This window comes from Poecilia mexicana, unplaced genomic scaffold (genome assembly GCF_051168715.1).
Source record: "Poecilia mexicana isolate PSO_F unplaced genomic scaffold, ASM5116871v1 scaffold_21, whole genome shotgun sequence".
NCBI lineage: Eukaryota > Metazoa > Chordata > Actinopteri > Cyprinodontiformes > Poeciliidae > Poecilia > Poecilia mexicana.
Window position 1 is genome coordinate 10352699 of NW_028263390.1, and position 140640 is coordinate 10493338.

The 140640-nt window shown below is 39.1% G+C and overlaps 17 protein-coding genes, 1 long non-coding RNA gene and 2 pseudogenes across 19 annotated transcripts; 6 read left to right on the forward strand and 14 right to left on the reverse strand.

The window, feature by feature from the left end:
• Positions 1 to 13672: 13672 nt before the first annotated feature.
• LOC148153029 (C-C chemokine receptor type 8-like) lies at positions 13673 to 15501 on the reverse strand. The gene has a single exon (XM_088001920.1). It carries the CDS (start codon positions 15183 to 15185, stop codon positions 14229 to 14231), a length of 957 nt encoding a protein of 318 aa, XP_087858046.1. The 5' UTR covers positions 15186 to 15501; the 3' UTR covers positions 13673 to 14228.
• A 701-nt stretch (positions 15502 to 16202) lies between these two features.
• Positions 16203 to 19700, forward strand: LOC148153030 (inactive serine protease 35-like). Its single transcript, XM_088002143.1, has 2 exons — positions 16203 to 16591; positions 17184 to 19700. The coding sequence occupies exons 1-2, from the start codon at positions 16569 to 16571 to the stop codon at positions 18598 to 18600; spliced, it is 1440 nt and encodes a 479-aa protein (XP_087858269.1). The 5' UTR covers positions 16203 to 16568; the 3' UTR covers positions 18601 to 19700.
• A 433-nt stretch (positions 19701 to 20133) lies between these two features.
• On the reverse strand, positions 20134 to 21923 carry LOC106906333 (leukotriene B4 receptor 1-like). Its single transcript, XM_014971579.2, has one exon. The coding sequence runs from the start codon at positions 21909 to 21911 to the stop codon at positions 20979 to 20981; it is 933 nt and encodes a 310-aa protein (XP_014827065.2). The 5' UTR covers positions 21912 to 21923; the 3' UTR covers positions 20134 to 20978.
• A 995-nt stretch (positions 21924 to 22918) lies between these two features.
• Positions 22919 to 24689, reverse strand: LOC148153031 (C-C chemokine receptor type 8-like). The gene is made up of 2 exons (XM_088001944.1): positions 23695 to 24689; positions 22919 to 23559 (listed from the first exon to the last, which is right to left on the reverse strand). Exon 1 carries the CDS (start codon positions 24658 to 24660, stop codon positions 23719 to 23721), a length of 942 nt encoding a protein of 313 aa, XP_087858070.1. The 5' UTR covers positions 24661 to 24689; the 3' UTR covers positions 22919 to 23559; positions 23695 to 23718.
• Positions 24690 to 25677: 988 nt separating this feature from the next.
• Positions 25678 to 29167, forward strand: LOC106906329 (inactive serine protease 35-like). The gene is made up of 2 exons (XM_014971574.2): positions 25678 to 26066; positions 26651 to 29167. Exons 1-2 carry the CDS (start codon positions 26044 to 26046, stop codon positions 28065 to 28067), a joined length of 1440 nt encoding a protein of 479 aa, XP_014827060.2. The 5' UTR covers positions 25678 to 26043; the 3' UTR covers positions 28068 to 29167.
• A 433-nt stretch (positions 29168 to 29600) lies between these two features.
• LOC148153032 (leukotriene B4 receptor 1-like) lies at positions 29601 to 31390 on the reverse strand. The gene has a single exon (XM_088002048.1). The coding sequence runs from the start codon at positions 31376 to 31378 to the stop codon at positions 30446 to 30448; it is 933 nt and encodes a 310-aa protein (XP_087858174.1). The 5' UTR covers positions 31379 to 31390; the 3' UTR covers positions 29601 to 30445.
• A 995-nt stretch (positions 31391 to 32385) lies between these two features.
• LOC148153033 (C-C chemokine receptor type 8-like) lies at positions 32386 to 34445 on the reverse strand. Its single transcript, XM_088001945.1, has 2 exons — positions 33162 to 34445; positions 32386 to 33026 (listed from the first exon to the last, which is right to left on the reverse strand). The coding sequence occupies exon 1, from the start codon at positions 34125 to 34127 to the stop codon at positions 33186 to 33188; it is 942 nt and encodes a 313-aa protein (XP_087858071.1). The 5' UTR covers positions 34128 to 34445; the 3' UTR covers positions 32386 to 33026; positions 33162 to 33185.
• Positions 34446 to 41505: 7060 nt separating this feature from the next.
• LOC106906334 (leukotriene B4 receptor 1-like) lies at positions 41506 to 44910 on the reverse strand. The gene has a single exon (XM_014971580.2). The coding sequence runs from the start codon at positions 43962 to 43964 to the stop codon at positions 43062 to 43064; it is 903 nt and encodes a 300-aa protein (XP_014827066.2). The 5' UTR covers positions 43965 to 44910; the 3' UTR covers positions 41506 to 43061.
• Positions 44911 to 45054: 144 nt separating this feature from the next.
• LOC106906335 (leukotriene B4 receptor 1-like) lies at positions 45055 to 46251 on the reverse strand. Its single transcript, XM_014971581.2, has one exon. The coding sequence runs from the start codon at positions 46184 to 46186 to the stop codon at positions 45227 to 45229; it is 960 nt and encodes a 319-aa protein (XP_014827067.2). The 5' UTR covers positions 46187 to 46251; the 3' UTR covers positions 45055 to 45226.
• A 1831-nt stretch (positions 46252 to 48082) lies between these two features.
• LOC106906336 (leukotriene B4 receptor 1-like) lies at positions 48083 to 48970 on the reverse strand. Its single transcript, XM_014971582.2, has one exon. It carries the CDS (start codon positions 48968 to 48970, stop codon positions 48083 to 48085), a length of 888 nt encoding a protein of 295 aa, XP_014827068.2.
• A 2913-nt stretch (positions 48971 to 51883) lies between these two features.
• LOC106906331 (C-C chemokine receptor type 8-like) lies at positions 51884 to 52835 on the reverse strand (annotated as a pseudogene).
• A 5074-nt stretch (positions 52836 to 57909) lies between these two features.
• Positions 57910 to 59046, reverse strand: LOC106906330 (leukotriene B4 receptor 1-like). The gene has a single exon (XM_014971575.2). It carries the CDS (start codon positions 58852 to 58854, stop codon positions 57910 to 57912), a length of 945 nt encoding a protein of 314 aa, XP_014827061.1. The 5' UTR covers positions 58855 to 59046.
• Positions 59047 to 59625: 579 nt separating this feature from the next.
• Positions 59626 to 60591, reverse strand: LOC106906332 (C-X-C chemokine receptor type 2-like). Its single transcript, XM_014971578.2, has one exon. The coding sequence runs from the start codon at positions 60583 to 60585 to the stop codon at positions 59626 to 59628; it is 960 nt and encodes a 319-aa protein (XP_014827064.2). The 5' UTR covers positions 60586 to 60591.
• Positions 60592 to 61212: 621 nt separating this feature from the next.
• Positions 61213 to 62913, reverse strand: LOC106913421 (leukotriene B4 receptor 1-like; annotated as a pseudogene).
• A 3064-nt stretch (positions 62914 to 65977) lies between these two features.
• Positions 65978 to 94510, reverse strand: LOC106912283 (clathrin coat assembly protein AP180-like). The gene is made up of 25 exons (XM_088001949.1): positions 93443 to 94510; positions 85522 to 85664; positions 84561 to 84636; positions 83163 to 83265; positions 82609 to 82702; positions 82413 to 82524; positions 82225 to 82331; positions 82097 to 82138; positions 81534 to 81607; positions 81176 to 81181; positions 80396 to 80408; positions 80170 to 80303; positions 79367 to 79440; positions 79098 to 79112; positions 78390 to 78560; positions 76463 to 76561; positions 74937 to 75173; positions 74103 to 74177; positions 73669 to 73755; positions 73127 to 73225; positions 70982 to 71068; positions 69055 to 69122; positions 68100 to 68177; positions 67912 to 68022; positions 65978 to 67409 (listed from the first exon to the last, which is right to left on the reverse strand). The coding sequence occupies exons 1-24, from the start codon at positions 93570 to 93572 to the stop codon at positions 67936 to 67938; spliced, it is 2211 nt and encodes a 736-aa protein (XP_087858075.1). The 5' UTR covers positions 93573 to 94510; the 3' UTR covers positions 65978 to 67409; positions 67912 to 67935.
• LOC106908364 (uncharacterized) lies at positions 85553 to 87422 on the forward strand. The gene is made up of 2 exons (XR_001415798.2): positions 85553 to 85691; positions 85861 to 87422. It is a non-coding gene; the product is annotated as an uncharacterized LOC106908364 (long non-coding RNA).
• A 591-nt stretch (positions 94511 to 95101) lies between the features above and the next one.
• pgm3 (phosphoglucomutase 3) lies at positions 95102 to 100068 on the forward strand. The gene is made up of 13 exons (XM_014974432.2): positions 95102 to 95210; positions 95711 to 95919; positions 96005 to 96189; positions 96273 to 96340; positions 96425 to 96558; positions 96630 to 96825; positions 97483 to 97640; positions 97724 to 97807; positions 97889 to 97987; positions 98337 to 98456; positions 98543 to 98665; positions 99327 to 99500; positions 99606 to 100068. Exons 2-13 carry the CDS (start codon positions 95713 to 95715, stop codon positions 99693 to 99695), a joined length of 1638 nt encoding a protein of 545 aa, XP_014829918.1. The 5' UTR covers positions 95102 to 95210; positions 95711 to 95712; the 3' UTR covers positions 99696 to 100068.
• Positions 100069 to 100328: 260 nt separating this feature from the next.
• Positions 100329 to 103873, reverse strand: ngs (notochord granular surface). Of its 2 annotated transcripts, none has more exons than XM_014974434.2 (11): positions 103683 to 103873; positions 103290 to 103455; positions 103002 to 103151; positions 102752 to 102871; positions 102551 to 102646; positions 101897 to 102031; positions 101660 to 101770; positions 101201 to 101311; positions 100861 to 100985; positions 100493 to 100750; positions 100329 to 100422 (listed from the first exon to the last, which is right to left on the reverse strand). In XM_014974434.2, exons 1-11 carry the CDS (start codon positions 103871 to 103873, stop codon positions 100329 to 100331), a joined length of 1557 nt encoding a protein of 518 aa, XP_014829920.2. The 2 variants fall into 2 exon arrangements, with proteins under 2 accessions (XP_014829920.2, XP_087858166.1); XM_088002040.1 differs by having other exon boundaries at positions 103290 to 103470.
• Positions 103874 to 109838: 5965 nt separating this feature from the next.
• On the forward strand, positions 109839 to 114970 carry ccnc (cyclin C). Its single transcript, XM_014974431.2, has 12 exons — positions 109839 to 109993; positions 110284 to 110390; positions 110544 to 110628; positions 111279 to 111348; positions 111538 to 111589; positions 111676 to 111731; positions 112647 to 112682; positions 113041 to 113132; positions 113223 to 113290; positions 113399 to 113478; positions 113667 to 113785; positions 113912 to 114970. The coding sequence occupies exons 1-12, from the start codon at positions 109896 to 109898 to the stop codon at positions 113964 to 113966; spliced, it is 918 nt and encodes a 305-aa protein (XP_014829917.2). The 5' UTR covers positions 109839 to 109895; the 3' UTR covers positions 113967 to 114970.
• Positions 114971 to 115716: 746 nt separating this feature from the next.
• faxca (failed axon connections homolog, metaxin like GST domain containing a) lies at positions 115717 to 125794 on the forward strand. Its single transcript, XM_014974429.2, has 6 exons — positions 115717 to 116448; positions 119801 to 119936; positions 120118 to 120314; positions 120527 to 120744; positions 121083 to 121199; positions 122147 to 125794. Exons 1-6 carry the CDS (start codon positions 116207 to 116209, stop codon positions 122476 to 122478), a joined length of 1242 nt encoding a protein of 413 aa, XP_014829915.1. The 5' UTR covers positions 115717 to 116206; the 3' UTR covers positions 122479 to 125794.
• Positions 125795 to 140640: the final 14846 nt, after the last annotated feature.

Consider the following 140640-nt stretch of genomic DNA (forward strand, 5'->3'; position numbering starts at 1 on the left):
TGAATTGAGAAAGGTTCAAACCACTGGGTAATGCTGTCTTGTTGCTACCCAACACCATGAGTGTATTTGGTTAGCTAGATTACTGGGTGTGTTTGCTTTGGCTCGGTGATGGGACAGATGGTTTTCAGGTTAGTCTGAGTGCAGGCCTGGCTTTTCTAGCTGCTATGCACTCAGAGGCAACTTCACCTCTTGTCATTTATCCCAAAATAACAATGTCATACATTTTTTCCCCCCACTTGTTCTGACATTATCTACAACACAATTTGCAAAATTCCTAATTGTTTCCCGTCTATGTTTTCTTGTTCGCTATTTTTGTCAGTCTCTGATGAGCCACATGCAGCCTGCTAAGAGGCATAATGAAAGCTGGACTTCAGATGTTAATTTACTCACCGCGCTGGAGGAAATCTCTCTCATAAGGCTTTTTATAAGAACAGTCTTAATCGTTTTTAAAATGCAACCAGTGTTAGTTTATTGCTTTTTAACACATTTTGATGAAGAAAATGCATCTGAGAAAACAAGTGGTTGTAGGGTGCCTTTGAAATAAGTCACATGCCTTGAAAATGCTCAAATTTGTCAGGGCCTTATGTAGAATTTAATTTGATAAGCCGGCTCAAAAAATGTCATACTTGTGAAAGTCAAAGAAAAGGATACGGAGAGTGTGACATGCATCTAAGTTAAGTATTCACAAACTTTTTTTTCCCACTGCAGTCTGGGGTATTTTAAGCATGTCTCTATCAGCTTTGAAAAAAGAAAAAAAAATGGAATCATGCCAGGTTGGAGCAAAAAACCTCTAGTTCAGCCAAATCTGTTGGCGGATGACTGTGAGTATTTTAAAGTTTTGGCCTTTTTTTTTAATTTTATTTAGTCTGCATATTGTCTGGGCCATGCTATCTCATAAAAATGAATCAACATAAGTAATTCCACTGCAGTTTTATCTGTATGTTTGGGTTGTTGTCCTGCTGAAATTTGAACTTCTTTCTGCAGTTTTAAATTGTTTTGATCTCTAACAGGTTTTCTTCCAAGATTACACAGCTTCATACATCTTCCCATCAACTTAGACTTACTCTTCTCTTCCCTGCAAAAGACAACATTATTGGCACAATATGTTACTGCGAACTACCATGCTTAATGGTGGAGCTGGTGCAATCAAGCTGATGTGTGGTATTAGTTGTCAATCACACATAGCATTTTGAAAATAATTCAAATCTCATTTGATCAGAGCACCACCTACCATTTGTCGGCCGTGTTTCCTACACAGCTCGTCTCAGACGTGACTTTCTTCCTCCCATGATCGTTTTTCTTCTCACCAGTTTTCTATGAAGGCCGGATATTTTAAAAGTTAGCAACTCATATTTGTCCTGTTAGCCGATTCTCCCACTTGGGCTGAAGGTGTCTACAGCTTTTCACGAAGTACCATGGGCCTCTTGGCTGCTTCCATGATTATTGTTCTCCTATTGCCGAATTTGGTGCATATAGATATTTATTGTTATGGTTACACTGTCAAGCTTTTCATGAAATGCATAGTTTTTCATGCATATTATTTTTCAATGCATCATTTTTGTATATCTACACATTTATTCGCTCTTTCATTTAAATCCAAATAAATTATACACTATAGAAAAAAAAAAGACATCTCTAATTTATGGTAAAATACCAGCAGCTGTGGTTGCCAGAATTTTACCATTTATATGCGGTAAAATTCTGGCAAGCACAGCTGCCGTACAAATGTTTTTTTTGTACGCTCTACAAAAGTGTGCAATTTTTATACCAGTTTCACAGCTGGAAGCTACAAGTCAGGTAACTTGATGGAGTTTTTCCACCGTCCACAACTTCAACGAAGCATCATTTAGTTAGTCATATTTGTAAATGTAGCGAGTGCAGACACCATCCCCAGACAAATATCCAGGTAGAGACAGACCTCAGCAGTATTTCCAATCAGTTTTAACCCAGCCTCAGAGAGTAACCTTTTTTGACCTCAGGCAACCTTGAAGAGTGCGCTCAGTAAGGTAAGCCCCCAATTAAACTCCTTCCATAGCTGCTAATGGGATTCACCAAGATGCACAGCCCTGTAAGCCTTGCTTTAGAGCTCCTGGAAGATGCATAGTATAAGCTAAAGATGCGACGTTGCAGGTGTAAAGAATTATTTTCGGAAAAAAGCACGTACCACAGAAGTCAACATTTACTTATCAAACTTTCAGAATGACAAAGCTAAACTTATGCAAGATGTTGTCTCCAATTTGATCATTATTCAGCATAAGATAAAGGCCTGAACACGTCTTGCTCAAGCAGAGATCTTAACTTTTTAAAACGAATGTGAAACATGTATGTGGACAATTTATTGTCACAGTTCATCAGGAGACAGTGTCTGTAAATGCAACAGTAGTTCAAATAAAGCCCCTCAGCTTTCCAACTCAGTATTTTCCCCCATTGGTCATAAACTCTAATGCTTTCCTGTCTTGTCATGAGTGAGGATGACAAACTAAAGTGACAACATAAACGAGAAGTTCTTCTGTCTATCAGTGGCTCAGCTTCCTGTTTGATACTGTGGTTGGTTAATGTCGATACCACAGTGATGGTTGTCTCTTTCCCAGGTCAACAGACACAAGAGAGCACACACAAGCTGACAACACAAACAATATACTCCTGACCCCGAGGAGTGTGAGACGTTAATATAGATTCAAAAGCTTTGAGATCTGTTTTCAGAGCTCTAGGTAATGAGCAGGGGTCAACAGCAGCATAAAACTAGTAACTATGAGATTATCAGGCCACTCCTCAGCCTCATACAAAATTAGGCTTTTAAGAGGTTGTCCCAACATTCCTGTAAAAGTCAGATAGAAATACACATTTTACATCCATTTTAGTTTCTAAATTTAATGCAGGAAGTTTTTAAAGTCAATAACTCTGCAGTTTTTATCTGGACAATGATGATCAGGTGATTATGGTTAAAGCACATGAACCAGCTTTTGAAAGGGAAACCAAAGAGTGAGTGATCATGGGCATGGGCATGGGCATTGGTTGACCTTAGATATTTGAATGGATAGCCTCAATATGCCAAATGGTAAGCTTTACAGATAAAGAATGCCTACAAATCTACACTTTGAAGGCAAAAGTATTTCCTACTTTTGCAAATGCACTTCCTAGCCATGTGTGCCATTGTACAAACACAAATGCCAATGCATTTTATTGGGAATTACCTGCAGAAGTCACCTTAATACTAATCAGAAACAGGGTGGCAGCACCATCATGCTATGGGAATACCTTTCTGAGCAATGTTGACCGAAAGCTTGTCAAAGTTGATCAGAAGAGGGATGGAGCTGAATCCCATAACATCTGTTAGAGGCAGCAAGCAACTTGGGGTTAGGGTTCATCTTCCAGCATCTGCTCAAATGGCCTAGTCAAAGTCTGAGGGAAGAATTGAAAAGTGATATTCGTAGATGATCTTCTGTTGGCTATTTTGTCTCAATATGAGTGAAGCTGTAATTGGAGCAACAACCGGTTGTAAAAAGTGTTGAGAAGGAGGCCTGAACACGTTTCATATTTGAGTAAAAGCCTTTTAAAACTATTAACTTCCACTTCATGATAATAGACTGCACTGTCACATGGTTGTAAAAAGCAAAATATGGAAAAGTTGGAAGAGTACATGGATTCCAAATTTGAAAATGAGGGAGATAAAACAGACATGCCTTTTCTTTTCTTTTTTTTTTTTTTTTGAATAAAAAATTAGTCTACCCAGAAGTCTTTGCAGATTAATGTGGTCTTTGTTATTTACGTAGACTCACCACGCCACACACACTTTGCCATTGCCTGGTCATAGTACAGAGTTCCTCTTTTGTTCTGTGACTGAAACTCCCACAGAATCTGGCGTAGGGTCGCAACACCATCAGGTGCAGGTAGAAGTTATAATAAACTAAGTAACGGCCCAAGGATGCCTAATCAAGTCTTTTCTAAGGAAAGTTTTGTTCCACATCAGTTAAATAGATTAAGGCTTCAGTCCAACAGTGTTTTTCTTTTTCACCCAGAAATCCAGGAATCATATTCTGAGGCTGATTGATGGGTATGTCTTGGTTTGCAAGGAGTTGACACAAATAGACCTAAATGTTGACCTCACAAGTGGAGCAATAATGTTACAGGCTGTGATCATAATCTGACCGCCCGTTCTTGGGAAGATACTTCTTAACCTTTGACCTTGGGTTAAATTAGTCAACGAAACTCGCCATACAAAAAGGATGCATGTGAAATTCACTGGACAGCATTAACACCTGACATAGTTTAGTGGGTCAGTGAGATGGTGGGCGAGGAGTGTGACAGCGTGGACTCTTCATGTGTCACAGTGTTGGTAGTTGAGAACCGTAACGTTTGCGGTTCTCTTTCTTTTAATGACAATTTTGGAAATGAAATTAAACTGAAGCCAAATGGTAGCCTTTACAGGAAAATAATTTTATTCTCTGAATAAAAAAAAGTTGTCTGAATTACAAAGACAGAATACTTCTACCGCAAATTAACTTCCACTCTCAACTCAGTGTTCCCGTTTCCAGGGAAACCCCCTGTAAGTTCCGACACACTCTGTCAGTATGAAGGCACAATAGTGCCACCTGCTGGATATTTAAATCCATAACAATCTTCACCAAACCAGAAAGGAAAAACTACCAGAAGCTACAGGTGGCGCTCTTCTCCCACGGAGTTAATTTCAGTGAACGCTTCCTTTCAACTCAGTTCCCCACACGTCATTATGCACAGCGATGTTAACACGTGTATTTGTACAGCTGTGCTTGGTAAACAGCTTTTTTTTTTCTCTTTCCTTAAGGGGCCAAGTCAGGTCATTTCATCTCGCAATATAGTTTATTGTGATTCTGTAGGAAGCTGAGTGAAGACAGAGCGATAATTAAACGCACACAGAGATGATGCGACGTTTCGGATCATGTCGGGTGATTTAGTGTGGGACAGGGCACTTGCTCTGTTTAAAGTTATGCTGATATCAGGCTATATTAACTATGGGAAAGTTTATCGCGTCATGTGTGAGAGATGGCTTCTTTCCTGCAGCCTGTTTTGCTCCAGAGGCCTGTGTCAGCAACATTATGCTGCAAGAGCTCAAACATTTTCTCCCTGCGTGGCAGATGACTCAGTTGATTGGCTGCAATGAGTGCAAAAGTGGATGCTTAAGCCTTAAGCTCAGCTATATTCCGACTCTGCACGGAGATTTACGGCCACAGGCGGTGCACAAGTAGAAGCAAATGCCTCACACACATCCGTCACCGCCGAGAGCCCAGACTTCCAACATCTGTGCGTTTGGGTGTAAATATTTATTTATTTCTCTTGTCTAAATTTCCTTCCATTCGTCCTATAGACAAAGTATACGCTTTCGTTTCCTTTTGTGCTCCCCAGCGTGACACATGTTACCTGTTATCTACAGCATTAGGCGAAAAAGTTTACCCCCTGACTTGAGTTTCCAGAAAACGACCAAACATGCAGTTGGACTGCATCGAATCCGCTTTGAGCTGTTGACCGGGACGTCGTGCTGCTCACAGGAGACTCAGTCTGCATCCTGGATGCTCGACAGGAACAAAGAGGAGCTTAGTGGTGAGATCTTGAAGGAAATCCACACCCCCTTGGTTTTAGGGGAGCCCGACAAGAGAAACAGCTGCAGGTGATGTGGCAGTAATTTTGGGGGCCGTGGTCAGTCATTTGGCACTTGCCTCTATCATGAAAGGTTTAGGGTGGAGTCCAACTCCTCTGCTCCTCTGTCTCATGCCTTTATAGTGAGCGGTTATTTGGGGCGAGGAGCAGATCGCTTCCTTTCCCTTCCCTTCCAGACAGACAGTGGTGGGCAGTAGAGGAATTATAATTGACAGATGAAAAGAGGAAGAAAAAACTTCTGGTGGACCCAGGAGGTATTTTTTCTTTGATGATTGGAAGAGTAAATAAATTCAGCAAAATTATGTTTTTGTTTTTTTTTTCTGGGATTTGCTTTTGTCATCTGCTTGCCTGTTGGAACATGTCTCTATCAGCTGTGCAGATGTAGAGAAACTAAAATTGTTCCTTCTTCTTAGTTAATTATACGCAACTCAGACAAAACTCAGATTTCAACTCCTTACACAAATTATCAATGAGCTTTTGTCTGGACTTTGACTAGGTCATTATTAACACTTTTAGTATGTTTTGATCTAAACCAGTAGTGGCCAACTCCAGTCTTTACAAGCCGGCAGTGTCGTGGATAATATATGTGACACTTTCTCAATCTTTATTTATAAATAATAGAAAATAATTATATCTCCGTCTTTCAGTTATGCACTACTCTGTGTTGCTCTGTCAAAATCCCAGTAAAAAAAATAAAAAATACACATACATATATATATATATATATATATATATATATATATATATGCCCAGCTCTCAATTGACAATAAAGGAAAAAGTCACGAGATGTGAATACGTCTGGAAATATGGAGAGCCATTTCAGCCAAAATTAAATAAATAAATAGGTGAAATAATAATACCTTTTTACTCTGGTCTCTTTGTCAGTTGCTGTGGCAACCGCCTGCGCCCCACAAACCCAGCAGAGATTAGTTAAAAACAACTGATTCAGTCCGTTAAGATATTAGGTTTTCAGGGTTCATATTTATTTCTCGGTTAACAAGCATTTCCTCTCATGAACACAGCGGTGGCTGATTAGCCAATTTAAATTTCTGCTCTCCTCATCAGGGTCTTTGTGTCCCTTTTTACTTTTGTAATGGTACCGAAATGCACAAAAAGGCGCAACACCTTGTTTAAGATGTATTGGATCAGAGGACATGCTGGTCTCAACATCCTGGCGGTGTTCAGTTTGTCACACCTACTCCTGAGATCAACTCAAAACCTTCCACTATCGTCATTGAGCACCTATTGATTAAATATGACTGTAGTTGGAAAACAAACAGCGTTAGCTTACCGTGCAACGTCTGGGCAAGGACTCCTGGACGGACAGCAGCAAGCATGTCTGAAAGATGGCCTCCGATGCAGATCTCCAAGGCTTGCCACTCTCATTCTCTCAGCTCGATGCTCCATAGAGCTGCCTCTGGATATTGCAGTTCACTACGATGTACAGTAAAATCTGCTCCTTATAGTTGGATCACAGCTGGTAGCTACGAAGGTGTCCCGAACCTTCAATCGTAAGCCAACTTCAGCGGCCGCTTCGTCCAAACTACAAAACCCCCCGACGGTGAAGCTCTGAGCCCATGAGAGCCGCCAGCTGAAACACGTTCTGTCTGAGCGGCCACACGAAAAATAAAGTCAGGAGTAATAACACTATTTTCTAATGAAGTTAATGAGCTTCAGCTTATTGATAACCCCTTAGTAGGTCGCCAACTTTCTTAAAGCAAAGTACGGTGTGACGCTAACCAACCAATTGGGGAAGGTGTAGCCTGATGACGTGTCTCTCCTCATTTGCATTTATTCTTTCCCCCCTTTTTCCGAGTTTTGCAGGGAAAATAGAATGTGATAAACAAGAAAATAAGGAAATACTAAATGAATTAGGGGAATTGGAAAATGGAAAAATTAAACATTTTTCAAACAAATGTTAAATGAAAAATAGATAAAAGAAAATTGGGTAAATAAAAAAGGGATATATGAGAAATTGATTAATGAAACTGGGAATTATGGAAAAGCCTGATTTGGATAAAAAGGAAGGGTGGGAAAAAAGGAGGACGGAGAAGCATAAACAAAACATTAAGAGCAGAGGTGGACGGATAATGAGGAGCTTGATGTAGAATTGCTGAAGCAGGCCTACATTAGTGGTTCACGTGCAACATCTAGTTAGACTGTTTCATCCGAGACTGATTTTACAAACCACAGCTCTCTGTTTTAGTCAACTCTTCTGTGTACTCAACTTTACACTTGTTTCTTTTTTTGTTTTTAGTTTTTTCTTCCCCTTTTCTCATTTTGCAGCACTCACCCATGCCAATTTGTGCACATGTCTCAATCAGGCAGAAAGGTATTAATTGATTCAATAAAATGTGTCATAAAATGAACAGCAAAACCACCAGAAGGATTGGATTCAGGTTTGATGAACGACATCTCACAGTGTGAGGCTTTGTGCATGAGGCAACACACTGAGATTTGCAAAAAGAAAAAAAAATGCATGCATGATATGAGATTCTTTAAGATACAGACACGTCAAGCAGTTTTTCCAAGAACAAATGCAAGTGCTAGACGTCTGTTAGTTTATTTACAGCATGTATTCTGCTGAGATGAAATTCAGAAAGAAAAGGTGTATCTTTGTGCTTCTTTTTTTAAAGACAAAAAATAGCAACATTCTTAAAATTTGTGCACAACAGAACATATTACTCTGTGCTGAATCATTGTTATGTCCGGCAATAAAAAGAGATTGAAATAAATCGTACCATTGAATTTTGTTTAAATTAAAATGCTTCAAAAGCGCAACAAAAAAAAAGAAAGAAAAGGAAACTGCAAAACCTTATAAAAATAATCAGACCTTTTGAACCTTTTGTGTATTTTAAAAATATACAGCTACAAACCACATATTTCATTAGGATTTTCTTTAATACACTGTATTAAAGAAGTAATTCATAATAATTATGAATTGAAGGAAATGATACAGTGCTGTGCGATAGTTCTTGCCATTTTACAAGATCATAAAACACATTTTAATGAGATAAATATGTCATTGTAAATGCAATATGCAGATTTCAAATGATATGTTTATATGTATTAGAGGAAAAACAAACAACCTGCTTCTATTTGAAAAAAAAAAAGGGTCACTGCGCTCTACTATACTGAGATGAATTTATGTCGAAGATACTGACTTAAGTGTGAAAAAAAGAGACGTAACAGGAAACAAAGCTAATCTAACAACATTTACCAAAGTAAATATGAAAGCAGAACAGCTAAACTGATATGGAAGGCATAAAGAAAGAATAATCTAATTTCGGCCAGTTCTTTGGAATGCAGAAATCTCAAAAAAGAAATGAATAAAAAAGATACGAAGAAACTTTCCATTTGAGCCAGTAGATAAGTAACGTTTGCAACCTTTCTTACCAGCAGCTTTTCTTAACCACTTTTGTCTTACTCAGCTTCACCACTTGAAATGGACTTCATGAAAACTATTTATTAGTCCACATTCTTTGCTACTGAGCTATGAGCTCTTCCTGTTTGCAGCAATAATCAAGAGCCACTCAGTGATTCGTTGTGGCCAGAGGGAAGAATTGTTTTGTTTCCTGAAATAAGAAATTCAGCGTTTACTACTACTGCAAAGCTGTTAGTCGCATTAAGCTGATGTTTAGGAACCAGTCTGGGAGTTCATGAAAAAATAGATTAAAATTATTACCATAATATTTTATCTCATTGTTATTTTTATTATAATATTGATTATTACTGTTTCCTTTTTTTTTGTACTAAGTCAGTGGATTTGATCACGCAAAAAAAAAAATGGTAATAATAATCATAATTTAACAGAAAGATAAAATAGAGTGTGAGAGAAAGCAAACAAATAAGTGTCAGTGTGAAATGTAGTTTTGCAAAAAAGATTTCTTATTTTGTTTCCTCTGGCCTAAAAGGTTGAATGTGATTTTTTTTTTCTAGAAAATGGTTTGATAAGCAAGAAGGAGACACATAAGTTTATTGGTGGTGCTCTGATTTGAATCTTGACCATGCACATTCAAAACACTTTCACTTTGTTTTGCCACAATGGATGGGATAAAATGAACGGATGAAGGAATGAATAAATGAAGCCACGTACAGGTAAAATCAGGTCACAGAGAACAATAGAGGAGACCTGAACAAATCCAGCTTTAAAATGCGATGGCTTCATGATGCGACCTGGCTCCGTATGAGGAAGAGAAGCAGCTAAACTAAGCCAGAGTGACACCTAACATTATCTCTCCCAAGCATCCATTCAGCTGTTCATCATTCAGATGGAACCAGACGGTCAGAATGGTGGCAACAAAAGAGTGGAAAATCATATAGAGGCGGATGATTTATTCATGTATGATTATGTATTCCTCAATGAAGCCTTGAATCTCCATACAATCTGCCAAGGTCTTTAGACATTTTGGTTTTTATTTTTTTTACAGGACACTCTTCAATTAAATGGTGACGAGACTGATTCAGCTCGCATACAGAGTGTAGTTTCATGTGGTCAGTGCAGCTGGCTGTAAGCAGGTCAGTACCAGACCCTCCTGGTCCTTTTAACATCACCATCATGCATTTTTTTACTAGTTTTTCTAAGTCTGACTTGGCTTTTTCTCATCATGTCAGCGTGTGTTTTATTGACAGAGAGCATGCAGTGCCTTGATGATACTGTTTGCCCATTTACAAGTTACTTTCATTTTTTTTTTTGTCACACTTGGATGTTTTAGATTATCAAAAAAAAATTAATTTGGACAAAGACAATCATTGTTAAATGATTATTTGATTATAGGAAAAAAGCTATCCAAACCAACCTATAAAAAAGTAACAAAGTGTTAGCATTTAGCTGATGAAAATGAGAGCCGGTGGTGCTCTAGATGTTCTGTTGGTGAGACACTAATGTGCTCTTGGAGTAATTTTGGTAGGCCAGCCATTCCTGGGAGGATTACATATTTTCTCCTATTGTGGGCACTTCTTTACATTGGGACATGCTGTGCTGCTTTTTGAGGTCTTTTAGCCTAAGCCATCTTGCAAGACAGGCTCTGTTTAGGTGGATTTATAAATGTAGGGGCTAGCCAACCATACCAGGCATCAGCTTTGTGGTTAATACGTTAATTCATGATTTAAGAAGTGAGACAGTTGTGCACTATGCAATTAATTTTGCGTCTTTTAATGAACAAGACGTGAAAAGTGAAAGCAGGCAAACCTTACAACTGATGGAAAAATACCAGCTGTCATCCTTTTCCGCTCTGAAAGTTCATCAGCGGACTGCTGGTCCTTAGATCTGTCCAACAGATAAACATATGGTTCTCACATTTCAAATGCACAAAGCCAAGTGATGGGAATAAACTCAACAACAGAGCAAACAAATGGCCCTTACCATCACAGAGTCCGAGAACACCCATAAAAGAACCGCAGTGGTACTGGACTGTGGTACAACACAAACACCCACGTCTGCGTGCAGGCCTTTCGTAAAGCTTAAGTAACTACTTCTCTTAATCATTTGCTTTGACGGTCACACACAAATATCACATCTTACACTTTCACGAATGTAATAAAATCAGTCTTATCCTTATGGTACGAAAATGGCTCCTTTCAGTTTTGAACTGACCTGAAAGCGAAACAAGAAGAAAAAAAAAAAAAAGAAAGGCACCATCACAGAATAAAAAACATGCATGGCTGCTGAAGTCTCACAAACATCCAACTCCAGACACATCTGTTTTAATTTGGAGTAAGAGAGCAAAAGCATGCTCCTCCTTCCATTAGAGTAATAACATGAGGCGGAAAACAGACACGTCAGCTTGTTTACAGAAACGCTGCTGCCTTTTGCAGAAACCTATTGCTTCTCTGATGTTTTTGAAGCTTAACGGAGCCTCGTGTCGTCGCAGGTATTTAGAAAGCAGTTTGAAGAGCAGCAACTCCAGAGGTTATAGGCACAAATTTAGGATAAAATTGTTTTCAACTTATATACTTACATATGATTGGTTGGGAAGTCTTAGAGGAAGTTTTATATTTGTTATTCAGTTTTAAAAATAAGACCCTTGACCCTTTCAACACTTTGTCACATTATGCACTACACTTCTCCTCGTTCACTAGAACGTAGTGATGTGTTCCTTTCAATCGAGGCGTCAAAGCGTGTGTTTCATAAACCAGGAGGATATTTAAGAAGCGCATATCGATGATTGTGTTGATGGTGATAGTGCAAGCGGCGACCGCATGTCAGGTTGTACCATGTGACCAAAAAGGAAGTGGGCAACCAGTAAATATATAAATAAAGACTTCAGTTTAGACAGCAGGGTTTCATGGTACAACCCCCAAAAAACTAATGTCATAATGTCAGGCTTATTATTGTCAGGATAAAAGACACGATTCATGAAAAGCATTGCTTGAATTTTCAGCTGAAATGCTTACATTGCAACGGTGTCAGCGCCCGGCTCTTATATCCTGAGAGAAACTAAGATCCCACACTTTTTCCATCAACTCCTCCTGGATTATTTACAAGCCATGACAGCGCGCTGTTTTAGAGGTTTCATAACAAAAGTCAAGCAGGCAAGCATTTTGTGTTTGGATTGTTCTGTCAATCTGAAGCCACCCAGCAGCAACGCATTCACATGAAGACTAACTCAAACCATAAAAGACACAAAGGCACACTCTGCTCATGCCTCACAGGTTTCCCACTAAAAATATTCCAATCTAGATTCGGTTGGCCTCCAAGCTAGGAAAATCTAATCCCCATTATCTAGACTGGATGGGAACCGGAAGAGCTGCAAGACACACAGGTGTGCATTGAGCCGAGGCAAACTCGCTCCTCTTCCACTTCGTTCACGTCTTCAGGCTTGTGTGTGAATGTTCCCAGCTGCATCCAGTTTCTTCGCAGGACAGTAGAGTATATGTTTTTTTTTTTAATTTTCTATAGAAAGACTCTAGAATTTTAGAAAGAAATAAAGAAAGAGATCATGAACAGACATGAAAACGTGGCTGAGACTAAATAGAGGCCTTCGGTTTGTCTTAGTGAGCTCTCCTAATAATTTACACTGTAAAATCTTTATCATCTTGAAAATGCTAAATGTGTAAGACATATTTCATTTAAACATGGCAGCAGCCATATCTGGTAATGTTCTGCTTTTAGCACCAGCATAGCAGGAACTGTTTCAGTTTCACATGAAGCTGCTTTTGGCTCCACTGACAGAAATATAACCACTGTTATAATGAAGCAAAGGGAACAAGGTGGCCATGCATTTAGTTCTGATTTGAGTCAACGGTGCATCCACCATACAGCAGCACTACACCAGTAAATCTTAAAAGTGTGCAATTTAACACAATCTGAATAATTAACAACTTCTATGACCACTATATCATCTCTTAGAGAGGATTTTTACCCCACTGATGGAGAGATGGTGTTGATTAGAGAATTGAAATAATCTGTCTTTGAGAGTAAGAGTGGCATAGCGAATTAGTAAAGCCTGCAGAACATCAGCAGGCGCTCTAACCGTGACTGTGCAGCATGGTGAGTCAAGCCGACTGGTAAAGATTAATCATTGCATTTATTAAATGGAAAGTTCTTTGATTTGGATCTGGACCAGATGATGGTGTTTGTGAACTCTGACGTCACCGTGCTTTAAAACTATACAAAGATGCAAATATTCAGAACTCTCAAAAGACTCAAACCAATTACTTATGATGGTATTTGCCTTTTTTAAACTTATTATCAAGCAGTAAATATAATTTTTAGGGAGTTTTAGATACAACAGGCTCATTAAAAATGATAAATGAAACTTGATTACTCAGGGTTTTCTACAGTGTATTTTTCATATTGGTGAAGTTAAAGCCACAAACTTTTATGTATTTTATTAAGTTTTTAATTGAAAAAGAGAAGCTAATGGTCAATTGGAGGCACAATGACACACAGTTTTCAAATTCTAATACAAATAAAGATCTGAAAAGTGTAAAAAAATAGTACATGTGTTCAGCCACTACAGAAGCATTATCATATTGTAATGAAATGTTTATCATCACAACATGACAAGTTTAACAAAATTTATAATTTCAATGAGATACTTTACTTGCTTTATTAATAGAGCTATGCACAGATAGAATAATGCAAAAATGTTTAAATTCAACCCGACTGTTTACAATGCTTTACAACTAAATACAAAAAAATCATCTTCTTTTTGCTTTGCAGGTAGTTAGATAGGTGCTTTTTTTTGAGATTCACGAGTTTTGTACACATTTCTGTTCTTCAATTTAAGGTTTATTTAAGAGCAGAAAAAGCACAAAATATCAACAAAATACTCTTAATAGAAATATGTTAGAATTAAAACAGCAATGAGTGAGAGAGAGAGAGAGCTATATGACTCAGTGAAAATCGTCTGAAACTGCAGATGCAAGCTCTGGATGATCAAGTCCAGCTCAAATGTATTCCTCAACAACTCATCCTTTTGTCTAATAAAAAGAAAATAAATTTATTACAACCAATTCAAGCAAATTAGCATAAAACCTTTCAGAGACTACACACACTTATATTTTGTCTTTGATCACTGTACAGCTTATTTGACATAGTTTCACAATCACGTTTAAAACCAGCAGAGACACAAAAATACCTTTTCTGTTCAAAGCTCAGAGGTTGAACTCATATCTGTTGTTCGGAGATTTCTGGAGTTCTGCTGCTCTGGATCCTTTTTCAGGCAAACAGTGAAAACCTTTTCCGAGGTAAAGGCGTAGAGGAGTGGATTGATGCAACTATTTATGAATGATAGCGATCCAGTAACGTTCCATGCAGTTCTGCAAAATTTCAACAGGGTGTCATTGTGGAGGCAAATAGCTGCCACACCCAGCACATTTATGACATGATACGGAACCCACAGGACAAAAAAGCAGACGATGATACAGGTAACCAGTCGGGTTGTTTGTCGATTTTTAAAAAGGGCTCCATGAGTTACTTTCCTGTGGAGACTAATGTATGTAAATGCAACCAGAGATAAGGAAGCAAACCCCACCGTGGCCTCTGTCAGCAGAAGTGCTACCCTTCTGGCATCGGTAGAATATTCTGGTTTGCAACGTTTCAGTACTGGATCTGTCTTCACCTGTCGAACCACAAAAGTAGGGACGGACAGGAGGAGAGCAACCAGCCAGAGCAGACCCAGCAGCACTCTTTTTCGTACGCGTTTGCAGTCAATGCGGTGGACCACCACAAGGTAGCGCTGGACGCTAACTGCAGTCACAGTGAGCTGGCTGCCATAAACACTGCAGTACACAAGGCCTGACAGGAGCTTACAGCTCAACACACCGAATGTCCAGCTGTGGAGTAAATTGTAAATCCAAGGTGGAAGGGTCAGCAAGCAGATGAGGTCAGAAACGGCCAAGTTCAGCATCAAGCTCCGGCTCAGGCTGGACATATTCTTCCAGTTAGGCTTAAGAAGAATCACAGCAATGTTTCCAGGAACGCCCAGCATCAGACAGATGGACAACACCACGGCGGGGATGAGACCTCTGGAGATCCATACGGAAGAAGGAAGATGCTCCGGTGAGAAGTTGGAAGGAGCAGGAGTGAAATTAAGCCGGTCCATCCTGGGGTCTGGTTGTTGAAGTTATGAAAAGCAGAAAAGGAAGTGGGTTGACTAAGAGGAGCTTAAAAAAAAAACAAACAAAAAAAACTTTTGACGCTTATGCTTGACTGCATCACTCTGCTTGCAGAAGGTATAGATTTGTATCAATTGATGTGATGTTTACTTTTACTTCTCTAAGACATTAAAAAGATGACTCAGGCTGTCTAAAGTATTTTTGCAGTTAAATCAAAGAAAAGGAGGTTAAAATTAAAACAATGACATTATTGTCTGCATTTATTCACCTTGACATGCAAATTTAAAAGGGAAGTAAATAAAATGTCAAAAAATGCATTTCTTTTCATTATGCTCTAGGAAGATCTGTAATTGATATGGTGTATTATGTAATCAATACATTAAAGTAGTATTGCTTTAAAGTCAAGGTTCTAGTGTGAACACTTCTTTTTTATCAGCCCATTGGTGGCCGGAGGTTTTGACACCTATGTAGTTTAGAAGAACATTTACCATGCTTTACAGAAAACCTGCTACACTACCTTTTTTTAGGTTTGTCAGAAACCTAAAAAAGAAACTCTTGACACAAGTGAAACTTTTGTCACGTGCAGCGTTCTGTTCACACCTAACCAATAAACCGGAAGTATCAAAGACACATACACCATCCTATTAAAATGTAAACTACAGAGTTGTGATGCTGCACCATGCTCTGATTGGTGTTGCATGCTGCTAACCTGATGGAGTATCCTAGGTGATTACAGCGATGCAACATGAGCACAATGCTTTTTTGACTTTTCCTGAAACCTCTCTGCTGAGCCTCAAACAGACATAATGGATATTTTTGCAGACCGGGTCTTTCCATATGTGTAAACACCGAATGATTCAGCTCTAACAGTCATTTGTTTACAGGATGTGCAATGAGGTCATGAGCTCATCACCTTTCCCCATTGTCTTTTCTTTGTTGATGTTTACTTCTGACCCTTTACAATGGACTATTTATTAGAGATTCTGCATTTAGATTCAATTACATCAGAATTACATTTTACAGAATATTTCATCATATAAAAAAATGTTTTCTTGGAGGTGAGATGGGTGTTATGTCTAGGGAGCTATGGCAAACCCCAACACTCCCCACCTCACCCGCTGAGTCCTTCGCTCCTCTTTCCGTCACATGATCGTTGATTTCATTCATCCTCCAGGACTGACACTCCTCCTGAGCAAAACATTTCCCAACATGAGAGCAGGATACAGATCCGTGGGAGAATCCTTGCTACATACCCATTCATTCATGTCCCTGTTTTAATTTGCAGCTCAGAAACTGATTGCACTGGTCAGCTTGTAGTCGCCTAAATACAAAGATCCAGCTTCAGTACTGCGAAGCAGAGCATTGGCCGGATGAGACTGTCGGCTGTTTGCAGGTAGGAACGCTGAACTTTTTATTTATCGCAGTTTGTCGCTGTAGCGTCGCTTTTTCTAAGTATTGAGATGGAGAAAACTCTAAAACTCTTAATTTAATTTCTAGTATAAGCTTCGCACTTTCCCTTTTGTCGTGTTGACGTTAATAAAAAAATAGTTTATATAGGTTAAATGTGGAAACCTTGCAATCTCCCCTCTTAACAAAACGATTATTGTTCAGAAAACTAAATAAATAAATAAATAAATAAATAAATAAATAAATAAATAAATAAATAATTAACTGTTGTGCATTAAATACGAAAAAAACAGTTTTGAACGTAACCTCGACCATTATAGACTTTGCTCTTGATGTACAGTCCTGGTTATGAATGGCAATTTGGCGCCATCTTCTGGTTAATTAGGATTTTTGTCAAATATTTTGCCCTCCCCAACATGTTTGGGATTTCAACACTTCACAATTAGATAATATATTACTAAGAATCTTGAGTTTATCACTATTTCGCCAAATCTAATGTTGTACATTAAGGAACTAATGTTGCTCTCCAGGTCGGTGGGAATAATGAGACTTTATGTTTGTTTGTTTTTTTTTTTTAGAGGGATGAGCCTTAAACTCATCATGTATACGCTGCTCTTTGCGGCCGCCTTCGCAGTTTCTGGTGTTTTTGGCAGCAGCGAAGAGAGCAGTTCACACACATGGACCCGGCAGAGGCTGCCAAGGCTGCTGGTTACACATAAATCCATTATGAACGCCGGTTTGCTTAGTGGAGGGATGGAGGACAAAGTGAAATCAGCAACTAACACGCTCTGTGGAACAGAGTGTCAGAACAGTCCACCATCATTCAGCCAAACTGAGCAAGAAAGGATTCTGGGATACCAGACCCTGTATGAAAATGGCACACAAACACATACCGACGTCAGCTTGGAGTGGATGAACAAGACCTCGGGAGGAGCTAGTGCAAAGCTGGTTCATATCCGCAGGAAACGGCAAGTTTTTGGAGCAGATGGACGGTTTGTCATCTCAGATTCAAACTTTATCACCAACTACCCATTCTCCACAGCGGTCCGCCTTTCCACTGGTTGCTCTGGCGTCCTAGTGTCTCCAAAACATGTGCTAACAGCGGCACATTGTATCCATGATGGCAGAGACTACCTGGATAATGTCGGGAGCCTTAAAGTTGGATTGCTACAGCTCAAGCATGATGGAGGACTGAGAAGAAAGAGGGGAAGGAGACGAAGGGGTGGTAGGAAACAAGATAAGGTAGATTTGAGGAGAGGAGAAGTGGAAGGTGAAGAGAAAAACAGTGTTGGAGGATTGAGAAAGAGAAGGGGAGGTGAAGGGAGAAGACAAAGGTTAAGGAAAAGAGGCGATGAGGGAGAAGCTACTGCTGAGAAACAGGAATTTGAGAGAAAAGGTAGGAAGGAACAGCGTCTCAGTCGTAACCGGCGTCAGGTGGCACCAGGAAAGCAGGTTGTGTTTCGCTGGTCCCAAGTTAAACAAACCCAAATCCCTCAAGGATGGATCCACACCAACGCCTCCTCCAACTCTGAGTCTCTTGACTACGATTACGCCCTCTTGGAGCTGAAGCGGCCCGTCAAGCAAAAGCACATGGAGCTTGGGGTGGCGCCACCTTTACTACCTCTGGCACGAATTCACTTCTCAGGGTACGACGCCGACAAAAGCCTGCTGGAGGGAAGCGGAGGTGAGAAGGTCGTTTATCGCTTCTGCTCAGTGATAAAGGAGTCGGACGATTTGATGTATCAGCACTGCGATGCTCAGCGCGGCGCAGCTGGCGCAGGCGTTTACATCCGTTTGAGGAAGAAACCCAGACGCAAGGGCGGGAGGTGGAACTGGCAGAGGAGGGTGATCGGGGTGTTTTCAGGCCACCAGTGGGAGGAAGGGGATCAGGACGGGCAGAGGGACTTCAATGTTGCAGTAAGGATCACGCCTCACAAATATGCGCAGATATGCCACTGGATGTATGGAGACTCAGGGTTCTGTAATGAGGTTTGAGCTCAGTGATCGACATGAGATAAAGATGATTTTACCGTTTCAGAAAAGTGAAGGTCAGGGATGATGTATCAAGTATTAATTCAACAAAATATAGAGCAATTGAAAAAAAAAATTGTGCAGCTTTAAACAGAGAATAACTGTGATCTTGTATATAAAAGGACAACAATGACCATCCTCATGTCAGCCGTTGACACAGTATTTTTCTAAAGTGCACTGTTTTTACTCATTGTATTTTCAGATTTTTTTGTTACAGTTACTACATTAGTGTTTCTTCAGTCTCAATGCCAGAAGGAAGCAATATGATTTTTTTTATACATTTAGCCTTACAAAGCATGTCTATGTTTTCAAAATGTTTGTATTCAATAACACAGATAAAATAGTTTTTTTTTCCTAGTGTAGTATATATTTTCAATACTGTGGACCCCCACCTATATGCGGTTCAGTATTTATTGATTTACCTATTCGCATTTTTTTTTCTGTGGAATGGAACTCTAAGTTATTTGCAGAAAATGTATCTATTCACAGATTTTATATCTAAAACGCTTCAAAGAAAATGCATCCTGGGAAGCTGAAATCTGCAGCAATGCATATTGACACGTTTTGGCTGCATTTTGCAATGTAGCCAATCAAGGAAAGCCATTTATTGTCCTTGGTGCTGATTGGCTGCAATCTCAAGCAGAGAGATTAGGAAGATTGTGGATGTTACCTTGTCGTACCATTGTGCATATTCAGGCATTTTAAGGTATATTTAGTATTTGAACTATTAAAATAGGGAATTATAAGCATTTTTACAGGGGTCTGAAATATTCATAGATTTGTGGGTGGTTGTTCCTATAAGCCTTCAAATACCAGCGATCCACTGTAGTTTAGTTCTGGTGTGGCTTGTGCTGAATCTCTCACAAGAAGTAAACATTTCACATCTGTTCAAACTCAGTGAATCTGTTCTCATTTTGACATTGCATCATGATTGCATTGTCTTTTGGTCTTTGAAAAAGGACTCTCCTGTTCTTTCTCCTGTCCATCTCGAATAATTTTTACATGTAAAATTGTTGTTGATGTTATTGAACTCTGAATTAAAGCAAATATCAGCATTCCTTAAACACTTGTATGTTGTTTGCTTGTTTGTTGTGAAAGGACAATTTGCTCTATTATCAAAAGTTTAAAGGACTGACCTTTTAGAGTTTTATTTCCTCTTCCTGTTTTCGAAAACCATCTCCTGTCTAAGACAATTATAGACTCAACATGTTATATAGCCTAGCCTCAGGAACAAGAGCATGGTGAGTCAGAGCAAAAATTAGTATTTATAATGTTTTCTCTGCTATGAGGTGAAGAAAATAAGAGTCAATCGTGCAACCTCACATAAAACAAACAAAGCAAAGAACAAAGACCGGAATTAAAATCTGAATAAAAAAAGATTTTACTTGTCTACAATCTCCTTACTCTTAGATTTTGTTCAGTAAATCCACATGAACATGTTCACACCATCATTAGTACTGCATACAAAATATCCTCCGAGATGCTAAACCCTGAAGAGAAAATCCACAGGCTGCATACACAATTGATTATCTTTTACCTATGAGGACCAAAACCAGCTGGATTATGATAAAAAAGCTCCACTATGCCTGAAAAGTTTTTTTTTTTTCAGTAAGTAGATTCACAAAGGGAAACAGATTGTATACATTAACTACCCAGAGACTGATGTTTAAGTATTTATTTATCTTAAGGTATTTTTTGGCTTACATCTAACATTTAAGATTAGAATATTACATCATATCAATAACAAAAAACACACATTTTTATACTGATGTTGACTTAATAACAAAAGTATGTTTAATGTTCTGCTTCAAAGTTGTTACTCTTTTGAAAAAGTACTTTTGATCTCAAGAAGCAGCCTCATTGGAACCTATGTTCTTTTAAATAGAATATTACAGCATTTTCACAATATATATATTTGTTGTATATTTAAGCTCCTTAGTACAAAAGCCCACACAGAAAAAAAACTTAATAAAAAAATACACAATGCAAGAGATTAACTTCCTGGAAATACCTCAGTATTCTACACAAAAACAAATGATTAGTTTGTTAGATGAGTTTATACACCATTTGGAGCTACAGAAAAGTACAGTATGTCTTTTCTGCAGCTCCAGATTCTGCTTGGTGCTTACAAATAAAGTCAATTAATCCCAGTCATTTATACATCCTAGTTGATCCTAGATATCAGATAACACAGTCACGTGAAGTTTATTGTCTCGCAGCTTTCACTGCTCTTGATGGAGCACGTAGAGACAATAGAAAATAACTTACGATGTTTTCTTTGACTTTGCAGCAATCCCTGATGATGGTACGTGATGAAGATGTTTCTAAATGTCTTACTGTTTTCAAACTCTACCTATGTCTGGCGACTGGGTGGTTTGGAGGCTCTGGCTTTGCACCTCTTCCTTTTTTTGGCAAAGTACGCACATTTTGTTAGATGTGAAGGCATACAGAAGAGGATTCAGGCAGCTGTTTACAAATGTAAGTGCCTTAGCAATGTCCCATGTGTCCTTGCAAAACTTCAAAAGTATTTTATTGTTCAAACACATAGCAGCCACACCCAGGATATTTATGACATGATATGGAGTCCAGACGACAAAATAGCTCACAATGATGCTGGTTATCAGCCGAGTCGTCTGTGGATTGTTGAAAAAGGCAGCCTGGTTCACCGTCCTGTGAAGGCGAACGTACGAAAAAACTACGAGAGCAAAGGAGCACAAATCAAACACAGTCTCAGCCAACAGTACAACCACACCCTGAGTCGTTGAAGTATACTTAGATTGACAAACTATCGGCTGCTGATTTGTAGGCAGCTGTCGAACCACCAGAACAGGGACGGCCAGGATGAGCGCAGCCATCCAGAGTAGAGCCAGCATTGCTCTCTTCTTCACCTGTGGAAATCTTCTCTGATGCACCACTGTCAGGTAGCGCTGGACGCTTAACACAGTCACAGTGAGCTTGCTGCCATAAATGCTGCAGTACACAAGGTAGGTTAGGATCTTACAGGCCACCAGGCCAAAGTTCCAGCCATACAGCAGCGGGTAAATCCATGGAGAAAGGGTCAGCAGGCACAGCAGGTCAGACACAGCCAGGTTTAGCATCAAAGTCCGGCTCAGACTGGAAAGATGGTGCCAGTTAGGCTTGAGAAGAATCACTGCGATGTTTCCAGAAACTCCCACAATGCAACAGAAGGACATCACCACCACTGGGACAACACCTTTGGACTGCAAGGAGGGAGGAGGCAGAGGTCCCGAAGAAGACAAGTTAGACGGCTCCATGCTGACACTTGCTGATAAGGTCGAACTCTGACTTACTGAGGCTGCTGAACCAAAGAGGAACTAAGAAATAATGACGCTGACGTAAATCGTCTAATCTATATCAGTGACGTGTTTCTTCTGATGAACCAATCTTAACGAAATTCTTATAACCCTTTATTTAAGGTACACTTATATGGCTCTTTTAAAAATGTTTTATAGGGGGCGTCAAGTATTTAGAGATTTCCTATTTGTTGGCTGTTCTGGTCCCTAACGCCTGCAAATCCCAGGGATCCACTTTAGCTTATAGTCCTGGATTTCCTGCAGGTACTCAGTAATTCTTCCATTTATGTGCTGAAGCTCTGAAAAGAACAGGGAGTGAGAACTTCACATCTGTTCACACTCGGAGAATCTCATTTTGACGCTGCACGATAGCATTTCATTCTCTTTGTAAAACAACACTGCGCTTGATCCGTATATGTGACCTGTCCAGTCAGAGCATATTTTATCAATTACAGTCATTGTTGTTATTAGACTTTAAATTAAAGCAAATATCAGCATTCCTTAAACACCAGCTTGTTGTTTATTTGCTCTGAAAGGACAACTTGTTCTATTATCGGTTATGTGATGAATTGACCTTTTAGTGTTTTTATTCCTTTTCCTGTTTTCAAAAATGGCCTCCTGTCTTAAACAAATATAGTCATTACATGTTATAAGCCAACCACAAGAACAAGAACAGAAAGTCAGAGCAAAAATGTGTGTTTGTAGTGTCTTATCTGCACTGAGGTAAAGAAAAGAAGAGTGAATTATGTGGTCGCACAAAAAGTTTCACTTCACTTGTCTACAGTCTTGTTGCTCTTATGTCCTATATCCACTTTAGATTTTCTTTCAGTTCAGTAAATCTATTATTTAATATTTAAGAAAAAATCTCTAATGATTATTACTACTAATAATATCTAATAATAAAATAGATGATTTTAAAAAAAATAATTGAGTGTATTTTTCATATTGGTGAAGTTAAAGCCACAAACTTTTATGTATTTTAATAAGTTTTTAATTGAAAAAGAGAAGCTAAAGGTCAATTGGAGGCACAATGACACACAGCTTTCAAATTCTAATACAAATAAAGATCTCAAAAGTGTAAAAAAAAATAGTACATGTGTTCAGCCACTACAGAAGCATAATCACGTTGTAATGAAATGTTTGTTATCACAATATGACAAGTTTAACAAAATTTATAATTTCAATGAGATACTTTACTTGCTTTATTAATAGAGCTATGCACAGATAGAATAACGCAAAAATGTTTAAATTCAACCCGACTGTTTACAATGCTTTACAACTAAATACAAAAAAATCATCTTCTGTTTGCGTTGCAGGTAGTTAGATAGGTGCTTTTTTTTTCTTAGATTCACGAGTTTTGTACACATTTCCATTCTTCAATTTAAGGTTTATTTAAGAGGAGGAAAAAGCACAAAATATCAACAAAATACTCTTAATAGAAATATGTTAGAATTAAAACAACAATGAGCGGCGAGTGAGACAGAGAGAGCGAGCGAGAGAGAGAGAGCGATATGACTCAGTGAAAATCGTCTGAAACTGCAGAGACGGATGCAAGCTCTGGATGATCAAGTTCAGCTCAAATGTATTCCTCAACAACGCATCCTTTTGCCTGATAAAAAGAAAATAAATTTATTACAACCAACATAAACAAATTAGCATAAAACCTTTCAGAGACTACACACACTCATATTTCGTTTTTGATCACTGTATATCACGTTTAAAACCAGCAGAGACACAAAAATACCTTTTCTGTTCAAAGCTCACAGGTTTAACTCATATCTGGTGTTCGGAGATTTCTGGAGTTCTGCTGCTCTGGATCCTTTTTCAGGCAAACAGTGAAAACCTTTTCCGAGGTAAAGGCGTAGAGGAGTGGATTGATGCAACTATTTATGAATGATAGCGATCCAGTAACGTTCCATGCAGTTCTGCAAAATTTCAACAGGGTGTCATTGTGGAGGCAAATAGCTGCCACACCCAGCACATTTATGACATGATACGGAACCCACAGGACAAAAAAGCAGACGATGATACAGGTAACCAGTCGGGTTGTTTGTCGATTTTTAAAAAGGGCTCCATGAGTTACTTTCCTGTGGAGACTAATGTATGTAAATGCAACCAGAGATAAGGAAGCAAACCCCTCTGTGGCCTCTGTCAGCAGAAGTGCTACCCTTCTGGCATCGGTAGAATAATCTGGTTTGCAACGTTTCAGTACTGGATCTGTCTTCACCTGTCGACTCACAAAAGTAGGGACGGACAGGAGGAGAGCAACCAGCCAGAGCAGACCCAGCAGCACTCTTTTTCGTACGCGTTTGCAGTCAATGCGGTGGACCACCACAAGGTAGCGCTGGACGCTAACTGCAGTCACAGTGAGCTGGCTGCCATAAACACTGCAGTACACAAGGCCTGACAGGAGCTTACAGCTCAACACACCGAATGTCCAGCTGTGGAGTAAATTGTAAATCCAAGGCGGAAGGGTCAGCAAGCAGATGAGGTCAGAAACGGCCAAGTTCAGCATCAAGCTCCGGCTCAGGCTGGACATATTCTTCCAGTTAGGCTTAAGAAGAATCACAGCAATGTTTCCAGGAACGCCCAGCATCAGACAGATGGACAACACCACGGCGGGGATGAGACCTCTGGAGATCCATACGGAAGAAGGAAGATGCTCCGGTGAGAAGTTGGAAGGAGCAGGAGTGAAATTAAGCCGGTCCATCCTGGGGTCTGGTTGTTGAAGTTATGAAAAGCAGAAAAGGAAGTGGGTTGACTAAGAGGAGCTTAAAAAAAAAACAAACAAAAAAAACTTTTGACGCTTATGCTTGACTGCATCACTCTGCTTGCAGAAGGTATAGATTTGTATCAATTGATGTGATGTTTACTTTTACTTCTCTAAGACATTAAAAAGATGACTCAGGCTGTCTAAAGTATTTTTGCAGTTAAATCAAAGAAAAGGAGGTTAAAATTAAAACAATGACATTATTGTCTGCATTTATTCACCTTGACATGCAAATTTAAAAGGGAAGTAAATAAAATGTCAAAAAATGCATTTCTTTTCATTATGCTCTAGGAAGATCTGTAATTGATATGGTGTATTATGTAATCAATACATTAAAGTAGTATTGCTTTAAAGTCAAGGTTCTAGTGTGAACACTTCTTTTTTATCAGCCCATTGGTGGCCGGAGGTTTTGACACCTATGTAGTTTAGAAGAACATTTACCATGCTTTACAGAAAACCTGCTACACTACCTTTTTTTAGGTTTGTCAGAAACCTAAAAAAGAAACTCTTGACACAAGTGAAACTTTTGTCACGTGCAGCGTTCTGTTCACACCTAACCAATAAACCGGAAGTATCAAAGACACATACACCATCCTATTAAAATGTAAACTACAGAGTTGTGATGCTGCACCATGCTCTGATTGGTGTTGCATGCTGCTAACCTGATGGAGTATCCTAGGTGATTACAGCGATGCAACATGAGCACAATGCTTTTTTGACTTTTCCTGAAACCTCTCTGCTGAGCCTCAAACAGACATAATGGATATTTTTGCAGACCGGGTCTTTCCATATGTGTAAACACCGAATGATTCAGCTCTAACAGTCATTTGTTTACAGGATGTGCAATGAGGTCATGAGCTCATCACCTTTCCCCATTGTCTTTTCTTTGTTGATGTTTACTTCTGACCCTTTACAATGGACTATTTATTAGAGATTCTGCATTTAGATTCAATTACATCAGAATTACATTTTACAGAATATTTCATCATATAAAAAAATGTTTTCTTGGAGGTGAGATGGGTGTTATGTCTAGGGAGCTATGGCAAACCCCAACACTCCCCACCTCACCCGCTGAGTCCTTCGCTCCTCTTTCCGTCACATGATCGTTGATTTCATTCATCCTCCAGGACTGACACTCCTCCTGAGCAAAACATTTCCCAACATGAGAGCAGGATACAGATCCGTGGGAGAATCCTTGCTACATACCCATTCATTCATGTCCCTGTTTTAATTTGCAGCTCAGAAACTGATTGCACTGGTCAGCTTGTAGTCGCCTAAATACAAAGATCCAGCTTCAGTACTGCGAAGCAGAGCATTGGCCGGATGAGACTGTCGGCTGTTTGCAGGTAGGAACGCTGAACTTTTTATTTATCGCAGTTTGTCGCTGTAGCGTCGCTTTTTCTAAGTATTGAGATGGAGAAAACTCTAAAACTCTTAATTTAATTTCTAGTATAAGCTTCGCACTTTCCCTTTTGTCGTGTTGACGTTAATAAAAAAATAGTTTATATAGGTTAAATGTGGAAACCTTGCAATCTCCCCTCTTAACAAAACGATTATTGTTCAGAAAACTAAATAAATAAATAAATAAATAAATAAATAAATAAATAAATAATTAACTGTTGTGCATTAAATACGAAAAAAACAGTTTTGAACGTAACCTCGACCATTATAGACTTTGCTCTTGATGTACAGTCCTGGTTATGAATGGCAATTTGGCGCCATCTTCTGGTTAATTAGGATTTTTGTCAAATATTTTGCCCTCCCCAACATGTTTGGGATTTCAACACTTCACAATTAGATAATATATTACTAAGAATCTTGAGTTTATCACTATTTCGCCAAATCTAATGTTGTACATTAAGGAACTAATGTTGCTCTCCAGGTCGGTGGGAATAATGAGACTTTATGTTTGTTTGTTTTTTTTTTTTAGAGGGATGAGCCTTAAACTCATCATGTATACGCTGCTCTTTGCGGCCGCCTTCGCAGTTTCTGGTGTTTTTGGCAGCAGCGAAGAGAGCAGTTCACACACATGGACCCGGCAGAGGCTGCCAAGGCTGCTGGTTACACATAAATCCATTATGAACGCCGGTTTGCTTAGTGGAGGGATGGAGGACAAAGTGAAATCAGCAACTAACACGCTCTGTGGAACAGAGTGTCAGAACAGTCCACCATCATTCAGCCAAACTGAGCAAGAAAGGATTCTGGGATACCAGACCCTGTATGAAAATGGCACACAAACACATACCGACGTCAGCTTGGAGTGGATGAACAAGACCTCGGGAGGAGCTAGTGCAAAGCTGGTTCATATCCGCAGGAAACGGCAAGTTTTTGGAGCAGATGGACGGTTTGTCATCTCAGATTCAAACTTTATCACCAACTACCCATTCTCCACAGCGGTCCGCCTTTCCACTGGTTGCTCTGGCGTCCTAGTGTCTCCAAAACATGTGCTAACAGCGGCACATTGTATCCATGATGGCAGAGACTACCTGGATAATGTCGGGAGCCTTAAAGTTGGATTGCTACAGCTCAAGCATGATGGAGGACTGAGAAGAAAGAGGGGAAGGAGACGAAGGGGTGGTAGGAAACAAGATAAGGTAGATTTGAGGAGAGGAGAAGTGGAAGGTGAAGAGAAAAACAGTGTTGGAGGATTGAGAAAGAGAAGGGGAGGTGAAGGGAGAAGACAAAGGTTAAGGAAAAGAGGCGATGAGGGAGAAGCTACTGCTGAGAAACAGGAATTTGAGAGAAAAGGTAGGAAGGAACAGCGTCTCAGTCGTAACCGGCGTCAGGTGGCACCAGGAAAGCAGGTTGTGTTTCGCTGGTCCCAAGTTAAACAAACCCAAATCCCTCAAGGATGGATCCACACCAACGCCTCCTCCAACTCTGAGTCTCTTGACTACGATTACGCCCTCTTGGAGCTGAAGCGGCCCGTCAAGCAAAAGCACATGGAGCTTGGGGTGGCGCCACCTTTACTACCTCTGGCACGAATTCACTTCTCAGGGTACGACGCCGACAAAAGCCTGCTGGAGGGAAGCGGAGGTGAGAAGGTCGTTTATCGCTTCTGCTCAGTGATAAAGGAGTCGGACGATTTGATGTATCAGCACTGCGATGCTCAGCGCGGCGCAGCTGGCGCAGGCGTTTACATCCGTTTGAGGAAGAAACCCAGACGCAAGGGCGGGAGGTGGAACTGGCAGAGGAGGGTGATCGGGGTGTTTTCAGGCCACCAGTGGGAGGAAGGGGATCAGGACGGGCAGAGGGACTTCAATGTTGCAGTAAGGATCACGCCTCACAAATATGCGCAGATATGCCACTGGATGTATGGAGACTCAGGGTTCTGTAATGAGGTTTGAGCTCAGTGATCGACATGAGATAAAGATGATTTTACCGTTTCAGAAAAGTGAAGGTCAGGGATGATGTATCAAGTATTAATTCAACAAAATATAGAGCAATTGAAAAAAAAAATTGTGCAGCTTTAAACAGAGAATAACTGTGATCTTGTATATAAAAGGACAACAATGACCATCCTCATGTCAGCCGTTGACACAGTATTTTTCTAAAGTGCACTGTTTTTACTCATTGTATTTTCAGATTTTTTTGTTACAGTTACTACATTAGTGTTTCTTCAGTCTCAATGCCAGAAGGAAGCAATATGATTTTTTTTATACATTTAGCCTTACAAAGCATGTCTATGTTTTCAAAATGTTTGTATTCAATAACACAGATAAAATAGTTTTTTTTTCCTAGTGTAGTATATATTTTCAATACTGTGGACCCCCACCTATATGCGGTTCAGTATTTATTGATTTACCTATTCGCATTTTTTTTTCTGTGGAATGGAACTCTAAGTTATTTGCAGAAAATGTATCTATTCACAGATTTTATATCTAAAACGCTTCAAAGAAAATGCATCCTGGGAAGCTGAAATCTGCAGCAATGCATATTGACACGTTTTGGCTGCATTTTGCAATGTAGCCAATCAAGGAAAGCCATTTATTGTCCTTGGTGCTGATTGGCTGCAATCTCAAGCAGAGAGATTAGGAAGATTGTGGATGTTACCTTGTCGTACCATTGTGCATATTCAGGCATTTTAAGGTATATTTAGTATTTGAACTATTAAAATAGGGAATTATAAGCATTTTTACAGGGGTCTGAAATATTCATAGATTTGTGGGTGGTTGTTCCTATAAGCCTTCAAATACCAGCGATCCACTGTAGTTTAGTTCTGGTGTGGCTTGTGCTGAATCTCTCACAAGAAGTAAACATTTCACATCTGTTCAAACTCAGTGAATCTGTTCTCATTTTGACATTGCATCATGATTGCATTGTCTTTTGGTCTTTGAAAAAGGACTCTCCTGTTCTTTCTCCTGTCCATCTCGAATAATTTTTACATGTAAAATTGTTGTTGATGTTATTGAACTCTGAATTAAAGCAAATATCAGCATTCCTTAAACACTTGTATGTTGTTTGCTTGTTTGTTGTGAAAGGACAATTTGCTCTATTATCAAAAGTTTAAAGGACTGACCTTTTAGAGTTTTATTTCCTCTTCCTGTTTTCGAAAACCATCTCCTGTCTAAGACAATTATAGACTCAACATGTTATATAGCCTAGCCTCAGGAACAAGAGCATGGTGAGTCAGAGCAAAAATTAGTATTTATAATGTTTTCTCTGCTATGAGGTGAAGAAAATAAGAGTCAATCGTGCAACCTCACATAAAACAAACAAAGCAAAGAACAAAGACCGGAATTAAAATCTGAATAAAAAAAGATTTTACTTGTCTACAATCTCCTTACTCTTAGATTTTGTTCAGTAAATCCACATGAACATGTTCACACCATCATTAGTACTGCATACAAAATATCCTCCGAGATGCTAAACCCTGAAGAGAAAATCCACAGGCTGCATACACAATTGATTATCTTTTACCTATGAGGACCAAAACCAGCTGGATTATGATAAAAAAGCTCCACTATGCCTGAAAAGTTTTTTTTTTTTCAGTAAGTAGATTCACAAAGGGAAACAGATTGTATACATTAACTACCCAGAGACTGATGTTTAAGTATTTATTTATCTTAAGGTATTTTTTGGCTTACATCTAACATTTAAGATTAGAATATTACATCATATCAATAACAAAAAACACACATTTTTATACTGATGTTGACTTAATAACAAAAGTATGTTTAATGTTCTGCTTCAAAGTTGTTACTCTTTTGAAAAAGTACTTTTGATCTCAAGAAGCAGCCTCATTGGAACCTATGTTCTTTTAAATAGAATATTACAGCATTTTCACAATATATATATTTGTTGTATATTTAAGCTCCTTAGTACAAAAGCCCACACAGAAAAAAAACTTAATAAAAAAATACACAATGCAAGAGATTAACTTCCTGGAAATACCTCAGTATTCTACACAAAAACAAATGATTAGTTTGTTAGATGAGTTTATACACCATTTGGAGCTACAGAAAAGTACAGTATGTCTTTTCTGCAGCTCCAGATTCTGCTTGGTGCTTACAAATAAAGTCAATTAATCCCAGTCATTTATACATCCTAGTTGATCCTAGATATCAGATAACACAGTCACGTGAAGTTTATTGTCTCGCAGCTTTCACTGCTCTTGATGGAGCACGTAGAGACAATAGAAAATAACTTACGATGTTTTCTTTGACTTTGCAGCAATCCCTGATGATGGTACGTGATGAAGATGTTTCTAAATGTCTTACTGTTTTCAAACTCTACCTATGTCTGGCGACTGGGTGGTTTGGAGGCTCTGGCTTTGCACCTCTTCCTTTTTTTGGCAAAGTACGCACATTTTGTTAGATGTGAAGGCATACAGAAGAGGATTCAGGCAGCTGTTTACAAATGTAAGTGCCTTAGCAATGTCCCATGTGTCCTTGCAAAACTTCAAAAGTATTTTATTGTTCAAACACATAGCAGCCACACCCAGGATATTTATGACATGATATGGAGTCCAGACGACAAAATAGCTCACAATGATGCTGGTTATCAGCCGAGTCGTCTGTGGATTGTTGAAAAAGGCAGCCTGGTTCACCGTCCTGTGAAGGCGAACGTACGAAAAAACTACGAGAGCAAAGGAGCACAAATCAAACACAGTCTCAGCCAACAGTACAACCACACCCTGAGTCGTTGAAGTATACTTAGATTGACAAACTATCGGCTGCTGATTTGTAGGCAGCTGTCGAACCACCAGAACAGGGACGGCCAGGATGAGCGCAGCCATCCAGAGTAGAGCCAGCATTGCTCTCTTCTTCACCTGTGGAAATCTTCTCTGATGCACCACTGTCAGGTAGCGCTGGACGCTTAACACAGTCACAGTGAGCTTGCTGCCATAAATGCTGCAGTACACAAGGTAGGTTAGGATCTTACAGGCCACCAGGCCAAAGTTCCAGCCATACAGCAGCGGGTAAATCCATGGAGAAAGGGTCAGCAGGCACAGCAGGTCAGACACAGCCAGGTTTAGCATCAAAGTCCGGCTCAGACTGGAAAGATGGTGCCAGTTAGGCTTGAGAAGAATCACTGCGATGTTTCCAGAAACTCCCACAATGCAACAGAAGGACATCACCACCACTGGGACAACACCTTTGGACTGCAAGGAGGGAGGAGGCAGAGGTCCCGAAGAAGACAAGTTAGACGGCTCCATGCTGACACTTGCTGATAAGGTCGAACTCTGACTTACTGAGGCTGCTGAACCAAAGAGGAACTAAGAAATAATGACGCTGACGTAAATCGTCTAATCTATATCAGTGACGTGTTTCTTCTGATGAACCAATCTTAACGAAATTCTTATAACCCTTTATTTAAGGTACACTTATATGGCTCTTTTAAAAATGTTTTATAGGGGGCGTCAAGTATTTAGAGATTTCCTATTTGTTGGCTGTTCTGGTCCCTAACGCCTGCAAATCCCAGGGATCCACTTTAGCTTATAGTCCTGGATTTCCTGCAGGTACTCAGTAATTCTTCCATTTATGTGCTGAAGCTCTGAAAAGAACAGGGAGTGAGAACTTCACATCTGTTCACACTCGGAGAATCTCATTTTGACGCTGCACGATAGCATTTCATTCTCTTTGTAAAACAACACTGCGCTTGATCCGTATATGTGACCTGTCCAGTCAGAGCATATTTTATCAATTACAGTCATTGTTGTTATTAGACTTTAAATTAAAGCAAATATCAGCATTCCTTAAACACCAGCTTGTTGTTTATTTGCTCTGAAAGGACAACTTGTTCTATTATCGGTTATGTGATGAATTGACCTTTTAGTGTTTTTATTCCTTTTCCTGTTTTCAAAAATGGCCTCCTGTCTTAAACAAATATAGTCATTACATGTTATAAGCCAACCACAAGAACAAGAACAGAAAGTCAGAGCAAAAATGTGTGTTTGTAGTGTCTTATCTGCACTGAGGTAAAGAAAAGAAGAGTGAATTATGTGGTCGCACAAAAAGTTTCACTTCACTTGTCTACAGTCTTGTTGCTCTTATGTCCTATATCCACTTTAGATTTTCTTTCAGTTCAGTAAATCTATTATTTAATATTTAAGAAAAAATCTCTAATGATTATTACTACTAATAATATCTAATAATAAAATAGATGATTTTAAAAAAAATAATTGAGTGTATTTTTCATATTGGTGAAGTTAAAGCCACAAACTTTTATGTATTTTAATAAGTTTTTAATTGAAAAAGAGAAGCTAAAGGTCAATTGGAGGCACAATGACACACAGCTTTCAAATTCTAATACAAATAAAGATCTCAAAAGTGTAAAAAAAAATAGTACATGTGTTCAGCCACTACAGAAGCATAATCACGTTGTAATGAAATGTTTGTTATCACAATATGACAAGTTTAACAAAATTTATAATTTCAATGAGATACTTTACTTGCTTTATTAATAGAGCTATGCACAGATAGAATAACGCAAAAATGTTTAAATTCAACCCGACTGTTTACAATGCTTTACAACTAAATACAAAAAAATCATCTTCTGTTTGCGTTGCAGGTAGTTAGATAGGTGCTTTTTTTTTCTTAGATTCACGAGTTTTGTACACATTTCCATTCTTCAATTTAAGGTTTATTTAAGAGGAGGAAAAAGCACAAAATATCAACAAAATACTCTTAATAGAAATATGTTAGAATTAAAACAACAATGAGCGGCGAGTGAGACAGAGAGAGCGAGCGAGAGAGAGAGAGCGATATGACTCAGTGAAAATCGTCTGAAACTGCAGAGACGGATGCAAGCTCTGGATGATCAAGTTCAGCTCAAATGTATTCCTCAACAACGCATCCTTTTGCCTGATAAAAAGAAAATAAATTTATTACAACCAACATAAACAAATTAGCATAAAACCTTTCAGAGACTACACACACTCATATTTCGTTTTTGATCACTGTATATCACGTTTAAAACCAGCAGAGACACAAAAATACCTTTTCTGTTCAAAGCTCACAGGTTTAACTCATATCTGGTGTTCGGAGATTTCTGGAGTTCTGCTGCTCTGGATCCTTTTTCAGGCAAACAGTGAAAACCTTTTCCGAGGTAAAGGCGTAGAGGAGTGGATTGATGCAACTATTTATGAATGATAGCGATCCAGTAACGTTCCATGCAGTTCTGCAAAATTTCAACAGGGTGTCATTGTGGAGGCAAATAGCTGCCACACCCAGCACATTTATGACATGATACGGAACCCACAGGACAAAAAAGCAGACGATGATACAGGTAACCAGTCGGGTTGTTTGTCGATTTTTAAAAAGGGCTCCATGAGTTACTTTCCTGTGGAGACTAATGTATGTAAATGCAACCAGAGATAAGGAAGCAAACCCCTCTGTGGCCTCTGTCAGCAGAAGTGCTACCCTTCTGGCATCGGTAGAATAATCTGGTTTGCAACGTTTCAGTACTGGATCTGTCTTCACCTGTCGACTCACAAAAGTAGGGACGGACAGGAGGAGAGCAACCAGCCAGAGCAGACCCAGCAGCACTCTTTTTCGTACGCATTTGCAGTCAATACGGTGGACCACCACAAGGTAGCGCTGGACGCTAACTGCAGTCACAGTGAGCTGGCTGCCATAAACACTGCAGTACACAAGGCCTGACAGGAGCTTACAGCTCAACACACCGAATGTCCAGCTGTGGAGTAAATTGTAAATCCAAGGCGGAAGGGTCAGCAAGCAGATGAGGTCAGAAACGGCCAAGTTCAGCATCAAACTCCGGCTCAGGCTGGACATATTCTTCCAGTTAGGCTTAAGAAGAATCACAGCAATGTTTCCAGGAATGCCCAGCATCAGACAGATGGACAACACCACGGCGGGGATGAGACCTCTGGAGATCCATACGGAAGAAGGAAGATGCTCCGGTGAGAAGTTGGAAGGAGCAGGAGTGAAATTAAGCCGGTCCATCCTGGGGTCTGGTTGTTGAAGTTTTGATGAGAAAAAAGCAGAAAAGGAAGTGGGTTGACTAAGAGGAGATTAAAAAAAAAAAAAAAAAAACTTTTGACGCTTATGCTTATCACTCTGCTTGCAGAAGGTATAGATTTGTATCAGTTGATGTGATGTTTACTTTCACTTCTCTAAGACATTAAAAAGATGACTCAGGCTGTCTAAAGTATTTTTGCAGTTAAATCAAAGAAAAGGAGGTTAAAATTAAAACAATGAAATTATTGTCTGCATTTATTCACCTTGACATGCAAATTTAAAAGGGAAATAAATAAAATGTCAAAAAATTTGATGTAGTTATAGTGAAGTTCTTCTGTGCTTCTCCACTTGTAAGATTTCAGGCATCAGCCACTGCAGGTGACAACAGAAACTCTTGTCACAAGTGAAACTTTTGTCACGTGCAGCGTTCTGTTCACACCTAACCAATAAACCGGAAGTATCAAAGACACATACACCATCCTATTAAAATGCAAACTACAGAGTTGTGATGCTGCACCATGCTCTGATTGGTGTTGCATGCTGCTAACCTGATGGAGTATCCTAGGTGATTACAGCGATGCAACATGAGCACAATGCTTTTTTGACTTTTCCTGAAACCTCTCTGCTGAGCCTCAAACAGACATAATGGATATTTTTGCAGACCGGGTCTTTCCATATGTGTAAACACCGAATGATTCAGCTCTAACAGTCATTTGTTTACAGGATGTGCAATGAGGTCATGAGCTCATCACCTTTCCCCATTGTCTTTTCTTTGTTGATGTTTATTTCTGACTATGGACTATTTATTAGGGATTTTGATATTGATTTAGATTCAATTAAATCAGAATTACACTTTTCAGAATATTTCATCATATAAAAAAAAATTGTTTTCTTGGAGATGAGATGGGGGTGTTATGTCTATGTTATGTTTTAAAATTGTTTTTTAAAAAAATAATTTATATCTATTTAAAAACAAAAAAAAATAATTACTGGCATTTTATAGCCTTTTAGTGTTATAACAATGAAAAATGATCAAATTTAAAGTTATATTCTTTATGTTAGCTTAATATGCATCACTCTTTTCTGATGGTTATCAGTATTAATTTCTCTCATCGTTTTATTATATATTAAAATTATGGAATTCAAAAAAACAACACATTAAAAACAGACATATAGTGTTCATGTTATTTAAGGGACACTCAATATCAACCCTCCAGTCGTTAATAATCTTCATAAATATCTATTTCGAGAATAACCTATTTTATTCTCTGCTCTTTAATATGTACGTTGCCATGGCTCCCTTTAGTTTGAATGGGTTATTTTATCACAGGGCAAAAAATGGTTGTTACCGAAATTGTTTTAAGACAAAAGGTGTTTTATTTTATCAACAGTTTATCACACATCACTAAAAGTTTCTGAGGTGAACCAGCGTGTCAGAATGTTGTCAGGTCATCATGTTGACATGGCAGGACTAAAGAATGATGTCAACAATGATGTCACAGAGTCCTTTGACATCACAGTGGTGGAACTTTTGACTTTATTGTAAGATTCCTTTTGCCTCACTTTGAAGGAGATCGCTTCGTGTCTGCTTAAAGAAACTGCTGCAAACCTTTTAGTCTAAAGTAGTTGCTCATCAAACTAAAGCTGAAAATGTTTGACTTTGGAAAGATTTCAGGATTCGTGTTCCCACGCAGAAATCTTAAGAAGAAACTTTGTAACAAAACTTGCAAACTTTTTGACAAAGTTTGCAGACTTCTCAAAACAGTCAGCACTATCCGGGAAGAGAATGAAACTTTGGCTAAAGAAGCCAAACAAATTGCCATGAGAATAGAAAACACACAAGGTCTTGAAGATGATTATAAGTACGTGGAAAAACAGATAAAGATTGATCGTTTGATGAACCAGAAGTTAAAGCAGGAAGTTCATGACCTGAAAATGAAACTGGAATCGCAAAAAGTCTTGGAGGAAAAATACAACACAAGACAGGAAGAAATTCAGAGACTGGAGGAAAGCAACGACAAGCTTCTAGAAGAAGTTGTTGCCTTGAATTTGAAGTTGAAGGATCCGATTGTATTGAAGGAAACCTTCAGGACATTAGAAGGGAAGAAAAAAATTCTGACCCAGCAAAACAGCTTTTTGCTAAAGCACGCTGAGAAAGTCCAACAAAAAGGTTTACAACAAGACCACACACTAAGGACTCTGTCAGACAAAAGATGTGAGCAACGTAAGTCTTCACACAAACAAAATTCCAAAAACACCAAGGCTACTCTCAAGGACAAACTTCAGAGTTTGACCTTCCTCTTTTCTTCGGCAAGGGTTGACAAGGACGATTGTCCCTCCACTGAGATGAGCCAATATCTCAGAGAAGAACCAAAACTGATATGAACCGATGCCTGTTGCCCCTTAGAGCAGCAGTTCAAACAAAATGACAAGATGGGGTTGCAAAACACACAACACTGGTGCTTTTCACCAAGGCTCAAATTCCAACACTTTGTTTCTGCATGGAGTTTCCACGATATTCCTATGCAGATATGGGTTCTCTCCAAGCACTTTGGCTTATCCCAGTATCAAAAAAAGGCAACATTTTAGTTTCGTTTAATTAGGCTCACTACATTTCCTTCGAACAAGAGTGCATGAATGCACGTTTGATCCACCACTGGATGTTTCTGCATGGAGTTTCAACAATATTCCTATGCAGATTTGGGTTCTCTCCAAGGGCTTTGGCTTATCCCACTATCAAAAAGGCAACGTGTTATCTTCATTTACATTCCCTACATTTCCCTTCAAAAAACATTTATGGATGCATACATGACAAACTTTGTTCCACCAAAGTGGAACCATAATACTCCACACAGAGCATCACAAAAACTCTGCATGGAATTTCAACAATATTCCTATGCAGATCTGAGTTCTCTCCAAGGGCTTTGGCTTATCCCACCATCAAAAAAGGCAACATTTTAGTTTCATTTAATTAGGCTCACTACATTTCCTTCGAAAAAGAGTGCATGAATGCACATTTGATCCACCACTGGATGTTTCTGCATGGAGTTTCAACAATATTCCTATGCAGAACTGGGTTCTCTCCAAGGGCTTTGGCTTATCCCACTATCAAAAAGGCAACGTGTTATCTTCATTTACATTCCCTACATTTCCCTTCAAAAAACATTTATGGATGCATACATGACAAACTTTGTTCCACCAAAGTGGAACCATAGTACTCCACACAGAGCATCACAAAATCTCTGCATGGAATTTCAACAATATTCCTATGCAGATCTGAGTTCTCTCCAAGGGCTTTGGCTTATCCCACTATCAAAAAGGCAACGTGTTATCTTCATTTACATTCCCTACATTTCCCTTCAAAAAACATTTATGGATGCATACATGACAAACTTTGTTCCACCAAAGTGGAACCATAGTACTCCACACAGAGCATCACAAAATCTCTGCATGGAATTTCAACAATATTCCTATGCAGATCTGAGTTCTCTCCAAGGGCTTTGGCTTATCCCACCATCAAAAAAGGCAACATTTTAGTTTCATTTAATTAGGCTCACTACATTTCCTTCGAAAAAAAGTGCATGAATGCACGTTTGATCCACCACCGGATGTTTCTGCATGGAGTTTCAACAATATTCCTATGCAGATCTGGGTTCTCTGCAAGGGCTTTGGCTTATCCCAGTATCAAAAAAGGCAACATGTTATCTTCATTTACATTCCTTACATTTCCCTTCAAAAAAACATTTGAAGGGAATTTTATGTCATGATCTGACATAAATTTGTTATAAAACCATTACTGATTACACGTTAAAAATTATGTAGCTTTATGTTATTAAAGCTAAAGTTTAATCAGTAATAGTTTTATAACAAATTTATGTCAGATCATAATTTTTTAGGTAATGTCAAGTTGTCATAACGAAGACATTTTTAATAATGTCAACTTTGTATTAAAAGTGTCACGATTTACCGAATGACACTTTATGACAACACACATAAATATTAATGACAACTTATTCATATTCATGACAGGTGTTACTCACTGACACTAGTTACTAGGTAACTAAGTAATGCATTACTAAGTAACAGTAGAAAATTCTAAATTATTTTATGGGCTTTTCAAAAATCTTCTCATCAGCAAAGTGAACTGGAGTCACCTCACAAAACAACAGGAAAAAGTTTTTGTTTGGGATGGCAAAAAAAATTCTTATAAATAAATAAATAAATAAATAAATAAATAAATAAATGCACACATAAATACATAAATAAATGAATGCACACAGAAATAACTAAATAAATAAATGCACACACAAATAAATAAATAAATAAATAAATGCACACATAAATACATAAATAAATAAATAAATGCACACATAAATACATAAATAAATAAATGCACACAGAAATAACTAAATAAATAAATGCACACACAAATAAATAAATAAATAAATAAAACAACTAACTAACAGTGATGTCAGTAAGTGACATCACTTACTGACATCAGTTAGTGATGTCACTAAGTGATGTCACTACGTTATTAACGTATGTAGTAAGTAAATAACGTAGTGATGTCACTTAGTGACATCACTACGTTATTTACGTATGTAGTAAGTAAATAACGTAGTGATGTCACTACTACGTTATTTACGTATGTAGTAAGTAAATAACGTAGTGATGTCACTTAGTGACATCACTACGTTATTTACGTATGTAGTAAGTAAATAACGTAGTGATGTCACTACTACGTTATTTACGTATGTAGTAAGTAAATAACGTAGTGATGTCACCACTACGTTATTTACGTATGTAGTAAGTAAATAACGTAGTGATGTCACCACTACGTTATTTACGTATGTAGTAAGTAAATAACGTAGTGATGTCACCACTACGTTATTTACGTATGTAGTAAGTAAATAACGTAGTGATGTCACCACTACGTTATTTACGTATGTAGTAAGTAAATAACGTAGTGATGTCACCACTACGTTATTTACGTATGTAGTAAGTAACGGCCCGCAGTTACTTACTACATAAGTAACTGTAGTCAGACTACAGTTACTTATGGAAATCAATTTGCGTTACTGTGCGTTTTATTTTGTAATTTAATTTTATTTCCACTACACGTCTTGAGGAGTGACCGTCGTTTCTAGGCGACGGCATCAGTAGTGACAGAAACATAAACAATGGGGGTTAGAGGGAGATGCGCATTTTGTTGCTGGAAAAACAGGAACTATTTTTAGTTTTTGTCGCCAAGTCCAATTATGATAAGCAGCTCGGCTTGTTTTTTTAATTTTTTTTTTCTGAAGTCGCTTGAAGATTTAATGAGTCCCGTGTTGCGGTTTTTGGGATTGGAAATAAACAGACATAAACCCCAGGATTTGTCTGATAAACAGTTGGTTTTAGTCAGTCTAATTGTCCATCATTTCCCGGATGATCCCGCTGTGTTTTTGTTAATGTCAAGCTAATATATTACATGTGAATGACGTCGAGCTTCGCGTTGCGCTAAAACAAATTGCAAACATAGAGACTAATAATATGAACAGCGCAATAAACGTGAAAACACCCCAGGGATTCTTGAGAATAGGGACAAAATGGGCTTAAATTTTCCCCATTTTTTCCCCTCAACCTTATGTATGCAAATATGACAAATAATGTAAAGATGATAAGGTGCAGGCTCCCAGTTGCAATTCTGTTTATAGTTCTCCAGACAATAATGGAACACACAAAATACTGAAGTTTTTTTGTACTCCCCTTCAGTTCAACCATATAGGTATAGGGTTAGGGTTATGGGTTAGGGTAGGGTAGGGTTAAAATTATGTTATCATTTTATCATTATAAAACAACTTGCAATCAATGTAATTTTCATAGGTGGCAGAGCGTTGTTGTTAACAGTGGTTATAAGTAACTAGAAATAAAAAAAGTTATTTTTAAATTAATTTATCTACTTTCCAAATCAAGTAATCAGTAATCTAAGTTACTTTTTCAAGGAGTAATCAGTAATCCGATTAAAGTTACTTTTTCAAAGTAACTATGCCATGACTGCTAACTAAAGCATATAAAAATCTAATAAAAAGGCAAGCAAACAAATAAAATGCATGCATAAATAAAACTGAGTATTTTAAGCAAGCTAAGCTGTGCAAAAAAAAAAGAAGCTGAAATTGACTGATGGTGAAGGTAGTTAGCACAAGTTTTCAAGATGATCAAATATGTAACAAGCAAGCTAACTAGCTAGCATGTCACCATCAAAGTGTGAATTTTTGGGTGAATGACTGAATCTAGTGTGATGCGCTGTGGGATCCTCTGGACAATAAGCCCCTTTCAGATTGTCAATAATTGCTTGGCAAACAACAACAACAACAACAAAAACAATTTAGTCAGCTGGGAAGAGACTACTGGCATTTGTTTGAAGTTTGGCGCCAGCTGTGGCAGGCTGAATGAAGTGGTTCTGAGCAGAATTACTCACTATTTTCTCTTCAAAATCTTTTGAATCACTGAACCATACCTCTCACACACTATGTACATGCAAACATCTACATAAGGAGAGTAAAGGCCTCCTGTGCAGGTGCAAATTTGCTGACTTGTCACAAGATGAGCAGCAGGTACTCATTGTGTTCAGCAGACAGACAGCCTGCGGACAGAAACGGCGTCTGTGTTCAGTTGACTAGATTTTGCCATTAGCGCTCTCTAACACTGGCCTGAGGGTAAAAGTCTAAATTAGGCAAACAGATATGTTTGTTGTCCTTAATTGGTCCTCAATCTTTTTGAATCAGATCTCTCTCTTTCTCTTTCTCTTTCTAACTTCCACATCAAACACTTGCTGCCATTTTTGGCCTGCGCTTCTTTGCATGTCTCACAGCAAACAGACCATGTGTTTCTGGAGGTCAGCCTTTTTTTAAAAACAGCATTTTATTGTACTTTCGTTTTCAAAAGTGTCTTTTCAAACATCGTAACTGTTCATAAGACACAGTTCTCAGTAACGGAAGCTCCACCAACAGGGACAGAACCGCCATCTGTTCCTGTAGGAAATGAAAATCCTAACTGGGAAAACCACACCCTTCATGCTGCAAAAAAGACAATGCCAAAATCTGCCTCACTTTGCAGCATTAATACACTGATCAGATATGTGTTCTTCTAAATAAAGCAAAAGTAAATGTTGGCCTCAGTTCAAATATAAATATTCAGTTCTCAGTTCAAAGTGAATAAATCCAGTCAGTTTACCATCATCACACATGAGCTGTGTTCTTAAACCAGTCCACCACAATGATGTCAGTGATGCTACAGTCACACACTGGCAATCTGGCTGCAACGGTTGCTAGGCAGCATTCACCCTTACGTTTGAGTGTAAAGCAGAACAAACAAGCAGAGCTGAAAGGTGGAAACATTGCATTTATTTTGAATGTAGTGACAAAAATGAAACAATGTTTTTTTTTTTTAAATTGATCTTAAATTCACATTTACAGAAATGCAGTTTATAGCATGTTGCAGTGATGAAGCGTGGCGCCCTCCACAACCACATCAAGTCTCACAAAGCCATGCCAACTCTTGAAAACATACGCTGAGAAAATATAGGTCACATCAGAAAAAGCACATCATTTATGCTCCAACAAAAAAATACTCTTTTAACTACACGGTTTGCATTGCATCTTGGGTAAACCACAGTTCAATCCACTGCTTCTTTTCTAGATCAATAGCTCACAAAACTGTGACACTCCATCGTGTTTTATATAATTCTAAAAAGTTAGGGTTATATTAATAAAAAGCCCAAGTCTCAGAGTGTTTGTGTCTCCAGAACAGAGCTGTATGTCAGCATACGTGTGTGTGTGCGTGTGCATGTGTGTGTGTGCGTGTGTGTGTGCGTGTGTGTGTGTGTGTGTGTGTGTGTGTGTGTGTGTGTGTGGGGGTGTGTGTGTGTGCGTGTGTGTGTGTGCGTGTGTGTGTGTGTGTGTTTATAGGCATTATGCAAGTATACATATGTGGTTTAATACAGTACAGTCAGTGAGATGAAGACATGAAGTGAAGGATAAAACTCTTCAGCTGATTGGTACAAATATTTTAAAAAATAAATAAATTGTTTTACTAAGCAAGGCTGAGTGTAAACATCTGCGATCCTTAACTTCAATTATAGTCAACAAGTTCTACACTGAATGACTGAAATAAAATGTTAATATAACATTTTAAATGGCAGATTTGGGTAGAGAGACTAAGATAATACGTTTTCCTGTTAATTTTAGTGACAACCCTAATTTCTATCAGCATTTTAAATAAAACCTTGTAGTCTAGACTGCGTCTCATCCAACAGAATTTAGACAAAGCAAACCTCAACACAATATTTTTACACTCAATAGAGATTCTTTCAAACATAGTTCAAAATTCATGGTACAGTTATTCCACTTGTGAAAAATAAAAGTGGAATTTGAAATGCTTTCTGAGCATAAAACCCAAAATAAATGGACTGGTTTTATATCAGGGCTGGAATATTCAACAAGGATTACTGATTACTTCGTGCACAGTCTGTAATTTGTGAAAACTGTACTCAGTGAAAACCTTGTATCTGGTATTGTCGCGTCTCAGAAGCTGAATGTTGTTACAGCCTAAACAATAGTAGACAGATTACAACCACCTGATCATCCTAGTATGGATGTTAAAGTGTTTTTTTATGTTTTCCTGTTTACATAAAAAGAAAAAGAAGAAAAAAAATATAACTTAAAATACATATTGTGCATTTGATATTCTTTTAAAATTTTACATTTAGCTTCTTCAACAGCCCCAATCTCAGAGTTCCTAAAAGACAACACATTATATTACTTTCATATGACTTTATCATTCTTTCACTTTTATTGGTAATACTATGCTTTCGTTTATTTATTCATTTATTGGTTTGATAATCATAGTTTCTGCAACTGTACTTATATTCAGTGTTTGTTAAGGCTGTGCCAGTTCTTCTTGGTTCATGCAGGCTCTGCACATTTTATGGACGCTAAAGGCATACAGCAGTGGGTTAATGCAATTATTCAGAAAAGCCGTTGCTTTGACAATGTCCCATATGTCCACGCAAAACTTCAACAAGCTGTCATTTTCGAAGCAGATAGCTCCCAGGACCAACATATTTATGGTAAGAAGAGGAGACCACAGCACAAAATTGCTTACAATGATGCTGGTCAGCAGCCTGGTCGTCTGTGGATTGTTGAAGAAGGTTGTCTGTCTAATCCTCCTGTTGAGGTGAATGTAGGAATAGGCCACGACAAAAATGGAAACAATGCCAGATGTGGTCTCTGCCAGCAGCACTGCCAATCCCTGAGCCCGAGATGAAAACTGAGGGTAGCAGTACGTCCACTTCTCGTTAGTTTCCTCCTGTTCCATCACCAAAGCAGGGATAGACAGGATCATGGCGCCAAACCACAATGGAACCAGCAGGTGACTTTCTTGTACCTGAACACATCTCTGTTGGTTCACCACCACAATGTACCGCTGGACACCCAACGCCGTCACAGTCAGCAGGCTGGCGTAAAGGCTGCAGTACACGAGAAAAGCTAAAAGCTTACAGGCTCCAAGGCCGAATATCCAGGAGTTGAGCAGAGCGTATATCCACAGTGGGAGAGTGAGCAGAGAGAGCAGGTCACAAATGGCCAAGTTGAGCATCAAACTCTGGCTCAGGCGGGACATCTTCTGCCAGTTGGGCTTTAAAAGAATCACTGCGATGTTTCCAGGAACTCCCAGGAGAAAGCAGAAGGACAGCAGTACCGCAGGGATCAGTCCGTTATGCACCCAGGTGCGAGGAGGTAGAACGAAATAAGAGGTGTTCATGCTGGAGTTGTTATCCATCATGCATCGATCAGTTAGCAGTGCTAAATGTGCTGTCACAGAAGTAAAGTGGTCAGGTTAAGAGGGATTTAAAAGAAAACAAAAAAAAAAGAACAACCACGAAAAATGGGCTGGATTTCATTGGTTAGGTTTTTAAATTTTGTCATGCAGTCGAAAAATGCTTGGTTAGATTGCACTTGTGTGATAAGAGCTGGAAACTTGATCAACCAACTCTAGTTGTTCTTTATCTGAATAAGCAATTCAATCATCGCTGTTTTCTATCACTGCCTGCTCGGTTCAGCTGACACATTTCCTAGGACATCATAAAAAGAGAGTAAAATATCTGTTATTGGCAGTTAAGCCCTTCCTTAGTTTTTTTTTTTTTGCTGTTGTTTGGATTATTAAAAATATAATTATCTTTGCATGTGTTATTTGTTAAAATATATTTTAGGTGACTCGCTTTCCAAAGGTGGAAACTGTAAATGCAACCTACAGTAATGTATTCTTCTTTGTCAGTCTGAATTTAGACTTAGAATTTGAATTATTTTTGAATTATTTGCTGAAATTTAAGTTTAGAGTTAATAGTGTTTTAACTGACTGGTTATCGTGATAACCAAGCTTGTCATGAGCTTATTGTTGTTTCATGTATTACCATAGGTATCATTGAATAACTGCACTTTGTTTTTGTTTTTTTTTTCTTTTTGTGATGAGGATGTCCAGAGCAACATGATTTGTGCTAGACATAGGTAAAAACATGCATGCAAATAAAGAATCACTTCTCTAACATCATTGTCACTGTGCTTCCTTGTTGGCATTTTAGTTCACAAAATCCTAAATGTCACAGATCGCCAAAGTAGAAGTTAGCTGCAACAGATTGACATAACCAAATGCATTATTTCTTTCAACCAGCCTAATCCCTCGACTACTTCCACTAAACATTTTAGTCTTTCTATCTTGGTCCAAGTCAGATTCAGGTCCATCGACACAGGAGGGAAGCTATACACGAAATGATTTTAGTTAAAAACAACAACAATAGAAGTTTTGAAAGAGTTTTTGTTCTATGTAAAAAAAAAAAAATAAAAATAAAAAAAAACAAGTAACATTTTCATAAAGATCTTTTGTGCCAGGATTTAATTTCACAAGTGATTAACAAAACAAAAGTGCTCTACAACCAGCTCTGAAAAAAGTAATCTGACGTTGCACATAAAAGATAACACAAAAATGCTTTTGCCTATGAAAGAAACATTTCTATTTTGCGTGAAAGGTGTCAAAACATATTATTGTTGTCATCGAGTTTCTGTAATCGTACTGATCTCCGTCTGGAAATTTTTGAACCTCTGCTGCAACTCTTCTGTTTTTCTGCAAAAACTGCACATTTTACGAGAAGTGAATGCGTACAGGAGTGGATTTAGACAACTGTTTATGAATGTCACTGCTCCAAAAATGCTCCAGGTTTCATGGCAAAAGTTGAGCAAATTGTTGTTCTTCAAACATATTGCTGCCACTCCCAGCACATTTATTAAATGGTATGGAGCCCACAGAACAAAAAAACTGACGATGATACTGGTTAATAGACGGGTTGTCTGTGGGTTGTTGAAAAAGGCTGACTGGTTAACCCTTCTTTGTAGGCAAACATATGAAAATGCCACGAGAATAAAACAAATGAATCCAAAAACAGTCTCTGTCAGCAGAATTGCCACCCACTGGGCATCAGAAGAATACTGTGCTTGGCAACTAATCCATTGCTGTTTTTTTTGCAGATTCTCAACCACCAAAGCAGGGATGGCCAAGATACTGGCAACCAACCAGAGCATGAACAGCAGCGTTCTCCCTTTTACCTGCTGACACCTTCTCTGGCACACCACGACAAGGTACCGCTGGATGCTTAGTCCAGACACAGTCAGCAAGCTGGCATAAATGCTGCAGTATACAGCGTATGCTAAAAGTTTACATGGCACCAGGTCAAATTTCCAGCCAAACAAATATGCGTATATCCACAGTGGAAGGGTCAGCAGACTGAGCAGGTCAGAAATGGCCAGATTCATCATTAAACTCTGGCTCACACTGGACATATTCTGCCAGTTGGGCTTGAGTATTAACACCGCGATGTTTCCAGAAACTCCCAGGAGAAAACAGATGGACAACACCGCCGCGGTGACGAGATCACTGGTATTCCAGGGGTGCGGCGTCAAATGTCCTGCAGTAGAGAAGTTAGCGTTGACCGCAGTGGAAGTGAGTTGCTCCATGCCGGACCTTGTCTGCAAAGTTGTTCTCTGAACAAGTGATGGGGGTTAACATGAAGCGATAGGTGTCAAATGCCCAGTCAAAGTAGAACTTGGAGGCAAAAAAAGGGAAACTTGTGATCATGAACAAATTGCATTTCTCTAAAAAGGAAGGGGAGGTGCTTTGTTGCCAGCCAGCTGCATGAACAGGTGACTCAAAAACGTTCTGTTCTCTGAGTTGTTATATTGAATGTCAAACATCTTGTCCAACCTTTTTCAATCTTTTGAAGTGTTCTGAAATTGCTGGACTTTTTCATTTTTACTGAAGGAATCATGTCTGCACAATCCTTTTCTGCCTCTCTCAACATGAATGCGCTGTGAACGGAATGGAGTGGGCAGGTGGGCACACTGAGTGAATTCATTGTATCAGTACTGGGCATATTAACAAAATATCTGCTATTCTGCTATGTGGCGAATGCTGTTAAACAGAGGGATCTCTGGTAAACATTTTTGTAAAAGTGAAACTAAATACTTCCCCCAAAATCTGAGATGAGAAACAAACAGGGCATAATATTTTAATTTTTTTGTCCTGTTCTACAGATGTTTTTATTCTTGTAACTTGTTTGAAACCAGTGGAAAGAAAAAGAAGCACAGATCTTCTGGCTGTGGCGTACATGAGTGCTTACAAATTAACATATTAAAGTTAAAGTCTTAGTTTTGACAAGTTTCCACAACCTCGTGGTTTGTGTGACATATGCAAGCCACGAGTGAGAGGAAACCTTCTCTTGTGTTTGCATTATGTGGTAAGCAAAAATATTGCTCACCAAATAAAGACGACTTCCACCAGAAATAAAAACAATGTACAGTGTCAGGGGAAAGACATTCACGTTTAACATGTGACCTGTTTCTTAGAAGCACATATTGAAGAATCGTTATTCTTATGTCAGCAGATACGGCCTCTAAAATGGGCCATGTCTGCTGTCAGTCAAATAGTGAAGATTTGTTTTCAGTTCCCTCCAGTCAGTGCTTGGTAGAACTGCCTTTTAGCCCAGCTGCACTAATTTAGGTTGAGTTAGGTTGTCTCTACCACCACTATAAAATCCAGAGATAGAGATTTTTGCACATCAATGCTTGTATGCAGATTGTGTGGAGGGCAGTTTTAGCCAATGATGAAAAGGAAGTCGTTTTTTTTTTCTTTTCTTTTTTTTGCCAATTACTTCTTTAAAGAGAGAAAATAGCCAAATGAAAATGCTGCCTTCTCTTAGTCAGGTTGATATTCATGTTATTTAAAAAAAAAAAAAATAGCCTTTTGTTGTGGCTTTTGAAAATCTCAATCTCTAAGCAGGTATTGAACATATTTTATTGAGCACACATATCTGTATTAAAAAATGCTTTTTATTTGTCTGAATTAATATTTTAATCTTAACGTTAGCAGTAAGCAGAAAATTCTCATAACTAAGAGAAATTAAGGCTTATAAAAAATCAGTCTGTATTTTTATAGAAAAAGGTCGTTTTTAGGAATATGTATGACAGACAGACTTCATAAACATTTTTGTTGCATCAATTTACATTCCACAAATGAACATTGAAAATAAAAAATGCATATTTATATGCATCATTCCGGAAAGCACATCAGGAACTGAGTTACACTTTATTTTTAACATGTCAGCATCGCAACCAAAAGAGAAAGAGTGCAGTTTTCTTTGTTCTGCTATGAGCAGAGACAGAAACCAGCTCTTGTTAGTATATATTGTTAGGCTAGATTATGTTAGAAAACAAATATTCTCCCACCAGCGTCAAAAGTGAATTAATTAACGCACAGCCGATTTGAAATAATTGCCAGATAGATCACACAGTATGGTCCTTTTATATATATATATATATATAGCAAAAATAAAAGAACACATTGTTTGGGGCATTCTAGGATGTTGTCATAATTTTTCTCGAGTTACAGGCATACAAGAGAGGATTTAAGCACCTAATTACCTCTGTAAGAGCTTTGACAAGGTCCCACGTCTTTGAGCAAACATTTAACAAGCCTTTGGTTTTGGTACAAATAGCCACCACACCGAGTACATTTATGACAATAAATAGAGCCCAGAGAACAAAATTACTCACAATGATGCTGGTAATCAGCCGAGTCGGTTTTGGATTGTTGAAAAACATGCCATGTTTAATTTTCCTGTTTAGACGAATGTATGAAATCACCACAAGCAACACAGAAAAGAATCCAAACAGCGTCTCTGTTAGCAACACAACCACCCATTGTGCCTCGGAGGAGTACCGTGGTTGGCAGACGGTCAACTGCTGGTTTGTTGTCACCTGCCAAACCACCAAAACAGGGATGGACAGGATGATGGCGACCAGCCAGAGTAGAACCAGCCGCACCCGTTTTTGTCCCTGATGCCACTTCTCCTGATGGACCACTTGTAGGTAACGCTGAATGCCTAACACAGTCACAGTCGACTGGCTGCCATAAATGCTGGTGTACAGAAGATAATTCAGAATCTTACAGGCCACCAAGCCAAATTTCCAGTCAAATAACAAAGCATATATCTTTGGTGGTAGGGTCAGCAAACAGAGTAGATCAGAAATGACCAGATTCAGCATTAGACTCTGGCTCAGACTGGAGATCTCCTTCCATTTAGACTTGAGAAGAATGATGACGAGGTTTCCAGGTACTCCCAGGACAAAGCAGAGGGAGAGCACCACTGCAGGGACGAGACCATTGTAGTACCAGGAGGAATGTGGTAGATGTCCCGGAAAAGACACGTTTAAAGTGGCCACGGTGAAATTAAGTTGATCCATTGTTTTGTCTCCGTCCAATCTTAACAGTTGATGCTTGCAAATGTCTAGTCCAGTCCAAGTAAAGTGGGAAGTCAAAGAGGACCTGTGAGAATGTGACAATGATATGTAATGTACAGCTGTTTTATTAATAGCTGTGTGAGTGTGCATGAAGTCACAGTAGATTTTGAAGAAACCATCTCTATTTTTACACCTGAGTTAGAAACAAGTACTTTGCAGATAGACCAAGCAAGATACTAAACCATGTATTCGGTCAATGTGTCTATATGATGGAGACCAGGGGTTCCATCCCATATTGATTATTGATATTATGTTATTTATTTACAGTCTAAATGTGTTTTGTATCAGTTCTTTATTTCAGCTACATTGTGACATTTGGTGAACATTCTTTTTGGGTAGGGAGACTAGCCATCTTTCCTGTTCAGAGAATGTGGGGGAAGATGTCAGTTTGTTTCTGATTTAGATTGGTTCAATTTGAGTTAATTGTTTGGGTACTTGCCTTTCTGGGTGTGTCTCAGCAAGGTGGAGCAGAAAAGGAGACAAATGCTCCTGGAGTATACCATCTTCCATTAAGAGGGGTAATACTCTGAGTATTTATATTTAGTTATATTTACTTTTGATTGACCTTAGATTAGTTTAGTTTTAATAATTTGCATGCATGTAAATATTTGTTGGATCATTTATTGTTTGCTAGGTTTGTGTAAGTAGTGTTTGTTTCTTGTCTTTTTTTTGATCACCCCTTTACCTGGTTAAGTGTTGGAACTTGCCTCAGGTATGAATGCCAGCTTCTTTGCTTCACTGTGTGCTGGGTGTTGGTGTAATGGTGACCTGGAGCTCCCAAATAAACCCACCTCAACTACATTTTGTTGCCTCACTTCCTTCCTGAATGCAGTGCCTCTGCCGGTCAAACTGACAGTCTAACTTTGGTAACACTTTATTTGAAGGGATGTGCATAAGACTGACATGACACTGTCACAAACAAGACATAACATCTGTCATGAACATAAAGAAGTCTTTATGAATGTTTATAACAGTTGTCATGAAGTGTCATTCGGTAAATAATGAAACTTTTAATGCAAAGTTGCTCTAAAAGTTGCATTGAAAGTCCATTAAAAGTGCCAACTTTGCATTAAATTATCATAATTTACAAAATCATGCAAAGTTGTCACTTTTAATGGACTTTTAATGCAACTTTCAGAGCAACTTTGCATTAAAAGTGTCATTATTTACCGAATGACACTTCATGACAACAGTTATAAACATTCATAAAGACTTTGTTATGTTCATGACAGGTGTTATGTCATCTTTATCACAGTGTCATGTCAGTCTTATGCACACCCCTTCAAATAAAGTGTTACCCTAACTTTTATATGCCATCTTTGGTAAATAGTCGGAAACAGAATTTTGAGCTGATTTTCAATGCTGTTAAACAAGTAAAACTAGAAACAAAAATGCTCCATGATTCCATAGATAGATAGATAGATAGATAGATAGATAGATAGATAGATAGATAGATAGATAGATACTACAGTCATTGTTTTTTCAAAAGACATTTATTTTATTAACTTAATTCACCAAGTGAATCATGTTGTAACATTAATTACACACAGATTATTTACACAGACAGTTTTCAAGCCTTAATTTCTGTTAAGGATTTTCTACTCACATGTGATGAAAACTCATTTAAAAATAGATTACCGGCATATGAGACTGATCTAAAAACAATCGTTTTGATACAGGAATGTGGGCTAAAAGAAAATAATATTTTAAATACCTGCTTAAAGGTTGTTAATATCATAAGGCACTTTTGATCTAACAAACGAGCCACATCGGAGCACAAATTTTAATTTATTGAATATGGTCGTACTTTTTACTGAGGCTATAACTGTGGTAACAGAGGGCTATATCTGCGTGAGTACTTCTCAAACTACAAAACAATTTTGGCAATATAAGTGATTGAAATCTAGTTGCGATTTGGGTGCTTCACTGAGAAACATCTTGCTTTTCCTTTCTCAGTTGTGCCAAGAAATGAAGCATGTGTTGTGACACCTACATGGTAAAAGGAAATAGCACCTATGTAGCTAAATAATTAATTTGACCTCTGAGTTCTTTGTTTGCCTACTCTGTATTTTCAGAGCCTAAGTTAGTTGTGACGTCTTATTATGTATACTGACACTGTTGAGGATGTCTTCTTATCAAAAAGGAGTTTTAATTTCCACACATGCTAGGCGTGAGATATTGCTGATATTGCTGCAAGGTTCTGAACTTGATGCTTTTAGTTGGGTTTATGTAGATAGCAAACCTTTTACCTATCGCTATCCTACAGGAGAACCTCTACTGTTTTATAACAAGTATTTGATTTGAATTGGGACAATAAATAAACCAAATCAATATGAATATATGCATTGTTAATTATTTCTCTGAAAGGAAGAAATATTTCAACATAAGATTTATTTTAAAATTTCACCATGTTTTCTAGACAGAATTCAGTACAAATTCATTGTGATTGAGCGTAAGAAGAGAGCAAATATGAAAGCAATGTATTTATATGTATGTTTTGAAAAAGTCATGAAAAAAAACAAGCAGTAAATATAGATACAGGTGAAATTCAAATACCAGTCTAAACAGTGTGAGCATAGAAAAAAGTGGCGTATAAGGACAACAAATTAAAATACTACTTGCAAAGGTCAATGGGTAAAAACGTCATTGGTAAACCAAATGTAGTGATACAGTTATATAAAATGTAATTTGATAAATTTTACATAAACAAAGGGACAAAATCAACTTCCTGGTTCATGCAATGGCAGAAAAAAATGAAACAGAAATAGTAGAAGATGTGACATCAGATTAAATGAAAAGAAACAAACTTATTTCAGTTTTTTGGGGGGAGAAAAGTGACATTTGTCACTATCGTCATCAAAGTTCTGCAATTGTAGCAATGTCAGGTGTTTCGGGGAGTTCTCTCATCTGTATTGGACGAGTTCTTTGTGCAAAAAGGACAGAATTTAGTAGAAATAAAAGCATACAAGAGTGGATTTATGGTACTATTTGTAAATGTAAATGACTTGACTACACTCCAACTGTCTGCACAAAACTTCAGGAGCTCCTTGTTTTTAAGAATTATCCCTAACACAGCCAGCATATTGACCATATAAAGTGGAAAAAACATAATAAAATTGCTTAAAATAATGCTAATAAGCAGCCTGCTTGTCTCTGGATGGTTAAAAAAGACTGAACTCCTAACCTTCTTGTGGAGGGATATGTATGATAATGTGACAAGTGAACATGAAGCAAGTCCAAACAAGATCTCTGTGAACAGCACAGCAAGCCACTGTGCCTCAGAAGAATATTGGGGTATGCAGCGGATCCATTGTCCTTCTTTCGTTAGTTGTTCAGTCACCAAAACATAGATGCTCAAAGTAAAAGCTGACAGCCAAAGCAGAAACACCAGCACACTTTTTGGTATATCGCACTTCCTTCCACGCACAACAACAATGTAGCGCTGGATGCTCAACGCAGTCACAGTCATTTGGCTAACATAAACTGTAAAGTACACAAAGTATGATAGAACTTTGCAGGCTACAACGCCAAATGTCCATCCAAGGAGTAAGTTGTAAATCCACAGTGGAAGGGTAAGCAGACACATTAGATCAGAAATGGTCAGATTCATCATTAAACTCTGGGTCGTTCTGGACAGATGCTCCCAGTTAGGCTTGAATATAATCACAGCAATGTTTCCAGGAACTCCAAGTAGATAGCAGAAAGTTAATACCACTGCAGGGATCAGACCGCGTTGATTCCAAGAGTCCTGAGGTAATCCAGCAGAAGAGCTGTTAGAACTGAACCCTGTGAAGTTTGATTCATCCATCTTGAATTGTGCTGGGAACGATGTGCTGAGAGCCACAGCTTCTTCTCTCAGTGTCCTGAAGTCACAGTAACAAAGAGGGAACTCAAAGAGGAACTCCTGTGCTGATGCAGATTAAAGCTGTGTCCGAATTCAGGGTCTGCATCCTTCGAAGGATCCCGAATAAATAATGACCGGAAGAGAAACGCTGTGGATTCGGACAGGTCTAGCCTTCACCGCCCTGACCTCTGCGTAACTCATGTTGCCTAGCAACCATGACAGCGTGAAGCAGAGAGCACAGAAAGAAACACACTTAAATTCTCGCCTTAAAACGTTGTACCAAATCACATTGTGTCATTTAAGGTGTAATATAGCAAAATAAATTTGGGATGTGGTGGGCCGTGAAGGATACACCGGACCCATCTGTCAAATCTGGGGAAAAGAAGGCTGCATTTGAAGGAGACTTTGAATTCGGAGAGGCCTTGTCGCCACGCTATGACGTAATCGGCTTACAAATCCGCGCTTCAAAGGATGCAGACCCTGAATTCGGACACAGCTCAAGTGTTAACATTTCTCTACATTGGTTTTGTAGTATTTGTTCCATTATTTTGCATGCACAATCCCAATGAATTAATTCCATATCATGTTTTTCATACATTTTGTGCAACTAAAGTTGACCAAGTATTCTAAAGGTGAGTCAAATATCAAACTTTGAAATGAACAGACGATTGTCCCTGAGGAGTAAAAATCCTCAAGAACAAGCTGAGATTAATGTTTACTTAAATATTCCTTTGAAAACGTGTCTTAGCAGCTTGAAAGTTATGTTTATCAGTTTTGGCTATTCATAAATTTTCAATTTCACACACACACACACACCCCCACACACCCCCCCCCACACACACACACACACACACACACAAAACACAAATGGCGCAGTCAGCCCGCTACTGGTTTACCTATCACTCACAGCAGAGCACTGAACCGACTGCGCAATTCACAGTTATTATATTTTCTGTGACATGTGATCGTATAATGGCTTCAGAACACAAATCAATTGAAAATAAAAAAAATCTATTGAATACAATTTGTTTTTTTTAAATAAGAAATTAGAAAAATAAATACAAACAGCAGTCAAAATTAATCATTAAATTACTTGAGAAAGTCCTCTGGTGATTAGCAGAAAATAAACCTGGCCTTGTCATGTCGTCATAGAAACAACTAGTAAACAAACTGGCAGACTGGCAAACATAACTGATAAACTGACAAACATAACTGACGACATAAATTACTGGTAATTATGTTACATTTAATGTTACATAATTACCTGCAATTAGTGATTGACAAAACACAAATGGCGCCCTCTCTACTGGTTAACCTATCACTCTGTGTAATGCAACAAAGATTCAAGTTACCCTTTGAACAAACCTCCAACACCTCTCAGAAGAGAACGGGATTTGTTGACTTACCACAGCAGAGCGCTGATCAGACTGCGTGGAATTCTGGGTTTCTCCCCGAATTTATAGGCAACCAGTAGGGGGCGCCAAAAACCACCAATTACAGGACAATTATGAAACATATTTTAGCAGAAATTTCATTTGTATATCTACCGACCCCACACCCGTGAAACTTGTATCATTTGCCACAGTCCTCGCACGCACAAGGGTTAATAAATAGATCCCCCCGCCCCCTTTTTCGAATTGTTTCTGGATTGTTCGTGCTTTGCTAGAGCAGCGGTGCAATACGTCGATCGCGGAAGGTTTTGAGTCGATCTCGGCATTAGGTGACAAACTGAACGCCGCCGGGACGCTGAGACCAGCACATCCTCCTCTGACTGGCTTAAAACGTTTCTAACTTTATTAAAGAAGAACAAAAAAAATAATAATATATAAATAAAAATATAAAAATCAACAAAACATGTTCAAATTAATGATCAAACAAAAATAATAATCCCTTATTGTTTCAACAAGGTGCTTCGCAATTCTGTGCGTTTCGGTTCCATTACCAAAATAACTAGCAGAGCAGGAGTTTAAAATTAATTAATCTACCACATCTGTCTTAGGGGAGCGCTTATTAATAATCGCAAATTAAATATCAGCTAACAATATCATGTTTTTAGCATAATCGCTGGTTGCCACGGCGATGCCCGTGGTTTAGAGTTGATCACCTGTTCGGGTTGTTGTTTTACCTTTGTTTACCTTTTCATTAAGTATTTAACAAACAAATAGCTTCTACCGCCATAATTATTCATCCATCATCCATCCATTTTCTTTACACCCTTGTCCCTCAGTGGGGTCGGGAGGGTTCGCCATAATTATGTGAAATTAAATTAACTGTCTCAAATTAAAAAAAGTAGTTTGTGCTCTCTGACATCTTGCTTTGAGCTCAGAGTCTGAGAGGCTTTTCCTCTATCAAACTTTTTTTTTTTTTTTGCCTCTTATTTAGTGGAAATATTAATGTTGATGAGACTTAATGAAACCCTTTTTCAACCTTTATAGCTCCACTGTTGAAAATGAGGCACTAACATTCACAAATGACATTGAAATAAAATCCAGTCCAACATCTGGTTTGAGGTGATTCCTCTGGAAGCTGTTGGAGGAAAAATATCCCAACTTCAGAAGATGAGCTTCTAACTTAAGAGAGCTCTGAAACTGTGATGCACTCCATGCCATGATGTTCAGGATTTAGGTCTCATGGCATCTCGCGGTGTCAACATTGCAGCCAGGGAAATATGGCTGCAATGCATTTCATGCAATGTAACATGCAATTTGAATGGGTCATTTTGTATTGATGTTTGAGTAAATAGGACTCTCATCATTATGTCAACATATATTTTATTTTTATGACGCTTGATTCTAGTTATAAAATCAACATTTGTTTATCTTTTTGTTCCTTTCTTTCTCAAGAATCTCCCACCTGTCTTTGGAAATCTTATCACAAATATAAATCTTTTCAACTGATCAAATTTACTACATTATTGTACAGCAAAATATACATGTCTGGCACTTTGGATGTTAAACCCTAGCACATACAGGAACTAAGCAGACAGTAAAGTAATGTTCATGTTTATTTGAATAACCAGAAGAAACCAATGTTTGTATGCAAAAATAACTAAGTAGCACAGTGGCTGAATTTCCCTTGTAAAATCTAGCCTCAGGCAAGTACATGTTGTAGGCACATGCCACACAACACAACCTAACTTGGATACATTTTCCTATTTCAATATCTTGACCTGAAATCTCAGTTTACCAACATATTTTTTGTTTGATGGGAATAGTTCAAAGTAAATGCTGTTTCTGAAGAAGCAGCAGACAGAAGTAATGAGCAAAAACCAGTTCAAAATATTTTATTTTGTTTTACTTTAAATTTCTTTGTCAGGCATTCTGACACTTTGAATGGGTGCATGCCTGATAGAGTTTACCACTGTTAAAGACAGCTTCTGCTTTAGTTAAAGAACTGAGGAAAACCAATAATATTTGGAGAGATGAATGGATCAAGATACTTTTTACATTTATTTTTGAAGTGTTAAGGACCAGTTGTGTACAGTATATGCTATAGAATGTTTGTTGCTAAAATGTTAATGTGGGGATGTTTGGAGCCATGAAAATAATGCTGAAATAGAAAGGTGAAGAAATATAAACTGTTTAAAGTAGTTTTGGAATTTTAACAAAAATATTTACAGATTATTAAGGGACTTAAAAAGGCATATCTGGTTTGCATAAAATAATAAAATATGTGAACCACTGAAAGTATGTTTCAAAAATATTTATTTTGAGAATGATTAAACTAAGGTGTACAAGATATACACAAAACTTTTTTTCAAAATACCACCTAAAGTACAAATTCAAAAAGTTTTGTTAACGAGTATATTTGTAATCAACTGTGATGGACCGAGTTAAAAAAAGAAGGAGTCACAGGATATTAATTAGAAAAATAGGGTTTTTTATTTTAACCCAAAGATTATAAATGACAAAAGATAAACTGAGCTCATAAAAGAGGTCAAAGAAACAAAACTGAACTCAGGCAAAAAATGTAAACAAACTGGCTGCACAAACAAACATAACTGACCTAACAAAGAAACGACACACAGGGGTTTATATACTGGCTGATCAGACCAATTAAGACACAATAGGGATAACTAAACAGAATACAATTACAAATAACACAAAACAACTAACAGTACAGCTACAGTAAGTTTGGCTAAAGTAAAACCAAAAAAATGAAAATCAAAAATATTAAAGTTTAAATACTACTATTTACTTAAATACAACACTTATCTAAATAAAGAAACTACAAGTTTCCCCTGCCAGCAGGAACTAGTGGTGCAGTCCAATCAGCATTTAAGCCTGCTGAGCCCTGGCATCCATCTTTTGTCTGGCCACTCCAAGGCAGGTAAGTACCGACTTCTGTCTTCATAGTGTGGCCATGGATTTGGCCATCACATCAACTAATTAGTTTATTCATACTTAACAAATGTCATTATTAATTTACAAACACATTATAATACAACACTCACTATACAAGAGTGAAAAGGAAGCTAGAAGAAGAAAAATATTGTCCATATACATTCAACAGTATTTCAAACATACATTTTTACAAATACATGCAAAGTGTTTTTTTGTTATTATCCAAAGTATAATTATGTAATATATTAAATTGAAATGTAAAGTATTTTAGAAAAACTTGATTTTTAAAAGTCTACCAAAATACATTTTGAAACAAAGTAATGAAAGCGTGTTTTTAAAATGTATTAGTTTACATTTCTAGTATAATTCTAGTAAGTACATCACATCCACTTGCTAACATTTAAAAAATGTATTTAAGAAAAAAATCATCCTATTTAAAATATATTTATGTAGATTGTTTTTTTTCACAAGTGTGGGTTTTATGAAAGAAAATCTTTGAACTCGCCACCAAACGTACACTTCAGTTAAGTGTGCAACTTGCTGAGGTGCGTTTTTTATCACTTCACATTTGAATCGTCATAGAAAACCATGCCTTTGTGATGTTACACAACAAACACACTCGATAACATCAAACCAGAAAGAAATAAAACTTTATATCTGAGTAAAAGTAACATCTTAAAATCTCTCTGCCCTTCTCAAGGTCCAGAGATTGCAATGACATGAACTGTTTGGTTTCTGTAATCCTGGTGCGATGAATCTTCTTTCTGGCAAGCAGAGCAAACTTTTTTAGAAGCAAATGCATAGAGGAGCGGATTGATGGAACTATTTATAAATAACACAGTTGCCACAAAGTGCCTTGCATCTCTACAAACATGTATCAGATTCTCATTTTTCAGAGATACAGCAATCACAGTCAGCACATTTATAATATGATATGGAAGCCACAAGATAAAAACCGTCACAGTGACACATGTTACCAGCCTGGTTGTTTGCGAATTATTAAAAAAGACTGCCTGGTTAAGTTTCCAGAGGAGGCGCATGTAAATAAGTACCACTATTGACACAGAAGCAAATCCAACAAGAACCTTTGTCAAACCTATAGCCATCTGCTGTGCTTCAGATGGATACGTGATGCATTCTGTCCATGGCATATCTGTTTTCAGCTGGTGAACCACCAAAGCAGGAGTGGACAGGATCAGAGCAGCCAACCAGAGCAGAACCAGCAACACTTTATCTAGTAACTGATGGCATCTTCTCTGGAGCACAATGACAAAATATCGCTGGATGCTCAACACAGTCACAGTCAGCAGGCTGGCAGAAATGGTGCAGTGTTGAAAATACACCAGTAGCTTACAGGCCGTCAGGCTAAAAGTCCAACCAAAAAAAGAAGTGTAAATCCAAAATGGAATGGTCAGCAGACAGAGCAGGTCAGACACAGTCAGATTCAGCATTAAACTCCGGGTCAGATGGGACAGATTATTCCAGTTTGGCTTGAGAATGATCACAGCAATGTTTCCAGGAACTCCCACAAGAAGGCAGAGGGAAAAAATGACCAAACGGAACAAAACACTGGTGGTCAAAGGAGGGTATATTGGAGAAGAGACATTAGAGGTGACCACAGTTAAATTAAGTTGGTCCATGCTGCGTCTTGTTGATAAAATTGGGTCCTTAGCAAATGATGCAGCCAACTGTGCAGGTTGAGAAGTAATGCTTGGAGTCTAAGAGGATCTGACATGTGGTGGTTATGCAAATGAGATGTAGTCTGATGTATATCTGTTCTATTGTTGGCTACATCACTCTAAATGGTTTCACTGTGAAGTCAGAAATTTGTCCGTGACAGTGTTCAGCATCCTCTTACCATCACACCCTGTGGTAGTAATTGTATTATTAGGTACAAATGACACTACGCATAAGCCAAGTTGTTTAATTTTGACACAAGGAAGAAGTGTCTTTAAAACATGTCCTAGATCAACAGCTGTGTCTCCATTTAACTCAGATGCGATCAATAAACTCATCAAAAGCTTGCACAGACATGACAGCAAATATCCCAAATTGTCTAAAGGCAAAGTAAAGTGGATTTAAACTTTTGACTCTGAAAAAAGTAGTAAATACTTTACTACAAAAATGTTAGCTCAATCACAAATTACAAAAGGTTATTTTAATCTCACAAATGAGTTTCATCCAAGAGACTACTTCATTTTATTGGATTTGACTGTAGATTAAAGATCAACTTGAGTTGTGAAAAAATTAAAGCAAAGATGATGGGAATATGTGGTTAGTGATAAAGAAACCAAGCAAATAATTGTAGTCATCTGTAAGACAAATTGTATTAGAAGCAGATTTTGCAATGAAAAATATGAAATCAATTAAAAGAACCACCCCTATTTGTTCTTTGTGAAAGCAGGACGTCTTTAGCTGTCATCATCGAGGTTTTGCTGTTGTTCCGTGTCTTGACAAATTCCTTGGTGTGGTGCATTTTGCTTGCAGATGGGGCACATTTTAGGAGAAGAAAAGGCATACAGGAGTGGATTCAGACAACTGTGTAGAAATATAAGTGACGCAACAAGTTCCCGTTGATCCATGCAAAAGTTTAACAAGTCCACATGTTTCAGACATATAGCTGCCACACGTAGCAGGTTGATCGTATGATATGGAATCCACACGACAAATAAGCTCACGATGATGCTGGTCACCAGTCGGGTTGTCTGGGGGTGGTTGAAAAGAGCTGTCTGGTTAACCTTCCTGTGCAAGCGAATATATGTACAACCCACTAAAGAAAAACAAACAAATCCAAACAGGCTCTCCAGTAGCATCAAAACCACCCCCTGTGTCTCAGAGGTGAACTGAGATCGGCATTGTGCTGACTGCTGATATGTTTTCAGCTGTCGGACCACCAAAGCAGGAATGGAAAGGATGACAGCAACCAGCCAGAGAAGAAGCAGCAGCAGCACTCTTTTCCGCACCTGATTGTACCTCTGTCGGCGCACCACAGCCAGGTATCGGTGGACGCTTAATGCAGTTACAGTCAGCAGGCTGCCATGAAAGCTGCAGTACACAAGATAAGCTGAAAGCTTACAGGCCGCTAGCTGGAATATCCATCCATAGAGGATGCTGTATGCCCAAATTGGAAGAGTCACCAGACATAGCAGGTCAGACACAGCCAGGTTTAGCATCAAAGTCCGGCTCAGACTGGACAGATTCTGCCAGTTAGGCTTGAGAAGAATCACTGCGATGTTTCCAGGAACTCCCAGTAGAAAGCAGAAGATGCACACCACCGCAGGAACCAGACCGCCTGCTTTCCAGGAGGGGAATGTTGGAAGTTCTGTAGGAGAAAAGTTAGTGCTAACCGCAGTTGCATTGAGTTGCTCCATGGTGTGTCTTGCCGGTAAGCTGTGCTCTCAGCAACTGATGGTTTATAAATATGCTGTCAATGAAAAAAAAGTGGGTGGTCAATTCGGAAGTTAGAAACAAACCATAAATGGAAGAAAACACAAACAAGCTACATCATTGCTTGTTTGTGGTGTCTGCATGCACACATCTGAAGTTATTTCAATGAAGTCATTTACCGGTATTATAGTTAGTGTGTAAGTGTGTGTGTGGCCTTGTATTTGATACAACCATTTTGATCATTTTCCTAATAAATATTAAATTGGGACTAATTGCTATAGGGCCAAAAGCCACATAAGAATAAGTGTTTTTTTAGGAAAAGCCCTTAGGTTTAGGACTAAAATGTGAATTGTATTTAGGTTAGCCTTAGGGTTAGGTATGTACTGGTAATAGGTAGGGTTAGAGTAAGTGTCTTGTCTTAATGCAACAGTGAAATATGTGAGACTTATTTAAGTAATTAATTTTATATAAAACGGCATTAGTCCAATCTACAGTAAAAATATTTTTAGTTTTTTTGCTTTACATTTTAAACCAAAAAAGAGAAAAGATTGTTTTCTTTGGGGGATTTTGTATCATGTCTTTCTGAACTTTTAGATTATCTGTGCCTTGATTAATATATATTTTTCTTTTTGGAAAATGACACTATCATTTTGTAAAAAAACAACAACAAAAAAAACAAACAAGAAGTGACTTGCAACAAAAGGTATTTGGATGTGTTATTTGTCTTTTATTGCATCTAATTCGGACTCACATGCAGGCGGGGAGAGTGGACGATACCATTCATTATAACAAAAACCAAAAGGAATGGGCAAACAGCCTTCATATACAAAACAAATGTTACTTATCCACAACCTTTTTAATATGTCATATTCGTCTTTTATTTTTCTTTCAACAGTTAATACCACTTAATGCCACAATGGATTAAAATACAGTCACCTTTATAAAATAAGTAACAGAGAAACATCCAGTGAACACTTGCGTGTTATACAGTAAGCCTGTAAGACCCAGAGGCTGCACATGAGCAAATGTACCGACTGCTGCTGCATCAGAAATGACCCAAAGAGAGCTAAAACCCCATTGCACAAACTGTGTCCTTCACTATAACTTCTACTTGTGTTAAGAGACAAAATCAACTTTCTGGTTCATGCAATTGCAGAAAAAATGAAATAGAAATAGTAGAAGATGTGACATCAGTTTAAATGAAAAGAAACAAACTTATTTCAGTTTGGGGGTTTTTTGGAAAAAGTGACATTTGTCACTATCGTCATCAAAGTTCTGCAACTGTAGCAATGTCAGGTGCCCTCATCCGTATTGGGTGAGTTCTTTGTGCAAAAAGGACAGAATTTAGTAGAAATAAAAGCATACAAGAGTGGATTTACGGTACTACTGGCCATTGTAAATGACTTGACTACACTCCAACTGTCTGCACAAAACTTCAGGAGCTCCTTGTTTTTAAGAATTATCCCTAACACAGCCAGCATATTGACCATATGAAGTGGAAAAAACATAATAAAATTGCTTAAAATAATGCTAATAAGCAGCCTGCTTGTCTCTGGATTGTTAAAAAAGGCTGAACTCCTAACCTTCTTGTGGAGGGATATGTATGATAATGTGACAAGTGAAGATGAAGCAAGTCCAAACAAGATCTCTGTGCACAGCACAGCAAGCAACTGTGCCTCAGAAGAATAACGGGGTGCGCAGCGGATCCATTGTCCTTCTTTCGTTAGTTGTTCAGTCATCAAAACATAGATGCACAAAGTAAAAGCTGACAGCCAAAGCAGAAACACCAGCACACTTTTTGGTATATCGCACTTCCATTCACGCACAACAATAATGTAGCGCTGGATGCTCAATGCAGTCACAGTCATTTGGCTAACATAAACTGTAAAGTACACAACGTATGATAGAACTTTGCAGGCTACAACGCCAAATGTCCATCCAAGGAGTAAGTTGTAAATCCACAGTGGAAGGGTAAGCAGACACATTAGATCAGAAATGGTCAGACTCATCATTAAACTCTGGGTCGTTCTGGACAGATGCTCCCAGTTAGGCTTGAATATAATCACAGCAATGTTTCCAGGAACTCCAAGTAGATAGCAGAAAGTTAATACCACTGCAGGGAACAGACCGCGTTGATTCCAAGAGTCCTGAGGTAATCCAGTGGAAGAGCTGTTAGAACTGAACCCTGTGAAGTTTGATTCATCCATCTTGAGTTGTGCTGGGAACGATGTGCTGAGAGCCACAGCTTCTTCTCTCAGTGTCCTGAAGTCACAGTAACAAAGAGGGAACTCAAAGAGGAACTCCTGTGCTGATGCAGATTAAAGCTGTGTCCGAATTCAGGGTCTGCATCCTTCGAAGGACCCCGAATAAATAATGACCGGAAGAGAAACGCTGTGGATTCGGACAGGTCTAGCCTTCAGACCTGTCCAACAGACCTTCATGTTGCCTAGCAACCATGACAGCGTGAAGCAGAGAGCACAGAAAGAAACACACTTAAGTTCTCGCCTAAAAACGTTGTACCAAATCACATTGTGTCATTTAAAGTGTAATATTGCAAAATAATCATGGGATGTGGTGGGCCGTGAAGGATACACCGGACATCCGTCAAATCTGGGGTAAAGAAGGCTGCATTTGAAGGAGTCTTCGAATTCGGAGAGGCCTTGTCGCCACGCTATGACGTAATCGGCTTACAAATCCGCGCTTCAAAGGATGCAGACCCTGAATTCGGACACAGCTCAAGTGTTAACATTTCTCTACATTGGTTTTGTAGTATTTGTTCCATTATTTTGCATGCACAATCCCAATGCATTAATTCCATATCATGTTTTTCATACATTTTGTGCAACTAAAGTTGACCAAGTATTCTAAAGGTGAGTCAAATATCAAACTTTGAAATGAACAGAAGATTGTTCCTGAGGAGTAAAAATCCTCAAGAACAAGCTGAGATTAATGTTTACTTAAATATTCCTTTGAAAACATGTCTTAGCAGCTTGAAAGTTATGTTTATCAGTTTTGGCTATTCATAAATTTTCACTACTTTAAATGTTATGATTGGTTTTGATGTAATTTGATGTAATTCATTTCTTAACTGTTTATTGCTATTGTTATACAACAGGGGCATGTCCTCAGGAAGCTAACAGTTCAGTGCCTTCCTGAGGACATGCCCCTGATCATCCAGCCAATCAGCTGCCAGACTTATGTTTGAAGTACATTTTGTTGCACTTCTATGTGCAACATAAACATATAACATATATATATATATATATATATATATATATATATATATATATATATATATATATATATATATATATATATATATATATATAAGGGCGCAAATGGCGCAGTGACACAAATCAATTGAAAAAAAATCTATTGAATACAATTTTTTTTAAAATAAGAAATTAGAAAAATAAATACAAACAGCAGTCAAAATTAACCATTAAATTACTTGAGAAAGTCCTCTGGTGATTAGCAGAAAATAAACCTTGCCATGTCATGTCGTCATAGAAACAACTACTAAACAAACTGGCAGACTGGCAAACATAACTGATAAACTGACAAACATAACTGACAACATAAATTACTGGTAATTATGTTGCATTTAATGTTACATAATAAAATGCAATTGGTGGTTGACAAAACACAAATGGCGCCCTCTCTACTGGTTAACCTATCACTCTGTGTGATGCAACAAAGACTCAAGTTACCCTTTGAACAAACCTCCAACACCTCTCAGAAGAGAACGGGATTTGTTGACTTACCACAGCAGACCGCTGATCAGACTGCGTGGAATTCTGGGTTTCTCCCCGAATTTATAGGCAACCAGTAGGGGGCGCCAAAAACCACCAATTACAGGACAATTATGAAACATATTTTAGCAGGAATTTCATTTGTATATCTACCGACCCCACACCCGTGAAACTTGTATCATTTGCCACAGTCCTCCACGTTTGCCTCAGTCCTCGCACGCACAAGGGTAAATAAATAGGGTTCATGATTGGGTTTTGGGTGCTACACTTATCGTGCGTTTCTGCAGCATTGTGTTTGGAGATGTAGCGCTATGGACGCTCTGCTGTCTTGTCTCGTCTTCCCGTTGTTTGTTTGGGCCGCTCTTGACTAAACCTGTTGCGGATTGGACGGGTTGTGTGGGCGGGGCTTTACTCCTCTGGCCCCCTCGAAGGGCATTTGGAAGCGGATGACAACGATTTGTGCCATTGTTTTCTTTTAGTTTTGTTTTGTGATTGAAGTTACTAATTTGTTTTTGTTTGATTTACTAATTTCTTTTGCATTGCATGTTTTATTTTATTATTTGGAATAATTGAACTTGTCTGCCTTTACCTTTTGTGTTCCTTTTGTTCCAGGGACCGAGTAGTGGGCCTGAAGCCTCGTTTTTAAAGAGAAATGTTTTAAAGAAATTGTTTAATAAAATATTGTGCACTGTTAAGTCTGTGTTCGGGTGAATCCTATAACTTCTAAAAAAATCTCCATCTGCTGGTCACACTTGGCGTTGTCGGCAGGATGCACCATTGAATACACATTTTTTTTTTTTTTTTTGTGCGTGTGTGTTTTTGGTCTTGACTTCTTTCTTTTTATTTTATGGTGTAAGACAAGACAGCAGTAGCTATCTAAAGGAAAACTGACCTGTGGATTCCAGATTTATTTCTGTTTTCTTTTGGTGGTCTTCCCCAGCAGGCATGGAGGTGACGCAGCGGCCGGTGGATGGAGTGGGTCAGCAGGATGTGATGGCTGGGGGTTTGCCGGGCACATCTGCTTCCCTGGCTGTGGCTGGTGGTGTCATGCCTGCTGGCGCTGTAGCTGCTGGGCAGTTGGTGGTTGTGCCCAGGGACTGGCGTCCCATGTTCGGTGGTAGGACTGGCATTGGGATCAGTGAGTGGATTGAGGAGGCCCAATCGTGTATTTGGGCCCGCCATTTGTCAGTGACAGACGAGGCTTTCTTTCTCTTTGATCATTTAGAAAGGGAAGTCAGGGAGGAGATAAAGTACCGCACCAGTGCAAGGAGGAATGACCCAGCTAATGTTGATCAAGGGAAAACTAGCACCCACTGAGTTGTTGAGTCACAACTCAGGTGGGGGAATAACAGGCTCACAACTAGCAGCCACGTCAGAATTGTTGGCATCTTGTTCAATTGTTGATGTTATGGGAGGTATCTCTGTGACTTGTTTGGTAGACACGGCGTGGTGTCGACATTCACTGAGAGCTGTTTTCAGGAAGATTTTGCATCATTGGGGCGTGATCGCCCCAATACATCATTGGGGCGATCACATATTTGGTGGGCCCAAATACACGATTCGGCCTCCTCACTATCATTTTGTTAAAAAAACACAAGCAAGAAGTGACTTACAACAAAAGGTATTTGGATGTGTTGTCTTTTATTGCATCTAATTCGGACTCACATGCAGGCGGGGAGAGTGGACGATACCATTCATTATAACAAAAACCAAAAGGAATGGGCAAACAGCATTCGTATACCAAACAAATGTTACTTATCCACAACCTTTTTAATGTGTCATATTCGTCTTTTATTTTTCTTTCAACAGTTAATACCACTTAATGCCACAATGGATTAAAATACAGTCACCTTTTTAAAATAAGTAACAGAGAAACATCCAGTGAACACTTGCGTGTTTTACAGTAAGCCTGTAAGACCCAGAGGCTGCACATGAGCAAATGTACCGACTGCTGCTGCATCAGAAATGACCCAAAGAGAGCTAAAACCCCATTGCACAAACTGTGTCCTTCACTGTAACTTCTACTTGTGTTAAGACCAAGACAAAAAAAAAAAAGCTCACTGATATTATTAAAATGCATCCCAGATTGGTCTGTTGCATGCTTTAATGCAGTATCACTTCACACCAGCAGGGGGCGCCACAGAACACACTCCATTCAATACCATCTCTTTTTGACAGAGAAGTAAGAACAAAGTGTGGAAATTTATGCGAACTTGCTCTTTTTCTTTAATTTAAAGTAACTAAAAATAAATATATTTATACTTTTTTTAACAATAAAGATTACTGAAAATATGTAAAATCTGTCATTTAAAGTAGTCTAAAATGCATGTCAATTCAAACAGTTCACAATTTTTATTCATTTATCTTTTTTTGCATGTTTCACACAATGTCAAAACGAAGGAAACTGAATGTAAAACAGAAAGCAGATGTGCTCAATTATAAGTCCGGATGAACAGTGCAAGTTCAGTCATGGTGCTTTTGTTGTCGTGAGGTTGACAGGTGGGAGGATGAATCCCAAGCTAATATGGGTACAAGCAAGTTAATGACATAAAACATCGCTCAGTACTGGTTTGGACATCAGGGGCAGAGGAGAGTGACTTAGGGGTTGGCGAGTGAAGCTACACTGAACACAGTCCACATTTAACTTTAAACACAGTCCTTGTCTGGTTGATGCAAAAAGAAACCAACATATTTCCACCATTCCAAGTCAGCTGATATGCTGAATGATTCTAAATACACATTTATTGACTTTTTTTTTTTTTTTTTTGGTCATTTATTGTTCCATAGTATATTAAGTAAAGGTTAACACTGAAATACACACACACTCACACACATTGAAACATAACTCTGGTTTTCTGTATCTAGGGTTCATATTCACAGTTGTGCTACAACATTAGATAGGAAGGGAGAGTTTGTTACAAGAGTCAAGGCTGGTGGGGGGTTAGAGGGGAAAAGACCAAAGAGATGATGGCTGGCTGGCTGGCTGAAGAAGGGACTGGTGGGGTGAGGGGGTTGCAGACATCCATATCCACAGATCTCCAGACACAATGACAAACCTACAGAGGGGGTAGAAAAGGGAAGTTAGGACTGGAACATAACGAGAGAACCGGATTTACTCAAGTTTCTGTATTGCAAATTCAAGACTTATCCTGATGCACTTTAAGTTCACTTTAAAAAATAGACTTACTCATCTTTAATTGTTTTGGGCTTTGACCTGATCTGGAATTCAGATTTGTGCCTTTATATTTAGAACTTTAACTTCCATCTCATCCATCTCTAAACAGACATTTTCTAAAGAACATTAATAAGTACAGAAGTAAACTCACTCTTCCACTCCACAGTAGCTGATTTAGGTTTGTGTTATGATTTCATGCAAAACTATTCCACTAACCCCAAATTACCATGAGTGCTGGCCTCATCTGCTGCACGAAACATGATCTATTATGTGGTAAATGATGGAGAGTGTTACACTAGTGCATTGCAGGTAATATTATTTACACACGCAAACATACACACGCATTTATGAAGAGCTGATATACAAGTACCGAGCACGCCTACCTTGGGGTTAATGGGTCAGGCAGTCTACATGAAGTCCTTGATATTCAGGTCATCCAGAGCATTCCTGGGTGGTGGGGGCTTTCTGGGGCTTTGGGCCATTCCAGGTGACATCTGTAAACACGTCTGATTTTAGCATTAACCCTTGCTTTGCAGGTTTGTAACTAGTAACTCAATTAGGACCATATTACCGGTGCCCCCGGGGTCACTCCTGCAGCAGGGAAGCCTGGCCTGGCCATGGGCATCATTGGTGCTCCGGCAACTGGTGCCTTAGATATGGAAAAATGGAGGGATAAACAAACAATTACACAGAATGTCTGCCAATCTGATGTCGGAGGGAGGGACACCTAAGTAGCTGATTGTCCATCAATAGCCGGTAATGCCCAGATGGAACATTACTGGACTGGAATGGAATGGCTATCTTACCATGGTGAAGCTGGGGTAAGTCCCCAAATAAGGAGCAGGACCCATGGGAATGGTCTAAAGGTGTGGAGGGAATGGGACGGAGATGGAGGGTTTGGATGTTACTATACTCGATATAACATAAATGAGAGATGCCGCAAAACCACCACATAACAAAAATGGCTACAGGATGTTTTGATGCTTCACAAAAGTGAGGCTTAAGACGGACAAAACAGCACAGCACATGAGAAACGAAGACAAGCCCGCAACACAAAACCCTTACTGCTACTCTTTACTGACACGTGTATCATGGAGGGAATATGTTTGCCAAAAGAGCAAGTGTGTCAATAAAGAGTCGAGCTATACGAAGTGAATTCAGTGACTCAATCAAGCTTTAAGTTGTATTTATTTTAGAGCATGAGAAGTTGTTTCCAAGCAACAACTTCCTAATTTAGTCATACCATTTGCCTCTTCATCACTCTCCAGTACACGCATATTAAAAAGTTATTTTCCCCCAAAGTTCAAATGAAACCTTCCTGAATTTGTTGTGCTGCATGTGAAACTAGCAGCTCTGCTTTTCTAAATGTGTACCATTGGGTAACCCTGCATCCCCCAGGCGTTGCCTGCCCTCTGAGCAACGCCTGGGTACTGGAGAACAAAATGAAGGCAATGCTTTGAGATTGCTGCTACAGGTGCGCCCTGTCTGCCATGCGGGTCCACTCCATGCTATTAGACGCAGACAACATTTACCATGGGTGCACCCCAACTCGGGGGAGCTACCTGAGGAGCCGCTGCAGTTCCCATTGTGAGGTCTTAGAGAAGGAGAGAGACAGAAAGAGAGAGGTTCTGCAAAATCACTGCTTTCATTTGCACCACTGGAGAAATCATACAACCTAGAGTGAATGTCTTCTGGTCTTGTTGCAACTTCATCAGACTTTTCTATTGTCCTCTAAGGCTGAGAGGATTTTTGTTAAACCTATGTCATTCAAGCACATAGAGTTTCTTAATGTTGTTGTGTTTTACGTATTACAAAGACACAATTGACAGCTATGTTATTGGCTTTGGTACCACTTCTCTCTAAATCAGGTCATCACAATCAAAAGGGTTTCAACAGAAAGCAATTTGACTTGTTTTCTTATTCCTTAAATGCCCTTTGTCTCATCTAACAGGCCTTTTTAGTTCTGAACATGGGCATGTTGCAGAACTGAAAAAGCCTTTTGGTTGAGACGTGAAACATATTTCAAGAGAAAAGGAAGTGCGACTAAAGCACTAGAAACATTTTATTAACAGAATCTATAAAAGCAGCAAAGATATTGCAGTTCAAAGATATGCAAAATAGTAGTGTACTACCAACAAGATGGTTCCCAGCTACAACCCATAGCTAAATCACTTGAGTTACAGTTGCATGAGTTAAAAGACAATTAATATATGCAGTACACTACTAAAAGTCACTAAGCATTACTGAACAACTTTGAAAGATCAGTAAATGCTGACTGAGATCGGGTTAGCAAGATAACAATAAAATCTGCTCTTTGATCAAAACAGGAAGAAACTTAAGTGAACATTTGCTGTTCTTTTTTGAACATCCTTTTCTTTAAAACAGGAGGGAGCTGCTCATTTTCGCCTCACTATTTCATGTTTTCACAGTTCAAGCCAACCTTTGACCTTTCAAAAAGAGGCTAGAGGCTTCTTACCGAGCATGCATCAATCCGTAGGGGATGTTTCATATCTAATATCGTCTGAAATAATGATGATCATTTGATAATCTCCTAAATATTTGCCGTTAGAAAATGTGATCTTACCACTCTAATTACTATCTACCCACAGAAAGTTCCTATGTGAGGGACTATTATTCAAAAGAGTTGGTACAAATTGGGGTGACAACCACATTCAGTAGAAATAAGATGTAATGCAAAATCTTCAGCTAGTAATATACAACTAAATCAAGTTTAGCAACACATTTGATCATTTTTATGACTGTTTATAAATCATCAAAAAAATAGCTACAGAAATAAACTAATACACAATGGTTTAAGAACATGGAAATGAAATGGCTTGTTTAAGCATATGACACAGAAATCGGCAACAACAAAATGGCAATATGTTGATTTAAAAAAAACGGGGGTTTAAATTGATTAAGGCTCATATTTATCCAACCGGATTGTGATTAGTTTGGAATAGACATTGGGATTCATGATAAAGCAGCAGCTGCTGCAAAAGGTATGACAATATCTTCAATCTTGATAAGAGGTCAGCTGCATGCTGAGCTTAGTGAGACATAGATAGATGGTGACTTCTCACTAAGAGTGTGAAGTCAATTTATTTTGATCCATTGTTAAATTATGTGTTTTGCCTCATTTTTTTATGATCAAATAAAATGTAAGTGATTGCGGTTATATTACTCTGAGCCTCAATGGTTGTACTTGTAAAAAATTAGAACAGATGCCCAGTGAGCAGCAATGCTTCTCTAACGGTCCTGAGAAAGTCAATGAATAAAGCCTGTGAAGCACTGTGCAGGATAATCTGTAGTTTCATTTTTATTGTGCTGCAAGTTTAACCCCACCCCTATCCCCTCCCCCCCAAGGGAGAAATAGCAGCTGCTAAATATACACATTTTTTTCATTACTTTGTTTCATCTTTGAGTCTGCACTTATCCTAAATGACTACTTACTACTTGCCATGTTAGCCATGGAGGTGTCAACGTCACCCGCTTGAGGGGTCACAGTGGGCTTCATTATGTCGCCTAGCCCATCAAATACTACAGCAGGGAGGGGGGCAGAAGAAAGGAAGGGGCAGGATGGGAGATGAAGGCAGACATTAGCATCCTGTGTGAGCTATCCTCACACTCTACCACAACTCTGTAGCACATCTCCTTATAACTGGTGATTACTATGACAACGGAAAGGTGTCTCTATGACAACAGAGCAGTTGGGATGATCGATAAACACCGAGATTATAGTGAGTTCAGATGATGACAAAGAATTTCCATATAGTGTGCGTGGAAAAAAAAAAAAATAGCAAGACACATGAATACATACAAACCTATTTTTAAGTTTTCTTTAAAAATAAATATTTAGTAGATAGAGATAGATGTGAGTAAATAGGTTTCAGCTGACTTTATCCTAGCATTGTAGCTTGAATTAAGTCAGGTTAGATGTTAAACACTGTACATATTGCTTTTGTTTTACACAGACAGACAATCTTTGTCAGCATCCAGCATCTGGTGGTGGAGGGGACAGTGCAGTGGAGCTGCGCCACTGCAATGCAGTGCACTGTGGGAATTTGGCGTGTTAAAGAGCAAGGCAACTCACCCAATCAAATTGCAGGAAGCAAGAAATGAGCCAGCCCAAGAGCCAGATGGAGAAAGAGAGCAGGGGAGGCGCAACGGGAAAAAAAGAGAGGATAGCAAAAACAAGCAGAGATGCCAAAGTGAGAAAGAAATATTGAGCTTTTTAAATAGCGCGTGACAAAGAGTTCAGTAGAGATTTTTATATGGAAAGAGGAAAAGAGAAAGAGTTAAGCCGTAAAGCAGGAGTACAGCAAACATTAGGTAAATGGCACTGAGTGAGATGAACATGGATCAGGGTTTGAGGTTAAAGGAACTTACCATTTTTAGACAGGAACAACAAAATCAGTAGTGGACAAATATGGTGTCTTGCAAAAGTATCATCACCAACATCTAATCGTTTATTGATATTCCTTCAAAAGTTTCAAAAGTTTATTCCACAGCATCTGTGACATTCTGTCTGCTGTGTCTTGTGTGTGTTGGGGACAACTTTCTCACAAAACTGTTCTATCTGGATATTGTGTTTCTTGTTTAACAACCAACATTTGGTTTATGGCAATAAATACATTTGAACTTGTCAAGGAAGCTGTCAGTGCCCAACCTGTACATCTTGATTGTTTAATGACAAAAGTCTTTGAGTACCGTTGTATGTTTGTAATAGTTTTGTGTAGTTTGCAGATATTTTGATGAACCTTACAATTATTTTATTTTTAGTTGAAGCTTAGGCCATTTTTTAGATCAGGCAGTTTGGTGTAAATCAACAAAGCCAACTCTAATGTTTATAGAAAATATCTGATGTGTCCGTGAATATCTTGCCACAGAATTAAAAAAACTGGTCTGGACTTTGACTAGGCCATGATAGCACTTGAAAAAGTTTTGATCTAAATCATTCCATTGTACGTCTGGCTGTAACTTTATCATCAATTCGCTGCTGGAGTGTGAATTTTTACCCCGCAATCCCATGAATGTACTCTACAGTTTTATGGTTGTGACGTGACAAAATGTGAAAAAAGTCCAATCATGGCTTTTGCAAGGCGCCATATGTATATGAAAATCATCATTAAATACAAACACACTTTTAAAAAACTAAATGGAGTCTTCACCAAAAAACACAAAGGGATAAATTGAATTGCGGTGGACTATTTCTTTAACAGTTACCAAAATTAACAGTGACAAATACTGTGAAGCATCAGATTTGACAGGTTAAACGCCACTGTGTAGCTTCCAGAAAGGATGGCATCAGAATAATGCTCTGGGGTGATGTGAGGATATTAGATTTAAAATGACAAGGCATCATGCAAAGATGAGACAAATGCTTGCAGGTAAAAAGGGAAATGACACACACACCCACACTCAAATGCATAAAAACAGCTCTGAGCCACATTTAAAAAATTCCTTTAACTCCATGGTAAAGACAAGGCCATTGGTAAAATCGCACATTGAATTAGAGATGTATTCTACTTTGTGCATAAAAACCTGTGAAATGTGTGTAATATCTTGCAGGTTGGTGCATAACACGTGACGATTTACCTGACATGAGCTCAGAACCTGGAGCCGCAGCCGCAGCAGGTGCAGCAGCAGAAGCAGCAGCTGGTGCAGCAGCAGCTGGGGCATCCCCTCCTGTAGGCTCTGTCGCAGGTCATCCCAAACATGACCACATCATGCCATGCCAGGCCGAAACACGTTCAGCCATTTCCAGCGCAGCATGAGGGCAAACAAGGGTAATAGTCAGCCTTCTGCGTCAACGCCGCTAATTTCAGACAAAACGGTTGAAGTTAAAAACGGTGCCACAGCGCAAGTCAAAAACACACACTCACCCAATTTAAAACATCTCAACTTCTGTTTCATTTATATAGCAACAAAATGTTCTGTAATCTCATTCAACTAAGTTGAGCATGTGATACTGGAAGAGGCAGAAAATGTGAGGCAGACAAACACAGGCCACAGACGGAAATTCTGCAGCTATAACCACAGAAGGGGAAACCTTCCAGATTACACCCTTCTCTTCTTTGATGGTGTTTTCAAGAACCGTGGAGACAGATTGAGGGCAGACAGTCACTCATGTTACCCACCACCAAACAAGCTCACGATGCCTCCTGTGTCAATTTTGGGTGGTGGTGCAGAGGAGAGGATGGGAGCAGAGGAGCTGAACAAATCGGCTGGAGAAGGCAAGGTGGAGATGATGTTTAGACCCCAACACGCAGTCACACAAATGCACTTTGAGCAATCACTCTCATTTATTATAATGCACTATCAGTTGAAGTTGCAGTGCACGCAGTACATGCTGGAATTGGGGGAAAAAAAAAAAACGTAAGAAACAAAAGTAAACGCTTCAAACAGCTGAGTAGCCTGTAGCTGACCTGTAAGAGAGCAATATCATGTGTTTTTCTTTTTTCTCTATTCCCTGATAAAGCCAAGGACAAAGCTGGAAGCAAAGACAGCACGAGATTTTTGGGAGAATAGGAAGGCGCACGCAAGGTTGCAAAACCGGGTTGCAGAAGGATACCTGCTGAAAACAAGTCAGTGCTGGGTAAGGGGTCCGTTTTGGAGAAGCTCGAGTCTGGCATGGAGTCAAACATATCTATGAAGGCATACGCACCAAAACAAAACAGAGAAAAGACAATTTAAGAAGAATTCCTTAACCTGTTGATGAGACTCTCAGACAGAGGAGAGACACACAGAAGAAGGAATGAACAGTTCAAAGACACTCGTAATGGGCTTGATGGTCATATTCATTTTGATCTGTTTCTATCACTGTTTTTTCATAGTGGAATGATCAAGCAACACACATTAATGCGTTTCAGCAACAAGAATTAGGTGCAGAGTTTTCACTGATCCACACAGAATGTTTTCTTTAGGACGTTACACTTTAACTTCAAATTGTTTTGTCATCATTAAGATTCTTCCCTTATTCTGGCTACCTATTAGACTGTAGACAAACTGTAAACAAGCTCTCCTTAAATTTAGGGTTAGATTAAGCCTCGACACAGGAGAAAGAAATAGATTTTAAGATGTTCAAGGCCCAGCTAGCAAACACCAAGGCTTAAACCTGCCATGACTGGAAACATTTCACTGTCCACAGCGAAGCAACTCTAACATCATCGTCATGGTCCAGGAATGAGGGTGACAATGAGGGTGTGTGTGTGTGTGTGTGTGTGTATATATATATATATATATATATATATATATATATATATATATATATATATACACACAGAAAAACCCACAAAAGATGAGGGAAAACGAGACAGTACAGGGCAGATTTAACTGAGCAGCATCAGACCAGTCAGAGCAGGAAGATGTAAAAAAACACAAATTCACTTGTATGCCTCATGTTTACCACCGAAAAGGTCCGTCGCTGCGCTGTTGACGTCGGAGCCTGAAATGGTTGCAGTGGTGGTGATGGTGGTGGATGTGGAGGTGAAGAGCGGTGAAGGGGATGGGGAAGGGGAGGCCTGAGTCTCCATAGAGCTAAAACAGACGTCCAGTGAGCTATTGTTCTCCACTGTCATCATCCCAAAAAGATCTAGACCTGAAGATGCAGTGTTGGTTTTGCCATCCGACGGAGCAAAAGGGTCTTTGGGGTTAAGGAATTTATGGAGAAGGAGAGGGAATGTTAGACAACGAACTTAATACAAAGCAGATCAAATAAGGACGATGACACTGATTGAAAGTTTAGGGTAATTCATGATTGTGCTTAATAATATATAACCAATGACGCTTTTATTCTGTAGCACTTTCACATTCTTTGCACTGCTCTGCATGTCTCATGTAATGGCAGTGAAATGTATGGGATAGAAGGAAGTATGTGAGGAATGAAAGGGAAAAGAAAACCTGCAGATATCCAACACACTCCAGCTGTCAGTGCGAATATTAACAGCTAAAAATAGATTCTCTGATGGGGAAGGGGGGGGGGGGATGCAAACAAGTGGAGCAGGCAGCAACTGCTTTCGCAGCACATAAACCTCTTATAAGGCAAACGACAGCAAAAGTGTGAAACCAGGTAAGTGTGCTTTTGTGTGTCAAACAAATAAATAGTGCAGAACACCTTCCAAGAAAAGACAATTGACATGCCTTATCTTGTCAATCCGCCTTGTCTTAATCAAGTGATGTCTTTGATTAACAAATACATAACCCTGTCAGACATTGTTGCCGTCAAGCCCAAACCTTTTCTCTCCATTTTTTATTTTTTTTTGTCATCTTGTGAAAATCAACTTTGCCGATTACCCTTCACCTCTATCTGGAGGTTTACACATTTAAGACGAGAGGTAGAAAAAAAAGGCAGTAAAGTTTACCAAACTGTGTGAATATACATAGAAGCAAGATGTTCTCGTTCCTTAAAAGATGTTAGGTTTCTGTATGACTGCTACGATACATACAACATCTGCAGTGAAATCCAGTGCTATTTTCTGTTGTCCAGAGAACATAGATGAAGTAATGTTGTCCTCCAGATGCAGGAGACCAAAAACCACATATCTCTTGACACCCAAACAGCGTGACATTCTGCAATCTCTCTCCAAGCTGCCTGTGTTCAGTCTCTACCGAAGCCAATAGCTTTACTGGCTGATAGATGACAATACTGTGCAGGTTTTAGCTAAGATATGCACAGCGGCTGTAGAATTAAGGTTTTACGACAAGCATATCCCACCTTTATGTACCACCATAAAGCATTAAGCTTTCAGTCTACAGGTAGATAATAAAACATGTCAGGATTATTAAAAAAAAAGACATCCTCATGAAATATAACTTTTGATTCCAAACAAGACATAAAAAAAAAAAAAAAAAAAACATTGTTTGGGTTATCTGTATTTAGACCAACTTCAGCTCATTCACAACACATGCAGACTCAGATTTACAGTCACCCACCAGCTCCAGAGTTAGTGGCTGGGGTGGACGAAGCAGCAGCCCCACCCTCTGCTGCTGCAGCAGGGGCCTCAGAGGAAGCAGCAGGTGTAGCAAAGGCGTCTGACGAAGGACAGAAATGCCATCAGATGGCAAGATGACGGAGGTATAGGCGAAAGAAGAAAAGGGGAAAAGTCAATAGATCCTTAGAGGTAAAGAAAGTATTGAGAAAACAAAGATAACACAGAGCATTTGCATGAGAAGGTAAATTACGTCCTGGTTTTTCATTGAGAAAAAAAATTGGGCAAAAACAATTAAAAAAAAAAAAAGCAGAGGCACAAAACATCAGTGACCGACAGGTGAATGGATAAATGGATACACAGACAGGAGGCAGTACACAGAGACTAATCTACTGCACAAAGAGCAGAATAAGCCATCTACGCAATGCAGCGGGTGCCGTTTATAGCTGTGTCCATCCACATCGGAGGGTTTTCACGGCATCGCTTTCCAATGAAATAAAAGAAAAGCATGCCAACTCATCAAACAAGATGCATGTGACAATGAATCTGGAGGGATGTTTAAAAGCAAGCCAGCTGTAAGTGTGTAAAGTGTTCCTGAAGGAAGATTGGTGCAAGGTAATAATTAAAAAGAAACAAAACCGTGTTATTTTGTTCAACTTTTCCCACTCACATTTGGGCAACAAATTAATATAATTTTTTCAACTATAACGACGTAGCTCCAGCTCATCTTTTCTTGATTCAGTAAAGTTTCTTTCTTTCTTTCTTCCTTCCTGATTTCTGTCTGTCTATAATTGTGTCTCTTTTCTTCACTCTCTCTTTCTTTCTTTCTTTCTTTTTTTATTACCATTTTCAGAAGCAATTACATAAAATAAATAAGGTAAAACATAAGAAAACCCCTCAAACAGTAGCTTATAGTGAAGGAACGTGCGTCAGTGTGGATAGATGTGACGGCTTGGATGGTTTGTTTGTATCGTGCAAATATTTTTTCTCGACCTACAGTGCTGTGAAAAAAAGTATTTATCCCCTTAAAGATTTTTTTTGTTATATTTAAATGTTTCAGATCATCAAACACAATAATAAGAAATGTAGTTTTCAAAATATGAGATAATTTATAAAGGAAAATGTTAAATCATCTATCTTCTATGATAAATAAGATTTTTTGCATAAAGTGACACTAGCTACACCAGAGGTTGAATACTGCTACACTTGTCATATTAAGAACTTGTCTGACTACAAGAAATAGGCTAAAATATTTTTAAAAAGCAGCGCATCACACCCTGATCAAAACAAGTTGAAGAAAAGATTGAAAACACATCTATCGGTCTGCAAGAAGTTGCAAAGATATTTGTGATAAAAGGCAGAGAACATTGAAACAGAAGTAATCATTTCCAGGGAGGACAGACTTATCAAAATGACTCCAAGATATTCAGGAGGTCACACAGGAACCCATAACAACATCTAATGCACTACAGTTAGGATCAAAGCTCAGGATTCCACAAAAAGAGAAAGAGAAACTCTGGAAAGTGCTCTTCAACTCATCATAGTGACTGACAGCTTCCAACTGCTGACAACAGCTGTTTGATGACAACCAGTTTAGCACAAAGCCAGAATAACTTGGATCGCTTTTTTTCCCCCCTAATAAATGAAATCATAATTTAAGAACTACAATTAAAGTTTTATCAGACATTGTTTTTTGTTTAATATTAAAATGAATTTGATTTCTGTAAACATTTAAGTTGAACAACAACAAAAAAGGTACAAAAAAAAAAACCCTGAAAAAAATCTGAAGGAGGGCAAATACTTTCACTGTGCATGCTTAATGCGATTGAGAATGTGTCTGTGTTTGTGTGTTTTTGTGCTGTGAGATGGGTTTCGGGGTTGAGCTTCCCAGAGGTATTCCTTTGCAGAGAATGTTCTGGAAGCCCACTGACCTCCCAACAGATCCATATTGGCGGCACCAGGGGAAGTGGCGGCTGCTGTGCTAGTGGGAGGAGCTAGAGAGACGCCAGGTTCTGCCGCTGCAGGAGTGGGCGCCGCTGCTGCAGGGGAGGGGGCGGCCTCTGCGGCGAGTGGGGGTTCAGATAGCAAGGAATCGCCCATTTCTGCCAGTGGGGTAGGTGTGTTTCAAATACCCCCCGCCCCCCCAAAAAAGGCAGTAAAAGAAACCCAGAGAGGAGCAACCAAAATGACCAGAGGAGTCACCAAAGTGACAGAAGAAAGAAAAAAAAAGCAAAGTTCCAATTAAATTAAACCATTTCATTTAATTTAGATTCAATACATAAGTAAAAAAAATAAAAATAAAATAAATTGCCAAATAATAAAAGTAGCCCCCATTTTAAACCAAAAACAGACAATGGAGTATGTGGAGGGAGAAGAGAGAAGAGGTAAAGAGAAACAAAGAGAGTACTCAGACTAAAGAGAACAGGAGACAAACAGGGAGGTAACCATGTGACAACAGTACTAAGCTAAAGTCTAGCTTAATATTAATTTTAAACTCAATCGGCATTATTGAGTCAATGTCACTTTGACTCTATATTAGCGCTTGCAAGGAATAAAAGTTGGTAACATCAAGATAGTCTACTGCTACACTATCCTTGATAAGATGTTGGAGGTTAAACATGGAGGGACGTGACACTCACCTGATCCAAGCAGATCTATGGAGCGCATCATAGGAGAAAACATATATTTCATTAGACTGGATTTATTGTGAAAGGTTCCTAATTTAGATTCCAAAATTATTTCTTGAAGCTTTCATACATTTCTTTGTCGGCAACTGCTGAGAAGCTGACCATTTTGAAGTTTTACTGAGACACACCGATTACATGTTTCAATATTTGTGTTATGTGTCCAAATATTAGCACATTCAGTCCAGTTGTAGGAGGCGATTTGACCGGACGGAGCTTCTTACCTCCCCAAGATGTTGGTGCAGCTGATGGCGCTGTGGGGCCAGTGGAGGCCAGAGGATCCAAGTCCAACAAAGAACTAAAGAATAGCACAAACATCAGGATCATTAGTTTATACAGGATCTTATTTTCATACTTTATTAAGACAACATTGCATACATATGTGACCTTCATTTAAACCTGAAATAAACCAAGAAATAAAAATGTCACATCCAGTAATAAGAGGGTTTTTAGGAAAACCTGTAAGTAGAGAAGAGGAATCCTCATGAAACATTTCGTTTAGCGGCAGGCAGAGCTGCCTGCTGCCAATCCTGAGTAAGCTCTGCGTTTTTGTTCACCCTCCTTCTTTCTTTGAATTCCCTTCGAAGTGAACGATCTGGCATTGGATGAACTTCCTAAGTGCTCTGTCTTCTCAGTGACTAAACCTCTCACCTTGAAGTTCTCGATCACTTAATAAATAATTGATTTGAGTTTGGCCTTGTTATCAGCAACATTCCACCCATGAAGCCTTTTTAATGCAAAGTGATGATGGGAACCATGGCTGACATGATTTCAGGCGCCACATCCTCTAGAACAACCGTTCTGTTCTTCTAATATCAATCACATCAATGACATGAGCTGCTCTTTTTCTGAAGAATCCATAACATCATTAAACTATGAAGCATGCCATTTTGTTCATTAACTTTTTAATAACTGCAGTAAGCTGTCTAGGTTGTCTGTCCTAATCATAGTTTGGAACAACATCAGCTGAAGTCAAATAAAGTTGAACTACAGGAGAGCGAATGAGAACAAATAGCAGTGAACTCACTCTTCAGCTGGCTCAGGTGCAGCGGCGGCGGCGGTGGCGGCGGCTCCGTCCCCGGGGGGCGGCTGCAGCGTAGGAACGGCATTTGAAGATTTGGCTGGAGTCGATGTTGGAGACACGTTGTTTGTTGGAGACCCCTGAATAAAATGTAGGAAAAGAAAAACCTTCAAGTTGGCGCGTCTGATTGAAAGAGCAAAACAAAAAGGACTGATTTAGATGGATTTCTCACCTTTGTTGGAGACCTGAAAGTGAGGAAGAAAGAGAGCAATTGTGAGAAGTTTGTTTAAACGAAAAAGTTCTACTTGAAACAAACGGAGGGATGGAGTTTGTTTTTTTCCCCTCAGGAAATCAATAATAATACCCAATATGTGATCCTATGAAGAGTTTATTTCCAAAGTGAAAAGCTGTGTCTTGAATGCAACATTAACAACAAACGTGGTCAAAGTGTTATTTATTTACTTTTTTTCCTTTTAGCCAAATTCACTTCGGAAAACCATGCTCTTCACACATCGATTCACATTTCATATGGAAGTACAGGTGGCTTACAACTTATTTAAACATGTGTCTTCCTCAAGACACATGTCTTATTTAAACATGTGCGATCTTTCCTCAAAGATTGCACATATAATCACAGCACCACGACACACATTTCCACATGTGAAGTAAGTTGTGGGAATTCACCTCTTAAAATATTTTTTTAAAAAAACTTAAAAGTAAAACAAAAAAAGCTATCTAATGTCAGGGAATTTTATAGAAAGCTTTTCAAACACTAAAAACAAAAACAAAAAAAAACACTTGATAGAACACAGCTTATGTCTTGGTGTTTACTGGCTAAAGACATTTAAAACAAGCTTAAGTTGCATTAGAGTCTAATAAGACATTGTACAGCAACATAATTCACATGAGAAGAATGTGAACATGAACCTCTTTGGTGGGTTGAAAACAGTAAATGCATGTAGATAATCTTTAAGGAACTGTTAAGCTTCAGACAAAAACAACATGTGCTCACCCTTCACTGGTGTTCCCAAATCAACACAAAAGAGAACAAAAAAGAACAGAAGTTAAAGGAAGCAAAAGAAATGTTCCTTTTATTATACTGGTGTCAATTCTAAATATGCCAGCTTCTTCCATCTTCAGTCAACTAACATTCCCAATCACTGGTCTAGCTACTAAATTATATTCAAATCTCACTGCTCCTTCTGGGTTTTTAATGTTGATCTGCTTTAATCAGTATTTGAAAAATAGGGAGTCCAGTTATGGCAAAGAAACAAAAAGTAGGGGGAAGTTTAAAAGACTTTAACTATAAACTTTGGATTTTGCGCTCTATAAGTTCTTCCGATCAAGACGTTTGTGTAGCAAAGCCTTACCCTTTCTTTCCACCTTTTACGTCCTCCAGACCGTTCATGTGTGTTTCCAGAGACTCCAGGATACTGCTGGGAGCCTGACAAAACAAATCAAAACTGGAATTACTGATGAGTGTCCCTTTATAACCTAACTACTCAAGATCATCCACTAGTGTATGAAACACAAAGCTCCTGCAGAGTCTCACTGCAATACATGCGTTTATATGAACGTGTTAACAAACATTTGTGAAGTGAAATCAAATTAGGATCGACATGCTGACACTTCATCCTGCACTTAAACAGGCACTCAGCCAGGGCACCCTTTAGTTTCTGTGGTTACCGGGTCCTCAAGGGGTGTAAAGGGGCAGTCTTCGTCATCTGAATCAGCTAGATCCACCACCACCCCTGGGTGGAGACACTGGGTGGGGAGATAGTGGGGTGAGGCACAGGCGTCTGGTTGTGTTTGTGTGAGGGTGTAAATCAGGAAGGAGGGCATTCATGTGCGGAAAGTTCTTGATCGTCATCCTTCCAAGCAGTAAAGTAATAAATTACCCAAAAAGCATGACTTTTTATAAAAAGTAACTCACATAGTTGATGTCAGGAATGTCGTTTTTGTCCACTCCGACTGTCTGTGAAAGCAAAGACATAATAAGATCCAAAAGCCCAAACTAATGTCAGTATGAAAGTGATGATGTAGAGGATAGTTTGAACTCACCTCAGCCAACTTCATGAACTCCCCAATTTTCGTCACCCTGGTCAGGAACCTCTTATAAATCTCCAAGGCCTCCTTACAATCACTTTTTTTCATCTTGAAGAACTTTTCTGGAACCAAAGGCGAGCATCACAAATTCATTTAGAAATGTTCTTACTAAACAATGTCTTCATTATTCACTCAATACTGACCTAACAGGTTGATGATTCCGTCGTTATAGGATGCAAACAGCTTCACCAGATCTTTGAAGAGAAGCATGAAGGCAGCATTGATGATCCCGTTGTTCAGCTCCTTCGGATGAACCTGAAACGAGGCAAGTCCAGATCAATAAAGTGAAAGCTTTGTAGAACGTACGGCAGGTTTGACTAACAAAATATAAATACACACGTCAAACTCCAAGAGTGTGTCGATCTGAGTCTGCAGAACAGGCATGCCTTTCAGTAGCTTCTCGGTGGTCATGGTTCTCATCACTCCCTCGGCACTGAGAAGACACAGCAAACATTATTTAGCATAAAGCAGAGCTGTGCTGGAACCTTTTAAGCACCACTTCAGTAATTTAAAAAAAAACTTTCTGAGTACCACTACACTCAAAGAAATCCCAAACAAGTAATATGTGCCACTTTTTATTTCTTTGTAAAGACACACAACAGAAAAAAACATGTTTTTATTACTTAACTCTCACTTAGAATCTAAATTCCCAAATTCCACGCTGAGCAAATAAACAGGCAGTACCCCAAAGTCAGAATCCCAAGTGAGAGAGGCCTATCCCTAGCACCTACCTCCAAATCCAACATGGCTGCCCTATACTGAGCAACAGACTAGATAATAAAGTGGAACCGCAGTACTAGATGCGAAGCTGTACCACTGTTGTTTTAACTGAAATGACTACAAAACTGGGGGATGTTATCTGTTGTGGAGTTTGAGGTTTTGCTTCAACGTACCCTTTCTTCACCCTGGTGAAGTCAAAAGCCATTTGGCGGTAGGCGAAGGCTTTCTCATTCAGGTATCGTGCATACCGCCTGATGAATGTAGACATGTCATAGCCTACACAGATATGCAAATGAGAAGGAACAGAAAAGGTTTTTTTTTTTGAGAAAACATCTTTTTTGATTCTTTGTAAAAATTGCTCGTCATTAACTTTTCTGCCAAACAAATAGCATCCTATCAGCACTGAATGAAATTAAGATATAACTACTGCTTAAGATATCTTACCATCCTATGCAATTGAAAGATGTGATGTTTCTGGAGATGCATGCATGCATATTTTTGTGTCAGTAGTTTGAAAAGCTGTGTCTCATTCCCCTGATTAGCTCCTCTTGCATTTATACTCAGCAGTGTCTGAGTTTCCCTGTCAGATCCTCGTCTTAGCTGTCGTAAGTCGTGTTGTTGTCTTGTGAGGTTTTCCAATTGCTACCAGAGTTTGAGCTCTTAGCCTTTTGCTCACCTGTGCTGCCTGGACTTTTCTACTCATTTGAGATATTCATTAAATCATCAAACTCAGATGCTGCCTCTCTGCATTTAGTTCCATACCACAACTACCACAAATCATGACAAAGGGCCTATTTTATTTTATTTTTTTGTTAATATAACAAATCAGAGGTTGTTCTCTCAATCTGCATGATTTCCAACCATTTCTGTGATTTCACAATGGACAAAACAATGTGTTGGCTGCCTCCCTTCTTCTGTGTCATGTGACCCGTGCTCATGAAGCTATCTGTGTGGGTGAGAGTTGAAATACTAATTACTGTATTTTACAACACTTAGAGCAAATACTAAGTTATTATTAAATGTGTTTACAAATCAAATTACATGGAAAGCAAACGGGCCTTGCCCTCCAATAAAATGATTCACATGAAAACATTGTCAACAGGGAAATATGTGAGCTGAATTCCTGAAGAAACGTAACTACATGTGTGGAAACAGATCTTCTTAAAAAAAACAAAAAAAAACAGCAATATGCATCTTGGTGCATTATCAAAAAACTGAAGTAACTTTTTAAACCTGGTTAATCTCTTCTTGTAGTACAATATCGGGGACTGTTTTTGCAGAAACTCCAATTAGGACAAACTTTTGAAGGATTTTGGGCCTGAGCCTTGATATCGGCAAGCACTTCATCTTAAATGACCCAAATTGGCATTGTCGAGAAAACGTCTTGGACATCCCAAATGAATAATAATCTCAGTTACACGCTTCTATTTAAATGTTCCGGCCTTATTTCAGATGCCCCCTTTCCGCTAACCTGAACAAAAATCTTCATAAGGGAAAACTGAACAAATACTCAGCATTTTTTAGAGTACGGCTTAGGTATGCTTTGTGGTTTTGTAGTTTATTGGTCTTACCATGAGAGCCTGTTTTGTCAATGAAATTACTGAGGTTGAACAAGGAGGTCCTGGAAGCCAAATACTGAATGAACCTCTGCAAAAGACATAGACGGCAAAATAGAAGTCATATTACAATCGAGCATCCAATACATTCATTTCTTAAATGTTCACAAACTTTACCTTTGCAATATATATATATATATATATATATATATATATATATATATATATATATATATATATATATATGCAATATATATATATATATATATATATATATATATATATATATATATATATATATATATATATATATATATATATATATATATATATATATCAAAAGCTTTTTGTGGCATGAGATCCTGAACTATTAAAACGTCACAATATTCCTTGTGAAATTTGTATCACAAAGGCCTATTTTGTTATTGTCTCAGTGTGATTTCTCCTGTTGTTCTAAGTCTCAAATGTGAAAAAGGTAGTGTAGGCCTGGAAAGCTTTGAGCTCCACACCGTGTTGTATCTACATTTGAGACTCTTATTTTGAAGTAAAACCGGAAACAGTTAACTTTGTTTATCTGGAAGTAGTTTTGCAAGCTAAAAGAAATGGTGACGTGGGATACAGATTTGTAAGCATTTTGAAGAAAATGCCATCTGGTGAGTTATTAGCCTCTGCTGTTGCTAAAGTTAGCATCTGCTTCAAAGCTTCCTATTGGTGCTAAAACAGGAAGCACCAATAGTCAAACTAAGACTAGCTTAGTTAGACTAAGCTAGTCTTTAGCTTAGTCAAACTGCAATTGGAAATCTGTAGAGTCATATCGGGTAAAATCCATCGTTTTTACAAAATATTGCTAACGCCTTCTGCTGTTCATTTTTTTATCATCTCATCTCCTTATCTGGCTGTAATGTTACACCTTCTTATGAGACACAAGTAGCCCACATCCACAGATCCAGATGTGCTCGAAATGACACCCACTGACCTCGTTGCCATGGACGCATATGTGATGAGTGGTGACGAGAGCCTTGAAGACGACCACCCAGCTGGCGTTGGTGGATCGCTCAAACAGCGTGTCAGCCATCTGAGGGATGTTTACATTGGTGGTGTTGGTGGCTGACACCAGGTCTGTAACACAACCGCAAGGATGAAAAGGTGAGATTTTTTTTTTCTTAAAAAACATAACAAAATTCCCATTTTTTTGTCTTTTAGCTTCAGCTTTTCTCATGACATTAAGCATGAGAGTATAGGTATGTAGCCTAAAACAAAGTTATTATTTGATTAAAGTGCTTTAGTTAAACTTAATTAATGTTTTTCTCTGCAGAGCCTCTCTGGACACTCAAGAGAGTTTTAAGCCTGGAGGAAGACCTGATGAGCAAAGAGCTAGCATGTGGCCAGATTCTCACAAACGCAATGACACTGAAGAGGAAAAAAAAAAATGTTGTGTCATGTCCTCTGCCTCTGGTTGTCACATCAGACTCTAAATCAGACAGAGAAGTAGCCAAAGTGAAGGGGCTGGATCACTGAATGCATACCTAATTAGATACAAAATGTCAAGGAAAAAAACATAAATGTAGACATGTAACTGTGGTTAGAATAAACAAGTCATACAGACCAGAATCCAGAAAAAAATGGATGGAAAAGTTGTAATGCATAAATGACATTTATGCATGTTAAGTACGAAAAGCTCTCCATGGAAAAATTTGCCGCAATAAAAAAAAAGAGGATAAATAACGTTTTTAGTAATGTTTCTATTTAATCATCATTTTATGATGAAGCTAATTTGTTAATTACATAATAAATACAAAACCTAAAAGCCTCAAAGCTGATGTTGGTCATGTTTTATTTTTAAATGTACATATAGTTATTTCAGAATTAATCAATTTTAACTTTCCTGGGCTGCTTTGGTCACTATTCATGCACATCTTCATGTTGATATTAACCATGTCTACATGTTTTGATGTGATAAGGCTGACATCAAATAAATTCCTGATTTGCTTCAAAACTATGATGATATGTAAATGGTTCATCACTTAATTAAAATAAAATGTGAAAAATCTTAAATATCAAAATAAATATTCAAATGCTTAAATTATTGCACGCTGTACTTCAGCAAAGTCCCCATGAAGTGATTCAATACAAAAATGGAAAAATAATACATTTTACATGAAATTATTCAATTATATTTGGTTAAGTAGCATTGATCATTTCGGGGTTGTTTACATGAATTTATTTATCTTAGCTCATGATTGTATTTTATTTTAATTATAACAGGTATAAGTAATTTTTTAACGATGTATATTACATACTTGGTACACATTGTGAACTGTTTCTGTTTTCTGTGTCTGCTGACATGGGGGTGGGATTCAAAACACTCCCTGCAGAATCAGTGATTAGTAATAATCTGTTTACATTCAACCCTTGAAACCCGGCCCCCATCTCTCTACAGCCTGCTGGCAAACACAAAAAGCTTCAATGCTCTAACTCCTCTTAGCCCATTTCTCACACTTGTTATCTAGCTATTTTTTTTTCTTTTCTCTAAGAAAAGTCCTGTTGTCCTTCACTTGTAACCTTGGAGTATTTTTATTCTGGCATACCTTTGAGTGCAGGGTGTTCACTCCATTAGTGGCGACGTCTGTTAATGTCTGCAGATTTGCTTTCTGTATGAGTATGCGTAGTGTTAACTTGCCTTTTTAGAGATCAATACAAGAAGCAATACATTAACAATATGTAGCTTATCTAAAATGTATTATTTCAGGTATAAGCTTCTGCTTTCATTGGTATGTCTGACGTTTTGTTATCTCTGAATGAAAACTGTCTACTATATATCATCTGAAACCTCACCATAACATTTGGCAAAACAAAAATAAAGTATTATTTACAGCACCTACCTTCAATAGTGTCAATGGATAGTAAATTAAAAGTGTGTAAGATATTGAGAGAACATTGGATGATCCAAGTAGTTTTGATTTCATCTTCAATATTCAGACCAGAATTTGCCGTAAACAACACGAAAGTCTCGATCCTTCCTTCTTTACATCAGCTGTTCAGTTTGCTGGTGGTGTTGTGGTTTGGGAGAAATTGTCTTGCTACATTTTATGTCCCTTAGTTCCAATTCTATTTTTGCTGATCCTGCACTTAAGACTGCAGTGTACTCGAGCTGGCGGCCTCAGTACTTTGCATTATTGTACTTTGCTTATTTATGAGCGTTCGTGCTGTTCTCTGCCACCATTCTGTGGTCGCTTTTACCATAGAGATACTGCTAAACATCAGACAGCCCTCTCTCTTCTGCATTATTTCTCCATTCATCATCTACTTCAGCTTCACCGAGGTCTTGGTTGGCAGCTCAGTGGCCCTCAAAGGGGATTTACCGGAGATGCAGACGAGGTAAACAGATGGCATCCTCGTAAAGCTTCAGCAAAAGGGTTCTCCCCACACCCTTTCCTTCCATATACCTGGCTAATGTCTGCTCCCTGGCTGACAAGTAGGATGAGTTCTGCTTCTTCCTTAACTCTAAAAATTTGGACTTTCAAAACTTGGTGCAATGTGCGCACCTCAGGCTGCGTACTACAAGATCAGGTGTCTTGAAATATAGAGGTGGTAGGATTTGCTTTTAAATGAAACTTGTGTACTGATGTCACCAGATGACATTACCTGAGGTAATTATTTTATGGACTGCAAACCTTTTAATGTACTTGTTTGTTCTGGCCTGTGTTTACAACCCACTACAAGTCTGCACATCAGAAGCTGAAAAACAGCTTACTGAGCTGATAGCAGACATGAGAACCTAAACTCCCTCATCATTGTTCTTGGGGATTTTAATGGGCACAAACCTCTCCAATAAATTTTCAAACTACAGAGAACATGCTATTTATTCTACCAGAGACTCGAGCATACTGGGACAATATTACACAGCTTTAAACAATGCATTAAGGTCTGCCACCGGGGATGCTTTGGGACTTTCTAATCGCTATTTGCTTCATCTCTTTCCAACATTTAGGCACAAACTTCTAACTCTGTGGGTCAGTATTTGCAAAGAGAATGGAGCAGTCAAAGTACATGTTGCAGCAGGCCTTCTCTGACAGCACAGTTTGGAGTGTTTTTAAGCTTCAGCCACTGACCTGAGCCAGCTTTCTAAAACAGTCACTTCCTTCGTGAGAATTTGTGAGAACACACATATTTAGTAAATTATTTCAAATTTGAAGTCATTTAATTTTAAAATTATATCCATTAATTTAGGTATTCACTTAAAATATCATGGTTTCTGGGCATCATGAAATAATAAAACTGTGGTCCATTAAAAAAAATAATAAAAAAATCTTACTTTTAATGGTTTGCAAACACAGTTGCACATCAAGTCCACTTCAGACCAGCTATACTGTTATTACCTATATTAGCTATAGTGTTAGCCCCATCCACTGACTTTGATGGGTAAGGGTGAAAACTAAAATCATAATCTGCACCAGCACATGTTCAGCATGACAATCATTTCAGCATGAAGTGGACCAAACAATACAAGAAGAAACGCTCAAAATCAAAAGGAATGTGAATATTTGATCTGGCTTTATTTTGATGCTCACTGATCTCCTTCTGATCTTTGGGGAACTAATTAGATTCCAATACTTCTGAACATTTTGACCAGATGGCAATGCTCCTAATCAAGCATGATGTTTCATGTTGGGATGCAGACAGCAGCAATGTTAGATCTTTTTTTTTTTTTTTTTTTACAAGGTTTCTTTACCGACACTGTTGCATTCTTTAGTAATTCCCTTTTTCTTCCACATCTGATCATTCACACCCTTCAGTGTTTGATTTCTGTCTCTTTCCTCTAACCAGTTTTATGGCCTTTTTTCTAATATACACTCCCAGACATGATCTACATTGGTGAAATGTTATGTAACATTACATTATCACAAACACAGTGAAAGTCTGGTATCTCTACAAGCATTGTGAGTCCAGCATCACACAGCCATTTTATGTGATATGCAACTCTTCCTCACTGTGACGGTGAATCTGCTTTCATATCCGCTAACAGGTGTGAAACATGTTGCCTGATGGGCAATATCACACACACTAATCCATGCTTGCTGTTGTGGTGTCATCACCTGCCACAAACACACACTGGCACAAAACCTATGTGTATGTGTGTGTGCGTGTGTGTGTGTGTGTGTGCACACATGCGTAATGAGGATTGGCAGTGCTATATAAAGGCTCTTACGGTAATCCACAGCCCACAGAAGGGTTCTAAGAATGAACTGTGAGGTCTCATGCTGGGAACGTGTGTGTCTGCGTCTGAGACTGGCTGTGATAATTGTGCGGTATGTTACACAACAAATCGCTCCAGTTGTAGCCAGAAAGTTCCAGAAAGTAAATAACACCTAATGTTGATGCTGAGCTGGTCCAAAGTATAAGCAAACTGCAGCTGCTTGGCTTCCTCAAGCCATCAGGCGGGGTCAAGAGCACCAGGACTGTCAAAGAAATGATGCTTACTAATGTAAATTCTTTAGGTATGATAATCAGGCATCAGGTTATTTTTGTAGCTATGCAAAACAAAACTTTTCATTCTTGATATTCAAAATTTTGCACACAATCTGTTTAATAGTGGTCCAACTAAATTCTACACTAAACTGTGGGAAAAAGGGCTAACTACTAAAAACTATCTAAAAATGAAATGAAATAACAGATTTTCTCTGAAATTATCTAGGTAATATTTTGACAGAGACAAATGGAAATCAATTCAAATTGAAAATGTGTTCAATAATTTTACTTACCTGGAAAACACTCGGCTCTGGACGGACTTTCAACAAGCTAAATGTCATGTAACATTATTACTTTACATTGATTTCCATTCAGCATTTAAACTGTTAGTCCAACATTAGTCTCCTTCAGCAAAGCAAGTGGGCTGAAATTTAATGCATTGTGTCATATTTACTGGTCAATTTGGACTATTAAAGTGTGCACCACGACTTTGGAGGAAGTCAGATTTGTTGACATTAGTGGTGAATGATGAGTTTTATGTTTTTAGCCCTGTTTGTGGAGACATCATCTCTGGTATTTGTAAGAAATATAAACCCTCCCTTTACACATCCAAAATGCCTTGGTGTGAGAAAATAGATGATTTGTGTAATTCAGTGCAGTATCTCTCACATCCTAATATATCTTTGTAATGAAGTCATTGTTTAAAACAGTGCAAAGAGATTTGATTTTCTTTCCACAAAACCCTAAAGCCCTTCTGCTCCCTTGATATATTTTAACCACAGATCTGAATGTGAAACTCCTTAATCACTCAGCAATACTAGTTTTATTATTCTATTTTTTGTGATGTTTAAATCACTTGTTTTCTTTGCTACAAATCTGAATATTCAGTAATAGTTCCATTAAAGCAGATTTGTATGTGTGTGTGTGTGTGCGTGCGTGTGTGCGTGCGTGCGTGCGTGCGTGCGTGTGTGTGTGTGTGTGTGTGTTTGGATCAAAGCCCAACACCATCTGTGAGAGAGTTCTGCCTCTGTCATCACCATGACACACCCTGAAACTCTCAATCAGTTGCCATGGTAGCCACAGTCTCTAGCATGTCCACTCCAAGGGCTATAGAGCATATCAGAAAGCAATAACGCCATTTGACTTCATTCTGCACTGGAAATAGAATACTATGAATGAGGGTCGGCTAAAGTGGTTTGAGTCTGTGTGAGTTATTTCACTGCTGTTTTCTGCTTCTTTGAAGCTCCCTTTTGTCCCCACAGGGCCCTTTTTTTCTGTGCTTTGAGATGAGTGTGTTACCCTCACCAAAATTTGCAATAAAGAGCACAGTGACCTACATTCAAGATTGCTCTGTTGCACTAAAATAGATTTAAAATAAAGTAAATGCTTGAAAACACACACACACACACACACAAAAAAAAAAACCATAACATTTGTGTTTGGGATGGAGTTAAATCAGACATCGTATGCGAGAGATGAAGAGTAAAACAGATGTGTAACACAGACAGCTCAGTAAACTGCGAAAATGACAAAGTCTGCACTGGAGAACAGCTAAAGAGGGAGAAGAAAACGTAAGAGCACACAGTGACAGAACAAGGAAGGAGGAAGCGCTGGTCTCTGGTGCCTTCTAGCTTTGGCCTCGCCACCTTTGGCTCCGTAAATAATGCAGAGCAGTCATTGGCTCATTATTAAATTATTCAGCAGGAGAGCGGATCAGAAGATGTAAGGCCCCAGAATGAGGCGAAAAACCAGGGGCTGTCTGGCATTGACAAGGTACAGACAGAAACGGAGAGGGACACGGAGATAAGAAGATCATAAGTCATCTGTTCTTAGTGCCACACCGCGGCTTTAGTTTGAGTCATGATGGTGACTAATGATGACTTGTCTAAAGGCGGTCACTGTTCTCAAACCTATATGTGTCAATAAAACCGTAACTGTGATTTTTTAAAAATGAATCATCAGCTATATTTCTATATTGACCAAACAAACTGAGAAACTAACAGGTGAATTGTTTGGACAGCCTCTAATCAGCAGTGGCTGATTGCTGACTGTGGTGGACCAAGTTTTTTATTGTTGGTCTCTAAACAGCTAAAATCCGAGTTTCCTCTGTTGTGTGGCACATCGAATCATGCAGCATTCCCCTGCCCTACTCAGTTGACTAAATGATGCTACTACACTGTCCCCAGACAAATCTACATTTAGCTATTTGGAAACAGGTTGAGAAAGCCATAATGTAGAAACAAAAGGAGCACCACCAATAACTTTGATTGAGATAAACTAAAGTTGACAAGCTAGAAGCAATATGTCAATTCTGCGCAACCGACTGAAGGTTTGGCCAGCTGACGTAGCTCGATCGCCATAGTATAAAATAAAAAGAAAAAAACATATTCATTAGGAAAGCTTTATTGATGCTGTTTCTTGATAGGTTCTGTTTCCATAAGCTAAAATTTTAAATTAAACAAATGAAAGCTGGGGAAGATGGAGGGTTTCCCGAAACCCCATCCTCAAAATGCAACATGCCTTACTTAGCATGCTAGCTACAGTGGAAAAAGAAAAAAATAGTGTATCTGCTCGTCAGATTGCTTTTAGTTCGTGTGACCATTCACTCACACAGAAATATAAAGACGTACTTAAAGAACATATTGCATAGTGTTTGAAAGAACACAACATGTAGAAAAGCATTGATGCTGGTATTGCCAACAAACCTTTGCCCGGTCAATATCGATAAGGAAAACCCTCTGTGTTTTTATCTCAGATCTGGGACATGGTTAAACTGGGTCGAGTGTCATTCCCAGATCCAACTTCTGACTTCAGAGGTAAATGGAGCACAGCATGAGCGTCTACCAACACTAGTTCCTGCTTCACTGTCGTCTGCTTCAGTTTCTACTGGGAGCCTTGAAATTTGTTCCACTTCTCTTTATCCTATTTTGGCAATACGGATAACTGTTACTGTTCTAATTTTAAGAAAACCTGTTAATTCATGGAACAAAAAAAAAAAACAACAAAAAAACAAAGAAGACAGTCCTTATTTCACCTCTAAGTATTATGATACTGCGTTCTACAAGTCTGTTTTAAAAGTGTGAAGTGCTTTGAATTATTGCACACACAAAAAAGTGAATTTCATTGAACTTGTCTGTCTATCTTAACATAGAACCTGCTTTCACCACACTGGATCTTGGATGGCCATCATTCTCACTTCAGACAGGCACAAAGGGTCACCAAAGGGGTCATTACCATGGCTACATCATTTTCTTATGGCACCACACCCAATTAAGATGAAGGAACCAGAAAATAACTGTTCATAATGGCGGTGGATGGCATGTGGTCTGGGACTATGTGAAAGGCGGCGTGGAGCCTATTGGCTGAAAGGAAATGTGAGAAATAGAAAAGGGGCTTGAGGGAAAAAAAAAAAAAAGGACTGCACTTACATTCCAGGTGCTTCTTCTTGGGCGCCATCACTTCGTGAGTGGTGGCTTTGCAGACAGCCCGGGCCATATCCGATCCCGTTAGCTGGTACTGCGCAGCGGCAATGCGATCCGTGAGCGTCTGCCCCGACATTTTCCCTCTCCGCTCAATCAACCACCGTAGAAACTAATTTCTCCCCGAGGGATGGCGTGGGGTAAAAAAAAAAAAATGTGAGCAATATAATCAATCTTCACCAATTTTCCACTTCTGTTCTCCAAGGTGGGATCCAGCGCTTTCCAGGCCTTTGACCTTCTGTGTGGGCGGAAACACACACACACACACATACACACACACACACACACACAAATAAAACAGCAGATGAACTATATCTTTGCGCTAAAAAATCAGTAGGTCGCGTCGATAAAAACGTGCGCTATGACATTAGACTCACACAAGGTTGTGTATTCCCCCACAGCTCGTACTCCCGTTTTGAGGTTCGACCGCTCAGTTCAGCACCTTGGACAGCTAAAGCCACTCGGTTATGTAACACTCAGCGGGGACTGAAAGCTCGTTTCTCAGCCTGCAGCAGTTATTTAAAAAAAAAAAAAAATTAGAGCTGCAGAAAGATGCCGTGTAAGCGAGGCCTCTCGGATCGTGCAAAAACACATCCGAGTTTGTAAAACTGCAAAACGTAAATCAGCACTCCATGAGTCGCAGTTCCTCCCGCATCGGTGCATCAGGATAATAACGCTTTCATATTAGGCGGAGAAGCCCGCACTGCCTGTCGCTCTGCTCAGAAACCTCCGCCTCCGGTGCGCCTTACACGAATAGAAAATATGCGCACAGCTCCCGGTGGTGTCGCTAACGCTGCGCAGCGCAAGATGCCACGAACAGGAAAAGGGCGAAGAGGAATTTCCTCTTTTCCCCTCCCTCCCTTATCTCGTTTGTTTATTTAATCGGTCAGTCTACCTCTCCATCAAGTCGCTCCTCCCTCAGCGAGATCATTGATGCGGTTTTTCGGCACACGTCGCATCCCACGAAGATATTTTAAAGGGGTTTACACATCAGCTCTGCTTTAAAACCGTGATACGTTTTGCACCACACAAGTTCGCACTCTTCTTCACATAAATGAAGTACAAATCTAGCTACAAAAATTCTAATGAGTAAGTAAAAGTTTTGTAAAGCCTCTTAAAAAATGGGGACACGCTTCTATTTTGTTAGTTATAACATGAAGATTTTATATATATATATATATATATATATATATATATATATATATATATATATATATATATATATATATATATATATATATATATATATATATATATATATATATTATGGCAAGACGTATTGGGTCGTCAATTTCTTTTGACAATGAATTCAGTTTTTTTTTACTTTTATCTTTTTTTAGAACAAGATTAAAATCAATAACATAAATAGTAACGTTTGTTTGTTCTATGTCTGTATCTTTGTCTGAGGTAAATAGAAGTAAAATAATTGGAATTAAACAAAAACAGTTAATCATTGAAAACTGGTAGTAAAAACTGTATAAAAAACTGTTTACAAACTAACTGTCTATCTATCAGCCTATCTGTTTGTCTATCCATTCCACTTGCCCTCACTAATATGGCAGCCTTCTAAGCGGAAGTGCTGAAGGCGGGATTTCCGGAGATGATCCGTGAACGGCGGCCACGTTGTCACGCTGAGAAGGTGGAACCAGAGGAACCAGGAAGTTTTCCATTGACTGCTACACGGTTGTAATGCAGCTCTGAAGACCACAGACAGCGAGTAAGTGAATAAATAACAACTTACTGCGGAAATTTTGATCCCGTCTGGGAACTGTATTTTTTTTAACTTACGTTACGAGTTTATCTAAAAACATTACGTTAGTTTACTAGCGAAAAGCTCCTAGTCCAGCATCTGGGTGTGTATATACTTTGCCCTGTCATATAGCTTGAGGGGAGAAGTCACTCTGCTGCTTTCAGGGTCTGTTTTAAGTCTGTTTTTTTTCCGTATGCTCCATTCCCACTTCAAATTTTTACTTACAATATTTAATTTGTTAGATTCCATTGTAATCTCAAATACAGCTGATTGAATTAAACCGAGCAGAGAATACCAGTTTTTTAATTGTGAATTAATATTTTATTCATTCGCTTTCAAAATAGTTTTCGTTCTGTAAGTGGTATGGGTAATTTGGTTTTAGTTTCATTAGACACATCCAAGTTAAATAGTTTTCTCTGTAAGTTACTAAACTAACTTCTTTAATCTGTTTGTTTACAACTTTTTAGAGATGGCCCATTTTGAAGAAGTCTGCAAGCAGTCTGATCTGCACCCTAAACCAGCAGGGTTGGTTTTGCAGTATGGCACAGCTGGCTTTAGGACCAGTGCCGATAAGTTGGACCACATCATGTTCAGGATGGGTTTGCTGGCCACACTCCGCTCCAAGAAGACCAAAGCCACCATTGGAGTCATGGTGACGGCGTCGCACAACCCAGAGGTCAGCCATTGAATCAGAAATGCTGAAACAAGAGTTCCTTAATGTTCTTCTTTACACTACCTTTACATCTGTACTGTGTTTGTAGGAGGACAATGGTGTGAAGCTTATTGACCCGATGGGAGAGATGTTGACGTCGTCATGGGAAGACTACGCCACCCAGCTGGCCAACACCGATCAGAATGAGTTACTCAAGACTCTGAAGGATATCATAGAGAAGGAGGCCGTCGATATGAGCCAGGAGGCCAACGTATATGTGGGAAAAGATACCAGGTATGATCAAAGAGACTATAGATGAAAAAAATTAAATCAATCCAGCACATGCATGCCTATGTGAGTGTTTTCTCTGACTGTAGGAGCAGCAGTGCTAGCCTTTCCCAGGCAGTGCTGGATGGAGTCAAAGCCCTTGGTGGTCACAGCAAAGGTATCGGTCAGATATCCGTTCCTGCTGTTTTCACATCTTCTTTCTGTTTATTTGCCTTCTCATGCTGTCTGTCTGTCCTGTCAGACTACGGTTTGGTGACCACCCCGCAGATGCATTACATGGTTTGCTGCCAGAACACGCAGGGGAAATACGGAGAGGCAACAGTGGAGGGATACTACTGCAAACTCAGCCAAGCTTTCTCTCAACTCGCCAAGAATGTAAGGATTCTGGGTGCGTTTCCTACGTCCAACGTTGTTTGTAAAACATTTTTATTTTAATTTTCTGCCAGGCGTCTAATCGTACGGACGACCAGAAGCACCTTAGTGTTGACGGCGCTAATGGCATTGGCGCCATAAAGGTACGAGAGATGGAGAGTCACTTGAAAAATCACATGCAGCTTTCCGTCTTTAATGATGGCAGCAGAGGAAAGCTGAACCACCAGTGCGGAGCCGACTTTGTCAAAGTGCAGCAGACGCTCCCAATAGGTACGGCCTCAGGATGCACACCTTAGAGGACCAACTAATCTGCACCTTTCCATTCCTCTCTGCACACATATTAAACCTCTTGAACATTTGCACAACCATTGAGTTAAATGTATTTTTTTTCTAAATTATAGACCTACAAAGATAAACACATAATTGTATAGTAAAACATAAAGCATCTGGGTTTCTCAAAACTTTTTAAGATAAAATTGTAGGCATTCCTCATTACTTTGGTGCCAACAATTGTGATAAACTTTATTATCCCCAAAGATCACTTTGATTTTGTAGCCAACAGATAATCAATGTAAAAAAAAAATAGAAATAGAAATATAATTGGCAGCAATACAAACAGGCTTCCACAGACGATCCTCTGGTCAGGTGGGACTAAAAATGCACTTTTCGACCTTCGTGTGTTGAAACAAAATGACACTTCACATCGTCCTTCGCAGCCTGTTAGATTAAACCAAATTATAGTGTAGTTGGGAATCCGAAAATTTGGTGACACTCTTCATACTTGGACTTCAGCTACTTTGTGTGGGTCAGTCATGCACAATTACAAAAACGCATAAGTGCTTACTTTTGTGAGGCACATGTAATTGAAACACAACAAATACCACATCACATATGACTGATTTTCTTGTTTGTTTTTTTTTGTTTCAGGCATCAAGATCAACCCTGGAGATCGTTGTTGTTCCTTCGATGGCGATGCCGACCGTATAGTTTATTATTACACCGACTCTCAGGGTGACTTCCACCTCCTTGATGGAGACAAGATAGCTACTCTCATCAGCACCTTTCTGAAAGAACTCCTTAATGAGGTTTGCTCTCAAAATTGTTTGTGTAAAAAAACAACAACAACAAAAAAGTCAAACTCTTGCTAAATACCTCTTCGCACATACAGGCTGGTCTTGATCTGAAGATAGCAGTGGTGCAAACTGCTTATGCAAATGGCAGCTCAACTCACTACCTGGAGAACACCATGAAGGTGACAAAATGACATTATTCAAAAAATGTCTTCAAAGAACGTACACAGAAAATTTTATTAGATTTTTCTAATATCATTTAGGTAATTGTAAAGTGTACTAAGACTGGAGTGAAGCATCTACATCACGCTGCTCAAGAATTTGATATAGGTGTCTACTTTGAGGCAAACGGCCATGGGACAGTAAGTAGAGACACAGTCAAAGGTTAAATTGTTTTGTTTTTTTCTCATGACTCTGCATTTACAGTCTTGTTAGAAAGAATTTGTCCTTTTTGAATTCATTTTATGTTGTCAGGATTTTATTTTTTATTTTTTTAAAGTAGTTGGTGTCGTGTGTAATAAAAAAAAATGTCCCGGTCAAGATTGGCAAGACAGCTACTATTGGGTTGGTTTTGGACGGATGCTTTTTCAAGTGTATTTTTAATTACACCCTGACACTTTTGAATGAAAATATGGCTTACCTTTTCTCACAGAACTTTAAAATATATTTTCTTTGGTGTTTGGACCTGAAATGTGTTTCTGTTGTGATCAGGTGTTGTTCAGTGATGGAGCTGAAGAGAAAATCCAGCAACTCGCCAATGACACCAACATCAATGATGAGAGGAAGAAAGCCGCTTTCCTGCTGCAGAATACCATCAACATCATCAACCAGGTGCACATCCACCACTATACTGAACTGCGATCAAAAAGCACAGCTAAGACAGAGGATGTCATTTGTAAAGCGAGTGTTTTCTTTAGACTGTCGGAGATGCCATTTCTGACATGCTGCTGATTGAAGCCATCCTGGCCATTAAAGGGATGACTGTTCAGCAGTGGGACGCCATCTACAGCGACCTGCCGAACAGGCAGCTTAAAGTTAAGGTACACAAGCAGAGCATCATGTGCTGTTGTTATGCTCCTGAAACGTTTTCACAGTTTGGAGGCCTGCTATGTATTTCATGTGGGTTTATCATGGTAGATCAGCGTAAAGTAGCACATAAATCTTCCATACATCTTAAAACAAGTTTTATTATTAAATATAACCTGCGTAAAAAACTAAAAAAAGTAGTTTTTCAACATGAAGTAGGCTTATTCATCTGTCTGAAAATGGCTACGAAGCCATTTCGAATGATTTTTGGACTACGATAAATCACAGCAAGAGTCATTATCCACAAATGGAGAAAACACGGAACAGACCTACAACAGCGTTACTCCAGAAGGTCGCAGAAGAGTGTGATGGTGCGAACCTGGATGGAACCACGAGTTCTGCTCTCCGTCAGAAAGTACTGAAGCAAAATAGTTGTTAATAAGATTGCGACCTTCCACTTATGCTCACATCTCTGATAAGAAAACTAAATGTATCTTTTGGATTGGCCTAGTCAAAGTCCAGACTTAAATTCAGTTCCGATTCCAACCTTGAAAAGGCAGTCCATCCTCAGGTTACCTTTATCTGATATCAAGTTATATTTTCTCTCACTTATAACTTTCCTCACTTTCGGTCGTCCTGTGTTGTACTCTGTTTTTCATTTTTATTTTCTGTAAGGTCTCCGACCGCAGAGTGATAGACACCACCGACGCAGAGAGGCGGGCCGTGACCCCAGCAGGGCTGCAGGAGGCCATCGACGACTTGGTGAAGAAGTATGAAAAGGCCCGCTCCTTTGTGAGGCCCTCTGGCACCGAGGATGTGGTGAGAGTTTATGCAGAGGCAGACACCCAGGTTAGAAACGCCAACTTATGTATGTCTTTTTTTTCTTCTTCTTCTTCGCGTCATTGCGGAGAACTGGAGCATTCTGAATAATCTGGTGATGTTTTTCTGCTTTAGGAGAGCGCAGATGCTCTGGCTCATGAAGTCAGCCTTGCAGTGTACGGCCTGGCAGGGGGAGTCGGCGATGAACCCAAACCTTTGCATTAGAGGCAAACTCACACACTGTCGCCAAATCAACATTTTGAAGTTAAATCCCGGTTGATTATCATTTTCTAAACCAGATAAATACATCTCTTTCCCAGGGTGGTGCTATTATGTCGTACTGTTTAACTGCACTTTCTACTCTTTCTTCATAACTGTTAAAAAAAAAATTATGCACAGCATGGAAAGTATCTTGTACTGAGGTAGATATCAAGGTTGCACTACATTGTATATATGGACAGCATGGTTAACCAATCAATTGTTTCAACTTATTTCTGAGGCTTAAACATGTTTGAATCAGGTGTCAAAACAAATAGAAAGTTTACACGTCACTTGAAATTCCACAATTTTTCATAATAAATTAGAAATAATAAAGAAATGCTTTTGTTTGCTGTTTATTTTGTTATCGTCAAAGACAGGTCGAGGAATCATTAGCAGACTAAGTAAGCAGAGAAGTGAGGCAGACGTAAAAGCACCTGGAGTCAGTGTGTTATTAAAAAGGTCAGATTTCATACAAAAGCGTGCTTTCCTCCTTCTTGTGAAGGACGGCACAGATTTCCAGGGTTTTCAGAGTGTAACGAAAGCGTGGGGAACATAATTTTGCAGCTTGTGATCAGAACACATCACACATCAAGACGTTTATTCTTCATCTGTGTCCTCAGCAGCTCCAGAAATAGAGATGGTGCACTGCTGTGTGTCACTCACATAAGCGTCCTCGTCTGTTTTAACTGTCCTGGGTAAAAAAGAAGAAATGTTTTTCATTAATTGGTCTATACTCACTGAGGGCCAAAGTCACAGTCTACCTGATGAGGAGAGTCTTCCTCTCAGACGTCTCAGTTGCCTGCAGGTTCCCGTCACCCGGGTTGTCTATAGAAACGGCAGCTGGAGGTGTTTCAGCGTTGACTGCGCATTCGGGGCCTTCAAGCTTCAAAGACCCTGTAAAGGGGGTGAGTGATGATAAACAGTCAGAGGGCCTGCTGTTTGTGAGAGGCAGGTGGTCAGTCAGAGGCAGCTTCCCAACAATGGTGCTCAGACGGTTGTCTTCTCCCTCGATTAGCTTTCTGTGAAACAAACAGTGCAATCCTGTTAGGAACAGTGATGCACTCCTGACGTGATGGCTGTCCAGTTTATTCCCTTCTGAGACTGAGCTGTCTGTTAAAGCTGTGTTCACCTGTAGGTGGCGATCTCGATCTCCATTGTCATTTTGGCATTTAGGAGGTCCTGATATTCCCTCATCAGCAGAGCAGTCTTCTGCTTGGAGAGCTTCAGATCCTGTTTAACTGCCTCAATGCGCTCCTGTTGACATAGAGAGAGAGAGCTGGACTTGTGCCTTCATACGAACGTGATATTTTACCCCAAACATCTCATCTTCGATGTCTGACAAGTTTTTGTTATTTAATAATATATTTCGAGCTGTAATAATTTGATTAAAACTCAGAAATGGTTTAATTTCTAATCAGTTGTGCAATTGTATTTGAGTTCCAACACTTAAGATATCATCAGTCATTTACCTCCAACTCTTGCTCTAGCTTCTTCTGGTTCTCCTTGGCATCACGGTTGTGCGTCTCCAAATACTCATTCCTTGCCCTTAGTGACTCCAAGTCTCGCTCGTTTCTCAGAATCTGCACAGAGACAAGCGTGCAGCATTTAAGTTCACCCAGTGTTTACAAACCAGTCACACTTCAAAATCAATACAAGAATTCAAGGCCTGACACTGTCGACTATTTTTTTTTTTAAAGTTACAAGTTACAATAATTTTTCAGCACCTTTGACATAAACAGAGGGTACGACAATAACAAGTAGGTTGCGTATTCTTTGTGTTTTTGAGATCTCCTGATACCACCTGTGGGAATAAGAGGTTAGCTTGACTAAGCTGATACGAACTTGGAGAAAAAGCTGTTCTTGTTTGTGGAAGATCAAATTCGAGGTGTTTATGAGCACTGTAAGATAAACAAAGTAATCATACTCACATCCTTTCTATAAGCAGCAATTTCCTCTCTCAGTCTCCGAACGCTTTGAGCGTGCTTGGATGACGCATCGCTCATGTCCTGAAACATTGATCTATACCAAGCATCCATTTCCTAGTTGAAAACAAACAACCAGTGCTTGGATTAAACTTGCGTTGTTGCTTTTGTTCATACACGTGTATCTTGACGACTGCAAGGCACAAAAAAATAAAATAAGAGCATTTTGCTTTTGCATACTACCTGCAGATTCTTAGCAGCAATGCTGTCATATTCCAACTGAATTTGTGTGAGAGCAGAGGAAAGGTCTGGGAGGTCGAAGTTTAAGTCCATCTTTGAGGCCGCTGAATAGATCTGCTGCATCAACTCATCGACTTCCTTTCAATCGATCAGGAACACAAAAATAAATCACGGTTTAATCCAGATTTCTTTCATAGCAATGGTTTAGTTAAGGGGCCTTCTCCTATGAAATTGGTTACAGACTTGAACAATGATGCAAAATGTAGAAATAATTAGAAAATTGTGTCTTCAGCAGCTTTTCATAAGTGCTTATATGCAAAATGTACATACAATTTCCGCATAGAATGAATATAATATAAGGAAAAATTATTTTGGTGAAGAATTTTTTTTTTGTCAACAAGTTGGCAAAAAAAAACAAAAACTTGTTCTTACCTATTTACTGTGAAAGTTTTAAAAAATGTTGTGTACCATTGCAGAAAATGTTTCAAACTTAACTTTAATCAAAGTTAATGGCCGTGTTTACAGCCATGCTCACTTTATCAATCAAATAAGTCTTAATTTATGTATACCCATCATCCTTGGTGACCCGTTACACCATGAATAACAATATAAAAGGTATTCTAAACGCTTCTCACTCCTACATGCAGTGTTTGTTACCTCCTTCTGAACTCTCTGCAGGAAGGTCAGCTCAGCCTCCAGGTTCTCCAGCTGCTTTTCCAGTTTAATTCTAGCTGAAGTGGCTTTGTCCACATCCTGGCATGAACAGACATGTGTGGTTTGGAAGGTTAAGTGAAACTAAGCACATTTCTATTCTAAGAACATAATTAAACAGTTAATAGTCCTTTCTTCGCTTATTACCGGACGCAGAGTCTCAATGTGATGCTCTGTCTGCTTCCTGGCTTCCAGAGCCTCATCATATTTGGACTTCAGCACTTCCAGCTGACAGGACATTGCCTCCTTCGATGTCAAAGACGAATCCTGTAAAGGTTTGTTACTGTTGAAGTTATTGTTTAAGCTAAATTTGTGACAAGCAGATGAATTAAAAGAATGAAAACAAAGCTGGGAAGTAAAAATACCGTAATAAGTTTAGATGCAGCGTTTTTCTTACCCTTTTCTCCTTCAGTTGCTCAGCTTCCCTGTTCAGTTCCTTTAGCTGTGATGCATATAGCTGCCTGAGACCGGCTGTTCTCTCAAAGGCACTTTTCAAGGCATCAATCTCGGCTTCCAGCAGCTTGTTCTTGGACTCCAGTGTTCTAACCTAAAGCAGAAGACAAACACCTACTTAGAAATGTTTTGTTTTTCTCAGTTAAATCAAAATGCATAACTAAGACATGTGATACAAAGCAAGAGAACATATGAATACGATTTTTCTCAGTATGGATAGATTTCCTCTTGCCTTTTCAATGTAAGATGCCAGGCGGTCATTGAGCACCACCATCTCCTGCCTCTCATTGGTGCGAGTCAGCTTGAATGCCCGGTTCTGTGCTGCAGTCGCGTCCAGATCCAAATTCGCTCTGTGGCCAGACGTCACATCCAAGCACAGCGTGCCCATACTAGCACTGCTGCGAGTGGAAACGCTAAATGGGTTAGACTTCCTGCCCAGGCACTTGATTTACTATGTATATGTCTAACAAATTGCTTTACTGTATGTGTTTCTCATTCGTCTGGAGAGTACCTCTCCGTCTGTCTGTCTGGTATCCTACTTTAACCGAATCTGATGTTAATATTTTCTTTTTATATGGGGTATGCATGCCTTAAAAGTGGCAACAAATTGTAAGGGATGACCCACCTGGTCAGATGAGGCTTGTTGGTGAGGACTCTGCAGCCTGGTCCCTTCCACCCTACATTCCTGTTGAAGCTGGCTGACCTGTGACGGGTCTCCTTTCGGGTGGGAGACGGGCTGGACACCCGAATTTGGCTTTCAGATGTGCTCTCAAAGCAACGACGGTACGAGGACATCCTCTCTGGGCTGTGGCTCATGATGATGGATGAAACTTTAACTGAAGACTTAAAAATGGTCACACACTCCTTCTCTGAGCCTAAAGTGAAGAGCTCTTTATACTCTTCATGGTCCTTACCTCACCGCTACAGAAGAATGTTGAACCCCTCCCAACACATGATTGGGTCTTCTTACAAATATCTATCAAGTTCACGTCAAATAATTAATGCAGCCTGTAGCCTGTTGACAGAAAAGAACTGTCAGGACGATGTGTTATCCTGCTGACCACCTTAAAGTTAAAGTATTTTATGCTGAAATTTGAATCAAAAAGATGTCTACTATATGAAATTTAAGGTAAAGGTTAAAGGATCAGATTTTAGCTTTCATATAAAATCAATGACTTGTTAAAGACAGGTAAAGCCTGTTTGAATTTGACTTCAAGTGTTCACAGTGAGACTAAAGCACATGTTGTGTGTTTCTACACAACGAGGTCACTTTTAAATAGTTTCACAACATAATATCTTACTTTCTTTTAAATAACCCAATAATCAAAAAAAGAGTATATTTTCTTTAATTTTTTATCATGATTATATAACACACATACACAAACACACTTACTTTATTGCAAATGTACGCATATTTATTTGTAAATGTGAGTTTTATTTTTTATATTTATTTGAGTTTAAGAATTTTATTTTAGTATAAGAATTTTAAAGTTACACTAAAAGAGACGGAACCAAATAATATTAAGCGGTGAAGACTTGACGGCAACACGGATTGGGAGCAAAGGCGGAAAAGGCACGACCAGACTGTGAATGGTTGGAAGGATGTCAGAGGGAAATGTGTCAGGTAGTGATTTTGCGGAAATGGAAGAGGGTGCTGATGATGTGGAAAATGAAGGACCTTGGCATATTCAAAAAGCTAAGCATAAACGGAAAAAATCAAGACAACAAATAGAATCATCTGTTTCTGAGGCTGAAGGAGAAACTGTTAAGATGTCAGAATTTAAAATAGTTCTGAAGTTTGTCAAAGAGGGTGTGTCCTTTGGGAAGTGGAATCCAATAAAGCTGACAAAAGAAATCAATTCACTGGTTGGAAAGGTGAAATTTGTTAAAATATTAAGAGATGGATCGTTATTGATTATCTGTAATGATATTAAACAAAAAGAAAGGGCGCTGAATATAAAAAGAATCCTTGGTGAGAATGTGAGAGGAAGACTTTTGGATGACAAGAAGTATGTATGCGGAGTCATTTCGGGGATTCCACCTGATGTGCCAATTGATGAGATCAAGTCTAATGTTTCAGGAGGGAAAGTGGTGGAAGCCAAACGATTGAAAAGAAATAAAAATGGAGAGAGGAGTGATAGTTTTTCTATCATGTTAAAATTTGAAGAGAACAGTCTGCCAGATAAAGTGTTTGTGGGATATATGAGCTATGATGTCCGACCATTTATTCCTCCGCCGCTGCGGTGCTTTAAATGCCAGAAATTTGGACATGTCGCGGCAGTGTGTAAGGGGAAACAGAAATGTGGGAGATGTGCTGGGGATCATGAGTATGGGAAATGTGAGGAAGGGGCTCCGCTGAAATGTTGTAATTGTGGAGGTGGGCATAGTTCAGGATTTAGGGGATGCATAGTTAGTAAAAGAGCTGAGGAAGTTCAGAAAATCAAAGTCACTACTGGCATTACTTATGCGGAAGCAACGAAAAAAGTTCCTGTTCAACCAATATTATACCCAAAGAAAGTGTCTGGAGGAGGAAAAGAAGGATCTAATTGTTCAGAATGCTCTAAGATTAAAGGTGACACTTTACTCATGACAAAGGAGGATTTTGTATTGTTCATGGTAGAAGTTGTTAACTGCACTGCTCAAACACAAAGGAAAACGGAAAAAATTCAAATAATAGTGAAGGCAGCCCAAAAGTATCTTGATTGTAAAAATGTTAATTGGGAATCAATAAAGGAAAAATTAAATGAGACGCAATCTTCTCAACCTCAATCATGCAGTGGTGGCCCCTCTTCGTTATGTTAATTATTTTCCAGTGGAATGCAAGAAGTCTTATTAGTAATGGTCTAGAGTTTAAGAAATATATTTCAGATTTGACAGTTAAACCTCACCTGATTTGCATTCAAGAAACCTGGCTTAAGCCTCATCTGGATTTCAAAATCTCTGGGTATACATCAATTAGGAATGATAGAAAAGAAAGACAAGGAGGGGGAGTAGCAACTTTTTTACTAGACAGTATAAGATATAAAGTGGAATCAATAGGGAAAAATTATGAATCAATAGTTATTAAGATTTGGATAGAAAATGACCAAATGTCGGTGATAAATTTTTATAATGCTAACAAGAAGTTGTCCATTCAGAATCTCAATGAAGTAAATGATCAAAATGTAGGTAAGACTGTATGGTGTGGTGATTTCAATTCTCATAATATTTTATGGGGGAGTCTTAATACAGATGCAAATGGATTGACTGTTGAAGAATTTCTTGAGTTACATTCTCTGGTTTGCCTTAATGATGGCAGCACTACTAGATATGATTGCTGTAGGAATTTAAAGAGTGTTTTAGATCTAACATTGGTTTCAAATACATTAGCTGGAATTACTTCTTGGGAGGTGATGAGTGATTCTCCAATGGGCAGTGATCATTTTCCTATTCTAGTTTCAGTTGGTTCTGAAGTGATAAAAGAAGAGGAAGGACAGATTCCAAGATGGAAGTTAAGTAACGCTAATTGGGAGTTATTTAAAAATTTAGTTGATAGTCAATTTAATAAACTGGATGAGAATTTGTTTTGTGATGTGGAGATGTGTTATTCAAAGATTAAGTCTGTTATTATTAATGCAGCTGAAAGTTCAATTCCTAAATCAAAGGGAAGAGGAAATAAAAAGTCTACTCCATGGTGGAATGAGCAATGTAGTATTGCTATAAGGGGAAGAAATAAAGCTTTTAAATTGGTAAGAAGATGTCATACCTTTGAGGCATTAATTCAATATAAGAAAGCACAAGCTATAGTTAGGAAGACTATTAGAGAAGCTAAGAAGGCTTGTTGGAGGCAGTACTGTAATTCCATTGGAAGAGAGACCAAACTGTCAGAGGTATGGAGAGTTATTAAGAAAATGAATGGTGTTAAAAAGAGGTTTTCCTTACCTGTTTTAGAATTAAATGGGAAAATGGCGGTTAGTAATAAAGAAAAAGCTGACTTATTAGCAGTAACGTTAATTAAGGTGAATAGTTCAGAAAATTTATCTGAAGAAATGAAAAGTAATAAATTAGATTTATTGGATGGAAATCCAGGAGTTACTACTAGGAGAGAAGTCTCAAACCAGGATTTAGATATGCCTTTTTCTATGTATGAGTTAGAAAAAGCTATTAATAATGTTAAGCAATCAACTCCGGGGAAGGATGGAGTGTGTTATGTAATGCTCAAACATTTTAAATATTCATCTCTTACTGTTATATTAAAATTGTTTAATCTGATTTGGATGACTGGGAGAATTCCGGCAGAATGGAAACAGTCAGTTATAATTCCCATCTTAAAACCTGGTAAAAATGCAAAAGACCCATCAAATTATAGACCTATAGCTCTTACATCTCAATTAGGGAAAATAATGGAGAGGATTGTTACAGATAGGCTTTATTATTTTATTGAGAGTAAAAATAAATTTTGTCCATTCCAGAGTGGTTTTCGTAAAGGGAGAAATACGATGGATGCAGTTCTGTGTCTAGAGTCAGAAGTAAGAAAAGCTCAAGCGAATAGAGAGTTAGTGATAGCTGTGTTCTTTGACATTGAGAAGGCATATGATATGTTATGGAAAGAAGGATTATTGATTAAATTAGGGAAAATTGGTATAGGAGGTAAGATTTATAATTGGATTTTGGATTTTTTGTTTGGTAGAGAAATAGAAGTTCGGGTAGGAGCGAATTTCTCTTCTAGATATGCTGTTGAGAATGGTACTCCACAAGGTAGTGTGTGTAGCCCAATTCTCTTTAATATTATGATTAATGACATTTTTGATGAGATAGATAGTAGTATAGGTAAATCTTTATTTGCAGATGATGGTGCTCTATGGATTCGGGGACATAATCTGGTTTATTTACAGAAAAAGATGCAGGCTGCCATTTTGAAAGTGGAAGGTTGGGCTAATAAATGGGGTTTTAGGATGTCAATTGCAAAGACTCAAGTAATTTGCTTTTATAGAAGACATAAGGAAGTTACGTTGAATCTTTATAAACATAAACTTGAACAAGTGAAAACAGTGAAGTTTTTAGGTGTCATCTTTGATGAAAGCTTAACTTGGAAACATCAAATAGAATCAGTTCAAAATAAATGTAAAAAAGTGAATAATTTGTTAAGATGTCTCTCAGGACAGGAATGGGGAGCTTCAAGAAGTGCACTGTTGGGAGTTTATCAGGCGCTCATGAGATCTATTATGGATTATGGGAGTATAGCATATATGGCAGCTGCTGACAGTCATTTGAGAAAACTTGATAGTGAGCAAACACAAGCATTGAGGATTTGTTGTGGAGCTTTCAGAACATCGTCTTTAGCTGCTTTACAAGTAGAAACTGGTGAGCTTCCTTTAAGATTAAGAAGGTTGAAATTAATGTACATGTACTGGGTGAACCTACAAGGACATAAGGGTGATCATCCAACTAAGATGGTGCTGAAGGAATGTTGGGAACATCATAAATTAAATTGTAATAGTTTTGGATGGATTGGGGAAATAAAGGCAAAACAGCTTGGTTTAACTATGCTCCAGTATAGTGCTACAGTTCCTCAATCTGAAATTCCTCCATGGTTATTTTTAACTCCAGAAGTTGATCTTCAATTAAATGAAATTCTTAAAAAGGGAAAGACTCCAGAATGGGTTGTAGTTAATAGATATTTTGAAAGATATAAAGACAACATAATTATATATACAGATGGATCTAAAGATCCAAATAGTGGTAGAACTGGAGCAGCAGTGAATATCCCACACCATAAAGTCTTGATTAAGAGGAGAACAGCTGACCATTTAGCTGTTTTTACAGTTGAATTATCAGCCATCATATTGGCCTTAGAATGGTTGCTTGATAATGATACTAGGGAAGTAAGTACATTTATCATAGCATCAGATAGTCAAGCAGCATTATTAAGTATTAAATCTGGTAAATCTAGCAGATTAGATTTGATATTAAGAATATATCAATTATTACTTTATCTTCATAACAATAAATGCTTGGTTCAATTTGTCTGGATTCCTGCTCATGTAGGTATAGAAGGAAATGAGGAAGTAGATATTTTAGCTAAGCAGGCCTTGAGATCAGATATTGTTCATCTGAATATCCCTTTGAGTAAAAATGAGGGTAAATCTATTATTCAAAAAGAAATTATTAAGATTTGGCAGGAGATATGGGATAACCATGATAATGGGAGACAACTATATACAATTCAAAAGAGTGTGGGAGATAGTAATTATCTGAGTGGAAGGCGGAAAGAGGAAGTAGTTATGTCTCGACTTAGAATTGGACATTCTGGACTTAATAGTTCGCTCTTTAAAATAGGAAAGCATGAAAATGGGGCTTGTAATTATTGCAATCAGGTGGAAACAGTGGAGCATGTCTTGTTAGAATGTGATAAATACTCAGAGGAACGTCAGATTTTAAAGTCGTTACTAAGCAGAAAGAATATAGGACTGTCTATGATTAGTCTATTAGATAATAAATCAAGTTATGTTAGAAATCTCTTATTTAGGTTCTTAAATAACACTGGGTTAATGAGTCGTATTTAGGATATGAACAAGTATTTGTGTGTATGCCAGTGCATGCTCATGCATTAATTCAGGTATTAATGAGTGTGTTAGGATGTGAATTTGCACATCCTACACATCATTGAGGTGGATGTAATTCCCTCTGAGATCTCTGATGACCACACTCCAGTCTGGTAGGTGGCGGTAAATGCACCTTAAGTTGGATGCCAGCCGCCAATAAAAAACAAAAGAAGAAGAAGAAGAATATTAAGCGGTACCCGGAATGTATTTGATGTTACTCCCGCTGTAGCTAGCAGAACTACTTTCATTGCTGTATGCGTTCTTTTGTGGGAGAATATTATCGATACAAATATATTTCCCTTTACATAAACGTCTTGGACATGGCGGGAAACTTCTGGCAGAGTTCTCATTAGTAAGTTTTCAGAAATTGTTGACATGTTACTTCTTTATTTTGTTTATGTGTGGCTTTGTTATGAGGCCTATAGCTGTCGTCGCGGCTAATCTAGGGGCTAGTTTCTCAAAACTAATGATACTCACGGAAAAATATCTTCTTTAAATAAAAACACAAAGAGAATAAATTCAAGCTTCAAATGACACGGAAATCTCTATTTTTGTTATTGAAGTTTGCACTTCTTTTATTGTGCAGTGTGATCTTGATTTATGTGCGTTTATTAAAATATTTTATTTTTTTCTCCTCAAAAGTCTGCAGTGGGTTCTGGATAAACAGGATCTGATGAAAGAGCGTCAGAAAGACCTAAAGTTTCTCACAGAAGATGAGTATTGGAAGCTGCAGATCTTTTTCGCCAACGGTAAATTGTAACCTTACTATTGTGTCAATAGTAGCACCAAATGCTTTGGTTGATATTTTTGACAGATTTTAGCAATTGAAACGATCACGTTTAGCTGTAGACGAGGCTTGTTTGTTTTTGTTTGCAACATATTTCGTATCCTGTGTGTTTCAGTTATCCAGGCTCTGGGTGAGCACCTGAAGCTCAGACAGCAGGTCATTGCTACTGCCACAGTGTACTTCAAACGCTTCTATGCCAGGTAAGCTGCTTATAGTTCACTGCTGAAGAGTCCGGTAAGATTTTATTTCTGCTAACTTCTGATCTTGGGAAAGAAAGCTGGTTTAAAAGACATTCAAGAAAGACTCTTAGATTCATTTGAAAACGTTGTGATGGGACAATGAGACTTGACTTTTTTCCCCCTAATTCGTTATTTTTATTTTGCACGTCATGAATTAAGATGTTTTACTGCTGTCGCATGTTTTCCCCTCGTGATCTGTGCAGCATACCCTTAAGTTTCAAATGTAGGGTTTTAGAAAATCCTGCAATTGCAACATATAGGTCAATGTTAGAATGTTAGTCTTTTTCTCATTTGTCAGCTGGATGCTTCAATTAAGCTTTGGGACAGTTCGCATCTAGTGTGAGTTTTGGGAATCCATTGCAGTAAGACTTTATAGGCTAGACGATGATCATGGTAGCCTTAAGTAAAATAACATATTTATTTAGATAAAACAACAAGATGTAATCAATTTCAAGTGCACCATATCAGGATGTAAACTGTAATTAATTTTGCAGGACTTCCATGCACTCTGTTGTATTTTACATTTCGGCTCTAGTCTAAGCTCAGTCTTTGCTCCATGTGCCCTCCATCTCTTTGCTGTTATGTTTTACATGCTGCTGTTGTTTTTCCAGGTATTCTCTTAAAAGTATAGACCCTGTGCTCATGGCTCCTACCTGTGTTTTCCTGGCCTCTAAAGTTGAGGTAAGAACATCTCAAGGCAAACGTGTTGGCGCCCTAATTTCTCCACCTCAGGTTGTTGGATAAAACTTTTCGTTTTGTTTTTTGGTCTTTTTATGCATTGTTCTATTTGCCTTCTTCTTCTTTCTCGTTGCAATTTATGTTATAAATTGTGTTTGCCTGAACCTAACGTTCATATTTACCTTCCTCCAGGAATTTGGAGTTGTGTCCAACACCAGGCTGATTTCTGCTGCGACGTCCGTGTGTATGTGAACGCGTTCAGTGAAAATTGAGAGTGCAGTTTCACAGTGTTGTTCTTCTTTATGTTAATATTCACTTTTCCTTACACAGTGAAAACGAGATTTTCCTACGCCTTTCCAAAGGAGTTTCCCTACAGAATGAATCATGTAAGTAAACTTTTTACTTTTTTTTTATTTGATCTTTAAACTTTGAGGTATTGAGAGTCAATGGTAGCTGATAAGTGTTTTTAAGCATTTCCACCTTAAGCTTGAAAGTAGACATAAAAGACAACGTTTTCTCCTGGAAACATAGTCATAACCAAAATCTCCAAAATCAACCCCCTAAATGCCAGACGATGACCCAAACTATTCATACTACTGCTTCCTGTGCAGTTATTTAGGTAACGCCTTTTCAGCTTAGCAGGAATCCCTTACACTGTGTCACGCTGTCGCTACAGTATTGTCCGTCCGTATGTGAGATTCCACAGCTAATGTTGGCACTCTTGTGGTAAAAACTCATTAGGTTTACTGCTCGTGCGTAGGTCCACTCGCCTCTCTTTAGCCAGCATTAAGCTACCAGAACGTCATCAGCACCGTTTTGACAAACTGCTGCCTCAGCTATAAATTACAGCGGGCCACGGTGAAGCAACAAAAGGAGGGAGCGGTTCACACAACGCAGAATGAGTTAACAAAGACCTGCGACACGTAAACATATTTTTTCTTGTCTACATTGTAGACATAGTAAAAGAGATTGATGGTGTCTAGGGCTTGTTTGGAGGTTAAGACCAACAGTTTACAAGGTCACTCTCCCTGGAAATAATGTAATGAAATTCTTAAAGAAGATAGGAATACTAAAATCTGCAAAAGCACATCAAAGTAGTGAACTTTAATGCAACATATTCAGAGTCCTTACAAAGCTGCAGATACAGCTGAAAGGTTTGTAGCTAATTTGGTCAGAATTTTTCAGAATCACAATTGTTACAGGGACAATTTGTTGTCCAGTAAGATTTGTTATTGTGACAGCGCTGGACATGTTGGACGTGGTGCCTTTAAACCATTCAAACCTGGTTTGTGTCTTTCCAGATATTGGAGTGCGAGTTCTACCTTTTGGAGTTGATGGTAAGTAAATTATTCAACTGTCTGTTCTTGATGAGTTTACAATGACTTTTTTTTTCCATCACATTCCATCACCGTCACAATAACGCCTGTCGACCAGCTTTGCACATTCAGAAACTGTAGTTCAGAAAATTCCTTTTTGCCGGTAAATCAGCTGCTTCCCCATTTTCCTTATTGTTCCCTACATGACATGCAGTCTATTCATTAACTTTGGGTGGCTAAATGCAACTACATGTTGCAAAAAAGTGCATAGTACTATTAAATTAGTGGTTGTAACGTGACAAAAAATGTAAAGGTTTAAGGAGTACGAATGCTTTTGCAGCGCACTTTAAATGATCATTTGATTGTTGCTGTGTTTCAGGACTGCTGCCTGATTGTGTACCACCCTTACAGACCGTTATTGCAGTACGTGCAGGACATGGGACAAGAGGACATGCTGCTGCCTCTGGCCTGGTAGGATTCTGTGCCGTTTGTCCCGCACCTATTAAATCACATTGCTTTGGGCATCGTCACTCAGTGTCTTCTCTGTCGTGTCTTTCCCAGGCGAATAGTGAATGATACTTACAGGACAGATCTATGCCTGCTCTACCCTCCCTTCATGATTGCCCTGGGTAACAGTCGTTCCCTCTCGCTTTTTCTTAGTCCACCTCCGTAATCTGGTTACGGACTCGAAATAAGTTTTATCGGATCTGACTTAATCAGTTTTTGTCCCCCTGCAGCCTGTCTTCATGTTGCCTGCGTTGTGCAGCAAAAAGATGCCAGGCAGTGGTTTGCTGAACTCTCAGTGGACATGGACAAAGTAAGACTGATGTTAGTGGAAGTGGACATTTGTGTTATAAATGTTGTAATGTGAGCCTCAAATGAAATACAGATTTAGTTGAGATTTAGCAAGAAATAAAAGGCTAAACAATCCTTCAATTAAGGATATTGAAGGATTGGTAAAATAGTGCCACTTTTTTATTTTTATTTAATATTTTTTGTTTTAAGATCCTGGAGATCATCCGTGTCATCCTGAAGCTCTATGACCAGTGGAAAAATTTTGATGATAGGAAAGAGATAGCTGCTGTGCTAAACAAGATGCCCAAACCCAAACCACCTCCAAACAGGTATGACTGCATTTGTTTTGAATGTAGGATAAAATACATTGTTTTTCTATGATTTTTAGATATGAAAAAAAAACAACATATGAACAATATTTAAATGGGCTGTTTCTTATTGTTTCCTTTGTGCAGTGAGAGTGATCAGAGCTCCAATGGGAACCAAAGCAACTCCTACAGCCAGTCTTAGCGTTTTGTTTGCGTTTACACGTGAACCCATGATGTTAAACTTTGGGAGGGGTTGAACGTTTTCAAACAAACTTTGCACAATCATACAGAGACCGATCATCATAAACGGAGGCGTGTCTCAGCCTCTCCTTCTCTGATTGTTATGGATTCGTGGACTGAACAGGGAGTGATTGAGAAGTCTCCAGTGAGCAGCAAACCTTCTCCATTAGGCTGACCACTCTGATATGAATAAGGTGGAGCAGGAAGCTGACCAGGGGGAACAGATGTGATCGCTCAGTAAAAACTCATCATTGTGATGATCCTGACACCCTTGAACCACCCTGAGGAGTCATTCCACGCGGAGCTCTGTGGGATTGGAGAAAAACCTGATCACAAGTGCTGTGGTTTGTCTGTGTGGAAAGCAGGCTGGGTGGGGTTTCATTCCTCAGGGACCTCTGCTCTCTGAATGCATTTTTATTGAGATATTCCACTCTCGAGACGTGAGACTCTTAATTTCTGAAAAGTCTTCAGCCCGATCTAACTGTACGGAAAGTGGAAGGCTCACCTTTAAAGTGGAAAGTAGTTCTGTGAAAGCAATTTACTGTTTCCTCCCGATCCCTTCTCTTTTGTAAATAGCTTTATAATTTTGAATTGTTTTGCTTTCTTTAAAGGAAGTTCCGACTTTGTTTAGCTTCATGCTTGTGCTAAAGTTCAGCTGTTTTATTGGATACATCTGTTGGAATTTTCATTGGTGTTTGGCCTCTGTTATGAAACTTTTAAAATCATTTCTTGACAACAGTTTGGAGTAAATGCTAACCTAAACTAGCTCTATGAGTCATTTACTTTCTATCTGCCCTTTGCCAGCTTATAAAACGCCAAACTGCTGTGACATGTCTGTGCATTTTCCTGCAGATGTCTGTCGATGTGATTCAACGGAAGGTGTGTTTGAGTGGGCATTATTAAAAGCACACACATTCAGGTAACCTGTGAAATATGTCTATAGTATTAATAAATTACTTGCTTTCATCTGTGTTTTGCTTTCTCTGGCAAAGTTGGAAAATGTAATGCTGATGGTACAAATGTTTTTTTTTTGTTTTTTTTTTTGTTTGAGGCTGTAGTGAGACCCCTTGTGGTGAAGCTGGGGAGATACGTAACACTCATTGTTAAACAGTCAAAAACTTAAAGAAAAGATTCGAACAATGTTTTAACAGTATTGCGTTAAGTTATAAGTTAAAAGTCTATTTTTCGTGTAAACGTGCTTCTTATTGTCTTGACCTTTTGGTACTGTCGATTCTAGTGACATAACTCGGAGCCCAAAGCCTGCAGAAGATGGCGGAAGTTGTAGCACAAAGTACATCAGGTCTCCTTCAAAATTAGAGCTTTAACTGGTTCTTGGGAATTTGCAATAGTTGACACAAAGTCTCCAAAGGTTGTTTGGATCTTATAAAAGTGTGTTCTTGAAAAAATAAATTGAGTGAAATGAAACAAATCTGAGGAAAACTTAAAACTAAAATGAATAATTTTCACAGAATATGCAGATACATCTCAGATTGTCACTCAGTTTTTGTGCTCATTCTTCGTTTTTGCTTTTTAAAAATCAGTATTTTTTTGTTGTAAATCCACATTTTCATGAGTAGATCTTTTTGTCTCCGTTTTTACTGGTAAAAGTACTTTATTTACTGCTGTTTTAGCTGCTGCACTATGTCTTATTTTATTTTATTTGTCACAGTGTTACTAAGGAAAATTTGGTCCTCCCCCATAATGATTACTGTGAATTAAATAATAATAATAATAATATAACATTTTATAAAACGTTACTTTTCTATTGCTGTTCAGCTTGTATGTTTAGAGTCGTTCTTCTGCTGGAAGACAAGTCTCAGGCTTTTGCATCCTCTAAAGACTGAGACTAGGACTGGAAAATGTGGAAAACATGCGTCAGGAAAGTTGAAAGGTTATATGGAACTCCGTATTTTGATGATAATAAAAACTTTTATTTTGAAAACATACAACCGGAAATCGCCGGTCAGCTGGTCCACCTTGACCGAACGTAGAGAAGAAGAGGGGGGTCAAATCAGAGAGCTCAGGACGGGCTCCAGAGTATGTCCTCCCCGGTAGCTGGAGGATAAACCCCGGACGGGATGCCTGTGTCCCCCCGGCTCTTCCGGCTGTTCTGCCCCCGCCTCGGTCGGGACCCATGAAGCCCCCCGCCGATGCAGACCCGACCTGCCAAAGCGAGGCGGAAAGCTGCGGGGGACACCGAGCATGTACTGGCGCGTCGTCGGCTTCGCCTGGACGGGGTCGTGTGTGGCTGATCTCGGCCGGAACCGGAGCTTCGATGAGCAGCTCTCGCTTTACGGGTACATCGTCGCCCACCCTCTGCAGGACCACGGCGGGATGATGTCGGCGCTGGGCTCGGACTCGTGGTGGAGGAAGACCCTGTATGTGACCGGAGGCGCTCTGCTGGCCGCCGCTGCCTATCTGCTGCACGAACTGCTGACCATCAGGTAGAAAAACAACACGGAGACAGTCAGAGGAGAAGCCGCTCCTCCTCAAAGCCTCGGCAGGCCTCTATTGGATAAAAGCAGGCACTGTGTGAATTGTGATCATCTTAGATATCTGATATCTGCTGCATCCTCCCTTTAGGGTTTGATGTTACTTAATCTGGTCTGATTGGGCGGGGTGAGGACGCAGACGGGCAGAAAATAAGGAATCGTGAGGGGTGGGTTATGATGTAACGGAACCCCCACCTCCTCCAGCCGAATCCTCACAAACACATTAGGTTTCCACCAATGCTATGCTTGACCGGCTCCACTATGGCATCAATTCACATAAAGCGGAGCAGCAGTATGATTTGTCCGCATGTCAATGACAAAATGCCTCACTTGTGATATGATAAAGTGGAATAAATTTCAGCTTCCTCCCACTTTTACACAACATTCGAAATCACAGTTGTAGAAAACTGGCAAGAAGAGCATCCTGTTTAAATCTACAACAACTACAAGACTTGCACGTAAAGGAAATTTTGCAGGAATGCAGCGAAGGCTGTGGTGGAACGGTTCACACAAAAACAAGTTATTGTTTAGTCCATCTATATTTGAGGGTTTTGCAGCAAAGTATTGACCTATGGGGGATGAAAGCTTATATGCCAGCCACATTTTTTTTTTTCAGATTTTAAGTTGTAAAATAAAAACTGGGTGCTGTTTTTCACTCCATTTTACATGTAAACTCTTCTCCATTGGCTTACCGCACAAAATATTTACTATTTATCTTAAAGTCAGGGGAGAATCAAGAATTTTACTATTTAGATTAAAAGATTGATTACGTATTCATAACTGGTTGGGGGTTGGTTAGGAGCACAAGATCAAGCTGTTAGCTCAGCTCTGACAGTAAATACTGCAGCTCTCCGCCTCTCTGTGCTCTGTGTCATATTACCATCTCACAGATGTTTGTATCCAATTACAAAAGCTTCTGTCTTTGATTTTGTTTAAAAAAAAAAAAGAAAAAATCTGTTTTGTTTGGGTGGGGGGACCTTTCAGCACCACACTGAAACTGACAGCTCCTCACATTCTACTTGGCGTCTTAAAACACTTCAGCACCTGGATTTAGTGGACAGCTCCCTGCAGCATGACCATTTGTAGGCGTGTTTCTGTCCAATAAGTGGCTTCATATCAACAGGATGATCCACAGATTATCTCTGAAATGTTTTGTTATTCTGACTCAGTGGACATAGGCTGACAGCCACTCAGCTGTTTGTTTATTCAGCTGCACCACAATGAGCTCCATCCTCCCACGTGACTCACGCTTTTTTTTTTTTTGGCTTTGTGCAACAGTGACTTCACATGCCTAACTTACATGCAACGTCTTTTCCCCAGAGGGTCATGCTGACTTATTGGTGGACTTTCTGGTTCTATTTTCTGTGATGGACCATTTTTTAGAGTACTGGTTCGAATATTCAGTGCTTGAGTGAACTGATAAAGACGTTGGATGTTGTGTCTCTGAATTTAAAGACATCTAACTGAGGCATAATGTGCCAATTTACTGTCCATTTTAGAGGTCCAAGATGTTTTATCTACACAGTGTTCAGTTGATGTAGAAACTAAAGATAAATTATTTAGTCTTAATCTTTTGTCTTCATTAGAGATTGACTGATTTTTCTAGCCTTACCGGCTCCTTCTAAAATTAAATCTTAGCACAGTTTATTCAATTTAATTCAGCTTAGTAACTGTTTATTAACGCCGAATAGATGTAGTAATAGCGCTCATTATCTAATTATCTTCAATGAGATGGCTACAGCTGTGGGCAGGATTGGATTGGATCATAATTACTCTTGTGTTTGTTGCATATTTCAACATTTTTAGTGTATTATTATTTGTTCTTAATATATAAGTATGTCAGGAAACGCAAATTAAAATAAGTTTTAAAAAAAAAAGTGAAAATGATGTCTTGTCCATATACAATCAACAGTTTATCTCAAAAGCACATATTTATATAATTACAAACTTCAGTGTTTTTCTTTATTTTATTTGTAAACCAGGAAGTGGAAGGAAAGCGTAGCTAAGGAAAGCCCATCCCTGTGACGTAACACGGTGACGGCATCATTATGCCGTGGGGACGCTTAACAGGGAATCCTGGTCAGGGTTTGAAGGAAGATGGATGGAGACAATTAGAAAGCGATCCTAGAAGAAAAGCTGTTAGAGACCGCAAAGAAACTTGAGACTGGAGCAAACTTTCCCCCCTGCCTGCAGGACAGAGTGAGACTAAACATACAGCAGCTAAATGGTTCAGATCAAGGCGTATTCATGTGTTAAAAAGGCCCAGTCAAAGTAGGGACCTAATCAAACCAACAATCTGTTTCAGAAATCAAATCATTTGTAACAATTATAACAATCTTTCCTTCAACTTCCAGATTAAATGCAGCAGAGCTGAAACTTTAAGGCTCCTTAATAACTGTGCCAGCAGTACCATGTAGTTCAATGTGCAAACTCAAATATTTAAACATTGCTGAATATGGAAATTAACTGTTTGTGTTTGTGTGTCACAGCATTTATTACAGCCCCCCACAAACACAAATATGACTCCATTATCAAATAAGCTACTTCAATAGAAGAAGTGACATTTTACTGCTGAATGACTTGCTGCAATTGCATTTAGTTTCAAATACATTGATATTTATTACTGCGCTCATAAAAATGACACTGAAAAAAAAAAAAATCAATGCCACAGTCCTTTTTATTAGAGCATCTATAAAAGTCAATTGATTTGACTTTGGTGTGCAACTATCAACAATTTTTTTTTACCAGAATAAATCATGATACTTATTAAAATGTTTTTTTTAATACCTGACAACAAACAATACTGTAATTGAGCCATTCCTAGTTCTAAAATATAAGTGTTGTGAAATGAGAATAAATTATTCTTTTTTTTATGTTGTAAATAAAGTAGGCATGTTTATCATTTTCACTGAGGTTTTAAATTTTTTTTTTTCTTTAGGGATTTGTTTAATTATTTCCAACAATGCCGGACTTATTTCGGAAATATTTGGTTTTATTTAATTTGTAAACAGATAGCCCTGATTTCTACTGACACGTAACAGAAAACCTGACTTTTCGAACTTTATATACTTTGGTGCATATGCACACTTTTTTGTCATGGTGGTTAAACACCTTTGCAAACTAACTGGACATTTCCTACGAGTTAGTTATCCTGTCCGTAAGTTTAGCTTTACTCGTTTAAAGTCCAGCCTTACAAATCCTGAGATTAAACTTCAGAGTTTGCCGTTAACATATTGAGAGGATGCAGTTTATCCCCTCAGCTCACACTGTGACATTCAGCTCTGTCCCTGTTTGCTCCACATAGAAAAGAAGAGGAGCTGGACTCTAAAGACGCCATCATCCTCCACCAGTTCTCCCGGCCCAAATCTGGGGCCCCTTCCCTCTCCCCCTTCTGCCTTAAACTGGAGACCTACCTCCGTATGGCCGACCTGCCCTACCAGGTATGATCAGTAAAAATAATTATCATAAAACAGGAACAATGTTAAAAAAAAAAAATCCCACCTCTCCTTCTTGAACTATAGGACTAACTATTTCTCTGCTTTGACTGTTACCGCCTGCCCTCCGCCCTTGTCTGCTCCGTCAACTTTCTAATCTCCCCGAATCGCGTCGGATCTCCTCCAGAACTACTTTGACGGGAGGCTGTCGCCGCAGGGAAAGATGCCGTGGATCGAGTACAACCAGGAGCAGGTCTACGGCACCGAGTTCATCATCGAGTTTCTGGAGGAGAGGCTGGGCGTGAGCCTGAACAAGAGCCTGACGCCGCAGGAGAGGGCCTTGTCTCGCGCCATCACCAAAATGGTGGAAGAACACTTTTACTGGTGAGAATGGATCTCAATAGTAGTCATTCCAGTAGACGTTGCTTGGCACATGATAGTCTTAATGAAATGCGGCGACGTTTCTGGCCATAAAGCGGTAAGATGTCCAAAGGACTAGAAGTTGTGCTTCTAAAGACTAATGGTCTTTGCCCCAAAGACAGAATTAACTTAAATGTTTTCTTGCTGCTGAACAAAGGCGCCTGTTTGTGTCCCAGGACTATGGCTTACTGCCAGTGGGTGGACAACCTGGAGGAGACTCAGAAGATGCTGTCGGTGAGCGGACCTTTGAGCGACCTGCTCAAGTGGATCCTGAGTCACCTGACGGGTGGGATCGTTAGGAGGGAAATGTACGGCCACGGGATTGGACGGTTCTCTAAGGAGGAGGTCTACAGCCTCATGGAGAAGGACATGCGAACCTTGGCCACCTTGCTAGGTAACATTTTGATTATCTATTTCTATTGTTACTTTTCAGATCTGACTTATTTTAAAAGCATTCGAGTTTGTTGTGCAGCAAAGTAATTGAGAAGGTAACTCAAATAGCTCAACACTGACCTCTGGTGGTATTTTCTTTCTTTTTTTATGTTTGTGGCCTGTTGTTTAATCAGTGTGTTTGTTTGGATGGGATCCAGAGTCCCTGTCAGATGTAACATCTGCTGAGCATCACCACAGCCGCTGCTCCATATATGAACCCAAATGGCAATGAGCTACAGCCTCTCTGCATTTTATTGTTATTTCGGTGGCAACATATTTCCTTCTGTTTGCCCCACTCAGGTGATAAGAAGTACATCATGGGCTCCAAGCTTTCAGCAGTAGATGCTACGGTGTTTGGCCACCTGGCTCCGGCCATGTGGACTCTACCAGGATCCCGACCGGAGCGGCTCATCAAAGGTGAGGCTGCAAGAAAAAGAAATGTATATGTTTCTTACTAAAAAAATATATATATATATCTTTTCTTGAGTAAACTAATGAAAAAATGTGACTTAACACCGCACAAATGCACAGCAAAATTAGAAGTGCAGTCACAACATTAAAAAGCAGCAGTGATAATAACTAAATGCTCCTTAAAGAGCACAATAAGTGGTAGTAAAGTGGCATAAAGTGCTTCAGTAAGAAGTTGCTTGTGCATTTGCGTTATTGTTCAGTGGGTTTGATGGCCCATCGAAGAAAGACGTTATCAGTGTGTTTGTTCTGCTTCTTATCCTCTAACGGCGCCATCGAGAGGGCAAACAGCGTGTCCTCAACAAACATCGTATTGGAGTTACCAGCTGCTGCATCTGTGCCAACAACAAAATCCGATGTAATGCAGGGCAGAAATGTAAATAGAAGTGGTGAAATAATCTGGTTGCTGGAGTAATTTCCTCCGAAATGAAAAGACAAGACAGAAATCGGTGACGGCAAAGCCGGAGGTGCAGCAGGTACTTATGGCAAACTGCTGATTGTCTTCTACACGTCACAGCAGCCTTTTAAATTCTTCACTCATATAGACTGAGCGCCAAGGCTGCGAAACTGAAGTGTTTTTCTTCAGAAGAGAGCAATCCAGGCCTTTCTAAAACCTCTTAAAACCTGATAGTAGAATCTGTTGCAGCCTGATCAAATCAAACTTGAGCAGAGCGAAACATTGCAGGTGGCTGTGTGATAGATTTGTTTCAATATGCCCTGCCTTAAAAGATAAAAAATGTTTTGACGTAATGTCTCTGCATTACGCTCTTTAAAGCCTGAAAACGCGTGTAAGACCGGTCAAACAAAATGCGGCTTTCCTTCGAGCTGTTCCGGAGGAAAAGCTACAGATCATTGATTGATTTTTCTCGTCTCACTGAGCTCTTTGTGCCTCGCAGGTGAGCTCATCAACCTGGCCATGTACTGCGAGCGCATCCGCCGGCGCTTCTGGCCCGAGTGGTTCGTGGACCTGGAGGACTTCCGCTACGACCTCGCTGCCGAGCTCAGCGACACGCCCTCCAAGCTCCCGGACCTGGGCCTCTACTCTCGCACAGACACTTCCCAGGAGACGATTTACTCGCACACCTCTCTGCTCTCCCATCTCTCCCACCTTTCGCACACTCCCACCCCTCAGGAGCCCCCGTCTCCCGTCAGCGACCCCACGGGCCACTCCCTCTACGACTCCGACATGGACACCGAGTGCTCTGAAATAGATCAGCCCAAGTGTTGACGAGACACGGCACGCACTCGGAGGCACTCACACCCACAGGGGTGGGGGGAGCTAGAGCTCACCTACCTCCTTGAACATTTAATAGCTGAAGATTCCTTGTGTTGGTACCGATCTACGGATCAGAAAGAGGTTTCCCTGCAAATCTCCAGTGGAGGAAGAAAGTAGCCAACAAAAAAAAAAAAAAAAGCAACAGGTTGCAAAGTTAAAAGGAGTAAATGACGCGGCTGCTGCTGAGAAACTCCTCCAGGTCCTCCACGTCGTCGGCAGGCAGAAACCCCTTTTACACACTCGGCATCTCGGTGATCATGGCAGCTACATGCGCGCGCCCACGGCATTTCCTCGTAGCAACGTGCGCCACCATTCAGCCGTGCGCGTGTTTTCCACCGACTGGTCCCCGAACGCCTCTCGGTGAAGTCGCGTCAACGCCTGCAGCTGCACGCCAGACTGAATCCAAGCCGTTCAGTGTAAATATTTCTAGGAATCAAAGTAAATCAATGGATAGAATACGGAATTATATTATGCATATAAAGTGTGTAGATAATCTGAAAACCGAAACTTATTTCCGTTGTTATACAATGTAAATATTGTTGGTGTTTCTCCGGTTTACGGTGGTCCTCGATCAGCAAGAAGACCCCTGAAAACGTCTGCCCTGGGTCCCACCTGCTTTCGCTACATGGATCGAAGTAACACCTGCAGTCACACCTAGAAGTGTAGAATGTATCCCAAACAGGAATTTAAAATCTGTGCAGATGTCGTCTGTCGTTTCTGTACATCTTGTTTCCAAAGAGCCAGACTGACTTTTTATTTTTCAAAGTGGTTTCGATCAATGCCTGACAAATTAGTTTCCTTTCAAAGTTTGTTAAGCCACTTACTTTTGTGTTATGCTTCATTAAGGCGTAAAGCAAACCATGTTCAGGATTTACACACAGGCTTAAAATTTATTAAACTTATCTTTTTACTTATTTTAGGACTTTTGCTGCATTTCTTTGCCATTCTCACTCTGCCCACTTGTTTTCTATTGACTGTCAATAAAGGCCTCCAGTGCCAAAGAAAACCTTAAAGACAACAATAACAAAAAAAACCAAACAGTTTGCTGCAATTTCCTCACCCGAATCTTTGAAAATCAGAAAACAGCTGCATAAATCTAAAAGAAATTCTAAAAGTCTTTCATTATTTCTTCGTCATTTGAAGAAATAATGACGGAGACCACGTTGAAAGATGACAAAAAACAAGTCTGGCTCTTTATTGCTGACAAATCATCAGCAAAATGATGAATGGTGTTATACTTTTACACATTGTGTTTTTACTTTGGCCACAGCTTTGGCTAAAAGAAACATCTAAGGTGCATTCAAGCATTAAGAGCGTGTTAAACAATCTCTTAAAAAAAAGAGAGACTAAATTCTCAAGTGTCGAATTAAAGCGCATGGCTGGTACGTGCCCACAAAACTATGCCTTTAGGTCTGACGTTGTGTTGATTTCTTATGTTTTTTTTGTTTTTTTTAGCTACAGAGAGATGAAGCCCCAGCTGGTTTGTAGAGGTGTTTTGGATCTGCAGCATGAGGGTGTGGGGTTTATGTGTGTTTGTCACTCAACAAATGCTCAAACTGCACCAGCAGGGGCGTCTGAAAAGCTGCGTGAGATGGGAAAGTATTTACAGTTCTATCCATTATTACACGTGGGTTCACTTTGTCTTTGTTGCCGTGTGCGTTCGAATGGTGATACGTTGCTTCGGGTTCAGCAGATGTGAGCTTTGTTCATCGTCCCTGAATCAAAAGAAAAAAGAAAAAAAAACTTTGCAGAAACAGCTTTTGCTGCAATCAAAGCCTCCAGTCTTTCTCCATCAAAAGATTTCTCCATCTAAAGATTGGAGATTTCTGACCATTCGTCTTTGCAAAGTAGCTCAAGCTCCTACTGCATGGCTAATTGTATCTACAGATTCTCCCACCTGAGCTTTGAAAATCTGAACCTCCTCCAAAGTTATCTACTCTTGCCTACTAGTCCTGGTGGATTTGAAGTTGCGTGGTGATGTTTTCATTCTGTGAGACGCTGAAAGCTCGGGAATACCGTTTTCTGACCTAACCCCGCTTTAGACGTCTCCGCGACTTCCTCCATGACTTGCCGGCTGCGTTCCTTGGTCTTCATCGTGCCGTTTTTTCACTAATGCTCTCTGACGAAAAACCTCTGAGGCCTTTGTAAAACAGCTGGATTTGGTTAAATGACACACAAAGACTTCTGCTGTTAGATGCACTGGGTTTTATCCATGGGGTATCCACACCACACGTTGCGGATGTTGAGTTGTTCAAGTTTTGGAAAATATGCACTACTTTCTGTTGTTCCGTCACTTAAATCCCAACAGCATGCACTGAGGTCTGAGGTCCATGCACATGGCTAAACGTGAAGAGGCTCTTGCTGCGTTTTGCAAGAAAATACAGGATTGCTGGACTAAAATCAAAGAAGACAGGAATGCCTTCATGAGTTACTGTATGAGAGAGACCTTGAAATAGAATCTTAGTGATGTAATTGAGTACTGAAAAATGCAAACTTTTTTTATGTTTTATCTTAATATTTCTCTCCTGCATGATTTTGCCTTTTGGCGCTACAAAGTTCAGGTTTGCTCTATTGTTTACAACAGTGCCAATATATGCTTTAAATATTTTTTATATTAGTTCTTTTTATATATGTTGACTATATTATAGATTATTTTTACCAATGCTGGTTTCTTTAATGTAATTGTTTTGTCCTTGTTTTTATGTGTTCGTGTTTTGACAGTGTTTCTTCCGTTTACATGTTGCTCTCAGAATAATGCGTTGAGCTGCGCATCTGTGCAATAATGTATATTCTCCTTTGACCTGCAAGACATAAAAAAAAAAAAAAAAAAAAAAAACTGGACAAACATTTTCGTGCTTCCCACTTTTTGCCATGACTGCATGTTCAACCCAGTTTTCGGGTGATTCTCTGTAAGTCCTGCATGAAGTTCAAACTTTCCCCTCCTTCCTTTCGGGACGACGGGAGATTTCCGACCAAACTGCAGAAACACCGGCTTAACTCTCATGTTTGGTCGCTTTCCCCCAGTTTGTAGACTCTAGGTGCTGCCTCACATCGTCTTTCCGTGTTTGTGCAACAGACTTGTGAAATATCATCTGGCTGTAAATAAGAGAGAGTTTAAAAAAAAAAAATCTAATTAAAACGCCAACATGGCCTACGAGAAAATGCTGTGTAAGATTTTCTGAATGTACCACAACTAGAGATAAACGGCTGTATGAAAATTGATTCATTTCAATATTTCATTAAAAATAGCTGATTTTTTTTATTCTTATTTTTCCCCCTTTAGTGTGTCCATGTTATTTACTGACTTGGTATTGATTAATATTCCAGAGAAGTTTCACCTGGTGTAAAAGAAAAAAAAAAAGGAATATGTGCACCACTGCATCCAAGGTTTTGAGGTGTTTCTCTCCGGTTCAGCCCTGAAAACACTATTTACACCCTAGAGAGGAATTTCTGGGTTTTTTTTCTTCTTTGTTTTGAAAATGTTTCACATCATATTTGTGAATTCTCTCCTATGCGTTTTCGTTATGCAGCAGGATAATGATCCAAAGCAAACCATCAACTCCCCCCTCCGAATGGCTAAAACAAACAAACAAACAAACAAACAAAAATGCAAGATTTTGGAGTGGCCTAGTTAAAGTTGAAGGCTAAAATTCGATCTTATTAAAATGCTGTGGTGCGACATTGAACTGATACTCAAGTGATCTTGCAGTGGGCCAATATTACTCTACTGCGATGTAAAAAAAAAACATATTTCCAGTTTTTTCAGATGCTTTATGACATCTGACACCAGCAGTTATCAGGTGTAGGGGTTAAAAATATAGGGTACAAGCTTCTGTCAAATTTTAATTAATCGAGTTTGATGGATTAAAGTGCCACGCCCAAATCAAAATCGATGTTATCGCACACAAACATCTGTTTATTTACGTCATTAAATGCTTATCGCACACAAACACCTGTTAAATCTGCGTCATCAAATGCTTATCGTATAAAATGACCGTTAAATCTGCGTCATCAAATGCTTATCGTATAAAAACATATGTTTTGATTTAAATTAAGTTCTTATCAATAATAAAACAGGCATCATTCTGGAACCTTCTCATTCTGGAACATTCTCTGGTGCATCACAATAAATTAATTTCTTATCAATGTAAAGCAGGCAGCATTCTGGAACATTCTCTCTCTTGCGTCATATATGTTCTTATCAATAATAAAACAGGCAGCATTCTGGAACATTCTCATTCTGGAACATTCTCTCTTGCATCACAATAAATTAAGTTCTTATCAATGTAAAGCAGGCAGCATTCTGGAACATTCTCTCTCTTGCATCATATATGTTCTTATCAATAATAAAACAGGAAGCATTCTGGAACATTCTCATTCTGGAACATTCTCTCTTGCATCACAATAAATCAAGTTGATATCAATGTAAAGCAGGCAGCATTCTGGAACCTTCTCTTTTATATCAAATGGTTAATAAGGGGTCAGGCCCTCTTTGTGACTTTTGACCCAGTTATACCAATGCAGCTCCTCCTCACACAGATAGACTCCACCCCCAACTGCTTTTATCTTCCTGCTCCTTGCAGATTCCCCAGCCCACTTTTATGAATCAGCCAATAGAGATAAAGGGGTGGGATTTCTGTTTTTCTGCTTTAAATCATTTTTCGGAGGCCCTGTCATTCTACTTGTTGCATTTGTTAGAGTAAGATCCACTTTGCTCTCACAGAAAAACAAACAAACAAAATGGTTCGCATTAAAAGAGAAAAGCCTCCAAAGAGAAGACATCAGGAAACCAATCGACTACCATGTGCCTCATCTGCAGATGGACAAACCATCAGGAGACCCTGCTTCATCACTGATGCTTCATCCTCTACACTCCTGGATAGAAATCTGATCCTACCTCCATCAGCATTCGAATCCTCAATTCAGCACGAGATTCCCACCTTCCAGGACTCCAAGCATCCTCCTACGCCTGATTCCTCTGGATCACCCCCTGCGTCTTCTGAAACTCCTTCATCCGGCGTGGGGGAAAAACGACACCGCACAGTGTTACCCAGTGGGACATCGCTCCTTTGTGAGACACCAGTCTCTGTTTATGAGAACCCAGACCGCACATTGGGTGCGCCACGCAAGGCTACCTTTTTTCTGTGCCGAGTGCAGAATCCATCATGTCATGTCCTGCAACAGGAGTGGTCATTGAAACCTTATGGAATGTCTGGAAAATGGGGATACCTTTTTCGTTATGAAACAGGAGAACTCTCTGTGTATCAGCTCGAGGAAGAAAAAGAACAACTAACAGCCTCATCAGTGACATGCAATCTGACCTACAACGACTGGGCAGTGTTAAGGTTGGCAGTTCCTCGCAAGAGAAAATCAACCCCACAACCAGAGGATGATAAAGAAAGGCAAGAAGAAGAAGGAGGAGAAGAAGGTGAGGAAGGAGAAATTAAAGTTTCCCCTCCACCTTTCAAGCAAGCTAAACTGCATCCCTTTCCCTCTGATCCTGAACTTGCTAAAGGTAAGATTATCTTTAGCGCTGTCTGGGAAAGCAAAACTACTCCATCTGGGCGCTGGTTTTTACGCGCCAGCATCCGTGAGATGAACTCGGACACTACCTGTGACCTGTTTGTGCTGGAAACTTTCAATTCAGACACAGGAATATTCAGGACCATGCTGGCTGTCCCGTTTCAGGTATGGTCAGATAAAATCTGGCAAGTTGGAGATCTGATCTCCAACTTGTTTCGAAGCTCCCGCACTTGGATGGATATTTTAACTGTCAAGAAAAGATTGAGATTTTTAGCTCCGCCTCCAGAGCCAACCTCCTCTGAGGACCCGCCCCCTCACCACTCTATATAATGAGAGGATTTCAGAGGGGGAGGCCTGCCACAGACCGTCTTCTGCTCATCAGGGGAGCTGGACTTCAGATCTTCATTACCATGAAAGAAAGAAAAAAAAAAAAAGGCAACCAGCGGACTTTGGATGCATACTGGGACCCTATCAAAAAGGTCTCACAAGGAGTCTTCAACATGGAACCCTATCACCCACCCTCTCCAGTCTTCTACTCATCCTCTTCCTCATCCTCATCTCCGGCTATTTCTCCATCCCAGTTTTTAGAAGAGCAAACTCAAACTGAAAACTGGATGGTAGGTGGAACTCTTGAGACCATCCCTGAGGAGCCAGAGGAACAGCAAGAGTACAATTCTCAATCTTCAAAAAGTATTGACCCTACTCCACCCACTCCTCCTCCATCTCCCCCTCCTCCTACATCTCCGGAGCAAGGTAATGTTCAAGATGGTGAAGCAAGAACTGATGGATGGATTGCTACTAAGTTGATTGGAACTGTGAGAACCGCTGTGCTTCATCTATTACACCTCACTGCTGCAAAGCTCCTACAAGAAAAGTGCCATGGATGCCGAACCGGACACCCTAGCCAGAGACAGCATGAATGTCTGGAGCCTGTTCAGGAGCGATTCTACCAGGACAACTACCACAACATTATCCCTCTACTATTTGTACCTCAGTTCATTCCAGCAATTCAACTTTTTCTGACCAAACACAAAATTCAAGCAAGTGACCTGACAGTCAAGATAGTTGCAGAGACAATTTTACACGAACTAATGTGTGATGATCACTTTCATGCTGCAATTTCTGACATGTATGAGAACATGAGCTCTGATCTGCTCAAACAGCTGTGGCGGGTTTCAGAATGCTTCAGTCCAGTGAAGAAGAAGAAGTGATCCGCAATGTTTGTCTTTTTCATTTTTATAAAAGTGTGACAAGTTTAGCTAATATATATTTTTTACAAAAACTATCACAATTTTTTTGAAACTATTCTGCTTGCAATGTTTTTTTTATTGGAGTGAAATCTTTAAAATAAAAAATAATAAAAAAAGATATAAATAAAGACAAAAAATCTGAAATTCTTAAATTCTCTGTGTTGTTTTTTGATTCTCTCATTACTCAACAAGTGCTCAGAAGAGTGTCAAGGGAATGGCTGAAGAGTTGCTAATGAAAAAGGTCTATTTTGACCCATCTAATCCCGGTAGCTTTGGAGGTGTTCAAAGATTGAAACAGAATCTTGAAAATGAAACTGGGGAAAAAGTAAATGTTGACAAAATAAAAGACTTTCTTTCAGAGCAAGATGCATACACCTTACACAAACCTGCCAGGCTGCATTTTCAGAGAAACCGTGTGTTTGCATCTGCACCTTTAAAACAATTTCAAGCAGACCTTTGTGACATGCAATCCCTGGCTGAGTATAATGATGGGTACAATTATCTGCTGACTGTCATTGATATATTTTCAAAAAAAGCTTATGCTCGAGTTTTAAAAAGAAAAACAGCTGGAGAAGTGGTGAAAGCTTTTGAGTCTGTATTTAGAGAGAGCCAAATACCAAAGAAGATTCAGACAGATCTGGGGCGAGAATTTTTTAACAAGAGCTTCAAAGCCTTAATGAAAAAACATGGAGTTGTTCACTTTGCTACAGCCAGTGACCTCAAGGCCTCCATTGTGGAAAGATTCAATCGTACCCTCAAGAGTAGAATGTGGAGATATTTTACCGCAAATAATACACGCAGATATGTTGATGTTTTACAAGATCTGGTTACGAGTTACAATCACAGCTTTCATTCCAGCATAAAAATGAAACCTGTGGAGGTCACTGCAGAGAATTCCCTTCAAGTCCTGCGAAATCTCTATGGTACTAAACCCCAAAGAAAAAACAACAAAAACAAAAAAAAAAAAACACAAGCCAAGTTCAAACCTGGAGATTTAGTCAGACTTTCAAAAGTCAGAGGGGTTTTTCAGAAAGGTTATGAACAGACCTTTACGGATGAGGTGTTTAAAGTCACAGATGTTATCCCACGCATTCCTACTGTTTATAAAATTCAAGATTATGATGGAGAAGCTATAGAAGGATCTTTCTACCAGGAGGAGTTACAGAAAGTAAAGATGGGTCAAGAGAGAGTTTATCACGTTGATAAGATCTTGAAGCACAGGACTGTGAGGGGAGAAAAGCAAGTGTTTGTCAAATGGAAAAACTGGCCTTCAAAATTTAATAGCTGGGTCCGACTCAGCGACCTCTCAGATGTGTAAAGAAGGCCTACAGTGTACAACAACATGTCAGCAGGAGGAGAAGACAGAGAACAAGAAGGTTTCTATGTGACCCTGCCTTCTAATGCTTGCAAACAGCTCTTTAAAGACAATACAAGCTCAAACTTTAAAACAGAGTTGGCCAAAGCTATTGATTTAAAAGGTCATTGGGTTGTAGGTCTGTGTGAAGTTATAATACCACATACCTGGTACAACCTGCCTACTCACTCGGCCTACTTTGAGCTCCGTAGAGTCTTAATTCAACCATCAGACAAGACTGAAGGCCAGGATGGAATTGACATCTACAGCCAGAAATTTGGTGCTGGAGGCTATTATGACAGACCACAAGACATACTGGAACATTTTGTGCCTGCACTGAAAAAGTACAGCAATACTTTAGATGTGTCTTACAATAATGTGACAAAGCGCTTCGAATTTAAAGGAAATGGACAATTTCAAATCAAAGTGGGGGCTCCACTCGCCTACATTCTCGGCCTGAAAGTGAACGAATGGTTTACAGTGTCCAACAGGAGCGCAACATACCCCTCAGGGGCCGGCATGCTCGCAAATTTGTTTATATACTCTGACATTGTGCACCACCAAATAGTTGGAGACAGCTTCTCGCCGCTGCTGGGTGTTGTGACAGTGAGAGGGAAATTCGGTGATATAATTAGCATAAGATACAACACTACGCATTATATACCCGTGTCAAAAAGTTACATCAAAACAATTTCCATTCAGATCAAAACAGATCGAAATAGATTTGTGGATTTTGTTTATGGGAAATCGATAATAAAACTGCATTTTAAACCTGTGTCACCCCCACGATCCATTTAGCAAGATTCAAATGGCATTTTTTCCGCAGTCACACATGGTCAATGACCCAAACAGATTTGTTCACTATTATGTCAGTCAAACTGGAGGCGACCTTTCGTTTTTCCAGGGCGCGCCTGTCATGTATGGCAGGGGCCTTGGATCGTTGTTTTCCAGGCTTTTCCGATTTGTGTCCCCACTTGTTAGAAAAGGGTTTTCTATAGCTAAACCCCACCTGAAAACTGCAGCTTCAAACATCGCATCTGATGTCATAAGTAAAGCTGTTAGTAAAATGACCCGTTCTGCACAGAACACAGCTGAGCAAGAAGGCTCAGGAATAATGATGCTCTCTAAACGGGGGAAAACCAGGCCCCCAGGTAAACGTGTCTGGGTGGCTAAAAAACAAGCTGCAAAGAAGAAAAAGAAATCAGATGCCGCGAGAAGGCAACGAGGAAAGAAGCGCTCCGGAGGAACTTCTGACATATTTTCATAATGTCTCTCCTACACAACAAATCTGCAGAATGCACACTGACTGAACTGGATTTATTTTCAGCTCCAATGACTCAGCTCTCCATCGAAGATAAGATCTACACAGAAATCCACCCTCTGTCTGCCATCAGTGACTCCTCACCCATTGAATTTTACATCAGCAGTGAAGGTGACTCATACGTGGATCTTAATGACAGTTTATTGTATCTCAGAGTTAAGATTACTAATGCAGATGGCTCCAACATTGCTAATGATGCTGCCGTGGGACTTATTAACTACCCACTTAACACAATTTTTGGTCAAGTTGATGTTATACTTGGTGATCGTCTGATATCTCAATCCAGTGCAACACATCCGTACCGGGCAATCATTGAGACACTCCTGAACTATTCCGAGGACTCATTGAAATCCCAATTTAGTACGGGACTGTTTTATAAGGATACAGCTGGCGAGATGGATTCCATTGTCACCGATGATGGGCCTAACCTGGGTCTTAATCAGAGAGCAAACTTTACAGGAGAGTCCACCCCATGTTCCCTGCTTGGAGTGTTGCATTTTGACCTGGCATTTTCTGAAAAGCTAATCATAAACGCGGTGGATCTGAAAATTAAGCTTACACGCGCAGACGATGCATTTTGTCTCATGTGTGCCAGAGACTCAACTTTCAAGCTCAAGATTTTATCTGCGTCTCTGTTTATCAAGAAAGTGACTGTGTCCCCAGCTGTGCGGATCGGACACGCCTCAGCGTTGCTCAGAGGAAATGCTTTGTACAACCTCTCCCGAGTTAATGTCAAGACTTTTTCAATTCCAGAGCGATCTAGAATTTGCACACAAGAAAATCTGTTCCTGGGTTTGATTCCAAAATATGTGGTACTTGGAATGGTGGATCATGCGGCCTTCACTGGTGCTCGAGAATTAAACCCCTTCAACTTTAAACACTATGACCTCGAATTTCTGGCTCTGTGTAAAAACGGAAGGCAGATTCCAGCCAAAGCCTTACAGCCAAACTTTGAGCAAGGTGATACTGTGAGGGAATACTATAATCTGGTAACAGCAACAGGAAGACATCTTAAGGACTTACCCCTGAGTATATCCCGTACAGAGTTTTGCCGAGGTTATTCACTCTTTGCATTTAATTTAAATCCTGCAGGAGACACGGATGCTCTGTCTCCACAGTCAAGCGGCTCCCTGAGACTGGAACTAAGATTTCGGAGACCTCTTCCAACCACAGTCACCTTGATCATCTATGCATGTTACGACTCGATCCTAGAAGTGGACTCGAAGCGGAGAATTTTGGTAGATTATTATTGAGTCTAATTTTTTTTTTTCTCTCTCAAAAAAAATACAATAATAATGAACAACCAGGAAATTGAAATGTTACTGGATCACCTGCTGGGGAATGCATTTGGTGGGGTTTTTCCTTGTGACTATCTCTCATATTTACCTGTCACCTTTCCAAGACCAAAATTCCTGATTGTCAATACGGATCCATCAAATCTTCCTGGACAACACTGGTTAGCCATTGCACTGCAAAAACATGACAGAGCAGTTTTCTTTGACCCCTATGGTTTTAGCCCTGAATTTTTATATTACCCAGAAAGTATCTTGGATTTTATGAAGGCCCGAGCTTCTCACATAGAATTCCACACTTGTCAACTTCAGAGCATGGAATCTATGGTTTGTGGACAGCATTGTGTGTTTTTTGTGACCCACAGTGCTTGTGGTATGAGCTTGAAGCAAATTTTATCAAAGTACTCTGATGATGTGGATAAAAATGATAAGATGGTTTATAATTTTGTCAAAAAATATCAGAAATGTATCACCGGTGACAGTCTGTGTTTTTTCACTCACTCAGCTTGTTCTTTGCAGATGTTTAAAGAAATGTATGGAATTCAAAAATAAATGTTTGCTTTTTTTTTCCCCTATTTAAAAAATTATTTAAAAAAAGAGCAATGATTTTGTTTGTTTGTAAGAATGACCGAAACAAAGAAAAATGTTTGATCAATAAAACATTTTATTGAACAATCACAATACATGTCATGTCATTTTTTTTTGTTCTTTTGCTATTGGGAAAATGTGATCCATTTTGGAGGATGTCTTATTTTCCTTATTGGCTTGCCTTCTTTTCCATCATCACCGGCAGTCGCTGTCCAGCTGGGAGACAAAATATAATTTTTCTTTTCCTTCTTGAAAGGACCAGAAAGTGGACTCTTTTCAGAAGTAGAAGTCTCCCCGTGTAGTTTCTTGTACTGCTCACGAGCATGTGGGTTTTTCACAAAAGATGAGGGAATATTTATTTCCCTTAAAGAATCTAGAAAACTTGTCCAACCCATAGGTGGTGTGGCTAGGCTTTGTTTTTTAAAAGGAAGCAAGAGATGTTTCACTAAGTCTAAGATGTGTGAGCCACGGATGACATTCCCTTTATAGATCAATTCACCTTTTGCTGTCCATCCGTCACTGTTTTGACTCAGTTTTGATAATATATACTCTGCATTCCTGTGTGATTGTTTAGGAATGGCTATCAATACCTCTGACACCTTATCTTGACTTGCAGCCAACGGCCCTGAGGCCTCAGGTTGCTGCTGCTGCTGCTGCTGCTGCTGCTGCAGAGTCTCTCCTTGCTGTGTTTCTGCTGACTCATCTGTGGCCTGCTTTCGGAGTGAAAACGTGACCCGTTCTTCTTCGGCCTGACCTTGTTTCATTAAAGTCAAATAGCGCTGTAAAAGTGCATCATATTTTTTAATCTTTTCATAAGAGGACATGGTGGGATGTTCTAAAATCAGCCTCATTTCTTGATCCAGGTTCCATTCTGCGTTGTCTCTTATTGTAGTGTTTTTTGATTGATTCAGATGTTGATTGAGTTGGTCAGGAGAGATCAAGTACATTTTTTGTGCCATGTTTTATTTTCTAATTATGCCAGACAAAATTTCACCAAGAATGGGAACAACCGCAGCAATTAATGGAAGGAATCCTCCACTCTGAGAGCTCAGAATTTTTCTTTTTCTTTTGATTCCAACCTTTTTATCCGCTAAAATTCTGATATACTTTTTTTGTTTCTTCAAGGCGTTGAAATGTGAAGTGGAAAGGTGAATGTTGCCTTTAAGAACATTTAACGCGACTTCACACAGGGTTTGAATAAAGTCTGCAGAGCAGGTTTTCAGAAAATCCTTTCTTTGTTTAGGGCTGGATTGAGAGAGAGCCTTAAGAAAATGGGCATTGCGTTTTATACGTGCAGACATTGCAAAAGCATCAGTAGCTTTTCTTCTTCTTTTGTGGCAAATAAATAGTGGTTAACTGCCCTGGAAGTAGTCCGGTGCGTAACCTGTACTCATCTGGGCAGTCTGGTGTGAAATCAACAATTATATATCCGTACGGAACGCTGGTGGCGTCTCGAAAGCTCTCCAGGAAGTAAGATTTTTTACTGGGAAACATTTGGTGAGCTAAAATACTGATTTGCAATTTATCCCTCGGATTTTTGAATAGAACAAAGTAGGTACAATTCAAACTAATTGTTCTGGTATGTTTTCCTTTAAGGAAAAGGTTCTGGGTCAAGAAAAATGCACTGATTCTTTTATGATGCCGGTACTGTGTAAAAACTTTTACTACATCCGGATGTTCTGCAGCCTCAAAAATCAAGTCGTCAATTATAACTAAGTGAGAGGAGGCCTCTGGAGGAAAGAGGGTACTGTCATTTATAAAATCATCTGGAAGACCTTGTACGAGTTTTAAATTTTTATTTGTTTTTTTCAGCTGCATATACAAAGGTTGCATAGAGGCAAAAAAGTACACAACATTTTCTGGTTTTTCACTCATAGTAGACAAACAATTTTCAAGAACATTGAATACAAAGTTTGTTTTCCCAGAACCGCTGGGCCCGGTAATGAGACATGAAAAAGGGCACTGCAATTTTGGATCAAAGTTTTTCACCTCTTGAAAATCCATCATTTGAGACATTTTATTTTATTTTATTTTCTGTGTCACTCTCTCTCTTTGCCTTTTAGTATCCAAAAGGGAGGGTTTTTCCATCAGCCAAGAGTCTGTGCTTGTCATACACTACTCTGAAAGTCTTTAAGAATGACTGGTTTTTCAAATGGAAGAGAAGTCCAGCTCCCCTGATGAGCAGAAGACGGTCTGTGGCAGGCCTCCCCCTCTGAAATCCTCTCATTATATAGAGTGGTGAGGGGGCGGGTCCTCAGAGGAGGTTGGCTCTGGAGGCGGAGCTAAAAATCTCAATCTTTTCTTGACAGTTAAAATATCCATCCAAGTGCGGGAGCTTCGAAACAAGTTGGAGATCAGATCTCCAACTTGCCAGATTTTATCTGACCATACCTGAAACGGGACAGCCAGCATGGTCCTGAATATTCCTGTGTCTGAATTGAAAGTTTCCAGCACAAACAGGTCACAGGTAGTGTCCGAGTTCATCTCACGGATGCTGGCGCGTAAAAACCAGCGCCCAGATGGAGTAGTTTTGCTTTCCCAGACAGCGCTAAAGATAATCTTACCTTTAGCAAGTTCAGGATCAGAGGGAAAGGGATGCAGTTTAGCTTGCTTGAAAGGTGGAGGGGAAACTTTAATTTCTCCTTCCTCACCTTCTTCTCCTCCTTCTTCTTCTTGCCTTTCTTTATCATCCTCTGGTTGTGGGGTTGATTTTCTCTTGCGAGGAACTGCCAACCTTAACACTGCCCAGTCGTTGTAGGTCAGATTGCATGTCACTGATGAGGCTGTTAGTTGTTCTTTTTCTTCCTCGAGCTGATACACAGAGAGTTCTCCTGTTTCATAACGAAAAAGGTATCCCCATTTTCCAGACATTCCATAAGGTTTCAATGACCACTCCTGTTGCAGGACATGACATGATGGATTCTGCACTCGGCACAGAAAAAAGGTAGCCTTGCGTGGCGCACCCAATGTGCGGTCTGGGTTCTCATAAACAGAGACTGGTGTCTCACAAAGGAGCGATGTCCCACTGGGTAACACTGTGCGGTGTCGTTTTTCCCCCACGCCGGATGAAGGAGTTTCAGAAGACGCAGGGGGTGATCCAGAGGAATCAGGCGTAGGAGGATGCTTGGAGTCCTGGAAGGTGGGAATCTCGTGCTGAATTGAGGATTCGAATGCTGATGGAGGTAGGATCAGATTTCTATCCAGGAGTGTAGAGGATGAAGCATCAGTGATGAAGCAGGGTCTCCTGATGGTTTGTCCATCTGCAGATGAGCCACATGGTAGTCGATTGGTTTCCTGATGTCTTCTCTTTGGAGGCTTTTCTCTTTTAATGCGAACCATTTTGTTTGTTTGTTTTTCTGTGAGAGCAAAGTGGATCTTACTCTAACAAATGCAACAAGTAGAATGACAGGGCCTCCGAAAAATGATTTAAAGCAGAAAAACAGAAATCCCACCCCTTTATCTCTATTGGCTGATTCATAAAAGTGGGCTGGGGAATCTGCAAGGAGCAGGAAGATAAAAGCAGTTGGGGGTGGAGTCTATCTGTGTGAGGAGGAGCTGCATTGGTATAACTGGGTCAAAAGTCACAAAGAGGGCCTGACCCCTTATTAACCATTTGATATAAAAGAGAAGGTTCCAGAATGCTGCCTGCTTTACATTGATATCAACTTGATTTATTGTGATGCAAGAGAGAATGTTCCAGAATGAGAATGTTCCAGAATGCTTCCTGTTTTATTATTGATAAGAACATATATGATGCAAGAGAGAGAATGTTCCAGAATGCTGCCTGCTTTACATTGATAAGAACTTAATTTATTGTGATGCAAGAGAGAATGTTCCAGAATGAGAATGTTCCAGAATGCTGCCTGTTTTATTATTGATAAGAACATATATGACGCAAGAGAGAGAATGTTCCAGAATGCTGCCTGCTTTACATTGATAAGAAATTAATTTATTGTGATGCACCAGAGAATGTTCCAGAATGAGAAGGTTCCAGAATGATGCCTGTTTTATTATTGATAAGAACTTAATTTAAATCAAAACATATGTTTTTATACGATAAGCATTTGATGACGCAGATTTAACGGTCATTTTATACGATAAGCATTTGATGACGCAGATTTAACAGGTGTTTGTGTGCGATAAGCATTTAATGACGTAAATAAACAGATGTTTGTGTGCGATAACATCGATTTTGATTTGGGCGTGGCACTTTAATCCATCAAACTCGATTAATTAAAATTTGACAGAAGCTTGTACCCTATATTTTTTGGGGTTGATTATTTTACTGCCAGATTGTCGTGGATACATATAGCCTCTATAAGTTAAACTTCACATTTACTCAGGTTGTTATTTTCTAATATAAACTTTTTTGTATGATCTGAATAAACCTGTAAGAGGGCAAACACTTTTTCATGGCACCTTATGCTTCTGTCCGTTAATCTTGCCCCACTGTGTTTGCCCTGTGACGGTGCTAAGCCCGTCCGACGTTGCTGACGGATTAACTCTTTGCCCTTATCTTTGTCCAGGAGCTCCAGAGAAAAAGACAAAAAGGAGCACAGAATGTGGAAAAAAAAAGGCAAGTTGAGGAGGCACGGCAAGGAGCAAGAGGAAAAAAAATGGCAGCAAACAAATGAGCGATGTTTGATGGCTCTGGCCCATCATGCAGCTATTGTGCAAAAAAAAAACAAAAAAAAACCGAATCCCAGCAAAGTCTGCTTTACAGAGGCAGGAGAAAACAAACGAGGACCGACAACAATACTGAAGCATCTCCGTTCAGATGGGATACACAGTGTGAGAGGTGGCAGCTGTGTGTGTGTCTATGCAGTATGAATAATGCAGGAGATGCCTGTAGGAGCGTGAGGGCCGGGAGGAGGGCAGATGGCCGTCGGATGATAAGGCAGGATTCAGGCAGCGGGGTCCTCCAGAGAGCTGGATTCAGACCTGCCTCGGAATATACACACAAAGAAACGACTAACACAACCCCACAAGTATTCACACCTTTCCTTTTTCTTTCTGAAATGGACTTTCTTTTGCCATGTGATTGATCAGATTGTTTTTTTTTTATGAAAGACTTAGCTTTCATTTTCTAGCTGAGAAAACTACCAAAATCTGGGTTTTTGGAGAAGGGCAGCGAAATGAACCCAGTTTTAGATTTCAACCTTCTCATTAGTTTAGACTTGAAATGAAATGAAATTTTATTCGAACATGATACAAATATAAAAATAAAATAGTGCACAGTAACAAGAAGTGCATAAGAAAGAAGAGAAAATACAGATTTTTTTGTTTCAGTTAACATATCATGCTCAAAATGGGGTAGGAAGAAGTGAGAACTTATAAACTCCTACCCCCTAAACACTTGAAACTTTAGAGTCCTACTGTCATTAAAAAAATCAAAATCAAAGTGGCAGTCAGAAGTAACAGTTACTAATATTTACCTATACATTTTCCCATTTTATGCTGGTTTGTCTTTCTAAACCCTTACACCAAGTTATGTGCAATACACACCTTATTGCTTTCTGTCACCCATATGTGTATCTATTGAAAATTACCTCTTTGTACTTTCTTTTGAATTGTGTTAAACTATTGCTTTGTTTTAAATCTTCATGTAACTTGTTCCATAACTTTACACCTTTAATTGAAATACAGAAGCTTTTTCTTGTTGTTCTAAAATTGCGGATCTTGAAGTTTGAGTGACCCCTTAAGTTATACCCCCCTTCTCTTTCAGAAAACGTGCTCTGTATGTGCTCAGGTAACAACTTTTTAGATACTTTGAACATAAATTGAGCCATTTTAAATTCTACAAGCTCGTCAAATTTGAGAATTCTGGATTTTATGAAGAGTGGGTTTGTATGCTCATAATAACCGACATTATGGATGATTCTAATGGCTCGTTTCTGTAGGACGGTTACCGGATGTAAAGAGCTCTTGTAATTAACTCCCCACACTTCACAGCAATATGATAGATATGGTAAAATCAGAGAGTTATATAGAATATGAAGTGATTTAGCATTCAATACATGTCTAGCTCTAGCCAATATGGATATACTTCTACTGAGTTTACTCTGTAAATGTTTAATATGAGGTTTCCAACTGATTTTGTCATCTATTATTAGACCGAGGAACTTATTAGCAAAAACCCTTTGTAGAGTTACGTCCTCTATTTGAACTTGGATTTCAGTATTTTTATAACAGTTCCCAAAGACCATGATTTTCGTCTTGTCCAAATTTAGGGATAATTTGTTATGGTCAAACCATATCTTTAACTTACTAATCTCTGAAGTGACTGTTGAGAGAAGATGCTCTAAATTGTCGCCAGAGGCTAGAATATTTGTGTCATCAGCGAATAAGATAAATTTTAATACATTGGACACTTTACTGATATCATTTATATAAAGATTAAATAAAACTGGTCCCAATACTGATCCTTGTGGTACTCCACAGACAGTCTCCTGCCAATCAGATTCCACATCTCCCAATTTCACAAATTGTTTCCGGCTCTTTAAATAACTCCTCATCCAGTCAGAAACTACTCCCCTAATTCCATAGCGTTCTAATTTTTTAAGTAAGATTTCATGATTTATTGTATCAAAAGCTTTCTTTAGATCTATAAATATCCCTACTGCCAGTTTCTTACTATCTGTTGCGTTGGTTATTTCTTCTATTAAGTCAGTTACAGCCAGCGATGTTGACCGGTTTGCTCTGAATCCATATTGACTGCTAATAAGTAGCGAATGTTTTTCTATGAATTGTTCCAGTCTTTTCTTAAAGAGTTTTTCCAGGATTTTA

What these genes read in the sequence shown, in the direction of transcription:
- LOC148153029 (XM_088001920.1), bottom strand. Translation starts at nt 15,185, where the DNA reads ATGGACCGGCTTAATTTCACTCCTGCTCCTTCCAACTTCTCACCGGAG.
- LOC148153030 (XM_088002143.1), top strand. Translation starts at nt 16,569, where the DNA reads ATGAGACTGTCGGCTGTTTGCAG. An exon ending in AGACTGTCGGCTGTTTGCAG is followed by an intron (nt 16,592 to 17,183) that starts GTAGGAACGCTG and finishes TTTTTTTTTTAG; the next exon opens with AGGGATGAGCCTTAAACTCA.
- LOC106906333 (XM_014971579.2), bottom strand. Translation starts at nt 21,911, where the DNA reads ATGGAGCCGTCTAACTTGTCTTCTTCGGGACCTCTGCCTCCTCCCTCC.
- LOC148153031 (XM_088001944.1), bottom strand. Translation starts at nt 24,660, where the DNA reads ATGGACCGGCTTAATTTCACTCCTGCTCCTTCCAACTTCTCACCGGAG.
- LOC106906329 (XM_014971574.2), top strand. Translation starts at nt 26,044, where the DNA reads ATGAGACTGTCGGCTGTTTGCAG. An exon ending in AGACTGTCGGCTGTTTGCAG is followed by an intron (nt 26,067 to 26,650) that starts GTAGGAACGCTG and finishes TTTTTTTTTTAG; the next exon opens with AGGGATGAGCCTTAAACTCA.
- LOC148153032 (XM_088002048.1), bottom strand. Translation starts at nt 31,378, where the DNA reads ATGGAGCCGTCTAACTTGTCTTCTTCGGGACCTCTGCCTCCTCCCTCC.
- LOC148153033 (XM_088001945.1), bottom strand. Translation starts at nt 34,127, where the DNA reads ATGGACCGGCTTAATTTCACTCCTGCTCCTTCCAACTTCTCACCGGAG.
- LOC106906334 (XM_014971580.2), bottom strand. Translation starts at nt 43,964, where the DNA reads ATGATGGATAACAACTCCAGCATGAACACCTCTTATTTCGTTCTACCT.
- LOC106906335 (XM_014971581.2), bottom strand. Translation starts at nt 46,186, where the DNA reads ATGGAGCAACTCACTTCCACTGCGGTCAACGCTAACTTCTCTACTGCA.
- LOC106906336 (XM_014971582.2), bottom strand. Translation starts at nt 48,970, where the DNA reads ATGGATCAACTTAATTTCACCGTGGCCACTTTAAACGTGTCTTTTCCG.
- LOC106906330 (XM_014971575.2), bottom strand. Translation starts at nt 58,854, where the DNA reads ATGGACCAACTTAATTTAACTGTGGTCACCTCTAATGTCTCTTCTCCA.
- LOC106906332 (XM_014971578.2), bottom strand. Translation starts at nt 60,585, where the DNA reads ATGGAGCAACTCAATGCAACTGCGGTTAGCACTAACTTTTCTCCTACA.
- LOC106912283 (XM_088001949.1), bottom strand. Translation starts at nt 93,572, where the DNA reads ATGTCGGGGCAGACGCTCACGGATCGCATTGCCGCTGCGCAGTACCAG. An exon ending in CAAGAAGAAGCACCTGGAAT is followed by an intron (nt 85,665 to 93,442) that starts GTAAGTGCAGTC and finishes GTTGTGTTACAG; the next exon opens with ACCTGGTGTCAGCCACCAAC. An exon ending in ACACACTCTTGGAGTTTGAC is followed by an intron (nt 82,525 to 82,608) that starts GTGTGTATTTAT and finishes GCCTCGTTTCAG; the next exon opens with GTTCATCCGAAGGAGCTGAA.
- pgm3 (XM_014974432.2), top strand. Translation starts at nt 95,713, where the DNA reads ATGGCCCATTTTGAAGAAGTCTGCAAGCAGTCTGATCTGCACCCTAAA. An exon ending in TATGTGGGAAAAGATACCAG is followed by an intron (nt 96,190 to 96,272) that starts GTATGATCAAAG and finishes CTCTGACTGTAG; the next exon opens with GAGCAGCAGTGCTAGCCTTT. An exon ending in TCTCTCAACTCGCCAAGAAT is followed by an intron (nt 96,559 to 96,629) that starts GTAAGGATTCTG and finishes ATTTTCTGCCAG; the next exon opens with GCGTCTAATCGTACGGACGA.
- ngs (XM_088002040.1), bottom strand. Translation starts at nt 103,873, where the DNA reads ATGAGCCACAGCCCAGAGAGGATGTCCTCGTACCGTCGTTGCTTTGAG. An exon ending in AGCAACTGAAGGAGAAAAGG is followed by an intron (nt 102,872 to 103,001) that starts GTAAGAAAAACG and finishes AAACCTTTACAG; the next exon opens with GATTCGTCTTTGACATCGAA. An exon ending in AGGAAGACTCTCCTCATCAG is followed by an intron (nt 100,423 to 100,492) that starts GTAGACTGTGAC and finishes TTTTTTACCCAG; the next exon opens with GACAGTTAAAACAGACGAGG.
- ccnc (XM_014974431.2), top strand. Translation starts at nt 109,896, where the DNA reads ATGCGTTCTTTTGTGGGAGAATATTATCGATACAAATATATTTCCCTT. An exon ending in ATGCTGCTGCCTCTGGCCTG is followed by an intron (nt 113,133 to 113,222) that starts GTAGGATTCTGT and finishes TGTCTTTCCCAG; the next exon opens with GCGAATAGTGAATGATACTT. An exon ending in TCTCAGTGGACATGGACAAA is followed by an intron (nt 113,479 to 113,666) that starts GTAAGACTGATG and finishes TTTTGTTTTAAG; the next exon opens with ATCCTGGAGATCATCCGTGT.
- faxca (XM_014974429.2), top strand. Translation starts at nt 116,207, where the DNA reads ATGTACTGGCGCGTCGTCGGCTTCGCCTGGACGGGGTCGTGTGTGGCT. An exon ending in CACGAACTGCTGACCATCAG is followed by an intron (nt 116,449 to 119,800) that starts GTAGAAAAACAA and finishes TGCTCCACATAG; the next exon opens with AAAAGAAGAGGAGCTGGACT. An exon ending in AACCTTGGCCACCTTGCTAG is followed by an intron (nt 120,745 to 121,082) that starts GTAACATTTTGA and finishes TGCCCCACTCAG; the next exon opens with GTGATAAGAAGTACATCATG.